Raw genomic sequence first — 144,179 nt, 5'->3', positions numbered from 1 at the left:
CCAATAACTCGCCTGTCCTGTCAGCAAAATAGGATGTCAGGGTGCAACCATAATGTTATTCATCAGCATTTAAGACCCACAATTCAAGTATGTAAATTGAAACGGATCAAATAATTATTGTTTTTCTAAGGATACTGGGAGTTTGTCTAGCTGTGCCCGTGCTGCATGGTGGGCCACGTGACAGTTTAAAGTAGGGGTTCCCAAACTTTTTTTGGCCCACGACCCCATTTTGATATCTGAAAATTCTCGTGACCCCAACTATGTAATTATCATGTAATTAACAGCAAGCATTTACGTTTTTATTTTAGGCTTATGACATTCAGTTGAAAAAACACTAAAGGTAGGCTATTTCTGATTGACTTCTCAACTACAATCACATACTTTTCATGTGGGGCTATGACAGTCAATTGCAAATTAGTCTGACCATGTATCTTAACTCACCACCACTAGTGAGATGGGTGTGCTCGATGCACGTCGCATCTGAGTTTATCAAAGTCAGGGGGCGTGATCAACAGTGCGCACTTTTTCCATTTCGGTCCATTAGACTCAGTTCACTGAAATTCGCAAATGACATGCAATAGAAACCTCTGATTATACAATGTTAATGGTTTATACACATTGTCCATGACCTTTGACCAAATCTTCATGACTATTATTATAGCCTACATGAAAACGTAAGCATTATTGACACTGAAACGCTGCTGTGTCTGATCCCATGTAGACCTACCTACCACCTCCTGCCTGCCGTTGTGCGCTTGATCAAGGCACTTAGCCTTGATCAAGCTTTATCTTGGCCAGGACGCAGTTTTATCTTGGCCAGGACGCAGTTACAAATGAGAACTTGTTCTCAACTAGCTTACCTGGTTAAATAAAGGTGAATATATATATATATATATATATATATGTATAACTGCACTGTTAGTCACAGGTTGTCAACATGTGGTCAACCCTCCATCTGGAGATTTCCTGGGTGTGCAGGTTTTTTTCAACATTACAACCAAATACTTTTGTCTTTATAAAATGATTCCCTCATTCAGATAATCAAGGATCAAATGGACAAGGTAGGCTACTTCAAAGCAAGGTATCTAACTTGACATATTTATATATACGGCTCAAATATTGTTTCGGGGGAGATCTATGCACAGCAAGTTATTTGTCAATTAGGCTATTATAATATTTTTTTACGTTGTCGCAATTACATGGATACTGTTTAATAGACGGGAATCCCAGTTTTCCAACGTTGCCGATTTATTTAGGCTCTACAGTACCGGTGGAAAGGCAACGACGAAATGAATACTTAGTTAGCAATAGTTAACTAGCGATATAACTACAACAAGTTATGTTTTGAATTGATGATCTGTCATTGTATACCTGCAGCTGAAATGTCGCGCTCTCTCTCTCCTGAGGCCAAGGCCCACTCGTACAGGCACACACGCAGCAACACAGACATGCACTGAAGAGTAATTCCGATAATAGCTGATATGTCGTTTTTCAATTGATTGATCATATTTATAAGTGTGATTTCATTCATTACATTAACAACAATTATGAAACTAATCAGGAAATGAATGCCACTCTACATTGCTATTCAATGAATATCCCTTCTTCATTCCGCTTGATCGGACATGTTTGCCTAGGTGTGTGAATCTGGGCCAGCGATATAAAGGGAAAGGGGATACCTAGTCAATTGTACAATTGAATGCATTCAACTGAAATGTGTCTTCTGCATTTAACCCAACCCCTCTGAATCAGAGAGGTGCGGAGGGCTGCCTTCAAATCGACATCCACGTCTTCGGCGCCCGGGGAACAGTGCATTGCTCAGGGGCAGAACGAAAGATGTTTACCTTGTCAGCTCGGGGATTCGATCCAGCAAATTTTCGGTCAACGGCGCAACGCTCCTACCCGGCAGGGTACCTGTTGCCTTAGGCTACCTTGTTTTGATATAGAAGTTGGTACGCAATTCCCCCAAAATTATACTGAACAAAAATATAAATGCAACAATTTCAAAGATGTTACTGAGTTACAGTTCATATAAGTAAATCAGTCAATTTAAATAAATAAATTAGACAAAACTGCACATTTGAAAGAAGCCTTTTATTGTCCCCAGCACAAGGTGCACCTATGTAATGAGCATGCCGTTAAATTAGCTTCTTGATATGCCACACCTGTCATGTGGATGGATTATCTTGGCAAAGGAGAAATGCTCACTAACAGTGATGGATACAAATGTGTGCACAAAATTTGAGATAAATCATATTTTTTTGTGTATGGAAAAATTCAGTGATTTTTTAAATTTCAGCTCATGAAACATGGGACCAACACATTACATCTTGCTTTTATATTATTGTTTAATAAAGAAGTGCCGGTAAGGCGTTCAGTCAGAGTTTACTCTTAATAGCTAGCAATAGCACAAGTTCTTCGTTTAACAGTGTTATCTGACAAAGGTATTGATGTGAGTTTATGTGCCTCCGCCGCTATTACTTTCACCATATAAATTGCAGCCGGTAATATCAAAGTCTCTGCAGTAGTGTATGGTTTCGTAGCATAGCGGACATAGCCATTCCCCGTGGGAATGATTCAAGTTCAAAGGCCAAGTGTTTCCATGAGCTACAGGTGTGGTTGAATTTTATCTTTTAGATTTGAATAATATGCATTTTTAAGGTTAACCACATTACAATGAATTTGAGATACAATTTTTTTATTTTTATATACAGTAACAGTCAAAGGTTTGGACACCTACTCATTCCAGGGTTTTTCTTTATTTTTAACTATTTTCTACATTGTAGAATAATAGTGAAGACATCAACACTATTAAATAAAACATGGAATCATGTAGTAACCAAAAAAAGTGTTAAACAAATCAAATATATTTTAGATTTCAAATTCTTCAAAGTAGGCACCCTTTGCCTTGATGACAACTTTGCACACTCTTCTCTCAATCAGCTTCTTGGAATGCATTTCAATTAACAGGTGTGCCTTGTTAGATGTTAATTTGTGGAATTTCTTTCCTTCTGATTGTGTTTGAGCCAATCACTTCTCTTGTGACAAGATAGGGTTGGTATACAGCTCTATTTGGTAAAAGACCAAATCCATATTATGGCAAGAACAGCTCAAATAAACAAAGAGAAAACGACAGTCCATAATTTCTTTAAGACATGAAGGTCAGTCAAATGTTAAGTTTCTTCAAGTGCATTTGCAAAAACCATCAAGAGCTTTGATGAAACTGTCTCTCATGAGGAGCACCACAGGAAAGGAAGACCCAGAGTTACCTTTGCTGCAGAGGATAAATTAGAGTTAACAGCCTCAGAAATCGGCAATTAACTGCACATCAGATTGCACCCCGAATATTATTTATTTATTTATTTATTTAACTAGGCAAGTCAGTTAAGAACAAATTCTTATTTACAATGACTGCCTACCAAGGCCAAACCCTGACGACGCTGGGTCAATTGTGGAAAGCCCTATGGGACTCGCAATCACAGCCAGATGTGATGCAGCCTGGATTCAAACCAGGGACTGCAGTGATGTCTCATGTACTGAGATGTAGTGCCTTAGACCGCTGTGCCACTGGCAGCGTTCACCGAGTTCAAGTAACAGACACATCTCAACATTAAATGTTCAGAGACTGTGTGAATCAAGCCTTCATGCTCAAATTGTTGCAAAGAAACCATTACTAAAGGTCAGTAATAATAAGAAGTGACTTGATTGGACCAAGAAACATTAGCAATGGACATTAGACTGGTGCAAACCTGTCCTTTGGTCTGATGAGTCCAAATTTGCGATTTTTGGTTCCAACCTCCGTGTCTTTGTGAGACGCAGAGTAGGTGAACAGAGGATCTCTGCATGTGTGGTTCCCACTGTGAAGAATGGCGAAGAAGGTAGGATGGTGTGGAGGTGCTTTGCTGGTGACACTGTCAGTGATTTAATTAGAATTCAAGGCACATTTAACCGGCATGGCTACCACAGCATTCTGCAGTGATACGCCATCCCATCTGGTTTACGTTTAGTGGGACTATCATTTATTTTTCAACAGGACAATGACCCTACACACCTCCAGGCTGTCTAAGGGCTATTTGACCAATAAGGAGAGTGATCGAGTGCTGCATCAGATGACCTGGTATCCATAATCACCTGACCTCAACCCAATTGAGGTGGTTTGGAATGACAGTGACCGCAGAGTGAAGGGAAAGCAGCCAACAAGTGCTCAGCAACTCCTTCAAGACTGTTGGAAAATTATTCCAGGTGACTACCTCATGAAAGCAGGTTGAAAGAATGCCAAGAGTGTGCAAAGCTGTCATCAATGCAAAGGGTGGCGACTTTTGACAATTTAATGTAAAAAATATATTTTCATTTGTTTAATGCTTTTTTGGTTACTACATGATTCCATATGTGTTCTTTCCTAGTTTTGTTGTCTTCGCTATTATTATACAATGTAGAAAATAGTAAAAAATAAATTAAAACCCTTGAGTGAGTAGGTGTGTCCAAACTTCGACTGCTACTGTATGTACATTCGGAAAGTATTCAGACCCCTTCCCTTTTCCATATTTTGTTACGTTACAGCCTTATTCTAAAATTTATGAAACATTTTTTCCTCATCAATCTATACACAATACCCCATCATGTCAAAGTAAACCAGGGTTTTAGAAAAAAAACATGTTTTTAATCTGACCTTTTACTCACTACTTACAGCCTCGAGTCTTCTTGGGAAGGACCCTACAAGCTTGACACACCTGTATTTGGGGAGTTTCTCCCATTCTTCTCTGCAGATCTTCTCAAGCTCTGTCAGGTTGGATGGGGAGCATTGCTGCACAGCTATTTTCAGGTCTCTCCAGAGATGTTGGATCGGGTTCAAGTCCAGGCTCTGGCTGGGCCACTCAAGGACATTCAGACTTGTTCCGAAGCCACTCCTGCTTTGTTTTGGCTGTGTGCTTAGGGTCGTTGTCCTGTTGGAAGGTGAACCTTCACTCCCAGTCTGAGGCCCTGAGCGCTCTGGAGTAGGATTTCATCAAGGATCTCTGTACTTTTCTCCGTTCATCTTTCCCTCGATCCTGACTAGTCTCCCAGTCCCTGCCGCTGAAAAACATCCCCACAGCATGACGCTGCCACCACCACGCTTCATCGTAGGGATGCTGCCAGGTTTCCTCCAGACGTGAAGCTTATCATTCAGGCCAAAGAGTGCAATATTGGTTTCATCAGACCAGAGAATATTGTTTCTCATGGTCTCAGACTTTAGGTGCCTTTTGGCAATCTCCAAGTGGGCTGTCATGTGCCTTTTACGAAGGAGTGGCTTTCGTCTGGCCATTCTGCCATAAATGCCTGATTGGTGGAGTGCTGCAGAGATGGTTGTCCTTCTGGAAGGTTCTCTCATCTCCACAGAGGAACTCTGGAGCTCTGTCAGAGTGACCATTGGGTTCTTGGTCACCTCCCTGACCAAGGCCCTTGTCCCCAGATTGCGCAGTTTGGTTGGGTGGCCAGCTCTAGGAGAGTCTTGGTGGTTCCAAACTTCTTCCATTTAAGAATGATGGAGGCCACTGTGTTCTTGGGGATCTTCAATGTTTCTGAAGTGTTTTGGTACCCTTCCCCAGATCTGTGCCTTGACACAATCCTGTCTCGGAGCTCTACTGACAATTCCTTCAACCTCATGGCTTGGTTTTTGCTCTGACATGCACTGTCAACTGTGGGACCTTATATAGACAGGAGTGTGCCTTTCCAAATCATGTACAATCAATTGAATTTACCACAGGTGGACTCGAATCAAGTTGTAGAAACATCTCAATGATGGTCAATGGAAACAGGATGCACCTGAGCTCAACTTCGAGTTTCATAGCAAAGGGTCTGAATACTTAATAAATTTGCCCCAAAATTTAAAAACATGTTTTCGAATTGTTATTATATGGTATTGATGAGAACAATAACACATTTAATGCATTTTAGGATAAGGCTGTAACATAACAAAATGTGGAAAAAAGTCAAGGGGTCTGAAAACTATCCGAAAGCGTTGTATATATATTTTTCGGGCGTTGCCAAATGGGGTTGCCACCCCTAGTTTGGTAACCTCTAGTTTATTGCCATCACACAATGAATCAAAATATAGTATGTCCATTAGATTATATACCGCAGACCTGTACAATGTTCTCAACATGAGTACAATGTATTCTCCACTTCTGCACTTAAACTACTCATTGAGATTAGTTTTTTTTAAATTGCATACAATGTTGCACAGTATTTAGCCCCTCTTATTCCATCCTAATTGGTGTCCATTTTGATATCCTCCATTTGTAAAGGGAGGACAAGCCTGGACTTCCCGGATTACGACTCCCTGGTGCTCTGCAGAGACATGAATGGCCATAAATGGGATATAATGACAGGGAAAGGCCATCACAACCCTCTGTGGCTCTTAAGGAAGAGATCCATATGCATTCGATCAGACTTGTCTGGCTGGTCTTTTGACAAAGCGATCATGATATTCATCGTCCTTTAAGAGCAGAGACAATAGAAATCTCAGAAGGGCACGCCGTTATAAACAAAAAACATTTCAACCCCTAATAAAATAACATTTAAATAGTAAATTATCTGGAATTGTAAAGATTATATGTTTCACCATGTAATATCCAGAAAGCCTATGTGGGATTTCTAAGACAAAGTCAAGGGCATATGTATTACAATGAAAAACACATGTATACACACAAAACAATTATAATAATAAACTTTCATAATAATCCATAGATCCATGGTTTAAGCAGGATTTAGTAAAGACAACCAATTCTGATTAAGGTTATGTGTGACCTCTTCAGGATAACCTCTTGAATGTTTTGTTTACTCCTCTCACTCAGAAATAAGCCAGGAACTGTCACACCTGAAGTAAGGACAATGACACAAGGTCAAGGACATATTTGTTATGTGTAAACACCACTCAGAAATGTCTATTTGTACAACTTGCGCTTGTTTTGACATACTGCAAAGCCGCCTTCAAGTCAAATTCAAGACTAAACGGCTTTGCAATCTCACTGGATCAGATTAGAAGCCCGGTGGGTTCAGATTCGTCCTCCACCCAACCGCTGCAACACTCTCAAGTCATTTCTCCTGAATAATTGCCTCGTGTTTTCAATGGAAACTTCCCAGTTAGCATTACTAGCTACAGACCATCACATAATGATGCGCAGATACAAAGACCTAAGGTAGTTTAGCCTTCTTGCTCCTCTTGCTTTCAACAGCAACATTATCCCCCCTCTACTACATACAATCAAACTCATTTCCATAAAAGTGTCTTCACCTTTCACTGTTCGTTGATGGTCTGTTTGTAAAATATAATTCTCTCAATGTTTTCAAACCTTGTGCGGGTGAAGTGCCATACGGGATCCTGTGATCAGTGCATCCCTGTAACCTATTCCATCTGCCTCTGAGGCAGCGAAGGCACTCTCAACATCTCTCCGTAGTTCATCCCCTATTGGAAGAGTCTGTTGTACTAATTTGGGTAAACGCTCATCAAAACTGTGGCATTGGGATTTGAAATTATTTATTTAAACACACACACACACACACACACACACACACACACACACACACACACACACACACACACACACACACACACACACACACACACACACACACACACACACACACACACACACACACACACACACACACACACACACAGCAAAAAAGCAGTGAAGCAGGCACTCAAGTTACTATGAGATTTCACTATTTGTTTTTGATTGTCAAATGTCTTCACACCTGTATTTTGGCAATGGGTTGGTTACTGATCAGTTATGTAGTGGTAAAACAAATAATGGGTAAACTCTGATCGCCGGTCACTGTGAAAAAAGTAACCCTACCTATACTTTAAATGCATTTTTCTGCAAAAGGTGAGTAAACAACATTGACGTGCTTTTAACCTCCACCACACCACTGCTACTGATATACAGAACCCCTCTAGACCTAGCTTACTTGTCACTGAAGATCTTGACTCTAGGTCAAAAGGGTCAAGTTTGGCATTTGGCAGTGGTACTAATGTAGAAGTTTCAGTCTAGTCCTATTTCTTGTGACCCTCTCAAACTACATTCCAGTAGGAAGCAGGAGACAGTACACTGCCTTTACATTTTCCCTAAATAGTAAGACAGAAAGTACACTTAAGATCAAGTGGAGTACTATTATCTACAATCACCATCAAATCACCATAATTCAGTTTTCTGGGACATCTGCAACCCATGACAATCAAAGGATGAATATGCCTAAATAAATGAAGGGAAAAGCAATAGGGTAAAACAGCCTTTTCCCCTGCCTCCTAATCAGTGATAATACATGTGATCATCAGAGCTAATGGAAGTCTTTCTACTTAGGGAATAGCAAACAGCCCTGGCCAACGTAACAGACTGCAGAACAGAGGTGAACACAAGTCAGAGAACATATTGACTGAGCACATGCAAACACACTTGCACACACACGCACAAGCTCACGCACAAGCGCACACACACACCACTGTACCGTAACATTATGCCGTTTCACAGAAACAAACTGTAAACACACACATACACAAATAAACAGTACTGCCCACATATGCACACACACACAAACACAGCTGTGCCTTCACCCTTGCGAAAAAAATTCACAGCACAGGATGAACAAATAACAACATATAAATACTTGCAGGCACATCATAGCACAGATGTGGTTATAGGCCTAATGAGGGAATATTTATAATTATGGGTATAAAATGTGAATTGCATTGGAACACAGGGATCACTGTAGTCATAAAGGAGAGAAGAGAAGAAGCACATGATCTACCTGCCATCTTAGGTGTGCAACCTCCATTAGGGTGCTGAGCTGATGTCCAGTAACACTGGCTTGTGGAGCCATGATTAGACTCCCGATACTGTTACTGTCATTTATTAGATGCATTCACTCAGCCTGGCACAGTCCATTCACAGACGGGCAGATGGGTTAGCATGGCGTGCTGCTAGTGGCCTGCCACCACCAACGGCTGAATAATCAAATCACAAAAGCTAAAACAAAAGGCCCTTTAACCCCCTGCCTCTATAGCTGAGCTGTCTAATGAGCGTCATTTGTGTACATCCCTTTCAAGTGGTCTTGGAGGAATTAAAATACCTATTCTGATAGATGTACTCATACGATAAGCAGGGGTACAAAAAACACAGTCTCTGACTCTTCATCATACAGAAATGCTACCAATTGAACTAAATTCTGGCAATATTAGTTTTCTGTAAAACAAACTGTTCATGTCCGACACTACCTGAAATAAACATCAAAAGCTGGCATTTAAATCCTAGACTGTTAATGAAGCTTCGTATTCACTCTAGTTTCATATACAGTACCAGTCAAAAGTTTGAGACACACGTATTCATTACAGTTTTTTTTTTTTGCTTTGCTGGGGACACTGTCTGTGATTTATTTAGAATTCAAGGCACACTAAACCAGCATGGCTACCACAGCATTCTGCAGTGATACGCTATCCCATCTGGTTTGCACTTAGTGGGACTATCATTTGATTTTCAAAAGGACAATGACCCAACACATATGTGGGAAATCCTTCAAGATTGTTGGAAGGGCATTCCAGGTAAAGCTGGTTGAGAGAAGGCCAAGAGAGTGCAAAGCTTTCATCAAGGCAAAGGGTGGCTACTTTGAAGAATCTAAAATGTAAAATCTATTTTGATTTGTTTAACACTTTCTTGGTTACTACATGATTCCTTGTGTTATTTCATAATTTTGATGTCTTCACTATTACTCTACAATGTAGAAAATAGTAAAAATAAAGAAAAACTCTTGAATGAGTAGGTGTGTCCAAACTTTTGACTGGTACTGTACATTATCAAATAAGTCTCCATAAGCACTTGTCTTTGGCTTTCGTTTAGAGCTACAATACAGTGTGTGCAGGCTTTTCTTCAGTCCAGCACTGGCACCCATCTGGCAGTATAACAGGCCTTTATATTATACAGCAATAAACAATAGATTACATGTGCTGTGTAGAGGAATGTAGTACGTCTCATGTTATGTAGGATCCCGAATGTCTCGATTATATTTTGTCAGACTTGGCAGAACACACACACACACACACACACACACACACACACACACACACACACACACACACACACACACACACACACACACACACACACACACACACACACACACACACACACACACACACACACACACACACACACACACACACACACACACACACACACACACACACACACACAAAGACTTACATCCTGCTGACAAATGAGAATTGCAGGATTTGTACTGCCCTGTTGACATTGACATCATGAAACAAACAAAAGCAGCTTATATATTACATCAATTTAGCACATTTATTTCACAATTCTAATCATATATTTAGATGATAACAGAATCTGGTGAAAGCAGAAAATCTTTGGAATGAAAACAGACAGTTTCATTATCCCATGTTACTGTAACAATACAATGAATTGGGCATAAGCAGAGAGTAAACATACTGTAAGCAGACATAAACAGAGTGTACAGGATATTCGGAATGCATGTTTTCCTTTCAACAAACACATACAATGTAATCCTCCAGATAAGATGGTCACGACAACAATAGAAGAACAGTGATGAATGTGGTCAAATATTGTGAAAAGACAAAGAGTGTTCTTCAGGTGTGTTCAGGTATCCAAATGTACCCTCTAGAGTATCTACAGCTCCGTCACTACTATCCCCTATCCCCTTTTCCTAACCTCGGTACTGTACGATTGTTGAAGTTTGCCCAGTCATTCCACAGTATAAAGGGAGTATTGCACCAACTGTGGAGGAAAAGGCACTGCAATCCCAACTAATTCAGCAGCAGCCTCCATTTACACGGAGTATTCAAAACATTAAGAACACTTGCTCTTTCCATGACAGACGGACCAGGTGAATCCAGGTGAAAGCTATGATCGCTTATTGATGTCACTTGTTAAATCCGCTTCAATCAGTATAGATGAAGGGGATGAGACAGGTTAAAGAAGGATTTTTAAGCCTTGAGACAATTGAGACATAGATATGTGTGCCATTCAGAGGGTGAATGAGCAAGACAAAATATTTAAGTGCCTTTTAACTGGGTATGGTAATTAGGTGCCAGGCACACCTGTTTGTGTCAAAAACAGCAATACTGCTAGGTTTTTCAAGAATGGTTCACCACAAAAAGGACATCCAGCCAACTTGACACAATTGTGGGAAGTATTGGAGTCAACATGGGCCAGCATCCATGTGGAATGCTTTCGACACCTTGTAGAGTCCATGCCCTGACAATTGAGGCTGCTCTGAGGGAAAAAGTTTTGTTTCCTAATGTTTTGTACACTCAGTGTATGTAGCCTAGTATATCAAAATATTTGTTTTATGAACAGAAACAAATACACACACTTTTATAGCTACATGGAAAAGTAAAGTCTACACCATAACAGCATCCCATATCCCATCCAGTAGTCAGATATTGTTATTGAATATAACAAGACGAAGGGCCACATCTAAACAAAGATGAAACATTTCAATTCTAACCACAGTAAAGTGTTTTTCTGTGAAGACCATCAACCCAAATAGCCTAATTCATTATTTTCAAATGATTGAAATAGGCAGGATAGTGTAATTTGTTCTGGGTGCAATTATGCTTCAAGAATTTATATTTATGTGGATAAAAGATAAATAATAAAGATAAATAAATAGTCTAAACATATGTAAATTCATTTCAAATGTGCAATGTGCAGGGAGTGTTTGATATTCATAGCATTTGATACAAGTGCAGTGAAATGATCGATGTCCGCATTTCCCGTTCATGAGCATCAACGTGGGGTGACATGGCCTACAGTTTTCATGTTTCTGAGAGGTGAATTATACAGTTGTTCTTCATTTCAAAGCAATATGCTACAATTTATTTAATACCTATACCTATACCATTTTTATTTTATTTTAAATGTAACCTTTATTTAACTAGACAAGTCAGAACAAATTGACAATGACGGCGTACTCCGGCCAAATCCGGACGATGCTGGACCAATTGTGCGCCTCCCTATGGGACTTCCAATACCTCCTGGAATCTAACCAGGGACTGTAGTGACACCTCAGTGCCTTAGAATACTGCACCACTCAGGAGCTGAATTTCCCTATTCATTTGTAACTTTCAAATATGGAATTCACAAAGCTATAAATGGTGTTTTGTTAGTAAACATGTTTATAAAATGGTCATAGCCCAATTACACCAGTGGAGGGTCCTCATAGGAGGATGGGAAGGACCATCCTCCTCAGTGAATTTCATAAAAATAGAGAAACATTAAAGATAGAACTCTACTAAATGTATTCACGTCACCAAATCATTGATTAAAATACATGGTTTTGCAATGAAAGTCTACAGTATCCTCAACAGCACTCTGTAGGGTAGCATCATGGTGTAGCCGGAGGACAGCTAGTTTCTGTCCTCCTCTGTGTACAATGACTTCAATACAAAACCTAGGAGGCTCCTGGTGCTCACCACCTTCCATAGACTTACACAGTAATCATGACAACTTCCGGAGGACATCCTCCAACCTATCAGAGCTCCTGAAGCATGAAGTGACATGTTGTCCACCCAAACAAAGTATTAGAGAAAATCTATTACAGAAAGCATAAGCTACTGCTAGCTAGCAGTGCAGTGCATACAATGTGGTGAGTAGTTGACTCAGAGAGAGAAAAATTACGGAGAAGCAAGGGAGATGGAGAGAGATATTTTGTTGTATTTTCTTCACTTACTTAGTGAATGCAGCTAGCTAGTTTAGCCTACTCAAACACCCGGGTCAAACAGAGGGGTGCTATGTTAGCTAGCTGGTCATGGCTATCCAACACTGGAACTCTTCCAAGTCAAGGTAAGCTTTTGGTTTTATTAACTTATTGCCACTGGGGTGTAACTGCTAAACTGCTTGCTGCTAACTGTACGCTGTAGCAAGTTTACCAACGCGTTAGTTCTAGTAGCTATGTTGACTATGACGTTAATATGGTGACAATGATGAAGGCTGTGTGTAGCGTTTTTTTCACCTGGTCACAGAAAGCTGATCTGTTGCGTACTGAAGTCCACAAGCAAAGGGAAAAGGTGAAAGCGCATAGATGTGAGAAGGAATACAACGATCAAAGGGATCATGCTGTTTGTATGTGGCTGCTATGAAAGTGAACTTTGTTTGCATGTTTTTTAAATGTATTTTATTTGTACCTTTATTTAACCAGGCAAGTCAGTTAAGAACAAATTCTTATTTTCAATGACGGCCTAGGAACAGTGGGTTAACTGCTTGTTCAGGGGCAGAATGACAGATTTGTACCTTGTCAGCTCGGTGGTTTGAACTTGCAACCTTCTGGTAACTAGTCCAACGCTCTAACCACTAGGCTACCCTGCCGCCCCTGTAATCAGGGGTGCATTCATTCCACCGATTCTGTTGAAAAACATTTCTTAAATGGAAACAAACAGAACAAAACGGGGATAAACATACCTGAATTTGTCCAATAGATACTTGCTTGCAACTGTTTAACTAATGATATAACCATAGATCAGCCAGATGCAGGCAAGAGTGTGCAAGGCGGTATTGAATGTGTCAATGTCTGTCACCTTGATTACTCCAATTTCTCTCGATCTGTTGTAAACTTTCATTCATAGGCTAGGTTGTAGCAACCTCATGATGGGTATAGAGACAATTTGAGTATCATGTAGTAGCCTAAACCTATCAATGTTACATTGAGCTGGGTGAATGGAATATGACTGACAGTTACCCAATATGCTGTAATAGAAATAAGGCCATCCTCATTAAAATAATTAGCGTCCTCCCTCATATTAAACAGCACCAACAGACACTGAATTCCACTTAAAATACATGCCACATTTATTCAAATTGACCAAATAAATGAAGCTGTCACAATATGTCTACATATTGTGGGTGTAACTTCCTGTTAGGAAGGTGTTCCTAATATTTTGTATACTCCGTGTATGAATCATATCTAGCACTTTACAGTAGGTGGTGGGAGTCAGCTCATCCATGAATGATAGCATCCTCAGAGAGCTGACCTATTGATTACTCATGAGGTTTGGTTTTTGTTATTCTATCGGAGAGGGTTACCGGACCACTGCAGGCAACATACAGTGCATTTGGAAAATATTCTGACCCCTTGACTTTTTCCACATTTTGTTACGTAACAGCCTTATTCTAAAATTGATTAAAAATGTTTTTTTCCTAATCCATCTACACACAATACCCCATAATGACAAAGCAAAACCAGGATTGTAGAAAATGTTGCTAATTTAATAAAAATAATAACTGAAATATCACATTTACATAACTATTCAGACCCTTTACTCAGTACTTTGTTGAAGAACCTTTGGCAGCGATTGCAGCCTTGAGTCTTCTTGGGTATGACCCTACAAGCTTGGCACATCTGTATTTGGGGAGTTTCTCCTACTCTTCTTAGCAGATCCTCTCAAGCTCTGTCAGGTTAATGGGGATTGTTGCTACACAGCTATTTTCAGGTCTCTTCAGAGATGTTTGGCAGCGATTACAGCCTCGAGTCTCCTTGGGTATGACGCTACAGGCTTGGCACACCTTTATTTTTGGGAGTTTCTCCCATTCTTCTTTGCAAATCCTCTCAAGTTCTGTCAGTTTGGACGGGGAGCGTTGCTACACAGCTTTTTTCCGGTCTCTTCAGAGATGTTCGATCGGCTTCAAGTCCAGGCTCTGGCTGGGCCACTTAAGGACATTCAGAGACTTGTTCCGAAGCCATTCATGCATTGTTCTGAAGCCATTCATGTGTGTTCAGGGTCGGTGTCCTGTTGAAAGGTGAACCTTTGCCCCAGTCTGAGGTCATGCGTGCTCTGGAGCAGGTTTTCATCAAGGATCTCTCTGTACTTTGCTTCGTTCATCTTTCCCTTGATCCTGACTAGTCTCCCAGTCCCTGCCACTGAAAAGTATCCCCACAGCAGGATACTACCACCACCATGCTTCACCGTAGGGATGGTGCCAGTTTTCCTCCAGACATGATGCTTGGCCTTCAGGCCAAGATCTGAGAGTCTTTAGGTGCCTTTTGGCAAACTCCAAGTGGGCTATCATGTTCCTTTTACTGAGGAGTGGCTTCCGTCTGGCAACTCTACCATAAAGGCCTGATTGGTGGAGTGCTGCAGACATGTTTGTCCTTCTGGAAGGTTCTCCCATCTCCACAGAAGAACTCTGGAGCTTTGTAAGAGTGACCATCAGGTTCTTGGTCACCTCCCTGACCAAGGCCATTCTCCACAGATTGCTCAGTTTGGCAGCCAGCTCTAGGAAGAGTTTTGGTGATTCCATACTTCTTCTGTTTAAGAATGATGGATATCAGGCTAGCATAGCGAGCTAGCTACTACTAGGTATTCCTGCTTCCCCATGGTGGAGTTTCTTGGGTATCAAATCAAATCAAGTAAATCAAATTAGATCAAATTAGCTTGGTTATTCTAAACAGACCGTGCTGCGTTCAAAGGCTAGCTAGCCTAGCTTAGACTAAAGACCCTCTTGGTTAGCATGCGTAACTTCTGGTGAATTAAGCTTTCTAGCGTTCTCCCTGAGCTATGGCAACCCCATTCCTATGTTCAATTTCTGGAGTTGGAGACAGTAGAGAGAGTGGGACTTAAGTGCTCCTCTGGTCTTCACCGAGCCCAGGAACGGGCAGCGCGGGGCCAAACAGGTGTTGTACTTCAATTCCCTCCTTCAAGGAACAGTAGTTATAGCCATAACATTACGTTCCCTTTCAGTTAGTCAACTTCGGTATAACATACTATGGGGAAAATATAATCACGCCCCCACCTGACCCCAACGGCTACTAAATTAAAACAGCCTATGGCAGACCACCCAGACCTGACTACGACAGATGCAGCAGTCTGGGTACTGAGCACATGGCGCACTGTCTAGTGAATTTCCCCTGTCCTAGCCGTAAAAACCCTGTGGGCTACACTTGGAGGAGTGACATCCAAGTGATAAAACCTCACAAAATGTGTCATGAGGCCCAACTTGCAGCAGCACAAATATCTCCTATAGTTCAACAACGTCCAGATGAACCACAGACTGTGTGTGCGATAATAGCATGGTTGTGTCCAACCCTGCTTGTTCCCTCGACTCTGCTCCCAATCACCAATTGCCAACAGGGCCCATAACATGTATCACTCCCACCATGGGGAGAATGCGGCAGGGTAGCCTAGTGGTTAGAGCGTTGGACTAGTAACCGGAAGGTTGCAAGTTCAAACCCCCGAGCTGACAAGGTACAAAATCTGTCGTTCTGCCCCTGAACAGGCAGTTAACCCACTGTTCCTAGGCCGTCATTGAAAATAAGAATTTGTTCTTAATTGACTTGCCTAGTAAAATAAAGGTAAAAAAACACCCCTTGAACCATGTGAACACCATGAAACGTGGGGTAAAAGAGGGGCATTAAACATGGACAGTTGTAACTGGCGCCCGAGGAGATGGCTGCCGTTTATGGGCACCTAACCAATTGTGCTATTGTGTGTGTTTTTTGGCATTATTTGTAACTTATATCTCTTATGACCGAAAACAGCTTCTGGATATCAGGACAGCGATTACTCACCTCGCACTGGATGAAGATTTTTTCTTTAATGAGTCGGACGAGAAGGATTTACTTCAGACACCGGACAAGGCCCAAATCCCATCATTCGCATGAAGAAGAGACAGAGATATTGGGGACGTCCTTGTAAGGATCCTACGGCGAGTGGGTAATCCGCCTCAACTATCAGTCATATTAGCCAACGTGCAATCATTGGATAATAAACTGGATGAGCTCCGATAAAGACTATCCTACCAACGAGACTTTAAAACTGTAATATCTTAATTTGTCACGAGCCGTGGCTGAACGACAACATGGATAACATACAGCTGGCTGGGTTTTCTCTGCAAGATAAAACAACTGCCTCAAGGGGTGACAGTCTGTGTCTATTTGTAAATAACAGCTGGTGCACAAAATCTAATATTAAGGAAGTCTCAAGGTTTTGCTCGCCTGAGGTAGAGTATCTCATGATAAGCTGTAGACCACAGTATTTACCAAGGGTTTTCATCTATATTTTTCATAAGCTGTCTATTTACCACCACAAACCGATGCTGGCACTAAGACCGCACTCAACAAGCTGTATAATACCATAAGCAAACAAGAAAATGCTCACACAGGAGGCGGTGCTCCAAGTGGCCCGGGGACTTTAATGCAGGGAAACTTAAATCTGTTTTACCTCATTTCTACCAACATGTTACATGTGCAACCAGAGGAAAAAATCTTGACACCACCTTTACTCCATACACAGAGACACGTACAGTACAAAGCTCTGCCTCGCCCTCCATTTGGCAAATCAGTGACCCTACGTACATATCCCAACCAGAAGCCATGGATTACAACATTCACACTGAGCTAAAGGGTAAAGCTGCTGCTTTCAAGGAGCGGGACTCTAACCTGGATGCTTATAAGAAATCCCGCTATGCCCTCCGACGAACCATCGAACAGGCAAAGCGTCAATCCAAACACACCTAGACATTCGTGAACAGGGCATGACAGTTTGTCTCTGTGAATGGTTTGTCCTCTGACAAATCAACTGTAAATTTCGGTGTTCCTCAAGGTTCCGTTTTAGGACCACTATTGTTTTCACTACATATTTTACCTCTTGGGGATGTTATTCGAAAACATAATGTAAACTTTCACTGCTATGCGGATGACACACAGCTGTACATTTCAATGAAACATGGTGAAGCCCCAAAATTGCCCTCGCTAGAAGCATGTGTTTCAGACATAAGGAAGTGGATGGCTGCAAACTTTCTACTATTAAACTCGGACAAAACAGAGATGCTTGTTCTAGGTCCCAAGAAACAAAGAGATCTTCTGTTGAATCTGACAATTAATCTTAATGGTTGTACAGTCGTCTCAAATAAAACTGTGAAGGACCTCGGCGTTACTCTGGACCCTGATCTCTCTTTTGAAGAACATATCAAGACCATTTCAAGGACAGCTTTTTTCCATCTACGTAACATTGCAAAAATCAGAAACTTTCTGTCCAAAAATGATGCAGAAAAATTAATCCATGCTTTTGTCACTTCTAGGTTAGACTACTGCAATGCTCTATTTTCCGGCTACCCGGATAAAGCACTAAATAAACTTCAGTTAGTGCTAAATACGGCTGCTAGAATCCTGACTAGAACCAAAAAATTTGATCATATTACTCCAGTGCTAGCCTCTCTACACTGGCTTCCTGTCAAAGCAAGGGCTGATTTCAAGGTTTTACTGCTAACCTACAAAGCATTACATGGGCTTGCTCCTACCTATCTCTCTGATTTGGTCCTGCCGTACATACCTACACGTACGCTACGGTCACAAGACGCAGGCCTCCTAATTGTCCCTAGAATTTCTAAGCAAACAGCTGGAGGCAGGGCTTTCTCCTATAGAGCTCCATTTATTATGGAACGGTCTGCCTACCCATGTCAGAGACGCAAACTCGGTCTCAACCTTTAAGTCTTTACTGAAGACTCATCTCTTCAGTGGGTCATATGATTGAGTGTAGTCTGGCCCAGGAGTGGGAAGGTGAACGGAAAGGCTCTGGAGCAACGAACCGCCCTTGCTGTCTCTGCCTGGCCGGTTCCCCTCTTTCCACTGGGATTCTCTGCCTCTAACCCTATTACAGGGGCTGAGTCACTGGCTTGCTGGGGCTCTCTCATGCCGTCCCTGGAGGGGGTGCGTCACCTGAGTGGGTTGATTCACTGTTGTGGTCATCCTGTCTGGGTTGGCCCCCCCCCCCTTGGGTTGTGCCGTGGCGGAGATCTTTGTGGGCTATACTCAGCCTTGTCTCAGGATGGTAAGTTGGTGGTTGAAGATATCCCTCTAGTGGTGTGGGGGCTGTGCTTTGGCAAAGTGGGTGGGGTTATATCCTTCCTGTTTGGCCCTGTCCGGGGGTGTCCTCGGATGGGGCCACAGTGTCTCCTGACCCCTCCTGTCTCAGCCTCCAGTATTTATGCTGCAGTAGTTTATGTGTCGGGGGGCTGGGGTCAGTTTGTTATATCTGGAGTACTTCTCCTGTCCTATTCGGTGTCCTGTGTGAATCTAAGTGTGTGTTCTCTAATTCTCTCCTTCTCTCTTTCTTTCTCTCTCTCGGAGGACCTGAGCCCTAGGACCATGCCCCAGGACTACCTGACATGATGACTCCTTGCTGTCCCCAGTCCACCTGGCCATGCTGCTGTTCCAGTTTCAACTGACCTGAGCCCTAGGACCATGCCCCAGGACTACCTGACATGATGACTCCTTGCTGTCCCCAGTCCACCTGGCCATGCTGCTGCTCCAGTTTCAACTTCCACCTGACTGTGCTGCTGCTCCAGTTTCAACTGTTCTGCCTGTGATTATTATTATTTGGCCATGCTGGTCATTTATGAACATTTGAACATCTTGGCCATGTTCTGTTATAATCTCCACCCGGCACAGCCAGAAGAGGACTGGCCACCCCACATAGCCTGGTTCCTCTCTAGGTTTCTTCCTAGGTTTTGGCCTTTCTAGGGAGTTTTTCCTAGCCACCGTGCTTCTACACCTGCATTGCTTGCTGTTTGGGGTTTTAGGCTGGGTTTCTGTACAGCACTTTGAGATATCAGCTGATGTACGAAGGGCTATATAAATACATTTGATTTGATTTGATTTGATGACAACATCTATTCCCCCTCAGAAGATTGGAAAGATTTGGTATGGGTCCCCAGATACTCAAAAAGTTCTACAGCTGCACCATCGAGAGCATCCTGACTGGTTGCATCACCACCTGGCATGGCAACTGCTCGCCCTCCGACTGCAAGGCACTACACAGGGTAGTGCGTATGGCCCAGTACATCACTGGGGTCAAGCTTCCTGCCATCCAGGATCTCTATACCAGACGATGTCAAAGGAAGGCACTAAACATTGCCAAAGACTCCAGCCACCCTAGTCATAGACTGTTGTCTCTGCTACCGACACGGCAAGAGTTAGCAGTCTAGGTGCAAAAGGCTTCTTAACAGCTTCTACCCCAAGCCATAAGACTCCTGAACAGCTAATCAAATGGCTACCCAGACTATTTGAACTTACCCTGCCCCCAACCCCCATTTTTACGCTGCTGCAACTCTGTTTATTATCTATGCCTAGTCACTTTACCTCTACCTACATGTACATATTACCTCAATTACCTCGACCAACCTGTGCCCCTGCACATCGACTCTGTACCGATACCCCCTGTATACATAGCCTCGCTACTGTTATTTTATTGTTGTCCTTTAATTCATGTTATTTTTCTAGTTAATTATTATTTTTTGTAACTTTTTTTTACTTCAGTTTATTTGAGTAAATACTTTCTTAACATTATTTATCTTAAAACTGCATTTTTTGATAAGGGCTTGTAAGTAAGCATTTCACTGTTGTATGGGACTAATACAATTAAATTTTAAAACAGGTTCTGCTTCCTTGAGACTGTATAGCCTGCATGAAGCCCTTACCTCTTATGGGCACAAAGGGCTCTGGCAATGGCTGATGCAGTACCCCGTTTGAAGTAACTGAAAGTGTCTTCACAGCAATGTTTTTGTGGCACAACTGTTCGGGAGCTACTTCCTCATTGGAGGAGCACGCAAGCCCCTCTCTCTTTCTACTCCATCCAACAATGAAAATAGGAATGGTGTGAATTAGTGTGAATCATTCCTATTCACACAAGGTTAAGAGCGGAATAATTGAAGAGTAGAACACTTATCACCTGTGGAAGGCAGGGCTTCCAGCGAGGCGTGGATTCGGTTGGCCTAGTCAGGCGTGATTGTTGATCCTTCAACCAAAGTCGCGAGAGTGCGACTCCCCCCCATAGTATGTTGTACTGAAGTTGACTGACTGAAAGGGAACAGCATATTTTTCTCTCTGACTCATGGCAAAAAGTATAGAATTGCAGGGAATGTACTTTAAAACTGGAAAATGTTCTCTTAGCCCCATGACTAAGTGTGGTAGTCCGGTCCTGATTAATATACAAAATCTTTATCAGAAAAAGTCAGACCTTGAAACTCATTTACACTCAACATAGTCCTCAAAACTGGGGCCCCACAAGGGTGACTGCGTGGCCATGCATGCCTCCAACTCAATCATCGAGTTTAAGGACGACACAACAGGAATGGGCTTGATTACCAACAATGACGAGACTCATTCGGAGTGTAGTGTCAGGAAAACAACCTCTCATTCAACATCAGAAAAACAAAGGAGATGATCATGGACTTCAGGAAACAGCAGAGGGAGCACCCCCCTATCCACATCGATGGGACAGCAGTGGAGAAGGTGGAAAGTTTTAAGTTCCTCAGCGTACACATCACAGACAAATTGAAATGGTCCACCCACACAGACAGTGTAGTGAAGAAGGTGCAACAGCACCTCTTCTACCTCAGGAGGCTGAATAAATGTGGCTTGTCACCTAAAACCCTCACAAACCTTTACAGATGCACAATTGAAAGCATCCTGTCGGGCTGTATCACCGCCTAGTACGGCAACTGCACCACTCACAACTGCAAGGCTCTCCAGAGGGCGGTGCGGTCTGCACAACGCATCACCGGGGGCAAACTACCTGCCCTCCAGGACACCTACAGCACACAATGTCACAGGCAGGCCAAAAAGATAATCAAGGACAACAACCACTTGAGCCACTGCCTGTTCACCTCGCTACCATCCAGAAGGCGAGGTCAGTACAAAGCTGGGACCGAGAGACTGAAAAACAGCTTCTATCTCAAGGCCATCAGACTCTTAAACAGCCATCATTAACATAGAGAGGCTGCTGCCAACATACAGACTTGAAATCCTTGGCACTAATAAATGGATCACTATTCACGTTAAAAATCCCACTTTAATAACGTTTACATATCTTGCATTATTCATCTCATATGTACACTACCGTTCAAAGGTTTGGGGCCACTTAGAAATGTCCTTGTTTTTGAAAGAAAATCTATTTTTTTGTCCATTAAAATAACATCAAATTGATCAGAAATGGCAGATTTTTTATGGAACCCGCAAAACACCAGTCTCAACGTCAACAGTGAAGAGGCGACTCCAGGATGCTGGCCTTCTAGGCAGAGTTGCAAAGAAAAAGCCATATCTCAGACTGGCCAATAAAAATAAAAGATTGATGGCCTCCCGGGTGGCGCAGTGGTTAAGGGTGCTGTACTGCAGTGCCAGCTGTGCCAGCAGAGACTCTGGGTTTGCGCCCAGGCTCTGTCGTGACCGGGAGGTCCGTGGTGCGACGCACAATTGGCCTAGCATCGTCCGGGTTAGGGAGGGTTTGGCCAGTGGGGATATCCTTGTCTCATCGCACACCAGCAACTCCTGTGGCGGGCTGGGCGCAGTGCATGCAAGGTTGCCAGGTGCACAGTGTTTCCTCCGGCACATTGGGGTACAATTTAAAACAAACACAAAAAAGAGAGAAAATATTAAGATGGGCAAAAGAACACAGACACTGGACAGAGGAACTTTACCAACAAGGCCAGCATCCTGGAGTCACCTCTTCACTTGACTTTGAGACTGGTGTTTTGCGGGAACTATTCAATGAAGCTGCCAGTTGAGGACTTTTTAGGCATCTGTTTCTCAAGCTAGACACTCTAATGTACTTGTCCTCTTGCATAATTGTGCACCGGGGCCTCCAGTTTGCGCTGTTCTGTGAAGGGAGTAGTATACATTGTACGAGATCTTCAGTTTCTTGGCGATTTTGAGCCTGTAATCGAACCCACAAATGCTGATGCTCCAGATATTCAACTAGTCTAAAGAATATCAGTTTTATTGCTTCTTTAATCAGCACGACAGTTTCCAGCTGTGCTAACATAATTGTGAAAGTGTTTTCTAATGATCAATTAGCCTGTTAAAATGATAAACTTGGATTAGCTAACACAATGTGCCATTGGAACACAGGAGTGATGGTTGCTGATAATGGGCCTCGGTATGCCTAGGTAGATATTCCATAAAACATCTGTAGTGTCCAGCTACAGTGTTTATTTACAACATTAACAAGGTCTATAACTGTATTTCTGGTCAATTTGATGTTATTTTAATAGACAACATTTCTTTGCTTTTCTTGGAAAATCAAGGACATTTCTAAGTGATGCCAAACTTGTGAACGGTAGGGTATATATTGTATTTTATACCATGCATTGTATCTTGCCTATGCCGCTCGGTTACCGCTCATCCATATATTTATATGTAAACAGTTGAAGTCAGAAGTTTCCATACACTTAGGTTGGAGTCATTAAAACTAGTTTTTCAACCACTTTCAACCACGTACATTCCTTGTTAACAAACTATAGTTTTGGCAAGTCGTTTAGGACATCCACTTTGTGCATGACACAAGTAATTTTTCCAACAATTGTTTACAGGTTATTTCACTTAGAATTCACTGTATCACAATTCCAGTGGGTCAGAAGTTTATATACACTAAGCTGCCTGTGCCTTTAAACAGCTTGGACAATTCCAGAAAGTAATGTCATGGCTTTAGAAGCTTCTGATAGGCTAATTGACATCATTTGAGTCAATTGGAGGTGTATCTGTGGATGTATTTCAAGGCCTACCTTCAAACTCAGTGCCTCTTTGCTTGAAATCATGGTCAAATCAAAAGAAATCAGCCAAGATATCAGAAAACAAATTGTAGACCTCCACAGGTCTGGTTCATCCTTGTTCATCTGTACAAACAATAGTACGCAAATATAAACACCATAGGACCACGCCGCCGTCATACTGCTCACAAAGGAGACGCATTCTTTCTCCTAGAGATTAACGTACTTTGGTGCGAAAAGTGCAAATCAATCCCACAACAACAGCAAAGGACCTTGTGAAGATGCTGGAGGAAACAAGTACAAAAGTATTTATATCCACAGTAAAACGAGTCCTATATCAACATAACCTGAAAGGCCGCTCAGCAAGGAAGAAAAGCCACTGCTCCAAAACCGCCATAAAAAAGACAGACTACTGTTCGCAACTGCACATGGGGACAAAGACCGTACTTTTAAGAGAAATGTCCTCTGGCCTGACAAAACAATAATAGAACTGTTTGGCAATAATGACCATTGTTATGTTTGGAGGACAAAGGGGGAGTCTTGCAAGCCGAAGAACGCCATCCCAACTGTCAAGCACGAGGGTGGCAGCATCATGTTGTGGGGGTGCTTTGCTGCAGGAGGGAATGGTGCACTTCACAAAATAGATGGCACCATCAGGGAGGACAATTATGTGGATATATTGAAGCAACATCTCAAGACATCAGTTAGGAAGTTAAATCTTGGTCACAAATGGGTCTTCCAAATGGACAATGACCTCAAGCATACTTCCAAAGTTGTGGCAAAATGGCTTAAGGACAACAAAGGTATTGGAGTGGCCATCACAAAGCCCTGACCTCAATCATATAGAAATTTTGTGGGCAGAACTGAAAAAGCGTGTGCGAGCAAGGAGGCCTACAAACCTGACTCAGTTTCACCCAACTTATTGTGGGAAGCTTGTGTAAGGCTACCCAAAACATTTGACCTAAGTTAAACAATTTAAAGTCAATGCTAGCAAATACTAATTGAGTGTATGTAAACTTCTGACCCACTGGGAATGTGATGAAAGAAAAAGAAGCTGAAATAAATAATTCCGTCTGCTATTATTCTGACATTTCACATTCTTAAAATAAAGTGGGGATCCTAACTGACCTAAAACAGGGATATTTTACGAGGAATATATGTCAGTAATTGTGAAAAACTGAGTTTAAATGTATTTGGCTAAGGTGTATGTAAACTTCTGACTTCAACTGTATATTCTTATTTCATCCCTTTACTTAGATTTGTGTGTATTAGGTAGTTGTTGTGGAATTTTTAGATTATTTGTTAGATATTACTGCACTGTCGGATTTCACTACACTTGCAATAACATCTGCTAACCATGTGTATGTGACAAATCAAATTTGATTTGAACAGTGTCATGGCTGTCAATGTACTGGGCCAATAGGTCTTCTACTCGTGCTCTTTATTGACCCCACACCACTACACCCTGCTCAGGTATGTTTTGTCACGGCTCCTCCTCTGCAGTGCAGGCGCGGTTCCTCCTGCAGGCAGAGGAGGGTCGTTAGTGATTGGAGTCACCTGGACTCTAAGTATTTAAACTGTGTCACTAATCACTTCTCTCTCTCTCTCTCTCTCTGCTCCTCCAGGTATGAAGCTGTTTTGTTTGTTCTTTTGTAGTTTTGCATAGTTTTCACTCAGTCATTCAAACACAGATTCACACATCCATGCACTTTACATACACCTTACATTATGATACTTCCACACCTTATTAATTTTTCTTAGTTTAAAGTTAGTTTGTTCACAATAAAGAACACGTTTTAATTGGCCTATACCTGTTGTTCGCGTCCCCTCATTTTTGCCACAGGCTATGAGCCGGCCTGTGACAGTTTCAAAACATTTTATTTCGGAAATGTATTCTATCAGTGTCGTGTCTTTGGCTATGCCGGATTAAGTGATATGACATGCTATTCTATAAAATAATTTCTCCGTAATTAATATTACCTGATTGAGCTAATCATGTAAATGTAATTAACTAGAGAGTCGGCGCACCACTAAATAATATTTATAGAGCTGTTATCTTCCGAATAAACTCTTAAAGACCTAGTAATATTTTACATCAATAGCAGTCAATATTAATAGTCACCTTTTGTAAAGTTGTAAATTCTTCACGAACCCTGGCTAACAAGTTGAATCAGTAATACAAAATTGGGTTTCATTGTTTATTTACTAAATACCTAACTAATCACACAGACTTACATATACACAGAATTAATCATACCTTGATTACAAATTACGTCATAAAGGAAAACGTCCCTAGCAGGCAGAACAGATATGACAGCTGGTTACACAAAAGGAAAGGGCTGGGTTTAAGTGAAAGAGCGGGAAGACTGAGGACCAAAGGAAGAAGCTGTGCTATCGTAAATACAGTATTTTATGCATTCTAAATTACCGCCCATTTGGAAAAGGAAAATGCAATAAATATTTACTATGAGCTGCGCTTCGGTAGGTTGGTGGTAGATGGAAGGCCGTGTTGCCAAACCGAGTCCTTTGAAGAATGTCTCTGGTGGTCATTTGGATACGTTGTAGTAACGTTGTTGTGTGATAGACAGGATACTCTGTCGGTTCCTTCCTAACCCTCGTTTGCAGCTGCTGTTGCTAACTCAACGGCTAGGAGGTATCACTTCTGTAGTGAATAAGAGTTCAAAGTTCATACCATTCGCAACCAAAGCTCACACTGATGTTGGCTTCGTTGTGTAGTTATTATCTGAACCATTCTGACATCGGACCGTCGTCCTCACATCCTCGGAACAGGAGGTTATATTGTCGTTAGGCTTTATATTAGGAAGGGAGAGGAAGGCGTGTTTGAAAAGTTTTATAGCCCATGTCCCTTCACAGGGGCGGGCCACTGATTGAGCAGAGCCCTAACCTTATAAAACCCCAATTCTCACAAATTAGAAGCTAAAATCACATTTCATCCCATCAAAAATAATTTCATATTCAAACATTTAAATTGAACAACAATTCCATGTGAATCCGATAACTCCGATGTGTAGACTTTCCACTGTAGAGTTTATGTCATCTTATCATTGATGAGAATGTCTCAGATGACAACCAAACTGACATCATATTCATTAAGTACCACCGCATATGTTCAATTGGTCCGATTACCCGAATATAGTTAATTTCCCCCCACCTTCTGATGTTCCCAGAATCTCTATGTTAACCAAGGGTTTTGCAAATGTAACATCAGTAGGGTAGAGAGAGGAAAAAGGGGGGAAGAGGTATTTGACTGTCATAAACCTCCCCCAAGCCACCGTCATGACAATTGTCATCTCAGCCTGAGTTTGGATGCATGTTTCTGTCTACTTGTGTCAGTTCTACTAATTATTTAGCAAATAGCTACAGTACTGAGAGGCTTTGGAGGTAAAGTGGAGATTGCCAAATGCTCAGTTGAAAGGACACCCCACACCGTCACAAGTTTAGGCACCATGCTTAGGTCAATCCCTAAACTGCATCGTACTCATTACCATCCATAAACAGCACTTATACAACAGTAGAGTATTGGACTACACTCCAAACCAGGCACTAATGTGCTTTCTGAAAGCACAGCAAACGTCATCAACAGAATACTTACATTTACATGGGAATCATTTTAAGTACTACATTGCATTTGAACAGATTATCCTCTCTGACATGACCAATTTACAGCTCACACTACAGATGTGTTGCAAACAGAAAGGAGAGATTAATAATTATTTGTACAATGTATAAATACATGGCTGCAAGAAAGTACATGGTCAAATCTGCATTTTTTCCCCCACTGTACATTAACTTGATCATGTCCATACCAAGCATTTAAACCGGTGAGTGATATTAGCCAACATCTGAAGTGAAACAAGAGGAACCAAACTATGGGAAAGTATGTGAACTGTACTCACAGGGTTCAGGCTCCTCTCACTAAAGCCTGTGTCGTCATGATACTGCCTCAGCATAGCCATGAGGCCTTCGATTTCACATGTCAGCCAATCCAATATCATGTCACATAGTTCCTTCTCTTTTGGTAAGAGCACCTCTCATCCCAGAAACTCATAGGCACAAAAGTGGTGAGAGCTGAGCTGATGGGTTATCTACGGTCTTGTGGTGGGTTAGGGGAAAGAGGCACAGCCAAACACTACCAGGCAGTCAGTCAGACAGGGTTGACTTGGGTCCTGTAGCGTCCCATTGTGCGACCTGGTGGCTCCACTCTGACACAGAGCATAAGGCTCACCTGCCCAGTCAACCAGACAGAGAGGAGAGGCACTGGAGTTCTGAATGAGAGGACACAACCTCACATCCCCTCGTTTCATAATTCAAGATAGATTCCCTCGAGGTAAGTATGTCAAGTTTTGGAATGAGCCCTACCGTAATGACTTAAGATGAAATGGTTTGAATCTAAAGAATATAATATTTTACAGAACTTATTTCTATTAAATCATATATTTTAAAAGCATCAAAATGTGAGCCATACTGCAATTCATAACTAAGCACAATGAAGAGTCTGTCAAAACACAATGTACAGTGCATTCGGAAAGTATTCAGACCTCTTGACTTTCTACATTTTGTTACGTTAGAGCCTTATTCTAAAATGGATTAAATACATTTATTTTCCTCATCAATCTACACATCATACCCCATAATGACAAAGCAAAAACAGGTATTTAGACATTTTTGCAAATTTATTATGAATAAAAAACAAACACCTTCTTTACATGCAGTTGGAGTCAGAAGTTTACATACACTTAGGTTGGAGTCCTTAAAACTCGTTTTTCAAACACTCCACAAATGTCTTGTTTAAACAAACTATAGGTTTGGCAAGTCGGTTAGGACATCTATTTTGTGCATGACACAAGTCATTTTTAAAACAATTGTTTACAGATTATTTCACTTATAATTCACTGTTTCCCAGTGGGTCAGAAGCTTATATACACTAAGTTGACTGAGATGAATGTACTTTGTTGCGAAAAGTGCAAATCAATCCCAAAAACAACAGAAGATGCTGGAGGAAACAGATACAAAGTATCTATATCCACAGTAAAACGAGTCCTATATCGACTAACCTGAAAGGTCGCTCAGCAAGGAAGAAGCCACTGCTCAAAAACCACCATAAAAAAGCCAGACCACGGTTCGCAACTGCACATGGGGACAAAGATTGTACTTTTTGGAGAAATGTCCTCTGGTCTGATGAAACAACAACTGTTAGGCCATAATGACCATCATTATGTTTGGAGGAAAAAGGGGGAGGCTTGCTTGCCGAAGAACAACTTCCCAACCGTGAAGCACGGGGTGGCAGCATCATGTTGTGGGGGTGCTTTGCTGCAGGAGGGTCTGGTGCACTTTATAAAATAGATGGCATCATCAGGTTGGAAAATTATGTGGATATATTGAAGCAACATCTCAAGACATCAGTTAAAGCTTGATTGCAAATGGGTCTTCCAAATGGATAATGACCCCAAGCATACTTCCAAAGTTGTGACAAAATGGCTTAAGGACAACAAAGTCAAGGTAGTGGAGTGGCCATCACAAAGCCCTGACCTCAAGCCTATAGAAAATTGTGGGCAGAACTGAAAAAGCGTGTGCGAGCAAGGAGGCCTACAAACCTGACCCAGTTACACCAACTCTGTCAGGAGGAATTGGCCAAAATGCACCCAACTTATTGTGGGAAGCTTGTGGAAGGCTACCCTAAACCTTTGACCCAAGTAAAACAATTAAGGCAATGCTACCAAATACTAATTGAGTGTATGTAAACTTCTGACCCACTGGGAAATATGAAAATAAATCTGAAATAAATCACTCTACTATTATTCTGACATTTCACATTCTTAAAAAGTGGTGATCCTAACTGACCTAAGACATTGAACTTTTACTTGGATTAAATGTCAGGAATTATATATTTGGCTAAGATGTATGTAGACTTCTGACTTTTACTGTAAGTATTCAGATCCTTTGCTATAAGACTCGAAGTTGAGCTCAGGTGCATCCTGTTTCCATTGATCATCCTTGAGATGTTTCTACAACTTGATGTGTGTCCATGTGTGGTACATTTAATTGATTGCACATGATTTTGGAAAGGCAGACACCTGTCTATATAAGGTCCCACAGTTGACAGTGAATGTCAGAGCAAAAACCAAGCCACGGGTTGAAGGAATTGTCTGTAGAGCTACGGTACAGGATTGTGTTAAGGCACAGATCTGGGGAAGTGTACCAAAAAATGTCTGCAGCATTGAAGGTGCCCAAGAACACAGTGGCCTCCATCATTCTTAGTTGGAAGAAGTTAGGAACCACCAAGACTAGAGCTGGCCGCCTGACCAAACTGACCAATCGGGGGAGAAGGGCCTTGGTCAGGGAGATGACCAAGAACCTGGTGGTCACTCTGACAGAGATCCATGGTTCCTCTGTGGAGATGGGAGAACCTTCCAGAAGGACAACCATCTCTGCAGAACTACACCAATCAGGCCTTTATGGTAGTGGCCAGACAGCCACTCCTCAGTAAAAGGCACATGACAGCCCTCTTGGAGTTTGCCAAAAGGCACCTAAAGTACTCTCAGACCATGAGAAACAAGACTCTCTGGTCTGAGGAAACCGAAATTGAACTCTTTGGCCTGAATGCCAAGTGTCACATCTGGAGGTAACCTGGCACCATCCCTACGGTGAAGCATGGGGGTGTCAGCATCATGCTGTGGGGATGTTTTTCAGCAGCACCTTCTAACAGGACAACAAACGCACACAAACGCACACAGTCAGGACAATGCTGGAGTAGCTCCGGGACAAGTCTCTGAATGATCTTGAGTGGCCCAGCCAGAGCCCGGACTTGAACCCGATTGAACATCTCTGGAGAGACCTGAAAATAGCTTTAGTGGCAGCGATTCTCCCCATCCAACCTGACAGAACTTGAGAGGATCTGCAGAGAAGAATGGGAGAAACTCCCCAAATACACGTGATCCAAGTTTGCAGTGTCATACCCGAAGAAGACTCAACGTTGTAATCGCTGCCAAAGGTGCTTCAACAAAGTACTGAGTAAAGGGTCTGAATACTTATGTAAATGTGATTTCTGTTTATTTATATAGATTTGCAAAATTGTCTAAAAATCAGTTTTTGCTTTTTCATTATGGGGTATTGTGTGTAGATTGATGAGGGAAAAAAACAATTTAACACCTTTTAGAATAAGGCTATAATGTAAAAATAATATGGAAAAAGTCAAGGGGTCTGAGTACTTTCCGAATGAATGTATTCTTAATGGTAAAACCACTCTGCATTTGACCTTTACAGTAGCACGTCAAGTCCTGTCTGGATCAAACTCTTGATAAAAAATGTTTATGTATATATATATATATATATATATATATGTATATTAGGAGAACAGAGTTCATAAATCCTTATGTTTTTTTATTTTATTTTTATGACAGGATAGGAGTAGAAGAAAAGAGACAGAGTTGAAGTGCGTAGGGCTCATGCAGGGAAGTATATGGCTCCGGTCTATCCAGAGGTGAGTTTTACCCACTGAACCAGACTCTGATCCACAAACTCTTGATTCTAACCAGATCTGAAGCGAAAAGACAACCTAATTAGGAGAGAGGAATTTTTTCATATTTTAATTTGAATCCAATTTAGCATTAGGACCGTGCAGACATATCTCAACCATCACAGATGCACTGATCTTAAATGTCTGTACACAGTGTACACTTATATTTATAGCCTCCAAGTAGGTTAATCCTTGTTATGTAACATTTACAACTTGGAGGGAAGACATTTAAATGGTACTCTCCCTTACACCAGGCTGCCTTCCCCCTCAGAGTATGTTGTCATATCAACCTACATCAATATTTTCACATTCTATACTGGTCTGGTACCCTAGGGGTAACCAAGCCAGCTCCAGGCAGTAGGCTACCTTGAAATACAACCAGAAATGGCAAGTTTATATATGCGACTTTAGTTGTATATCAAGAAACAAAAATTGTTACAGTGTGACAATCTATCTTCGTGAATATTTCGGTAATGACTTAAAGGCTGCAGATATAACGCTTTACTGCTAATAGAATGTATAAAGGAAGAGGTTAAAAGATAAACATTTTTGTCAAGAGCTAGTAAGTCACCGACTGACATCATCCTCCATGCAAAAGTTCTGCCATATCAGCACAATCTTATACATGTAGTCATTAGCCCATATCATGTGTTATAAACCAACGCGATTCCATATCCATGAGCCAACATCATGTTACACAAAACGCTCAGTCAAATCTTCACATCTGCCAGCACTATCCACACAAACAAACACACGGCTAGGTGTTACTACCTTGCATGATGTAACCAGGGACTATAGATAAATAAGCTTGCACTAAATCTTAAGCTTGCACTGAATGTTGTGCAATGCATCAAAGGCATGCATTAATATTGAAAATTGCATGCAGTCTTTGCTAATAATGCAAAACCAAGCGTGCATGAATGATCAAATTCCACGTATCACGGAAATCCATTCAGCATTCTTGATTGTTCGTTAAGTGCACTGTGGGGGGCTGTATGGGAGACACTAAAGGGATGTACATGTGTACAGTGAGGACAGTCGCAAGGGAGAGAGGGGTCCCTACATGAGTAGGTTTATGGAGCTGAGGCCTCTGCATTCCTGACATGCATGGTTCTGCTTCAGTGAGCTGGTGACCCTGATCTGAGCGCACCCAGGAGGTCATTAGTGGCAGCGAGTAACAGACACACTGTCTCTGCACCAGTAGGGGTGGGCAGTTTGCATTGTGTGGAAGGCAGGCGTGGAGAACACACTGAGAAGCGGGCTTGGCTGGGGGCTTTTAGTGCCCTGTGTCTGTTCAGGTTGAGAGGAGGAACCCCTAACAGAGCTGGGAGTCTTTAGGCTCCACCAGCAGCCATCATGGAAACACTCCCCTCCTGTCACATTCCTGGACAGGCATAGCATACGGGCTGAACTGGGTTTGCGGCACACTGCTTTAGTGGCAATCCAGAACAGGGTAGTGTCAAAAGGGGTCTTTTCACTGGCTCTCATCCATTGGTAATTTTTTTTTATCCTAAACTATGGGGATAAGGATTCTGTTTCCTGTGGATCAGGTTTGGTGTAGGAAATGTCCCGGAACGTTTTCCAACCACCCTCCTGTTCCGTGCTCTAATGCTCACAGGCACCAAAGACAATAAACCGTCTTAAAGAGAAACATGTAGACTAGAGTGGGCACAGCCAATGGGTGCAGGTGCAGTCAAAACACCTGGGCAGTGACGGCAGGTACGAAATTCTGATCTCATCTGCCATTAGTCAAATCCCACAGTTAAAATGAACTAGCAGTCTGCCTGTAGAGGATTAATTTTTCTTGAATGAGAACTGTGAAGCAGGAGAGTGGTGCTGGGTCATCATTTGACCCTGGACCGACTCTCTAACACTATTTGTTTCCATTTTTTATTAACCCATCTATCCTCTTCATTTTTCTGCTACATATACATACATTTTACATATACATTTAGCATACATAGCACTTTCATATAAAGCAATCACATAACAATAATACATTACCAAACATAAACTCTTTAATCAGCCACTCTCAGCCCATCCCACCTATCACCATAGACCAGCCTGGTTTGGTTTCTATGTGCCATATATTTTTCAATTGTTCTGTGATGTTTTACATACATTTTAAACCTTTCTAATCATATAGTATCCACAGATTGTGAGCTAAAGATAAAAACCTTTCCTACGAGTATTATTATATTATTTATTGATGGAGTATGGCTTTCCAAATTGCCCAACACTGCTAACCAGAAACAATCCACATAGGGGCAATAACAGAATAAATGATCTAGTGATTCTGTTTCTTCGCAGCAAAATCTACAGAGCTGAGATTGTTTTATGCCCCATATATATATATAGCATTCTGTTGGTGGCAAGAATTTTGTATAATAATTTCAATTTACAAACTCAAAGTGTTGAATCAAGTGTTGTTTTTTTGTGCCAGTTCATAAACCATGTGCCTTGGAATCAATACATAGAAATTCTCTTCCACACTGTATTTAGACGTCAGACATTCACTGACAAATTGTATTCAGGTTTGGAACCAAACACTGAGATCTCTATTGAGTCACAAGTGGAAAAGTCATTTGCGTAACACTTCCGACAAAACAGACAGATGTTGTCTAATGAAGGGAATGTATAGCTTAGGAAAAAATAAATAAATTGTGGGATAATTGTAAGTTCCCAGTTTGTGGAATGCGCTATTCTATCTTTATCACAGATGCATTAGATGGAGATGCAGTCGGGCAACAAGACATGATCTACAGTTATTCAAGAGTGAACTTGAGTAAAAAGGTCAAGTGTGTCCAACACAGTGGTGGCATTGTCCACTTCTCTTATGTACTGGCAGGCAATCAGATTATGATATCAAGTGGTCTATTCCAATCCACATTGAGAGTAAAGCAATACAGTTAGTGGTTGGGAGTCACATGATAACAACCGTTGCTTGGTTGCTTGGATGAAAGTGCATAAAATAATGAGTAATAGAGAAAGCAAGGGGAATTCAGACAAGACATTTTCTGTAGAAAAGCTTTTTTCTTCACCATTTCCATGGGCATTGGGGTGAAAGGTGATAACATTTGTTGGCATCACAATTACTCCCTCCCTGGGAATGGTTCACAGTGTACTGTGTAGCTTTTTCCCCCTTCATCCAATGTGACAGCTAAGCTTTCATAGCATATCTGAGGCGTGGGTTGTTCGCTCAGGGCTAGCACCAGTTTTCACACCAGCTGTGGCCCTTTTAACACCCCACCAAGAGCTTCTTTCACCACTTGTTAGTCCACCTCTAGGTAGTGTAGACATTTTGGGAAGCACAGCTCTATTCAAACAATAACACCTGGCTTTAAAAATGGATTTGGATGACATTCTGTCAAAGCAAGTTGAGGAGACTAAACTGCTGGATTTAACCCTAGATAGCAAGCTGTCATGGTCAAAACATATTGACTCAAAGATTGCTAAAATGGGAAGACATCGGTCCATGATAAGGTGTTTCTCTGCTTTCTTGACATCTCAGTCGACCAGACAGGTCCTTCAGGCCCTAGTTTTGTCGCAACTGGACTACTGCCCAGTTGTGTAGTCACCATAAAGAGGGACATATGGAAATTGCAGTTGATCCAGAACAGAGCAGCACATGTTGCACTTACACTGAACAAAAATATAAATGTAACATGCAACAATTGCAAAGATTTTACAGTTCATATAAGGAAATCAGTCAATTTAAGTCAATTAGGCCCTTATCTATGGATTTCACATGACATTGAATACAGATATGCATCTATTGGTCACAGATACTGTGGTGTATTGAGAAATGTATTATGTGTTAATGAGTTTAGATGTAAAATGGTTGCAAATAGCCAATGGGATTTGTATGCAGGGATTGAGTTATTTGAATTAACAAATGACAATGAGTTTGCGTTATTGCATTGGAGTGATTGGATTATGAGATGCAAGGGCGGTAAAAGTTCAATGATGTATTGGAGAGTTGGGCTGAAGACACTGTAGAGAGTATTCGACTATAATGTGTTAAGGAGAACATTAAATAAATCTGTTCCGTCTGTTATAAGTACGCTTCGGAGTCTTCAGTAAAAGAAACCCAGCATCTTAGGATGCAACAACTGGCGACGAGGATAACGGGAATTCTGAGGCAAAATCCTCAGACTACTGATGACCAACTGAGTGAACGAGCTAGAAAGTTAGCTAGAACAGCTGGGAAGAAACGGTGCATGGGCTAATGAAGGTTATGGCACTTTTCAGTCGTGAGACCGGTTTGTGTTTCCAGGAGGCTAACGAGAACATCAGCACATATGAGGAGCGATTTTTGCAGTTTTTGGAGGCCAACGAGAGATAGCTGACGACCACAGAAGAGCGGTGTTTCTATCAGTCGTGGGTTCAAAGACGTTAACGCTGCTGAAAGATTTGGTAGCGCTGAAGAAGCTGCGAGAGGCTAGCTTCCAGGAGCTCATTTCAGCTCTGAGAGACTTTTGTGCGCCAAACAGAACGTGTTGAGCGAGAGGTATGCTTTTCGGAATAGGAAACAGTTGGCGGGAGAGACTGAGTATATAGCATCGCTGTAGGGACTGGCGGCTACATGTGAGTTTGGGGCTGCACTAGAGGAGCAGCTGAGGGACCAGCTAATTTATGGAGTTGCCAGTAAGGAGCTGCGTGGCAAGATGTTAAGCGCAGGCAGTCAGTTAGAATTTAACATGGGCAAAAGTATTGGGCATTGTCAACAACTTCGAATGCACAGCCCAAAGTATGCAGAAATTCCAGCAGACCGATCAGTTGATCACAAAACGGGAGGTGCATCGACCAGGATCTGACAGGGAGAGACAGTGGATGTCAAACCAGAGGGGTGAGAGGACATACACAGCAGACCTGCCGTTACAAGGAGTTCCAATGCAGAGCGTGCCAGAAGACCGGACATCTTGAAAGGGTTTGGAGAGAGTATCTGCGGGGGGCAGCACGTTTTCTAAGCAACACTCTCAAACAGCGCACTCTAATCCAGTGAAGGGGACAGGCTACTGGACAAATCAAATCAAATTTATTTATATAGCCCTTCGTACATCAGCTGATATCTCAAAGTGCTGTACAGAAACCCAGCCTAAAACCCCAAACAGCAAGCAATGCAGGTGTAGAACAACAGATCAAGTTGAGGAGGCCGAACTTCTATTGCCTGTGTAACAGTATAACTTTAGACCGTCCCCTCGCCCATACCGCGAACCAGGGACCCTCTGCACACATCAACAACAGTCACCCACGAAGCATTGTTACCGATCGCTCCACACTTGCAGAGCAAGGGGAACAACTACTTCAAGGTCTCAGAGCAAGTGAAGTCACCGATTGAATCGCTATTTAGCGCGCACCACCGCTAACTAAGCTAGCCGTTTCACATCCGTTACACCTGCAGGATCCAGCACAGTCAGAAATCACCAGTCAGAAAAGGACTTGGGACTTTTTACTGTGTGTAGTGATCATGACTATGAGTATCTGAAACCTTACATGGTGAGATGTAACGGGAAAAATCTGAGGTAGATACTGGGGCTGCCATGTCTATTATCTCAGAAAAGCTGTACAACAGCAGCTTTAAGAAGCATACAATGCAACCATGTTATGTTATTTTGAGAACTTACTCAGCTCAGCCAATTCAGTTATTGGGACAGCTGGAGGTTAAAGTGAAATGTGGTGCTCAGGTGTTACCACTACCTCTATTAGTGTCAAACGGGAAGGGTCCTACGCTAATGGGGAGGAACTGGATTCAGCACCTCAAATTAGATTGGTTAAGAGTGAACAATGTGTCAGACCCAGTTGCAGCAGCTGTGTGATAAATATGCAGAGGGGTTTAGTGGTGAACTGGGTGTGGTAAAGGGAGTTAAAGCCAAAACTCAGTGTCAGAGAATGCTGTTCCAAAGTTTTGTAAGGCTAGACCTGTGCCTTATACACTCAGAGAGGCAGTAGACAAACAGATTACAGAGCTAGAAAAACAAGGAATGATCACAACCATAGAATACAGTGAATGGACAGCACCTATAGTTTGTGTTCCAAAGACAAACGGGGGCGTCAGAATATGTCATGATTACAAGGTGACTGTAAATGCATGGGTGGATGTGGACCAGTACTCCTTACCAAAGACGCAGGACTTGTTTGATCTAGCCGGGGGTAAACAGTTCAAAGTTAGATAAGGCCTACCAGCAAGTGGAGGTAGATCAAGAGTCAAAGCATTTCCTGACTAGAAACACGTTGAAGGGTTTTTACCAGATGAATAGACTGCCTTATGGAGTATCAAGCGCTCCAGCTATATTCCAATATATTATGGACCAATGTATTACAGGATTTACCTGGGGTTGTGTGCTTTCTAGATGGCATTCGTATCACAGGGAAATCGGCGGAGGACCCCTTACAGAATGTAGAAGCAGTGTTGAAGAGCTGCAAGAGCTTTGGTTAAGAGTAAACAGGGACAAGTGTGCGTTTTTTCAGTCTAGTGTCACTTAGGTCACAGGATAGACGAACAGGTGCTACATCCAGTGCAGGACAAGACTGAAGCCATAGCAAAGGCTTCAGTGCCAACAAACGTGACAGAGCTCAGAGCATATCTGGCTTTACTTACCTACTATGGCAAGTTCATGAAGAATCTCTCTACTCCCAACAAACCTACGACAGAGCTCTTACAGAAAGATAGAGGGGGGGGAGCAATCCAAACTATCGAGTGTCATTTTTAGATGTACTTCCCATTTTAGCTAAGGACATAGCCAGGGAAACTACCAAGGACAAGGGTTTGGCAAAAGTGAAGCACTTCACACTTACAGGGTGGCCTAACCATGTTACTGATCCTGAACTAAAGCCTTATTGGGGGAGAAGGGATGAGCTTACTGTAGAAAGTGATTGTGTGTTATGGGGTATGAGAGCGGTGGTGCCGGCTACTCTACAGAGGGATCTACTGAAGGAGCTACATGAAAACCCCTGGGGAATGGCAAAAATGAAAGCTCTTGCAAGGAGACACTTCTAGTGGCCCAGGTTAGACTCAGACATAGAAGACATGGTAAGAAGATGCCAGGTGTGTCAGTCTAATAGACATATGCCAAACCTTGCACCAGTGCATCCTTGGAAATGGCCTGAGGCCCTGGCAGTGCATCCATATAGACTTTGCTCAAATGGGAAAGCACCTGTTCTTAGTAGTTACGGATGCATACTCGCGCTGGCCTGAAGTAAAGTGTGCTAGTAATACTTCAGCTACACGGTAGAGACACTCCGGGGAATGTTCTCAGTCTATGGGTTAGTTGAGGGGTGTGTTTCAGACAATGGGCCATAGCTTGTGTCAAAAGAGATGGAGACATTCTTCCAGTTGAGTCGGCTCCGTATCATGCAGCTTCAAATGGCGCAGCAGAGCAACTTGTACAGAATCTGAAACAGGCTCTAGAGAAGGACAAGTCATCAGGACGGTCTGTACAGCATAGTGTGGACAACTTACTATTTGCCTACAGGAATATGCCACATGCCACAACTGGAAAAACTCCAGCAGAGTTGTTCCTAAAACGACAGGTTAGAACAAGGTTATCACTGAATAAACCCAGCTTTTCAGCTGACATGCAGTCTAACAGGCTGACTACACCTCTCGCATCACGTGCACGAGCGTTGCAAAATACATTTAGAAATCTATATTAAATTATTGCACCCACACTGCTCGCGCACGCCAACGAGCGCCTGCATTGTCAAGGGCTAAAATATAAGTCAGTTCTATTTCTGACGCAGATCGTGCTACAAGTCCTGCCTCTCCCATCTCCTCATTGGTTTATAGAAGCAGCTACCCACGTGCCATCTCCTCATTGGTTATACTCACGTGGGTGACTGAAAGACGAATGAGGTCAGTGGCAGTAATGCACCTAATTTATGAAAGTTGAAAATCCCAATATAAAGTCAAGAGAAGAAAAAGCCCAGAAGGAGGAGAGATGACCTGAAATGATTCGGTTGACCGTTTGGGGTGACGATTGTCGGAGTAGAGGACTTTGTGCATTTCAGGTACAATAACAACTCAATGTTTATATCCCAGGACAAATTAGCTAGCAACAGCAAGCTAGCTAAATAGGACAAATTAGCTAGCAAGTGCAAGCTAGCTAGCTACGTTGCCGTAAATGTTTAATGCTTTTCGACCTGTCCCCAACCTGCGTGTCGTGATCGCGTTTGGTGTGGGGGGACAAAATAAAGTTATGTGCAGCGTACGTGTGCAGCCGGTTTGGGTTCCGTGTAAGATACAGGACAATGGGGTGTGCAAGCTTCTTCGTTTGTTTCAGTAGGAGCAAACAGTGTTGTCCGAGATTACCGGGGAGGAGAGAGAGAGAAATGGGTACCCAGAGTTGTGAAAAGGGTACTTGGTCCTGTAACCTACTTAGTGCAGACTGAGGGAAAATTGTGTAAGAAGCATGTGGATCAAATGATGATGCAACACAATGAAAGAGAAGACCTGAATGTGTCAGAGTGGAACATATCTGATTGGGACTTGGGAACTACGACCGTGACAGGCACGCATACAGAGACACAGATTGTGCCAGGCCCTGAGCCTGAGGGCCCAGAGCATCATGCGAGGCCAGAGACACAGATTGTGCCAGTCCCTGAGCCTGAGGGCCCAGAGCATCATGAGAGGCCAAAAAATGGTCAGAAGGCCTCTGGACCGATTGGATCTGTAAACAGGTTGTATATAAGTTGATAAGTGGAAAGACTGTTTTGGAAAACCCATGATATTCATCAAGGATGTTTTCAGAGGAAGTGAGAATATCTGGGGTGTGGTGTATTGAGAAATGTATTATGTGTTAATGAGTTTAGAAGTAAAATGGTTGCAAATAGCCAATGGGCTTTGTATGTAGGGGTTGAGTTATTTGAATTAACAAATGATAATGGGGTTTTCGTTCTTGCATTGAAGTGATTGGATTACGAGATGCAAGGGCAGTAAAAGTTCTGGAGAGTATTGGAGAGTTGGGCTGAAGACACTGTAGAGAGTACTGTAGACGACTGTAATGTGTGAAGGAGAACATTAAATAAATCTGTTCCGTTTGTTATAAGTACGCTTTGGAGTCTTCAGTAAAAGAACCCAGCATCTTAGGATGCAACATATACCTTTAAAAACAAGTATGGGCATAGATCAGAAAACCAGTCAGTATCTGGTGTGACCACCATTTGCCTCATGCAGCACGACTCATCTCCTTCACATAGAGTTTATCAGCCTGTTGATTGGCCTGTGGAATGTTGTCCCACTCCTCGTCAATGTCTGTGGGAAGTTGCTGGATATTGGCGGGAACTGGAACATGCTGTTGTACACGTCGATCCAGAACATCCCACACATGCTCAGTGGGTGACATGTCTGGAGAGTATGAAGGTCATGGAAGAACTATGATTTTCAGCTTCCAGGAATTGTGTACAGATCCTTGCGACATGGGGCCATGCATTATCATGTTGAAACATGAGGTGATGGCGGCAAATGAATGGTACGACAATGTGCCTCAGGATCTCGTCACGGTATCTCTGTGCATTCAAATTGCCATTGATAAAATGGAATTGTGTTCGTTGTCCGTAGCTTATGCCTGCCCATACCATAACCCCACCATGGGGCACTTTGCTCACAACGTTGACATCAGCAAACCACTCAACCCACCATGTGCCATGGAATCAATACATCCAAAATCTCTTCAACACTGTATTTAGATGTCAGACATTCGCTGACTAATTGTATTCGGATTTGGAACCATTCAAGCAGCTGGCACACAGTTCAGACACGACACAAGACATGCAATCAGAGGTCTCTTCACAGTCCCCAGGTCCAGAACAGAGGCTGGGAAACACACAGTATTAAAGAGCCATGACTACTTGGAACTCTCTGCTACCCTAGGTAACTCAAACTAGCAATAAAAACAGATACAAAACATTGATAAAAGAACACCTTACGGCACAACGAGTACTGCGAAGAGACAGCCATTTTTATCTATCTTGTATTGTAATGATGTATTTATTGTATTATGTAGGTGGGTGGCCTTGCACGAATCCTTGGCTTGTGCGAACCGGAATGGCTCATAGGTCAGGAGCCATCTCCTCTTTCGTGAGGCAGCAGAAGATTATATAGTATTATGTATTTTTGTTTTGTTTCCTGTTTGGACCCCAGGAAAGGCAGTGGCTAATTGGGTATCCCAATAAATACTTCTACTAAACAGAAATGGCACAGAACAGAATAAATCATCTATATAGTCATTCAGTCGATCTGTGCCACTTGAGAGCTGCAGTGGCCTAAACAATTAATACTTGACAAAGGGCAAATTGCACTGATGTGTGAAGTAGATCATGACCATTCAGAAATATATAATGAATATGGACACGCACACATCCTCAGACAATATACCAAAGACCCATTACCAGAATCGAACTCCAATTAAAAAGCACTCTTATGAAAATAATTGCAACTGGAGGCATTATGTGTGAGAAATTGATCTGATACCAAGATACAATTTTAATGCGATTTCATAAAGACTGGAATAAAAACAAAACATATGAGACCTATGAAATATTCACTCTATAATTTTGAGTTGTATCCAGTGTACACTGGATAGGTGCAGTGAAATGTGTTGTTTTACAGGGTCAGCCATGGTAGTATGGCACCACTGTAGCAAATTAGAGTTAAGTGCCTTGCTCAAGGGCATATCGACAGATTTTTCACCTTGTTGGCTCGGGTATTCAAATCAGCAACCTTTACTGGCCCAATGCTCTAACCACTAGGCAATCTGCCACCTCAAGCAACTAGAGTCAGGCATTTAGAGCAAAATAAATGTAGCCTTAGGTGTTGCTGCTTTGAGGATGCTCTGTATATGGTCTGTATTCTGGCCTGACAGAATAATCACTTTACAACTGTGCAAATGATCCATTGGAAAACAGCCTAGTCAGTTGCTTTCCAAGCAGCACTGAGGATATAACTTCCAGTACTGTTTAGCTACTGAAGTCATCCAATAAGGAGATTTTAGGATAAAACTACAGTCTGAGTAAGTGGTTCTAAGTGGTCTAAGGCTGTGTTTACACAGGCAGCCCAGCTGTAATATTGTTTTCTACTAATCAGTCTTTTGACCAATCACACCAGATCATTTCACATCAGATCTTTTTCAGTGCTATTGGTAAATTAAAAAAATTATATCAGAATTTGCGTGCCTTTGTAAACTAAGGGGTTTCCTAAAGAACATTGGCCATCACTCTACTGGAATGTTATCTAGAGCAATTTTCTACAAATCTGATCATTGGAACCCCCAGGGCATTCAGGCTTTATTTTTCCAGCCCAACTAATCAAGGGCAGGCTGATTCGTTGAAGCAGGTGTGTTCATAGTACAACCTCTACAAGGCACCCCCCCCCCCCCCCTTAGCCTTGTAAATTTGCCCATTTGTAAGTTAAGATTTGTCTATATTCTTTTCTCAAAAGTCACTAGAAATAAGCATTTAAAAACAGTTTTTAAACATGTCAGAGGCCTTCCAACGCCCCCTGTCTAAGCCTACTAACACACCTGATTCAACTAATCAGGTGTGTTAATATATACTGGAATGAAACACAAAATTCAAGCAGTCTGAATACTTTCTGAAGACACAGTATTTTATATATATATATATATATATATATACACAGTTAAAGTTGGAAGTTTACTTACACATTAGCCAAATACATTTAAAAACTCAGTTTTTCACAATTCCTGACATTGAATCCTAGTAAAAACACCCTGTTTTAGGTAATTTAGGATCACCACTTTATTTTAAGAATGTGAAATGTCAGAACAATAGTAGAGAGAATTATTTATTTCAGCTTTCATTGCTTTCATCACATTCCCAGTGGGCCAGAAGTTTACATACACTCAATTAGTATTTGGTAGCATTTCCTTTAAATTGTTTAACGTGGGTCAAACTTTTTGGGTAGCCTTCCACAAGCTTCCCACAATAAGTTGGGTGCATTTTGGCCCATTCCTCCTGACAGAGCTGGAGTAACTGAGTCAGGTTTGTAGGCCTCCTTGCTCGCACATACTTTTCCAGTTCGGCCCACAAATGTTCTATAGGATTGAGGTCAGGGCTTTGTGATGGCCACTCCAATACCTTGACTTTGTTGTCCTTAAGCCATTTTGCCACGACTTTGGAAGTATGCTTGGGGTCATTGTCCATATGGAAGACCCATTTGTGACAAAGCTTTAACTTCCTGACTGAGGTTTTGAGATGTTGCTTCAATATATCCACATAATTTTCCTCCCTCATGATGCCATCTATTTTGTGAAGTGCACCAGTCCCTCCTGCAGCAAAGCACCCCCACAACATGATGCTGCCACCTCTGTGCTTCATGGTTGAGATGGTGTTCTTCGGCTAGCAAGCCTCCCCCTTTTTCCTCCAAACATAAGGATGGTCATTATGGCCAAACAGTTCTATTTTTGTTTCATCAGACCAGAGGACATTTCTCCAAAAAGTACAATCTTTGTCCCCATGTGCAGTTGCAAACCGTAGTCTGGCTTTTTTATGCCTTTTTGGAGCAGTGGCTTTTCTTCCTTGCTGAGCGGCAATTCAGGTTTTGTCGATATAGGACTCGATTTACTGTGGATATAGATGCTTTTGTACCTGTTTCCTCCAGCATCTTCACAAGGTCCTTTGCTGTTGCTCTGGGATTGATTTGCACTTTTCGCACGAAAGTACGTTCATCGCTAGGAGGCAGAACGCGTCTCCTTCCTGAGCGGTATGACGGCTGCGTGGTCCCATGGTGTTTATACTTGCATACTATTGTTTGTACAGATGAACGTGGTACCTTCAGGTGTTTGGAAATTGCTCCCAAGGATGAATCAAACTTGTTGAGGTCTTGGCAGATTTTTTTTGATTTTCCCATGATGTCAAGCAAAGAGGCACTGAGTTTGAAGGTAGGCCTTGAAATACATCCACAGGTACACCTCCAAATGACTCACATGATGTCAATTAGCCTATCAGAAACTTCTAAAGCCATGTCATAATTTTCTGGAATTTTCAAGCTGTTTAAAAGGCAGTCAACTTATTGTATGTAAACTTCTGACCCACTGAAATTGTGATACAGTGCGTTATAAGTGAAATAATCTGTCTATAAAGAATTGTTGGAAAAATTACTTGCGCCATGCACAAAGTAGATCTCCTTACCGACTTGCCAAAACTATAGTTTGTTAACAAGATATTTGTGGAGTGGTTGAAAAACGTGTTTTAATGACTCCAATGTAAGTGTATGTATAATTACGACTTCAACTGTACATACACAACCGGTCATTCCAGGGTCTTTATTTTTTTAAACAATTTTCTACATTATAGAATAATAGTGAAGACATCAAAACTATGAAATAACACAAATGGAATCATTTAGTAACCAAGAAAGTGTTAAACAAAATATATTTTATATGAGATTCTTCAAAGTAGCCACCCTTTGCCTTGATGACAGCTTTGCACACTCTTGGCATTCTCTCAACCAGCTTCATGGAGGTAGTCACCTGGAATGCATTTCAATTAAAAGAAGGTATGCCTTGTAAAAAGTTAATTTGTGGAATTTCTTTCCTTCTGAATCAGTTGTGTTGTGACAAGGTAGGGTTGGTAAACAGAAGATAGTCCTACTTGGTAAAAGACCAAGTCCATATTATGGTAAGAACAGCTCAAATAAGCAAAGAGAAATGACAGTCATCATTACTTTTAGACGTGAAGGTCAGTCAATCTGGAAAATGTCAAGAACTTTTAAAGTTTCTTCAAGTGCAGTCGCAAAAACCACCAAGCGCTATGAAACCGCTAAAGGAAAGGAAGACCCAGAGTTACTTCTAATGAACGTATCCTCTTCAGCAGTGTTACCAGCCTCAGAAATTGCAGCCCAAAAAAAGCTTCACAGAGTTCAAGTAACAGGCATCTCAACCTCAACTGTTCAGAGGACACTGCGTGAATCAGGCCTCCATGGTCGAATTGCTGCAAAGAAACCACTACTAAAGGACAGCAATAAGAAGAGACTTGATTGGGCCAAGAAACACGAGCAATGGACATTAGACTGGTGGAAATCTGTCCTTTGGTCTGATGAGTCCACATTTGAGATTTTTGGTTCTAACCGTTGTGTCTTTGTGAGACGCAGAGTAGGTGACGGCTGATCTCTGCATGTGTGGTTCCCACCGTGAAGCATGGAAGAGGTGGTGAGATGGTGTGGGGGTGCTTTGCTGGTGACACTGTCACGTGATTGATTTAGAATTCAAGGCACACTTAACCAGCATGGCTACCATAGCATTCTGCAGCAATACGCCATCCCATATGGTTTATCATTTGATAATGACCCAACACACCTCCAGGCTGTGTAAGGGCTATTTGACCAAGAAAGTGAGTGATGGAGTTCTGCATCAGATGATCTGGCCTCCACAATCACTTGACCTCAACCCAATTGAGATGGTTTGGGATGAGTTGTACCACAGAGTGAAGGAAAAGCAGCCAACAAGGGCTCAGCATATGTGGGAACTCCTTCAAGGTGAAGCTGGTTGAAAGAATGCCAAGAGTGTGCAAAGCTGTCATCGGGGCAAAGGGTGGCTACTTTGAAGAATCTAAGCTCTATTTTTATTTGTTTAACACTTTTTTGGTAACTACATGGTTCAATATGTGTTATTTCATAGTTTTGATGTCGTCACTATTATTCTACAATGTAGAAAATATAAAAAATAAAGAAAAACCCTGTGTCCTAACGTTTGACTGGTACTGTATGTATGTATGTATTTATTTTTTGTTGTTGTTGTTGTAGTAGTATTTTACCCTCTTTCTCCCCAATTTTGATATTGCCTCATTGCTGCAACTCCCCAAAGTGTTCAGGAGGCAAAGGTCGAGTCAAAGCCCCATCCTTTGAAACATGACCTGCCAAACCGAGCTTCTTAACACCCGCCTGCTTAACCCGGAAGTCAGCCACACCAATGTGTCGGAGGAAACACCGTTCATCTGACAGAGGTCAGCCTGCAGACGCCCGGTCTGCCACAAGGAGTCGCTAGAGCGCGATAAGCCAAGTAAAGCCCCACCCCAGCCTAACCCTCCCCTAATCCGGACAACACTGGACCAATTGTGATACAGCACGAGATCGAACCTGGGTCTGTAGTGACGCTCTAGCACTGGGAGGCATGAATTACTATCAACATGAATTAAAAAGAGAAATACAAATCAGATTTTTAAATTAAACACTCATCTCACACTTACATTTTCTTTATGGTCCTCTTCACTATTCAACATTCACTCTCAACAACACTCACAGGTAGCCCAGGGTGTCTTTTTTTAGTCAACGTCTTAAAGCTTCGGTCAGGATATTATGTTGGAACATTTACGTAGGCCTACCTAATTTCTTATACCCGAGTCTTTCAATACACATTGACCTATAAAGTTAGTGACAAATAATAGGGCAAGTATAGTACATTTGCATTTAATTTATTGCAGACTATACTGAAACGGAAAATTACAGTTTTTGTTTTCCATTAAAAGGTGAAAATACATACAGACTGCTCCTTCACAATGAGGTTGGCATTAAGAAACATTAGTGTAACAAAGTGATGCCTTTAATGCAGCAGTTATGGGGCAAAACATAAGAGTCTAATTACCCCATTATGTATTGACCCTGCATTAGGTCACCGTTTTCTACCTACAAATATTACTCCAGGTAGGAACGGCTGAGCTGACCATCTTGTGATGACCATTTACCAAGGGAATAATAGTTAATGTAATCAAACATTCAAGTCCTATGAGCACGAAAGTCAATGAATGGTTTAAAGCACACAAAAGCCATAGAGCTCTTCCACGATTCCCAATCAGAAGAAAAATGTTAACTGGCATATCATATACAGAACACATGCCTACAGTTAATTTCAAACTCATTTGCTTTTTGAAGAATAGTACAAAAAAAATATAGAAAATCCACCAAAGGTCAGAATGTATGTCCTGGTCCCATCAAAATAAATACCATAATATATTCTCTCTGAATATCCCACTTCTATACCTTTTGTTCTAAACATCAGGGTCTGTACTGGCTGTACTGTGATGGGAGAGGGTTGATTCCAAATCGCTGTGGCGCTGCGCCTAAGGCAGTTCTGAAACCTTGTTGTGATGAAGGCATCCCTACACCCATTCCCAGGTTCATACCCATCCCCAGCTCACTCCCCGGCCGGGCTAGGTTTTGGTTGAGCATGTTGGTGTAGGGGGAGGCTCCGTAGTTGAGGCCCATGCTGTAGGGCCTCTGGTGCTGGGTGCTGGGAAGCACCATGGGCTGGACATGCCTCCCTGGGGTGTTGAAGGAGAACTCTGGCGGTGGGCTGCTGAGTTTGGATGGGGTGGAGGTGAGCCGGTCCATGTCCTCAGAGGATTTGGGGGGAGGGGGGACAAAGCTAGACAGGCCCCCGTGGTCAGAGGGGCTGAGTGTGCCGGCTGGGAGCACTCCGGCCATGAGGGAAGGCCGGATCCAGTCATCCTTGAAAATCTGAACCGTCAGCGTGGACACGAGGGGGAAGAGGCGGTTGGTCACATGGGCCAGCACCATCTGCTCGTTGGCATCCCGGCGTATTCGAACATGGACAGAGCCAGCCTGCACACAAAGCCGGTGGAGGAGACAAGGAGTTAAAGAGTCAGTCTGCGTGTTTACTCCACATTCTTTCTCTCCCTCTAGCTCTACTAGGGCATACAATCTGGAGAGAACAGTGTGGCAACAACCCAGAACTGTGTGACAACAACTGAGCACAGCAGCAACACCACTGTATAAGCTTAGTCTACACAGGAATTTACGAGTGCAGCCAAGAAGCTGGTCTATTTATCGATATGACAGCAGTGATGCTGTAATTGCGTAATGTTACCATTACATTATACTGCTATTATGCAGAGTGCAAATAAGTGTTATTTCATTGAATGAGATTTAACGTAGAAGAAGACCAGACAGAATCTGTATTTAAGTCATTCTACATGAAGCAACATTGTTAGAGCCACAGTCTGAATAATTCACATCTCAGGCGTTTCAATGAAACCCGAATGACTCCATTTCTGTCTTTATGCCATATTCCCTGTATTGGAGTACGAAGTGACTACTGTCATCTTTTTGTGTGACTACTCTGTCTTCACAATGGGAATCAAAGAACATGGCCTTGCTTCTCCTAGAGGCAGAGCAAACAGAGCGTGACGCATTACGCCAGGAGTCTGCTGGGTATAATGAGGAGACAGCAAGATACAGAACGATGATGACGTACCAGAGAGCCAAAGCCCACCGTCCAGAAGTGTTCGTTACGGACCTCCAGGACCCCATCCAGAGTGGAGACCTGATGGAAGACAAGTACAGTTTTACACACATACGTACATACAGTCTAGAGGTCTGCTCTTGCCCGCTCCCGCTGGCTTTCTGTCTGACTCCCACCCGCTCCCGCAATAACTGGTCCCGAACCCAACCGCAGTCCAGCAATGTTATTTTAGGCGTATGTGACGCAGCCTCCAATTGTGCAAGTTCTCCCACTTAAAAAGATGAGGCCTGTAATTTTCATCATAGGTACACTTCAACTCTGACAGACAATATGAGAAAAAAAATCCTGAAAATCACATTGTAGGATTTTTAATGAATTTATTTGCAAATTATGGTGGAAAATAAGTATTTGGTCAATAACAAAAGTTTCTCAATACTTTGTTATATACCCTTTGTTGGCAATGACAGAGGTCAAACGTTCTCTGTAAGTCTTCACAAGGTTTTCACACACTGTTGCTGGTATTTTGGCCCATTCTTCCATGCAGATCTCCTCTAGAGCAGTGATGTTTTGGGGCTGTTGCTGGGCAACACGGACTTTCAACTCCCTCCAAAGATTTTCTATGGGGTTGAGATCTGGAGACTTAAGGTCCTGGAGTGGCCTAGCCATGCTTCTTACGAAGCCACTCCTTCGTTGCCCGGGTGGTGTGTTTGGGATCATTGTCATGCTGAAAGACCCAGCCATGTTTCATCTTCAATGCCCTTGCTGATGGAAGGAGGTTTTCACTCAAAATCTCACGATACATGGCCCCATTCATTCTTTCCTTTACACGGATCAGTCGTCCTGGTCCCTTTGCAGAAAAACAGCCCCAAAGCATGATGTTTCCACCCCCATACTTCACAGTAGGTATGGTGTTCTTTGGATGCAACTCAGCATTCTTTGTCCTCCAAACACGACGAGTTGAGTTTTTACCAAAAAGTTATATTTTGGTTTCATCTGACAATCTGACATTCTCCCAATCTTCTTCTGGATCATCCAAATACTCTCTAGCAAACTTCAGACGGGCCTGGACATGTACTGGCTTAAGCAGGGGGACACGTCTGGTACTGCAGGATTTTAGTCCCTGGCGGCGTAGTGTTACTGATGGTAGGCTTTGTTACTTTGGTCCCAGCTCTCTGCAGGTCATTCACTAGGTCCCCCCATGTGGTTCTGGGATTTTTGCTCACCGTTCTTGTGATCATTTTGACCCCACGGGGTCAGATCTTACGTGGAGCCCCAGATCGAGGGAGATTATCAGTGGTCTTGTATGTCTTCCATTTCCTAATAATTGCTCCCACAGTTGATTTCTTCAAACCAAGCTGCTTACCTATTGCAGATTCAGTCTTCCCAGCCTGGTGCAGGTCTACAATTTTGTTTCTGGTGTCCTTTGACAGCTCTTTGGTCTTGGCCATAGTGGAGTTTGGAGCGTGACTGTTTGAGGTTGTTGACAGGTGTCTTTTATACTGATAACAAGTTCAAACAGGTGCCATTAATACAGGTAACGAGTGGAGGACAGAGGAGCCTCTCAAAGAAGAAGTTACAGGTCTGTGAGAGCCAGAAATCTTGCTTGTTTGTAGGTGACCAAATACTTATTTTCCACCATAATTTGCAAATAAATTCATTAAAAATCCTACAATGTGATTTTCTGGATTTTTTTCCCTCATTTTGTCTGTCATAGTTGAAGTGTACCTTTGATGAAAAATACAGGCCTCTCATATTTTTTAAGTGGGAGAACTTGCACAATTGGTGGCTGACTAAATACTTTTTTGCCAACAAAGCAGAAAGACGTTTGTTTCCAAATAACCTGCGGGATTTGACCGCATCATGAAAAATGCAGACCACGCCACAATCGCTGTAGGTGTCTAACAGAGTCTCTGCCATGAGGGGAGAGACTGACCGTGTGACCAGTCCCAGTCAACGCCCATGGTCTGAAAAAACAATAACTGGCTCTAGTTATAATATTGCTAGAGTGGCACAATAGGATCCCAAGGGGCACAATATATTTTAAAACATGTTCGGGAATCATTGCAAGTTGTTGCACACTGTGAAATACACTTCAATAATATATACATATAAAGCACAGAAACAAAAATTGGCTTCAATACACATGGTACACGCAACACATTTCAACTGCCTTATTTAGCGAGTGCAACGTGCTTGAAAAATAGGAAAGAGGTCAAAAGAGGACAACCCTCAGCAAACGCATCACTGATTGCCATTAGGAGCAAAGATGAGAGGTTCCCATTCGCTTCCAGCACTTTGCCCTCCACAACCATGGCACCAAACAACTCCAGAGTTGTTGGACCCTCAAAATCATTATTTAAATGTTTTCTGTGAATGGTTTGATCACTGTGTAAATATCCCGTATTATGTCAATAATTTACATGTATTCCACTTCATATGCCTCGTTATTAACATTGTATTTCATGTCTATCTTTAGCTCCATTTGGACATTACATTACACTTTGTTGTGCCGATGACGTGGATGTCAATTAAGACATCCCCCCGCACCTCTCTGATTCAGAGCGGTTGGGTTAAAAGCGGAAGACACCTTTCAGTTGAATGCATTCAGTTGTACAACTGACTAGGTATCCCCTTTCCCTTTATTGTTAGGATTATCTCCTCTCCACAATTCACTAGGGTGCTTTTGTCTAGATGGAGTACAACTATGACCGGAAGTCACTTTTTGTAGCAGGTTAGGAGAGCATTTTAGCTAACCCCTTTCCTAATTCACCTAACTTTCTACGTTAATTCTTCAGACCCGTTGTCTAAGTATTACTAACCAGCCACAAAAAAGTAACTTCCGTAGCTGTATACCACCTAGTTAAAACCGTCCTTAATTGACCTCCCATCCTATTTCAATAGTTAAACAAAAACATCACCCCCACTTGAGTGCTCTTACCTCTCTGAGCAGTTTGTCAAGCTGACCGATGACATGGGAGGGAGTGGTCTAAAGAGGACAGAACAGAACACAGCCAGGTGTGAGTCACCAGTGTCTCTGTTCAAAACACAGTGCTCCAGAAAATCCACAGAAAAACTTTTTTAGTATTTTTTTATTATTTCTTTAGTTCACTGTTGATGCAGTCCCAAAATGTCTCCTGCATCATCATGATGATGTGGCCTTTGCTTCTTAAAAGTCCAATATCTTGAAAGCTTGACTGCTGCTACATGCTAACCACTAGGCTAATGTATTAATGTATTTATTTAACTAGGCAAGTCAGTTGAGAACAAATTCTTATGTACAATGACGGCCTACCGGGGAACAGCCTTGTTCAGGGGCAGAACAACAGATTTTTACCTTGTCAGCTCTGGGATTCAATCCAGCAACCTTTCGGTAACTGGCCCAATGCTCTAACCACTAGGCTACCTGCCGCCCCAACAGTGCTTCTTCCTTTAAATGTTTTGAGCTTATGCCACGACCGTTTGTGGTAGATGGTGGTAAATTGTGTCATTCTGGCAACAATGGCTGACACTTAAATGACGTGCTGCAACTTTTATAGGAAGAACCACTGTAAGCCAAACATAATCCGGAGAGAACATAACTCAGTCATTCCAAGAGTTTACAGTGTTGAGTTACAGTAAAGTTGTGCGATCCACATCACATCCTACAGAGAATCAATGATCCAGTTCAATTTAGACTGTGGACATGTTTGAATAGCCTACCTGAAGGAGCACCTTCCCGCTGTACACACTCATAGGATACATGGTGCCAAAGATCATGAGGCCGATGGCCACCGCCGAAACTGTGTCCACAGCATTGTAATTACTAGAGAGAGAGAGAATCATCAGGTACTTCATAATAGATACTATTAGTACGTTATAAAGTTATGAGCATATAGCTGTCAGGATAGAGCTGGGAGACATGGACAAAAATCCATATCACGATAAACTGACTGAATTATCATAACGATACATTTATAACATTCATGTACACCATAACGGTATTCACAATCATCCATATAACATCATCCATATAACAATCACCAACTCAGTCTTGTGGTTAGTGTCCACCTTGAGATTGGAAGGCTGTGAGTTCGATCCCCGGCCAAGTCATACTGTATAAGACTGTAAAAATGGCACCTTATTTCATTTCAAAGTTCACATTTCTCTAGTATAGGCAACGTATCATTATGAGCGATATCAGCAAATGCCCACGATAAGTGGGCGGTGTCGATAATTTTCGGTTTATCGTCCCATCTCTATGTCAAGAGTTATCATGGAGGTTGATAAGTAACAAGAGGGATGTCAAACACACATCAGGTCGATAATGAGGGCTTTGTGGGAACACAATTCAGAGTACATATTATTCCTCAACAACATTGATTTATAACTTCCCCGAATCCACAAACTAATTCCATTACACCATGTCGGAGGGGAGGACTTACTTGATCTCAATGAGCATGTAGGTGATGCAGAGTGAGAGAGCGCCGGCCACGTTGATTAAGACAAAGGGATTCATACGAGGCAGAAGGACACTGCTGAGACCAGGGATAATCCCACACAGGCTGAAAACATACAAACGCAAAAATAAAATTACTATACTGAGCCATTCAACCCTGCGGTGATGCTCCAAACGTGTCTAAACTTGTTAGAGTTACTGTGACAACACACATTACCAAAGTGACAACACACATTACCAAAGGGCAACCAAAGAAATCACACAAACAATCCAAGACAGGGACTCACAGAAAGCACCTGTAATATACACATCTTCTTAAAAGTTAAAATATGAATAATGCTGAGACTAAGTGATTGTAATAACAATCTACTAGACACAAATATAAATGCAAAACATTTCAATGATTTTACTGAGTTACAGTTCATATAAGGAAATCAGTCAATTGAAACAAATTCATTAGGCCGTAATCTATGGATTTCACATGACTGGGCAGGGGTACAGCCATGGGTAGGCCTAGGAGGGCATAGCCCCCTTGGGGAGCCCACCCACTGGGTATCCAGGCACAGCCAATGAGAATGAGTTTTTCCCCACAAAAGGCTTTATTACAGCCAGTTTCATCAGATGTTCAGGTGGCTGGTGTGCTCACTGTGCTGCCAGACTCCAGAGGTGCAGTCAAATTTAAATATGCTCAAATCATTGGTCACATACACATGGTTAGCAGATGTTATTGCGAGTGTAGCGAAATGCTTGTACTAAAACATTGTTTAACATTACGATGCCGTCACCATCGACGATGGCTGTCAAACATTGTTGATACTCCGAGTATCATATTCATGTCATATGAAAGAATTCCCCTCGACCACGACCACACATTTTGGAAAACAAACGTTCTTCATCGACTTTTGGTTATAAGGAAATAACAAAACATGCTGAAAAGCTGCTGTGTTCAATGTGTGTTCAGAAAGTATTCACATCTCTTGACTTTTTCCACATTTTGTTATGTTACAAAGTGGGATTAAAATGAATGCCATTTTTCATCAACAATCTACACAAAATACTATATTGTAAAAGTGGAAGATTTTTTTTTTTTACTGATGTTAGAATTGATGAAATATGAAACACTAATACACAATATACATACACAAAAGTATGTGGACACACCGTCAAATAGGTGGATTTGGTTATTTCAACCAAACCCGTTTCTGACAGGTGTATAAAATCGTGCACATCGCCATGCAATCTCCATAGACAAACATTGATAGTAGAATGGCCTTACTGAAGAGCTCAGTGACTTTCAACGTGGTACCGTCATAGGATGCCAACTTCACAACAAGTCAGTTCGGCAAATTTCTGCCCTGCAAGAGCTACCCCAGTCAACTGTAAGTGCTGTTATTGTGAATTGGAAACAGCTAGGAGCAACAATGGATCAGCTGCGAAGTGGTAGGCCACACAAGCTCACAGAACGGGACTGCCGAGCGCATAAAAAACGTCTGTCCTCGGTTGCAACACTCACTACCAAGTTCCAAACTACCTCTGGAAGCAACATTGGCAAAATAACTGTTCATCGGGAGCTTCATGAAATAGGTTTCCATGGCCGAGCAGCCACACACAAGTCTAAGATCACCATGCACAATGCCAAGAGTCGGCTGGAGAGGTGTAAAGCTCGCCGCCATTGGACTCTGGAGCAGTGGAAACGAGTTCTCTGGAGTGATGAATCACGCTTCACCATCTGGCAATCCAATGAACAAATCTGGGTTAGCAGATGCCAGGAGAACGCTACCTGCCCCAATGCATAGTGCCAACTGTAAAGTTTGGTGGACAAGGAATAATGGTCTAGGGCTGTTTTTCATGGTTCGGGCTAGGCCCCTTGACTGGCCTGCACAGAGCCCTGACCTGAACCCCATCGAACACCTTTGGGATGAATTGAAACGCAGACTGCGAGCCAGGCCTAATCGCCCAACATCAGTGTCCGACCTCACTAATGCTTGTGGCTGAATGGAAGCAAGTCCCCAATGTTCCAACATCTAGTGGAAAGCCTTCCCTGAAGAGTTGAGGCTGTTATAGCAGCAAAGGGGGACCAACTCCATATTAATGCCCATGATTTTGGAATGAGATGTTCGTTGAGCAGGTGTCCACATACTTTGACCATGTAGTGTATATTCTTGGGCACCAACACTTCAATGTATTATTTTACAGAAAGATGGATGTATGCATTCATACCGTGTTCTCTCTACGTGGTGTGTTTTTAGATCAGTTTATATTTTTGGGATGTGCTTCGTCCTGTTCATAAATGACCAATGTCTGATCTAATTCAAATGGCTAGCCGTTCATTATGCCGTTGTGATACAATTCATGTACAATTAAGCATTCATGTGTGTCGCTTTTCAGCATGTGACTAAAATAAATACATTGCTCTCATTTCACAAAAAGAAAAAACGAGATCCCTATAGTGAGTGGAACCCCCTCAGGATCTTAGTTGTGTGGTGATGAGGCAGTGTGCATGCTTTACAGATCAGTTATTTGTGTTTAATCAGAGATGTTAATGCAGTGCATTAGGAGGTGTAACCCATCAGAGTAAACGTGATGATATGATATGAAGGGATGTGCTGTCAACACTGGGGATCGCAGTGTCTGAGACCACACATCATACTCATCAGCATCAGTAGGGGGAGTAGAGGGCAATGAGTTCACTCACATTTAGCCAGTGTGAAATCATGACATTTAGCCCTGTTTTTTTATCTGCAGTGATGTATTCAGATCTTGGCATAATATTATTTGAAATAGGTCATGATTAGATAAATACTGAGAAGATGAATTCTATAGTGTTTTTAAACTGCGTCCAATGTCAACCTCTTATTAAACATGCATGGATACTAGTCCACTGATGTCCAACAAGGACACAATAAAAAAAGAGGCATTATCTTTAAAAAAGAAAAGAAAACCCATTAACCTAAAGAAGCTCGACCTCCGGTCACTTAATTTGAAGCCAACATTGGGGCGGGGGGGTGGGGGGGGAAACAGGATTTACAATCCCAATAATCTCCTAAATCTCCCCGCTGCATTGATATAATTTGAGTAATAGGGACAGGGTCGTGTGATTCCACGACCGTCTGTCTGCACAGTCTGTGCGTCCGGCGCTGCCTAGAGAGAGAGAGAGAGAGAGAGAGAGAGAGCGAGAGAGAACACTGTATGGATAGAGGGAGCTTTGTTCCAGAGTGACAGTTTGCATAATCCCACCCACTGGAGACAGAAATTGTGGGATTACGGTGAGACATACAAACACTTGATATGATGTCGGTCGGCTATAAATACAGGCTAAACGCTGTTGCCCAAATAATAGTACACAGTGGACTAGCTCCGAGGGTTATATAATGTCTACCCACCAAACATCAGGGAGGGTGGTGAGGCCCAGAGACACGGATGACACGATTAAAGCAGATAATGAAACAACGAGTCAAAGTAGTCCGGGACATCCTGTCCACTGTGCCTTCTATTCAGAACAATCAGAACTTTACTCTGTCATACAGCGCCTTCAGAAAGTATCCATACCCCTTGACTTTTCCCACATTTTGTTGTGTAACACAGCCTGAATTTAAAAGTAATTAAATTCAGATTTTGTGTCACTGGCATACACAACGTACCCCATAATGTCAAAGTGGAATTATGTTTTTATACATAATAGTATCAATACGTAATCAACTCCTTTGTTATGTCAAGCCTAAATAAGTTCAGGAGTAAAAATGTGCTTTAAATCACATAAGTTTCATGGACTGTGTGCAATAAGTGTTTAACAGGATTTTTTAATGACTAGTTCATCTCTGTTCAATTATCTTTAAGGTCCCTCAGTCAAGGAGTGAACTTCAAAAACGGATTCAAGAACAAAGACATTTTCCAATGCCTCGCAAAGAAGGGTTCCTATTGGTAGATGGGTAAAAATAAAAAAGCAGACATTGAATATCCCTTTGAGAATGGTGACGGTAATTACACTTTGGATGGTGTACAGTGCATTCGGAAAGTATTCAGACCCCTTGACTTTTCCACATTTTGTTACATTAAAGCCTTATTCTAAAACGGATTAAATAGTCCCCCCCCTCTCATTAATCTACACACAATACCCCATAATGACAAAGCAAAAACATGTTTTTAGAAATGTTTGCAAATTTATAAAACAAAAAAACAAAAACAGAAATAGTTTATTTACATAAGTATTCAGACCCTTTGCTATGAGACTCAAAATTGAGCTCAGGTGCATCCTGTTTCCAGTGATCATCCTTGAGATGTTTCTACAACTTGATTGGATTCTACCTGTGGTAAATTGAATTGATTGGACATGATTTGGAAAAGCACACACCTGTCCATATAAGGTCTCACAGTTGACAGTGCATGTCAAAGAAAAAAAAAAACAAGCCATGAGGTGAAATAATTGTCCGTAGAGCTCAGAGACAGGATTTTGTCAAGGCAAAGATCTGGGGAAAGGTACCAAAACAATTCAGAACCCTTTATCATTCTTAAATGGAAGACGTTTGGGACAACCAAGCCTCTCCCTAGATCTGGCCGCCCGGCTAAACTGAGCAATCGGGGGAGAAGGGCCTTGGTCAGGGAGATGACCAAGAACCCAATGGTCACTCTGACAGAGCTCCAGAGTTCCTCTGTGGAGATGTGAGAACCTTCCAGAAGGACAACCATCTCTGCAGCACTCCACCAATCAGGGCTTTATAGTACAGTGGCCAGACAAAAAACACTCCTCAGTAAAAGTCACATGACAGCCCTCTTGGAGTTTGCCAAAAGGCACCTAAAGGACTCAGACCATGAGAAATAAGATTATCTGGTCTGATGAAACCACGATTAAACTCTTTGGTCTGAACGCCAAGCGTCACGTCTGGAAGACACCTGGCACCATACCTACGGTGAAGCATGGTGGAGGGAGCATCATGGTGTGGGCATGTTTTTCAGTGGCAGGGACTGGGGGACTAGTCGGGATTGAGGGAAAGATGAACGGAGCAAAGTACAGAGATCCTTGATGAAAACCTGCTCCAGAGCACTCAGGACCTTAGACTGGGGCGAAGGTTCACCTTCCAACAGAATAACAACCCTAAGCACACAGACAAGACAACATAGGAGTGGCTTCGGGACAAGTCTCGGAATGTCCTTAGGTGGCTTGACCAGAGCCTTGACTTGAACCTGATCGAACATCTCTGGAGAGACCTGAAAATAACTTTTCAGCGACACTCCCGATCCAACCTGACAGAGCTTGAGAGGTTCTGCAGAGAAGAATGGGAGAAACTCCTCAAATCCTTCTTAACTCAGTTGTTGGAGAGGAAGGAAAACCACTCAGAGATTTCACCATGAAGCCAATGGTGACTTTAAAACAGTTACATAGTTCAATGGCTGTGATAGGAGAAAACTGAGGATGGATCAACAACATTGTAGTTACTCCATAATTCTAACCTAAATGACAGTGTGCAAAGAAAGAAGCCTGTACAGAATAAAAATATTCAATGCATCCTGTTTGCAATAGTACACTAAAGTAAAACTGCAAAACATTTGGCAAATAAATTAACTTTCATGTCCTGAATACAAAGTGTTATGTTCAGGGAAAATCTAACAACATATCACTTGGTACCACTCTTCATATTTTAAAGCTTGGTGGTGGCTGCATCATGTTTTGGGTATACTTGTCATCTGCAAGAACTAGGGATTTTTTGGGGGGATAAAAAGAAACGGAATAGAGCTATAAGCACAGGCAAAATCCTAGAGGAAAACCTGGTTCCATCTGCTTTCCAACAGACAGTGGGATACAAATTCACCTTTCAGCAGGACAATAACCTAAAACACAAGGCCAAATATACACTGGAGTTTCTTTCCAAGACGACATTGAACGTTCATAAGTGGCCTAATTACAGTTTTGACTTCAAATTGGTATGAAAATCTATGGCAAGACCTGAAAATGGCTGTCTAGATGCTAACAACAACCACCTTGACAGAGCCTTAAGAATTTGAAAAAGAATGTGCAAATAATGTACAATACAGGTGTGCAAAGCTCTTACAGACTTACCCAGAAAGACTCACAGCTGTAATGGCTGCCAAAGGTGATTCTAACATGTATTGATTCAGGGGTGTGGATAGTTATGTAAATTATATATTTCTGTAATTTAATTTAATACATTTGTTAAAATGTATATTAGGTGCTTTTGCCCTAGGTAACCTGGAGAGTGGGTGGGATTGTACGTGCCTTTTACTATTCCGGATGGAATGCAACAGAAAGCCACTTCAATAATATTTGGGGTTTTAGAATAGATGAGAATCAATCTTATTTAGGTCTAGTTTTGTTTCATAGAGTGCTACTGGTATATTATTTCAGATCAGGGTGTTATAGCTATGAGGGAACGCCTGCATAATGGAAAGCAAAATATAGCTGGACCTGCAATGAGTTAGAGGCTTGTTTAACATGACCCTCAGCAGCTCATTCACATAACCCATTAGGAGGTAAGGGAGGGTTCTTTTTCAATGAGTCCTCCAACTCCAAACATGACTCAGCCTTTTGTCATATTCCACTTCCTGAGTGGCATAATCCAGACCGGGGCACCAGCAGAGAAAGTAGAGGTGCAAAGTGATCTCAACACTCTGGACTGAAACAAAACCCACCAACATCCATTATTCAGACAAAACAAGTGAGGCGATTCATCATTCTGGAAGCTACTATATGAGGGAAGAGGGGTGGAGTTTCACTGTCAAGCCTCTCCCCAGCCCTGCACAGGGTCTCCAGGGGTGAGGGCCAGGAAGTGGCTGACCTGAGAGTATCCATCAGGTTTTAACCCCAGGGCAAGGGCACACAGCACTATACGGAGGAGGTGAAAGGGAAGATAAGAGTTTCACATCTGACCTCTACAGGCAGGTTTCGCCAGAGGGGGTCATTGTCATCCATTGGAAATGACATGAGACCGGCCCTTGCTGTCCAGATACCTTACAATAATTCCAAGAAGCTCAATCGATTAAGCCAACATGTTTCCCTGAAAAAGCCACTCCTTAACATCTTGCTGAAAAAATATACTACTACACCCCATGTCATATTTGACATACATTTTGAAATGTTTTAGTCATTTAGCAGATGCTTATCCAGAGCGACTTACAGAGTACATTCATCTAAGTGGGATGGACACCCACATATCACATTCATAGTAAGCACATTTTTCCTCAATAAAGTAGCTATCAGCAAAGTCAGCGCTAGTAAAGGGGGGGGGGGGAGACAAGTGCGAGTGTTAGTTCATGAAAGGGGGTGCAAGACGGATGCTGTGGGATAATTTTTTTTAACTATTTGAAGAAGTAGGGTTTCAGATGTTTTCAGAAGATGGGCAGGAACCCTGCTCTCCTGGCTTCAGGGGGAAGCTGGTCCCACCATTGGGATGCCAGGACAGAGAAGAGCATGGACTGGGCTGTGGGTCTGGCCTCTCGTAGGGTTGGGAGAGCCAAGAGACCAAAGGTGGCGGAATTGAGTGCTTGGGTTGGGTTTGAGTATTGCCTGAAGGTAGGAAGCGGTAGTCCCTCTTACTGTTCCGTAGGAAGGTTGTAGTGGATGCGAGCTTGTAGTGGATGCGAGCTTCGACTGGAAGGCAGTGGAGTGTGTGGAGAAGTGGGTGACATGAGAGAGCTTAAACATCAGGCGGGCTGCAGCGTTCTGGATAAGTTGCAGGGGTTTGGTGGCACAAGCGGAGAGCCCAGCCAACAGCGAGATGCAGTAGTCCAGACAGGAGATAACAAGTGCCTGGATTCGGACCTGCACCGCTTACTGTGTGAGGTAGGATCGTAATCTACGGATGTTGTTGAGCATGAACCTGCAGGAGTGAGTCACTGCTTTGATGTTTGCAGAGAACAACAGTGTTGTCCAAGGTTCTTTGTACTATGGGAGGGAGACACCGTGGAGTTGTCAACCGTGATGGAGAGGTCATGAAGCGGGCAGGCATTCTACGGAAGTACAGCTCCGTGTTGTTGTGCTCGAGGTGGTGGGCCGACATCCAAGCGGAGATATATGGCAGGCACGCAGAGATGCGTGTCGCCACCTGGGTGTCAGAACGGGGAAGAAGAAAAGTAGTTGAGTGTCATCCAAATAGCAATGATAGCAGAGACCATGCGAGGATGACAGAGCCGAGTGACTTGGTGTATAGAGAGGGCCTAGAACTGAGCCTTGGGGGACACCAGTAGTGAGAGCACATGGTGCAGACACAGATCGTTTCCACATCACCTGGTAGGAATGGCCTGCCAGGTACGATGCAATTCAAGAGTGTGCAGAGCCTGAGACGCCCAGCCCTGAGAGAGTGAAGAGGAGGATCTGACGGTTTACAGTGTCGAAGGCAGAGGATAGATATAGGAGGATGAGAACAGAGGAGAGAGAGTCAGCTTTGGCAGTGCGGAGAGCCTCCGTAACACAGAGAAGAGCAGTCTCGGTTGAGGGACACGTCTTGAAGCCTGACTGGTTAGGGTCAAGAAGATCATTCTGAGAAAGATAGCAAGAGAGCTGGTCAGAGACAGTACGCTCAAGTGTTTTGGAAAGAAAATAAAGGTCTGTAGTTTTTGACGTCAGGAGTCAAGTGTTTGTTTAGGAGGGGATCGAGTCGGGCCATTTTGTAGTCAGGGGATGCAGCCAGTGGTCAGGGATGAGTTGAGGGAAGTGGGAAGGTCTCCAGAGATAGTATGGAGAAGGGAGGAGGGGATAGGGTTGAGCGGACAGGTTGTCGGGTGACCGGACCTCACTAGTCGCAGGACTTCATCTGGAGAAAAAGGGGAGAAAAGGGTCAAGGCGTAGGGTAGTTATGTGTGTCTATTTACCCTTTAGCCTCAGTTTGATTGGGACAGACTGCTAATCACATTACACACATACACTGTGGGGCATACATTTCCTGAGGGATGCTTGGGAGGGAAACTGTCCACTTCTGGACTACAGGGGGAAAACAAGGAGGATCAATACAGCAGGATGACTCATTGAAAGAGGATCTTACCTTCGACTCAGGTCTGCGACATGCTCCTGGAGCCAACTGGTGCTGGCAGCTGTTGGGAGGATGGTGGGGAGGGGGAGAGAGAGTGAGGGATGGAGGAAAAAAAGAGAGAGAAGACAGAAGACAGGGGTCAGAATTACACACATCAACACAGTGAGAGAGCATCACTCGAGCGGCCCTTATCTGCAGTCTGTTCCCATATATCTTCCTCCACAGTGGCCATTGTTGTGGCAGTAACAGGAGCCCGAGTGCCATTTGATCAGCAAGCAGAGTGTGTCCTCAGCTGTCCACCCCACAGGATGGGTTACAATCACAGACGACTGACCAGGGGAGGGCACATATATGATTTTAGAGTATCCCACTACCATCTGTGACGTTTAAACACAAATGGCTACAGAGCAAACCTCTCAGCCCATATTGGGTAATTTACTGTGGTTTAGGCAGATAAGTGAGAGAGGCATTGGGAGAGACTACAAAAAAGCCTTCCAAATCCAATTTTCACTCCCCCACATAAGCCTGACCACACCAGGAGTTTTGGGGTGTTTGTGTATGCGTGTTTGCTCTCCTTGAACATGTCTCTCCCTGACTCTGAGATGACAGGACACAGAACATCCAAATTTGGAAAGCAAAGCTAAATGTTTGGTCCAGATTCTGTACGACAATATTCTCTGAAAGAGACTCTGGTGTGGCAAAGGGGACAGGACAGTCTTATGCTCTAATTAATTTGTACTGATAAATCATGTACATACGCAAAAACACAAAATGTTAATACATTGACAGTTGCAAATGTGCATTCCAAAGCTATTGCTTTTTTCCCTCCTCTCTGCTGATGAGTATTTTTCTCCGCTCATACAGGAGTAATAAAAGGCCTCGTACACCAAGTCATTTTTTTAAATAATATTTTTTTCCAACTGCAGCATCCTCAGCACCCTTAGTTCCCGTGGCTATGATATTCGGTAGGCCTAAGACATGGTAAAAAAAAACTTTGAAATATAGCCTATTATATTCAAATCCAGATGCATCTTATTCGAAAGACATAGCCTATGTGATAGGCAAAAATGTTCCGTCAAACCTTGAAAATACTTTAAAAAAAACTAATTTAGGTCGTTTCGTATTTTGTTACACAACTTAACTAATGTATTTTATAACTCAGGCTCATATATAACGCAGGTTCATATTTAGGATTTCTACAGTACGATAGGAAAAAGGCATATCCAAATAGGCCTGTTTTAAGCGAATGTTCATTTGTTTTCATGTGTTAGGCTATAAAGAATGTTATAAATAATAATTTGCTTTATCGGTTTATAAGAGCGGCAGGGTAGCCTAGTGGTTAGAGCGTTGGACTAGTAACCGGAAGGTTACGAGTTCAAACCCCCGAGCTGACAAGGTACAAATCTGTCGTTCTGCCCCTGAACAGGCAGTTAACCCACTGTTCCTAGGCCGTCATTGAAAATAAGAATTTGTTCTTAACTGACTTGCCTGGTTAAATAAAGGTAAAATAAAAATAAAAAAATAAAAAATTTAGGATTTTTACAGTTCGATAGGCAAAAGGCCTTAAGGATAATGGGCCTATTAGGTTTTTTGCCAAAGCCAATGTTCATTCAAGTGTTATAAAGGATATTATAGGATAAATAATACTTTATCTGATTGTTGTTGACACCTTGACTTTTTCCACATTTTGTTACGTTACAGCCTTATTCTATTATTCTTATTCCCCCCCCCCCCATTAACCTACACACATTACCCCATTTTACTGAAATATCACATTTACATAAGTATTCAGACCCTTACTCAGTACTTTGTTGAAGCACCTTTGGCAGCGATTACAGCCTAGAGTCTTCTTGGGTATGACACTATCGTACAAGCTTGGCACACCTGTATTTGGGGAGTTTCCCCCAATCTTCGCTGCAGATCCTCTCAAGCGCTGTCAGGATGGATGGGGTCGCTGCACAGCTATTTTCAGGTCTCTCCAGAGATGTTAGATCGGGTTCAAGTCCGTGCTCTGGCTGGGTCACTCAAGGACATTCAGAGACGTGTCCCGAAGCCACTCCTGCGGTGTCTTGGCTGTGTGCTTAGGGTCATTGTCCTGTTGGAAGATGAACCTTTGCCCCAGTCTGAGGTCCTGAGCACCCTGAAGTAGGTTTTTATCAAGGATCTTTCTGTACTTTGCTCCGTTCCGCTTTCCCTTGATCCAGACAAGTCTCCAAGTCCCTGCTGCTGAAAAGCATCCCCACAGCATGATGCTTCCACCACCATGCTTCACCGTAGGGATGGTGGCAGGTTTCCTCCAGACGTGACGCTTGGCATTCAGGCCAAAGCGTTCAATCTTGGTTACATCAGACCAGAGAATCTTGTTTCTCATGGTCTGAGAGTCACCTCCCTGGCCAAGGCCCTTCTTGCCCATTGCTCAGTTTAGCCGGGCAGCCAGCTCTAGAAAAGGTCTTGACAGTTCAAAACTAAAAATGATGGAGGTCACTGTGTTCACTGACTACATCTCAGCGTTCAACACCATAGTGCCCACAAAGCTCATCACTAAGCCAATGACCCTGGGAGTAAACACTTCCCTCTGCAACTGGATCCTGGACTTCCTGACGGGCCACCCCAGGTGGTAAGGGTAGACAACAACACATCTGCCAAGCTGATCCTCAACACTTGGGTCCATCCTGTACTCCCTGTTCACCCACGATTGCGTGGCCAAACACGACTCCAACACCATCATTAAGTTTGCTGACGACAACAATGGTAGGCCTTATCACCGACAACGACGAGACAGCTTATAGGGAGGAGGTCAGAGACCTGGCAGTGTGGAACCAGGACAACAATCTCTCCCTCAATGTGAGCAAGACAAAGGAGCTGATCGTGGACTACAGGAAAAGGAGGGCCGAACACGCCCCCATTAACATCGAAGTGGAGCGGGTCAAAAGTTTCAAGTTCCTTGGTGTCCACATCACCAACAAACTATCATGGTCCAAACACACCAAGACAGTTGTGAAGAGGGCACGACAACACCTTTTCTCCATCAGGAGACTGAAAAGATTTGTCATAGGTCCCCAGATACTCAAAAAGTTCAACAGCTGCACCATTGAGAGCATCCTGACCCGTTGCATCACCGCCTGGTATGGAAACTGCTCTGCATCTGACTGTAAGGCGCTACAGAGGGTAGTACGTACGGCCCAGTACATCACTGGGACCAAGCTAGGCAGTGTCAGAGGAAGGCCCCCCAAAAATGGTCAGAGACTCCAGTCACCCAAGTCATAGACTGTTCTCTCTGCTACTGCACGGCAAGCGGTACCGGAGCGCCAAGTCTAGGAACAAAAGGCTCCTTAACAACTTCTATTCCCAAGCCATAAGACTACTGAACAATTAATCAAATGGCCACCCGCACTATTTACATGGACTCCCCCCATCCTGTTTTCACACTGATAGTCATATTACACAGTCACTTTACAAATTACCTTGACTAAACTGTACATTGAGTTGGTACCGGTACCCCATGTATATAGCCTTATCATTGTTATGGAATTTTCTTGTGTTACTTTTTGATTTGATTCCCAATTTTTTAAATATTTTTTTTACATTTGTTTATTTAGTAAATATTTTCTTAACTCTTTCTTGAATTGCATTGTTGGTTAAGGGCTTGTAAGTAAGCATTTCACAGTAAGGTCTACACCTTTGGCGCATGTGACAAATAACATTTGATTTGTTTCTTGGTGACCTTCAATGCTGCAGGCAATCCCCCAGATCTGTGCCTCGATACAACACTGTCTCGGATCTCTACTGACAATTCATTTGACCTCAAGGCTTGGTTTTTGCTCTGAAATTCACTGTCAACTGTGGGACCTTATATAGACAGGTGTGTGCACCTTTCCAAATAATGTCCAATCAATTGAATTTACCACAGGTGGACTTGCACCAAGTTATAGAAACGTCTCAATGATGATCAATGTAAACAGGATGCACCTGAGCTCAATTTCGAGTCTCATAGCAAAGGGTCTGAATGCTGAAAACTGTTTTCGCTTTGTCATTATAGAGTATTATAGAGTACTGTGTGTAGATTGAGGAACATCTTTTTAAAATCCATTTTAGAATAAGGCTGTGACGTAACAAATGTAGATTAAGTCAAGGGGCCTGAATACTTTCCGAATGCACTGTAAATGCAACATTTGTAAGCTATTGAAAATTATATTAAAAAGCGTTGTTGCGGGAGCTTATGCCGATTGCCCACTGAGCAATTCAAGGACATTAATAAACACTGACAATATTCAAAAAATGAGTTTATATTGTTTAATTTGTGAAATAAACATTTACTGCAACTTTTATTGACAGTAGCCTATGTGAAGGCCTATATTATTGGCTGTTTGGTTTGCAAGGAAGGATTTTCCAAGGGCACAATTTATTTGCCTACACTTCAACTAAAGCAGAAACGTACCAGGTTTCTTCCTATTTGATAAGTCTATCTTGCAATTGTTTATCTCTCATTATCACTAAACAACTTTCTGAGATGGTTGATCATGAAAGAGTAGGTAGGCTATGCCTTGGCCAACAAGTCACATTAAAATCGATTGGAGATTGGGGAGATCAAGGGAAATTAAGATTTTAAACAATAAACCAGAGTGTCTGCTGAAAAAGGCCCATGATAATTCGACATTGGAGAGGATGGAATAAAACATGTTAGGCCCTATCTGACGTTTTGCTCTGCTTTGGTGCTCTCTGCTCTTTCTACACTCTACTGAACAAAATTAGAAATGCAACAATTTCAACAGTTTTACTGAGTTACACTTCACATAAGGAAATCAGTCAACTGAAATAAATGAATTTGGCCCTAATCCATGGATTTCACATGAGTGGGCAGGTGCACAGCCATGGGTGGGCCTAGGAGGGCATAGGCCAATCAGAATGAGTTTTTCCTCACAATAGGGCTTTATTACAGACAAAAATAATCATCAGGAGTTGCAGTCAAATTCAAATATGCTATTGTTTGTGACATCACAATGTCGTCACCATCAGTGATGGCTGTCAAACATTGTTCGTACTCCGAGTTGCTTTTAATGTCATAAGGACTTTCCCTCAACCACGGCCATAAATGGGGGGGGGGGAACATTTTCAAATGACCCCCAAAAGTATGTGGACACCACTTGAAATTAGTGTATTCAGATTTTTTCCGCGTAGCGTAACAATCATCTGTCCTTGGTTGCAACACTCACTACCGAGTTCCAAACTGCCTCTTGAAGCAACGTCAGCACAAGAACTGTTCGTCAGGAGCTTCATGAAATGGTTTCTATGGCCGAACAGATGCATACAAGCCTATCCCCATGCGCCAAGCGTCTGGAGTGAAGAATCACGCTTCACCAGCAACAGTTTGGGGAAGGACCTTTGCTGTTTCAGCATGACCATGCGAGGTCCACCCAGAAATGGTTTGTCAAAATCAGTGTGGAAGAACTTGACTGGCCTGCAAAGAGCCCTAACCTCAACCCCATCGAACACCTTTGGGATGAATTGGAACATTAATCGCCCAACATCAGTGCCTGACCTCACTAATGTGCTTGTGGCTGATTGGAAGCAAGCCCCCGCAACAATGTTCCAACATCTAGTGGAAAGACTTCCCAGAAGAGTGAAGGATATTATAGAAGAAAAAGGAGGACCAACACAATATTAATGCTCATGATTTTGGAATGAGATGTTTGATGAGCAGGTGTCCATATACTTTGGTTATGTAGAGTAGAAATGTGTTATTGATTTGACAGTTGAAAAGTTCTATAGATGATGCAATCGTAAAATACCCCAACCCTAGTATCATGTACCGCTTCTTGAGGATATGAGAATGAGGTGCTTGTGATGGAGACAGGAATAGTCCTAGAAAGTCTGCTTGCTAACCAACAGATAAGCAATCCTCTGTCAAGTTTACTGTCCATAGCCCCATTTCCGTTACAGCATTATAAAGGTGTTTAAGTCTATACATGTTCATTTGAATAATGACTAATCATTATGGATAAAAACAATGATTTATAATCATAATGCAAACCATCTTAGTGTACAAAAACAGAGTAACACATGAAACCCACCCCCCATTCTGGGGACTTGTGTTGAGTAAAGCCACAGGAAGGGCAATTTCGCTGGGCCTACTCCATGAATGAACCATTTTAGCAGAGTGACTTATTTATGATATGGCAGCCTGTCTGGCTGCCTCAGGGCTCTGCCGTCTGGAACATGCTTATATAATACCATTTTGAACTCACTGTGTGTGCGCGCGCGGTGTGCCTTTAGCCTGACTAATGCACTCCTGGCAATGAGATGTTAAATGAAGTTAGCCTGTTCATTTAGCCTTGTTAATTTGAGTGTGGGGTAAAGTGAATGACCCAGACAAAATGTATCCAATGTACAGCTTCACCACAACTCATCAATCAAACAGCACAATCTAAATGTGCATACTAACATGAAAACCTTCAGTCATTGTACACTACATCACTGTTACTCAATACAACCTGCTAAGGGCCAAAACACAGGAAGAAGTCCTTCCAAACCAAGGAGAGGATTGGTGGGGAGAGGTACAACCAGAGCCATTCAGAGCTCTTCTCTGTGGCACGTGACTGGGTGACAGACAGGCTGACAGAGAAGACAAGCCGTCCATGATATAAGTCTTGTCTCGAGTCCTAATAATGTTCCTCGAGCAGATTAAGTCATTCCAATGAAAGGCAAAGGAGGAAGGCAAGACAGTCGTAGTGTTCCTAATCGAGCATACTGCTCAATTAAAGCCCTTAATTACATAAGAGCAAAGCTATATAGTCTCTAAGAGGCCATGGATCAAATGGACCACATCTGGACCAATCAAAAACATTGGGCAAATCGGAGCTGACACTAATACAGCACAAACCATAGGCGAAGGGGACAAAGACAACGTTTTGCTTGTGTCGTAAACATTGGGCTCAAAACAAGCAAACAAAGACAGGAAGGTCAGATTTCTGTGCTGACTGAGTGATCTCCAGGTATTGTGTTTTCCTCCCGTCTCCCTCCATTCATTAGTTCTGGCTCTCTTCTATGGCCATTCTCATCTCTTTCTCTCGCCTTACTGCATCCCTCCCATTTCTCCTAGCAAACGTTTTCTCTGACTACTTGGTTCAATCTTGGGCTAGAGTAGAGACAGTGCAAATGACGTGCCCAGGGCTGTGTGTACACCGTGTATAAAATTAAAAGTCTCATTGGATTTCAGGCAGACAGATTTAGAGGGTCAACTAGTCTGGGGTCTGGATTGTCCAAGAGTCCATAACTGTGTCAATGAGGATTTACAAACAAACAGTGAGCCATGACAGCTTGGGCCCTGCTTAGTGGAGTACTGCAGCCACAGGCATCATGCAGCGCCAGGCCCTCTGCTGGCAGCTCAGGGAATAACAGCCAAACTGCAGCAGGCAGAGCCACATACAGCAGAACAAGGGAAAGTGAGGAGGCACCATGGTACTAGGACTGGCATGTACTACAGCTATAATTGATTATCAATGACCATGTGGAATCCATTACTAACAAAAACAGCCAAAAAGCTGATAGTATCCCAGAATGAACCACAATAATGATGCATTATAATTGGCATAAATTATTATTGACACTTATTATACCTCAGACATACTAGGCAGTGAGAGGTGAGGAGAGTCAGAGTTGACCTACCTTCTGAGACATAGACAAAGGGCTTGTTCTTCACAGAGAGCAGAGTTAACAGGTTGAAGAACAGAGCTACAAAGGTCCCCACCAACAGACGACCCCTACACACACAGAAGACCATTATCAGTACAACATAAGATGCATACTTGTAACACATATCAAACACAGCACATACTCTCCATGGCTTGTACAGTAGTCTCCGTTGACTTCAATAGTATTGCTAAAATTACATTTGGAATACATGACACTTTCACAATAAAGTGAAATAAGTGAATCATAATGGAAAACAAACACATGTAAACGTTTCCAAAACACAACCATCCACATAAACATCAAAATAGAGGCAGATTTTAATGAGGAATTCAGTTGGTGCTGCAGTGTAAATGGATGTTCTCCACTAGATTAAGTGTTCTGTTACCTAGAACATGTGGCGTCTTGCCTGGCTGGCACCTGCTGCCCAGCAGTGATGATAATCTGTTGTTTTAGTGATATTGCCCTGCATTACACCCAACATCACATCTCCAATGTTCCACTGCTTTGAAAAGGTAATCTCGTCAACGAAGACGGGTTTAAATCGAGCGTGTTTTCATCAAACTACTAATCTTTGTTTCATAATGGCAATCCAGGATGATGCAGCTGCAGCGAGGGACAGCAACCTGATTAGCTGAAAATCCCACTGCGTTCAGTTTAGAGGGATGAGAGGAATGGTAAGCTAATTCTATCTGGACCCAGACCCAGCTGTGATGTTTGTTTGGGCTGATGTTCTCCCTGGAGTGTGTGTGTGGAACAGGGGTGCGTGGGCGTGCGTGTTTGGACCGGGGCCTACTTACGTGTGCACCTCCGGCTGCTCCACGAATCTCTCCAGACTGGCAAAATAACAGAAGGGAAGAAAAACTGTCACACAGAAACATGGGGCAATATGGGACAAGTAAATAAACAAACAATTTTTTTATATATATATAAAATTTAAAAAAGTAAGTACCACGTGACCTGACTGGGAAAAACTGTTGCCTGTGCTGAGATGTTAAAGCAGAGTGATATAATAGATGGCCAGGACACGCTGGGAGCTAAATGGCTGATTAAGTCTGATAGTGACACGAGTACCACTCACCGTGACAACAGCCATCAGAAACACCCCTCAAGGCTATACAGAAGTGTTCTTGCATATTTCAACAGGATAAATTCCGACATGTAAACATGACAACATCAACCTGACCCTTTTAAGGTGGACGATCAAAACCTGTGTCCAGTATTCATGGAGGCATGGAGGGAAGAAGGCATGCAGCCAGTCTATATTTACCATACATTTACCACAAATACACAGTATGTATTCTCTCATATTGCCCTCCCCTCCCCCTCCGTTTCTCTCTGAATAGCGGGAGCCTTGTTACACACATGCTTGTGCGACGGTGTAACATCATCATCTCTCCCCTCCCCTTCCAGAAATGTGACCTTTAGATAAACCATGTCTTCTATAATGTGTGCTTCAGGCTAAGGTGTGGACATATGCAGGAGCAAACATGACCACAGCTCTGAAATATGTCCTACACTCATCAACACAAACATCCATCTTCTCCTCATATAACCCCACTCAGTCTTTCTCTCTCTCTCTCGCTCGCTCTTACTCTCTATGCTATTGGAATTAAGGGCCACACAAACACACACACACTGCACACACATGGTTGATGTACTAGTTGGCAGCACTCACTCCCCTCCTCACCCCTTCCCTGCCTGAGCTGTGACCGCTGGATAAACCCTGGCTCTGGGCGCTTGGGCCTAGGTGTGGGCACAGGCAGGAGGAGACATTCCCACAGCTGAAATATTCAGAAGCCCCAGTCCCCCACCCCACTCCATCCCCTGTCACAAACAGGGGTAAACCCTGGTTCCACCCACCTCTCCTTCAGGATGAACAGAGCTCCCAGCTGCACCAGCACCGTGGAGGAAAACACAGCTAGGACCTCCAGCCGCTCAAACCTGGAGGAACACACAGTAACACTTTATTTGGATTGTCCATCTGTATACGGTCTAAACACTATCAGTAACATTTCAATTAACTATCTACCAACCGTAGCCTTAACCCTTATCCTACCCCTAAACTTAACTTTTACCCTTATTCTAAACCTAACCTAACCCAAGCCATAACCATAACAAGCAATTGCTTATCAACAGATAGTTTGTTAATCGTATGACCATTGGGCCCCGCTCCACGAGGGGGCTAAAGGTGGCACAGCCCCCTCAGTTTAGTTTTATGTCCCTTTATAAAAATAGCAAAAACGTTCAAATGAGTGACAGGTAGGCACAAAAAAAATCTGCATCTCCTCTGCGCTGTGTCAGCACAATGGACAGGACGTGCCGTGGTGTGTGTAGGGGGGCTACGGAAAGCCACTGGGCGGTTAGGTAGGACTCCATGAAAAAACGCTTCTTATCTCTCATCTCGGTGGCAGGCTAAGTGAATAACGTGAAAGGTTAACTATTGAAGCTGCTTCACGCTTAGCTAGCTGTAAAAAGTGTTAGTGTTATTAGCCTTAGCATATTTAGCTAGCTCGAACCAGCTAATCTGGCAAGACGAATATCAGAAATTTGCTTTGCCAAAGTACCCAAACAAAGGAGAAGGAGTGATGAGCAGCAGCATCAAACCACCAAGGCCGCTGACGAGCTCCAGTTAACTCCTTGTTGAGAGCCTACCCACCCGTCCACAAGCGCAGCCAGGATAATGGCTCCAAAGCCGCCTCCACCTCCAACTGTCCCTGATTATCTTGGAACAGAGGAGCTAGCCCAGGTTAGCTTAGAATCCTACCCCAGCCGCAGGTTCTATCCAAAAATGTTACTTTATAGCAACTGGTTCATAGGAAGACTGTGGCTGGAACACTTGGTTACTGCAGATGCTATTATGGTTTTCTTGATAGCCTATTGGTTTCCGTTTCTGTAAAATTAATTGTATATAATGGAAGCGTTTCTATGGTAGGGTGGCATTGCTTAATTGATTATGTTGGTCAAATTTGATTCACAGAATTGTATTGTGCCATTTCACAACGTGTTGCTGAACTCATGAGCAAGTGGCATGATTTTCCATGCTTGAAGCGGGCCTGTATAGGCCTATTTATTTGGCAAGACAGCTGTACATGGCTGCTAGGGCTGGGCGATATGGCCAAAATATCATATCACAATATTTTTCACATTATTGACAGTATGATGGTTTTGAATGTTTTTGAATAATACACGTTTTAAATATGCTTTGGTATTTATTAGGATCCACATTGCAAAAGCATCAGCTACTCTTTATGGGGTCCACATGAAACATAGTACCGGACATTATTAGTTAAGGAATGAAATACATACATTTAAAACTTCACACAGCCTACATATCAATAGATACAGTCGTGGCCAAAAGTTTTGAGAATGACACAAATATACATTTTCACAAAGTCTGCTGTATGACGGCAATTTGCATATACTCCAGAATGTTATGAAGAGTGATCAGAGGAATTGCAAAGTCCCTCTTTGCCATGCAAATTAACTGAATCCCCCAAAAACATTTCCATTGCATTTCAGCCCTGCCACAAAAGGACCAGCTGACATCATGTCAGTGATTCTCTCGTTAACACAGGTGTGAGTGTTGACAAGGACAAGGCTGGAGATCACTCTGTCATGCTGATTGAGTTCAAACAACAGCCTGGAAGCTTCAAAAGGAGGGTGGTGCTTGGAATTATTGTTCTTCCTCTGTCAACCACGGTTATCTGCAAGGAATCACGTGCCGTCATCATTGCTTTGCACAAAAAGGGCTTCACAGGCAAGGATATTGCTGCCAGTAAGATTGCACCTAAATCAACCATTTATCGAATCATCAAGAACTTTAAGGAGAGCGGTTCAATTGTTGTGAAGAAGGCTTCAGGGCGAGCAAAAAAGTCCAGCAAGCGCAAGGACCTTCTACTAAAGTTGATTCAGCTGCGGGATCGCGGCACCACCAGTACAGAGCTTGCTCAGGAATGGCAGCAGGCAGGTGTGAGTGCATCTGCACACACAGTGAGGCGAAGACATTTGGAGGATGGCCTGGTGTCAAGAAGGGCAGCAAAGAAGCCACTTCTCTCCAGGAAAAACATCAGGGACAGACTGATATTCTGTAAAAGGTACAGGGATTGGACTGCTGAGCACTGGGGTAAAGTCATTTTCTCTGATGAATCCCCTTTACGATTGTTTGGGGCATCCGGAAAAAAGCTTGTCCGGAGAAGACAAGATGAGCACTGACTTCAGTCCTGTGTCATGCCAACAGTAAAGCATCCTGAGACCATTCATGTGTGGGGTTGCTTCTCAGCCAAGGGAGTGGGCTCACTCACAATTTTGCCTAAGAACACAGCCTTGAATAAAGAATGGTACCAACACATCCTCCGAGAGCAACTTCTCCAACCATCCAGGAACAGTTTGGTGACGAACAATCATTTTCCAGCATGATGGAGCGCATTGCCTTAAGGCAAACGTGATAACTAAGTGGCTCGGGGAACAAAACATTGATATTTTGGGTCCATGGCCAGGAAACTCCCCAGACCTTAATCCCATTGAGAACTTGTGGTCAATCCTCAAGAGACGGGTGAACAAACAAAAACCCACAGATTCTGACAAACTCCAAGCATTGATTATGCAAGAATGGGCTGCTATCAGTCAGGATGTGGCCCAGAAGTTAATTGACAGCATGCCAGGGAGGATTGCAGAGGTCTTGAAAAAGAAGGGTCAACACTGCAAATATTGACTCTTTGCATCAACTTTGACACTTATGAAATGCTTGCAATTATACTTCAGTATTCCATAGTAACATCTGACAAAAATATCCAAAGACACTGAAGCAGCAAACTTTGTGAAAATTTATATTTGTGTCATTCTCAAAACCTTTGGCCACGAATGTACATACAATATCTAGGTCTAATACATAGTATAGTGCAAATTACAATATGTCACACTTCCAGATTGTATCCGTGCTGCTGTGCTATTTGTTGCTACTTGGTTACCTGCCAAATGTTTTATTTTTTACTTTTAATAACAGTTTAATCAGAACTCTGCATTTAACACATTAACCAACGTCTTAGTTTTTGCTTGCTGAACTTTTTCACCCCGGACGCTTTATCTGGACATGGTTCTATAGAACCTCCACGTGCCAAAAAAGCAAAGTAATAACATTAACGCCATCTAATTGCAGACACTGTACTCATAATATGCAGGAGAACTACTGCCTTAAGGTGAGGATAGCCAATTTGCAAGCCCAGCTTCAGATGCAATCGTTAGGCAAAGGAAATTTAAGAGTAGGAAAGGAAGAAACAACGTCTGTGCCACCAGTAAGTACAGATAGTAGTATACACCCCCCCCGCACAATCCACGCAGTCTGAGAATTTTCTCAAGGCTTCTGGAAAGAAATGCTGTCGGCATGCTCAACTGGAGTCGCTCATTTAGGCGATAGAAACTTTAAACCGGTTCTCCCCATTAAGCAACGAGTTAGTCAGAGGCCAAGCCTTCTCAGGTCTCTCCTCCACCGGTTACGGGGTCGGAGTCGCCAAAGCCTCCCACCATTGGCCGTGGCAAATTAAAAACCCTAGGTCATTGGCGACTCCAATACCCATAATATTAGACAAAAAAACAAACATTCAGCGATCATGGAGGCAGGGCTACCAACGCAAAGGCTAATCTGAAGAGATTGCTGGCTGAGTCCAAAACTGGCGAGTGTAGATTGTATAGGGATTGTTGGTGCCGACGTGGATAACTATGTTAGGATGAAACCGTCAGAGATCACCAAGCGCAACATAGCTTCCGCTTGTAAATTAGCTAGAAAGATGTGCCGGCATTGAGTAATTGTTTCTGCCCTACAGAGTCTCACAACTGAATCGCTGGTTGAAAACTGTTTTCTGCCCCTCTCAAAAGATTGAATTTGTAGATAATTGGCGCTCTTTCAGGACCAAGCATGACATGCTGAGGAGTGACAGACTCCATCCTAGCTGGAGGGGTGCTTTCATCTTAACTATCAACATAGACAGGGCTCTAAATCCTCTAGCTCCACAATGAGATAGGGTGCAGGCCAGGCTGCAGGTTGTTAGATAGCCTGCCAGTTTAGTGGAGTTTGCCACTAGCATAGTCAGTGTAGTCAACTCAGTTATCCCCATTAAAACAGCGTCTGTGTGACTTGATCTAGGTTGGGCAAAAGTAAACATGGCGGTGTTTGCCTTAGCAATCGCACTGGAATACAGACCTCCTCCATTCCTGTCATTATTGAAAGAAATTCTCATATCGCATCTCAAAATAGGGCTACTTAAATGTTAGATCCTTCACTTCCAAGGCAGTCATAGTCAATCAACTAATCACTGATCATAACCTTGATGTGATTGGCCTGAAACATGGCTCAAGCATGCTGAGGCCTCTCCTCCTGGTTACACTAGTGACCATATTCCCCATGCATCCTGCAATGGCGGAGGTGTTGCTAACATTTCCAACAACAAAATTTACCAACCCAAAAAATAACTTATTTTGAGCTTCTAGTCATGAAATCTATGCAGCCTTCTCAATCACGTTTTATAGTCACCGTTTACAGGCCTTCTGGGCCATATACAGCGTTCCTCACTGAGTTCCCGAATACTCCTATTGGTCCTTGTAGTCAAGGCTGATATTTTTTGGTGACTTCAATATCCACATGGAAAAGTCCACAGACCCACGCCAAAAGGCTTTCGCAGCCATCAGACTCAGTGGATTTTGTCTAACATGTCTCCGGACCTACGCATTGTGACAGACATACTCTGGAACTAGTTTTGTCCAGAGGAATACATATTTTGAATACATTTTTTTATCCTCATAATCCTGGACTATCGGACCACCATCCTATTACGTTTGCAATCGCAAAAAATTATCTGCTCAGACCCCAACCAAAGATTATCAACAGCCATGCTATACATTTTCAGAGAACCCAAAGACTCCTAATGCCCTTCCAGACTCCCTCCACCTACCCAAGGACATCGGAGCAATCTGTTAACCAACTAACTGAGCATCTAAATTTAACCTTGCGTAATACTGAAGATGCAGTCACACCTTTAAAAACAAAAAACATTTGTCTTAAGAAATGAGCTCCATGGTATATGGAAAATACCAAAGTCCTGTAGCAATCTTCCAGAACATTTTTACGGAAATGGCACTGTCTAGGGAAAGATAGTACTGTGCAATATCGAAGCGCCCTCACTGCTGTTCAACCAGTCTATTTTTCCAACATAATTAAGGAGAATAAGAACAACCCAACATTTACTTTTGAGACTGTCGCAAAGCTAACTAAAAAGCAGCATTCCCCAAGAGAAGATGGCTTTCACTTCAGCAGTGATGAATTCATGAACTTTTTCAATTAAAAGATCATGATAGTTAGAAAGCAAATTACAAACTCCTCTTTGAATCTGCATATATATGCAAAGCTCAGTTATCCTGAGTCTGCACAGAACTGCCAGGACCTAGGATTAATGGAGACACTCAAGTTTTTTAAATCATGCATCTCGACACATTCACGAAAATAGTCGTGGCCTCTAAACCTTCCAGATGCTTACTAAACACTATTCCAACTAAACTACTGAAAGAGCTCCTTCCTGTGCTTGGTGCTCCTATGTTGAACATAATAAAGGTCTCCATAACCTCTGGAAACCAAACTCACTAAAAGTGTCAGTAATAAAGGCTCTCTTGAAAAAGCCAAACCTTGACCCGGATAATGTAAAAAACTATTGGCCTATATTAGAGGTCGACCGAATATAATTATTCAACGCCAATTCCGATTATTGAAGGACCAAAAAAAGTCGATACCGATTAAAATCGGCCAATTTTTTAATATGTATTTGTAATAATGACAATTACAACAATACTGAATGAACACTTTTATTTTAACTTCATATAATACATCAATCAAATGTATTAAATATTAAATATTCCTGTTACACTGTTACATTGCACAACCTTCAATGTTATGTCATATTTATGTAAAATTCTGGCAAATTAGGCGGGCCAAACTGTTGCATATACACTGAATCTGCGTGCAATGAACGCAAGAGAAGTGACACAATTTCACCTGATTAATATTGCCTGCTAACCTGGATTTCTTTTAGCTAAATATGCAGGTTTAAAAATATATAGTTGTGTATTGATTTTAAGAACGGCATTGATGTTTATGGTTAGGTACACATTGGAGCAACGACAGTCCTTTTTCACGAATACGCACCGCATCGATTATATGCAACGCAGAACACGCTAGATAAACTAGTAATATCATCAACCATGTGTAGTTAACTAGTGATTATGATTGATTGATTGTTTTTTTATAAGATAAGTTTAATGCTAGCTAGCAACTTACCTTGGCTTACTGCATTTGCATAACAGGCAGGCTCCTTGTGGAGTGCAATGTAATCAGGTGGTTAGAGAGTTGGACTAGTTAACTGTAAGGTTGCAAGATTGAATCCCCGAGCTGACAAGGTAAAAATCTGTCGTTCTGCCCCTGAACAAGGCAGTTAACCCACCATTCCTAAGCCGTCATTGAAAATACGAATGTGTTCTTAACCGACTTGCCTAGTTAAATAAAGATTAAATAAAAAATAAAATAATAATTCGGCGTCCAAAAATACAGATTTTCAATTGTTATGTAAACTTGAAATCGACCCTAATTAATCGGCCATTCCGATTAATTGGTCGACCTCTAGCCCATATAGAATTCAATTTCAATTATGTATCAACTCACTGCCTTCCAAAAGACAAATAATGTATACGAAATGCTTCAGTCTGGTCTCGTGAAGGTGGTAAATTACCTTTTTAATGGCGTCAGACCAAGACTCTGCATCTGTCCTTATGCTCCTAGTCCTTAGTGCAGCGTTTTACACCATCAATCCCCACATTCTTTTGGAGAGATTGGAAACCCTATTTGGTCTACACGGACAAGTTCTTGCCTGGTTTAGTTATCTGTTGGAGAGATATCAGTCAATGTCCATGGATGGTTTGTCCTCTGACAAATGAATTGTACGTTTCAGTGTTCCTCAAGGTTCTGTTTTAGGACCACAATTGTTTTCACTAAATATTCTACCTCATAGTGATGTCATTCGGAAATTTTCTGAAAATCAACTTTCACTGCTATGCGGACGACACAGAGCTGAACATTTCAATAAAACATGGTGAAGCCCCAAAATGGCCTACACTGGAAGCCTGTATTTTAGTTCTCTTCCATGCCGTCCCTACGAGGGGTGCGTCACTTGAGTGGGTTGAGTCACTGTCGTGATCTTCCTTTCCGGTTTTGCGTCCCCTCTGGCTTTTCGGGTGGAGGAGATCTTTGTGGGCTATACTCAGCATTGTCTCAGGGTAGTAAGTTGGTGGTCTGTTGATGGCGCACCTCTGTCTCCGCCTCCAGTATCTATTCTCCTATAGTCTATGTACCGGGGGGCTAGGGTCAATCTGTTATATCTGGTGTAATTCTCCTGTCTTATCTAGTGTCCTGTGTGAAGTATGCTCCCTCTAATTCTCTCGCCCCATCTTCCTCCCCTAATGGAGGACCTGAGCCCTAGGACCATGCCATAGGACTACCTGGCCTGATGACTCCTGGCTGTCCCCAGTCCACCTGTTTGTGCTACTGCTCCAGTTTCTGTTCTGCCTTCGGCTATGGAACCCTGACCTGTTCACCGGACATGCTACCTTGTCCCAGACCTGTTGTTTGACTCTCCCTCTCTCTACCACACCTACTGTCTTGACCTCTGAATGATCGGCTACGAAAAGCCAGCTGACATTTACTCCTGAGGTGCTGACCTGTTGCACCCTCTACAACCACTGTGATTATTATTTGACCCTGCTGGGCATCTATGAACATCTTGAAGAACAATCTGGCCTTAATGGCCATGTACTCTTAAAATCTCCACCCGGCACAGCCAAAAGAGGACTGGCCACCCCTCAGAGCATGGTTCCTCTCTACATTTCTTCCTAGGTTCCTGCCTTTCTAGGGATTTTTTCCTAGCCACTGTGCTTCAACGCTGCCTGCTGTTTGGGGTTTTAGGCTGGATTTCTGTATAAACACTTTGTGACATCTGCTGATGTAAAAATAACTTTATAAATTAATTTGATTGATTGAATATGATTGATATAAAATGGCTGTGTCCCTTCACCCTCCACTTGTGCAGTAAGTTGTTATTTTATCTCTTTAAAAAAAATGTTTTTTATTGCTAGCTTAAGTTACCTGGGGTGGCAGAGAGTTACATGTAGTCATGGCTCTATTTAATACTGCGCGTTTCACAACCTGTGGGAGGCCCCGGTGGAGGGAGGGAGGGAGGTAGGTAGGTACACACACATGTTCTGAAAGGTCCCAGAGTCTGCAACACCACTAAGCAAGGGGCAACAACAAGCAAGTGGCACTACGAAGACCAAGGAGCTCTCCAAACAGGTCAGGGACAAAGTTGTGGAGAAGTAAAGATCAGGGTTAGGTTATAAAAATATATCTGAAACTTTGAACATCCCATGGAGCACCATTAAATCCATTATTATAAAATGGAGAGAATATGGCACCACAACAAACCTGACAAGAGAGGGCAGTTCACCAAAACTCACAGACCAGGCAAGGAACGCATAATCAGAGAGGCAACAAAGAGACCAAAGATAACCCTGAAGTAGCTGCAAAGCTCCACAGCGGAGATTGGAGTATCTGTCCATAGGACCACTTTAAGCCGCACACTCCACAGAACTGGGCTTTACTATTATTGACATATTAGAAAACTCTAAAGTTTCCAAAACTGTAAAGATATTGTCTGTGAGTATAACAGAACTGATATTGCAGGCAAAAGAATGAGAAAAATCCAATCAGGAACGCAGCGGTTTCTAAATAAGAGTCCCTTCCTATGCTTCCCTATTGAGCAGTGAATGGGATATCAACGAGATTCCTTTTCCTATGGCTTCCTTAATGTGTCTAGCATCACAAGACATAGTTTCAGGCTTTTATTTAGAAAAATGAGCCTGAGCAACAACATTGCGTCAGTGTCTACCTGATGGCTCTGTGTATTTCTCGCGCAAAAGACAAGAGGTAGCCATTTTTCCACCCGGTCTTACTGAAAAAAGCTCTGTCCCGGTTGATATATTAGGGAATAGATATTTGAAAAACACATTGAGGACTGATTATAAACAACGTTAGCCATGTTTCTGTCGATATTATGGAGCTAATTTGGAATATTTTTCGGCGTTGTCGTGACTGTAATTTCCAGTCTTTTTCTCAGCCAAACGGGAAGAACTAACGGAACTAACTTTTTTCTGGAAAAAAGGAACATTTGCTATCTAACTGGGAGTCTCGTGAGTGAAAACATCCGAAGCTCATCAAAGGTAAACGATTTAATTTGATTGCTTTTCTGAGTTTCTTGACCAGATTGCTTGCTGCTAGCTAGGCATAATGCTATGCTAGGCTATCGATAAACACAAATGCTTGTCTTGCTTTGGCTGTAAAGCATATTTTCAAAATCTGAGATGACAGGGTGATTAACAAAAGGCTAAGCTGTGTTTGAATATATTTCACTTGTGATTTCATGAATATGAATATTTTCTAGTAAGATTTTTTTGTCCGTTGCTACTTAGTGTCAGTTGATGACAATTCTCCCGGATCCGGGATGGGTAGTTACAAAAAATAAAAATAAACAAACATGTTAGGTGTTCGCCAAAAAGGCATGTGGGTGACTCCCCAAACATATGGAAGAAAGTACTCTGGTCAGATGAGAGGAAAATGCAATGTCTGGCGCAAACCTAACCCCTCTTTTCACCCAGAAAACACCATCCCCACAGTGAAGCATGGTGGTGGCAGCATCATCCTGTGGGGATGTTTTTCATTGGCAGCGACTGGGAAACTGGTCAGAATTGAAGGAATGATGGATGGAGGTAAATACAGGGAAATTCTTGAGGGAAACCTGTTTCAGCCTTCCAGAGATTTGAGACTGGGACGGAGGTTCACCTTCCAGCAGGACAATGACCCTAAGCATACTGCTAAAGCAACACTTGTGTGGTTTAAGGGGAAACATTTAAATGTCTTGGAATGGCCTTGTAAAATCCCAGACCTAAGTCCAATTGAGAATTTGTGGTATGACTTAAAGATTGCTGTACACCAGCGGAACCCATCCAGCTTGAAGGAGCTGGAGCAGTTTTGCCTTGAAGAATTAGCAAATATCCCAGTGGCTAGATGTGCCAAGCTTATAGAGACATACCAAGAGACTTGCAGCTGTAATTGCTGCAAAAGGTGGCTCTACAAAGTATTGACTTAGGGGGGGTGAATAGTTACGCACGATCAAGTTCTGTTTTTTTGTCTCATTTCTTGTTTATTTCACAAAAATATTTTGCAACTTCAAAGTGGTAGGCATGTTGTGTAAATCAAATGATACAGACCCAGCCAAAATCCATTTGAATTCCAGGTTGTAAGGCAACAAAATAGGAAAAATGCCAAGGGGGTGAATACTTTTGCATGCCACTGTATATAGTAAAATACAGTATACCACCCAGCCCTACTGGCTGCATCTCACTGTAGTAGACTGTAGACTATGTTTTGGTTATTTGGATCTCCATTCACCTTTTGTTTACTGTGTTTGTTTACTGTTAATGTAACTAGCCTAAATATAGATTGTCATGCCTTTTTGATCTGATATTTCGGCACCGCTACTACTTGGCACCGCTGTTTTATTTGGTTTGCATTCACAGTTGTCGGTATTCTAAGGCAAACTGCTATTCAGTATTTTTGTTTTTATGCATAAATGACTAGGCCAGTACTTTCAGCATTTAGTTTGCATTATTTTGGTAAGACAGCTGTGTGTACAGCTGCATTCAAATATACTGCTTGTAATTTGTGAATTGCCCTATCTATCTTGTAGCCTATATTCATTACCCAAACTACCTAGCTGGAGGGCGCTGTCCATTGTGCTGATACAGAGCAGCAGAGATAAGCTACAACTTTCAAAAGCACTTAATGATCTCGGAGTCTTAGCATTTGAATGTTACGTTTATTGTGGTGTAGCATGATAATATAAGCAGAATTCAATATTCCAATGCAAGAAGCATCTACAGATGGACTATCCAAATAAAGACCGAACACACACCCACACTGAATACACACAATACATGAGCAATCAAGCAAACTGACATAACTGAAAATACACATGACTGACATCAGAGAAGGTGCTTTGACTCATGCATTTTCATTTAAACTACTGAAAGACTACTAAAATCCTTGAAAATAGATTTAACAAAACATTTGTCACTGATCTCATTGTGTCTTATGAAAACCTCAACAGAGAGGTAAATATAAACATTCTGTGAAACAATAATAGATGTCCATAAATAAAACAACATACAATGTATGAGTTTTGAGACTGGGTGACATGATGCACAGGACAATTCCCTGTAAGCCTTAATGAAAGTGCTAATGTATCATTTTAATCCCAGATAACACAAATGACCATTCATCTTCAAAAACTGTTCCCCTGACCGGGATACAAACCAGTACGCCATCTTCAGCCTCAGTGGTCTGCCCAAAACCCAAAGACAAACCACAATACAATACTACATCAGTTGGGTTGATGTCTACTGGCAACTAGAATATCAAAATAAAACTCATGTGTAAAATGTTGCATACCCAACTTCTGTTTTGCTAACACACCATAGCACTGGCCACAAAAAGCAGAACACAAAAAGAGGGCGAGGCATCGCATATCCCCAAAATGAAGCCTAATGGGTTGTTTGGGCAACAGAGTGCCATGTCCCATTCTGTGGGGCCGTCAAGCCAACATCCAAATGTCACTGGGTCACTCTGGTGTTTGCCAGAACTGCAAACAGACCCTTTAGTTGAACCCAAACACACCCCTGTAAAACAAAGGCTCGATATTGACCCCACCCCCAGCTCCGCCTGCTCAGCCTAGCCAAGTTCACAGAGAGTGTAGACTATTGTTTTGTTGCAATATATTGTTTTGTTCCTGTTTGGATGCCAGGAAAAGTATTGGCTGCCTTGGCAGCAGCTAATGGGGATCCAAATAAAATGCAAAATACTGCATTAGGGGCTGAGCAGAGAGTAACAGAGAAGTGGAGCGTGGCTCCCAGTACTGTACTACCGTGAGCCATTTGGGGGGCCCTAAGCACGATTTGGTCCCCCCCCCCCACCCTAAAATTGTTCAAGTTAATTTCCTGCAATTCTACACATCTTGCCATAGGCCGGAGAGAATTTAGTAATTGTATTAATCATTTCATGCAATTCTACTCATTTTGCCATGGGCCGGAGAGAAACATTTGCTGTTTTAAAGCGAATTTCATGAAATTCTACACATTCTGCCATGATTTATGCCATGTTAAAATTATAACTAACAAAATCAAATGGGGGTCCCCTTGATGTCAGGGAAAAAATACATCTCAAATTCCATATCTCAGTATGTGATCATATACTCTTGTACATTTATACCAATGTTGAAGCCTTTCCAGCTGTAAAGGGGCAATCAGCAGTTGCTACATAATTTTGGGGGGGACTTATGATATGTACCCACTGATTACTGAAGAAAATAACTTAGAGATGCCGCATGAGCTTAGTTCAACTGTCGTACCCCATCAAGGCAACAGTAAACATGTTGTCCCTCGCCCCCAATTCGTAACAATTATTAAAATGTATGTTGCATGGATTAATGAGAGAGAGAGACAACAAAAAAACGAAGTATTTTTTTCCCCTCACTTGAAATCAAAACTTGATAGCTCAAAATGGACGGGATGTCAGAGAACGGACTCCACTGCTTGATAGGAAGAAGCATTGATATAAACAGGATTTATTTTTATGGGCAGACGAGAGACAGTTATACTGATAGTAGTCTCGCTAGACCAAACTGAAAGTAACAGAATGGTCCCATGTCAATGAATTGACTGAAATATTCACATCGATCCACTGTTGTAGATCGTTTACACTTATGCAAACGGTCTCTATACAGTAGGCATGTAAGACACTCCTAGGGCATTTAAAATTATTTCACTGTGAGTACTCGCTTAAATTATTATCAGGTACTCGCAAAAAAACAAAGTTGAGAATATCTAATGCATGCACATTTATGTAAAAAAAAAAAAATTGTGACAAGTTTTGTGACAATATACCAGGCAGTTATGTAGTGTCATCGAATCATATAGGAAGGAAGAGTAGCAGCATTATATATATTTTTTAATCTAATCCCCACCACAATTGTGGGGGACAAAAAGTATAATTTGCCAGAAAATCTAATTGCCGGAGCTTATAGGTCCTAACAGGAAACTTGCTGTTCATGACTGTAGCTCAAATGGGACAGGAGATATGTTTGTTCAAAGTTTGGAATTTCAGTCAATTACTATAGCATCCCTTGGGCCAATCAGAGTTATTTTGTAAACTAACGTGCGAACAGACGGAGACAGATCCATAGTCGTTGTCGTACCCCCAGGGGCTTAAACAACCTAAGCTGTGTTGGTATGTAAGTGTTGTATCACATACATTAATGCATACACACCACAAATGAACACCACACATATTATTAATAATCAATACAGGCCAATGGAAACACGATCATCTAATGACTACATTTTTAAAATCAAGATTAACAGTGGGGGCTACTGTAGAATCAGTGTGCTAGTGGACTTACCCAAAAGAGAAGAGCTGACTAGGCTTCTTCATTGCCACCCAAGAGCTCAGCAAACAGGTGATCAGACTGTGGGCCAACAGGTACACACACATAAGTCATCATGACTAACAACAACAGCTCAACACAAGCAGTTGCACAGCAGTAAAAAGAGCTCAACACAAAATGTTAGGTACACAACTTAGCTTAGTGTAAAACTTCTTCAGACAGCGATGACAAAACATAATGAGACCCAGGATTCCCACTTACTCACCTGAAGAGATCGAAGATGGTGAGGTACGTGAATGCAGTTAAGGCTGAAATGAAAGAAATAGATGATCAGTGAGTGCTATATTTTACTTGAAATTATTATAATAGAAATCAATGAAATATTTTTTTTTGCTCTGTAAAAGCTATCGCAACACGTTTAAAACCTCTTGGTGTTAGGGGGCAGTATTTTCATTTTTGGATTAAAAAAACGTTCCCGTTTTAAACGGGATATTTTGTCAGGAAAAGATGCTAGAATATGCATATAATTGAATAGAAAACACTCTAACGTTTAGAAATAGAATAGAAAACACTCTTTGGATAGAAAACACTCTAACGTTTCCAAAACTGTAAAGATATTGTCTGTGAGCATAACAGAACAGATGTTGCAGGCGAAAGCCTGAGAAAAATCCAATCCGGAAGTGCCCCAGGTTTTGAAAGCGCTACGTTCCAATGACTCCCTATTCAGCTGTGAATGTACCATCAACGAGCTTACGCTTTCTACGTATTCCCCAAGGTGTCTACAGCATTGTCAAGTAGTTTTACGCATTTCTGTTGAAGAATAGCCGTAGGCAGCCACATTGCGGCTCCGAGAGAGATTCTCGCGTAAAATACAGAGGTAGCCATTATTCCAATCGGTCCTACTGAAAAACTAATTGTCCCGACGGATATATTATCGAATAGATATTAGAAAAACACCTTGAGGATGGATTCTAAACAACGTTTGCCATGTTTCGGTTGATATTATGGAGCTAATTTTGAATATTTTTCGGCGTTGTGGTGACCGCAATTTCCGGGCGATTTCTCAGCCTAACGTGAAGAACAAACGGAGCTATTTCGCCTACAAAAATAATATTTTTGGGGAAAAAAGAACTTTGGCTGTCTACCTGGGAGTCTCGTGAGTGAAAACATCTGAAGTTCATCAAAGGTAAATTATTTAATTTGATTGCTTTTCTGATTTCCGTGACAAGGTTGCCTGCTGCTAGCAAGGCATAATGCTACGCTAGGCTATGATAAACTTACACAAATGCTTGTCTTGCGTTGGCTGTAAAGCATATTTTGAAAATCTGAGATGACAGGGTGATTAACAAAAGGCTAAGCTGTGTTCCAATATATTTCACTTGTGATTTTCATGAATAGGAATATTTTCTAGGAAGATTTATGTCCGTTGCGTTATGCTAATTAGTGTCAGATGATGACAACGGTCCCGTTCACAGGATGGGGTGTCACTACAGGTTAAGTGTGAAGCTGGTAGCTGCAATACACCAGTTGAAAGAATATAGCCTATTTTGGTGAGATAAACCACAATTGAATATACTGTCAATCAACATGACAAATGTTCTATAATGATACGTCGGTCGTAACACCTTTAGTGTACCAGCCATTTCACGGACACACAAACATTAATATCCTATGGTTGACAAAAACTGTGTTATTCCTATCCAGTAGAGATGACAGTGTAGCTGTGGTGTCTAAGTTAAAATGCCAACTCCCACGCATGCACATAAACAAAGTCAGTAATTGTGAATACTCAGTGAACAGGCCTTAACCAGTCTCCAGCCATCTACTGCTCCCCAATGTATCTATACTTTAAAAAACACATGGAGTAAACTCCCTGGTCCTAGGGGGCGCTGTAGAGAAGCAGTAGGCTGGATGGCGAGGAGGAGACAGAGGTGGAGGCAGAGTGATATCTGCCGGCCTCCAAACCCGGCTTTATGTAAGCCGAATATGATGGAGAGATTAGCAAAGCTTTGCATGGAGAGGAACATTTTGTTTTCACACTGCTCTACCATGTTGACTAAATTGAGTTGACGTAATCCATTATCCGTTCACCCAGTGGATCTATCGGACTGACTGAGCTCTGCTTGTTCTGTCCAGGCCACGCTGCCACAGTGACTGTGTCACTGCCAGAGCAAACAGGTACATGAGATCACCTCAAATAGGGTATCATCCCATATGGCTTTTCAACTGTGGTCCAATCCTATAAAATCCACTGTGGTACAGGCATTAACATTAGGTTTTAATCATGTGAATGTACTAGAACATCAGGGAGGACATAGGCTAGACTTGCCTATTGGTAAATAAATTATCCAATTGGATGAGCCCTGGTGCTAGGCATGGTCTATTCACTCAATGATTAGAAGACGGACCGGACCATGTTTAATAAAACAATAGAGGGTGAGATTTTCTTCCGGCCATATCAGCTCAGCACCTTTACATTATACTTTACATCCATCACACAGTGTTCAATTCACGACACATTGCATCCGTTAGGACACATATGCTACCCAATTGTCTGAATGAGTTTAACGCTAAGCAGTTTATACACTTACCCACATGACTGTCTCTGCTCTCTTTTGTTTTTAAATAGACTTCCCTCCAAATATCATGGACACAAACACTGGCACTCAAAACACTTGTCTGGTATCATGCAGCACAAGTACATTAGTCATAACTTTGGCTCCCTCCGGAGCTGAACCCAATATGTGAAGCATAACGTGTCCAGATTAAAGGTCATTTGTGTATGTTTGTAGACCTGATCAATGGGAGATAAAAAGGAGCAGAGTGGAGGAATATGACCCGGGAGCTGCATATTTAATGATGTCTGCAGAGCCGAAGTTCAAACAAGTCTGATCACCCCCTAGCCCCAGCCCCATCCTCACCCCCTTTCCCCAGCCCCATCCTCACCCCCTAGCCCCAGCCCCATCCTCACCCCCTAGCCCCAGCCCCATCCTCACCTTCCAGCCCCATCCTCACCCCCTTGCCCCAGCCCCATCCTCACCCCCTAGCCCCATCCTCACCCCCTATCCCCAGCCCCATCCTCACCCCCCAGCCCCATCCTCACCCCCTAGCCCCAGCCCCATCCTCACCCCCTAGCCCCAGCCCCATCCTCACCCCCTATCCCCAGCCCCATCCTCACCCCCTATCCCCAGCCCCATCCTCACCCCCTTTCCCCAGCCCCATCCTCACCCCCTATCCCCAGCCCCATCCTCACCCCCTAGCCCCATCCTCACCCCCTATCCCCAGCCCCATCCTCACCCCCTATCCACAGCCCCATCCTCACCCCCTAGCCGCAGGCCCATCCTCACCCCCTAGCCGCAGGCCCATCCTCACCCCCTAGCCCCAGCCCATCAGTCACACCCACCCCAGGGAACAAAATCCATTAACGGCATTAAGTGCTGCCTGGTTATCGGAGGATAAGCAAACGTTAAAAGGGGCCTTTGGACCATTGTTGTGTATCACCTTTCCCTGGGCCAGGCCAAGTTGGGTCCTATCTGCCTTGGCGCATAGACAATTTCACACAGGTATACACTAGGGTTGAATGGCGGGAACACAGTTTCTGAGATCAACCGCCCAAAACTAGTCCCTTTTCCCGGGATAAATAACTCAGAGAAACCGGTCAATTATAATACATTTTTTATATCAACAGCATGACGTGAAATGGAACTGTTAAATGATATACAATGACTAAATCTGTCTTCTCTATGGCCTTCTCTCTGCATGATCAAATCATCAATGCTCATGGTGGGGACAGAGAGCCCATCTCAGTTTGGAGTGCAGTTTACAATGGATGTAAACCTATCATCTCATCATGGTAACTTTTTTTCTTGTGACAGGTAGGCCTACATTTTAAAACAGCCTATCACTCAAATATCATTGCTTTAAATCAGAGCATGAGTGAGCAGTTTCTCTCTCTCTCTCCGCATCAATTCCATCCAAAAAATATAGATATCTATAGGATATCTACAGGATTAATCTAGATGTCCCATATACATCTTTCAGGTAATAAATTCAATGGCCTCTCTTCCTAAAACAAAAAAACACTCCTTAGCTCTTGGAGTCCCATGCAGGAAAAGCTATACTAGAATAGCTTGCTGAGCATTGTTTTTGTAGCGTTTCTTTTACCAATAGACTATTGGAAGAGGGACGCTAGCTCTTGTTTGCTGAATGTTAAATACAGCAGCCAATAGAACTCACAGGTAGATTGAAAGAAGAGTGAACGCACGATGGCGGTAGACTATAGCAGTTATTTATCCAGACCAATAACCATTCAATCTTAAATTTGATTTAACTAGGCAAGTCAGTATTAGTAGGCAAGTCAAATTCTTATTTACAATGACGCACCCCCCCCCCCCCCCCCAACCCGGACGACGCTGGGCCAATTGTGCGCCGCCCTATGGGACTCCCGATCACGGCCGGTTGCGACACAGCCTGCAAATGAACCATGGTCTGTAGTGATGCCTCTAGCACTGCAATGTGCCTTAGACCCGATGCGCCACTCGGAAGGCCATGAAGAGAAGTGAAAGCCGTCTGCATCTAATTCTAGTCCTATATTATTCAAGCATGTCATTAGAATGATGAAAATAAAGACAATGAAACATATTTCACTTAACTGTTGAAAGCGAGAAAGCAATGAAGCAACAATAGAGAGAGAAAGAGGAGGTAGGCTAATAACATTAGGGGAAATATTATGAAAAGGCATATCTGTATCAGCCTACTAATTATAACAATAGGCCAAATTATATTTCCAAATTAAAATAAAATTTGCTAGCCTACACTTGTGACTAGAGGTCGACCGATTACTCAGAATGGCCGATTAATTAGGGCCGATTTCAAGTTCATATAACAAATCGGTAAATCTGCATTTTTGGACACCGATTGCGGCCGATTACATTGCACTCCATGAGGAGACTGTGGCTGATTACCTGTTACGTGAGTGCAGAAAGAAGCCACGGTAAGTTGCTAGCTAGCATTAAACTTATCTTCACATAATCACTAGTTAACTACACAATGTTGATGATATTACTAGTTTATCTAGCTTGTCCTGCGTTGCATATAATCGATGCTGTGCCTGTTAATTTCTCATCAAATCACAGCCTACTTCGCCAAATGGGTGATGATTTAACAAGCGCATTCGCGTAAAAAGCACTGTCGTTGCACCAATGTGTACCTAACCATAAACATCAATGCCTTTATTTAAATTCAATACACAAGTATATATTTTTACACCTGCATATTTAGTTAATATTGCCTGCTAACATTAATTACTATTAACTATAGAAATTGTGTCACTTCTTTCGCTCTGTGCAAGTAGAGTCAGGGTATATGCAGCAGTTTGGGCCGTCTGGCTCGTTGCGAACTGTGTGAAGACCATTTCTTTCCAACAGAGACCGTAATTAATTTGCCAGAATTGTACATAATTATAACATAACATTGAAGGTTGTACAATGTAACAGCAATATTTAGACTTATGGATGCCACCCGTTAGATAAAATATGGAACGATTCCGTATTTCACTGAAAGAATAAACTTTTTTTTTCTCGAAATGATAGTTTCCGGATTTGACCATATTAATGACCTAAGGCTCGTATTTCTGTGTGTTCTTATATTATAATTAAGTCTATGATTTGATATTTGATAGAGCAGTCGGACTGAGCGGTGGTAGGCAGCAGCAGGCTCAGAAGCATTCATTCAAACAGCACTTTCCTGCATTTGCTGGCAGCTCTTCGCTGTGCTTCAAGCATTGAACTGTTTATGACTTCAAGCCTATCAACTCCCGAAATTAGGCTGGTGTAACCGATGTGAAATGGCTAGCTAGTTAGCGGGGTGCACGCTAATAGTGTTTCAATCGGCGACTTCACTCCCTCTGAGACCTTGAAGTAGTTGTTCCCCTTGCTCAGCAAGGGCCACGGCTTTTGTGGAGCGATGGGTAACGATGCTTCGAGGGTGGCTGTTGTCGATGTGTCCCTGGTTTGAGCCCAGGTAAGGACGAGGAGAGGGACGTAAGCTATACTGTTACACTGGCAATACTAAAGTGCCTATAAGAACATCCAATAGTCAAAGGTTAATGAAATACAAATGGTATAGAGAAATAGTCCTATAATTCCTATAATAAACTACAACCTAAAACTTCTTACCTGGGAATATTGAAGACTCATGTTAAAAGGAACCACCAGCTTTCATATGTTCTCATGTTCTGAGCAAGGAACTTAAACGTTAGCTTTCTTACATGGCACATATTGCACTTTTACTTTCTTCTCCAACACTTTGTTTTTGCATTATTTAAACCAAATTGAACATGTTTCATTATTTATTTGAGGCTAAATAGATTTTATTGATGTATTATATTAAGTTAAAATAAGTGTTCATTCAGTATTGTTGTAATTGCCATTAATTGTCACAAATAAATTAAATATATATATTTTTAAAATAATGTTTATTTAAAAAAAACAATTATATTTTTTATATAATTATTTAAAAATCCGCCGATAAATCGGTATCGGCGTTGAAAAATCATAATCGGTCGACCTCTACTTGTAACTTTGTAGGCCACATGTGCTGCACCAGAATCGCATGTTCTCTCAGCTTTATCATGGTTTGAAAGAGGTGCGTAAATCCAGTCCAGATAATACAATTCACACTCAAAAAGATTAGCCTACTGGAGCTTTACCCAAGAGAGCATATAGCTAGCTACATTTCAGATATGCTCTCTTGGGTAAAGCTCCAGTAGGCTAATCTTTTTGAGTGTGAATTGTATTATCTGGACTGGATTTACGCACCTCTTTCAAACCATGAAAAAGCTGAGAGAACATATAGCCCTAGCTATATGCTCTCTTGGATAACGGCACAATCATTTGGGCTTTTCGAGCTTGGGCTCATAAAATATCTTTAATGTAGGGCTCATAAAATGTATTTAATGTATGGCTCATCAGCCCTGTATTTTCAATCAAAGCCTATTTATATGCTTTAAACTGAAACTTATGGTTTGGTCGGGAAGTACCAGGTTAACCCGGAGAAAAGTGATTTTTCTTGGGATGGAACATTTGTAAAATACCTGGAAAATATTCAACCCTAGTATACACACACAGTATCTCAGATAGGAGAGATTTGCTAACTGCAGCTGTGTGGACTGTCATTGCGCAGAGAAACACGCATCGACCGGGGCATCTCGGGTGTCTGTCGACGTGGCACATTAAAACAACAATAAATCGCTCCATATGTAAACTAAAAGCTTTATTGACTTACTACATAGAAACACCTGGCAGGGGAAATGGGAGCCGTGCAAAGGAAGCTGCTGCTGGTCTGGGCCTGTGCTGACAGCCACGGGGGGGGGGACCAGGGAAACACACTCAGGGCTGCATGCTACATAGCGTTGAGAGCTGAGAGCACACACACTCACACTACAGATGTGACAAAAGTGATTTTTATTAAATGTTTAAACCACCCTTTTTTATAATTTAAGTGATAAAAAAAAAAAATCATGACATGACGTGAATTCCAGGGCCCCCACCATCCAATCTGGAGCATGAAGTCACAAGCCCTGGTCTACCCTAGAAAGCCTATATTACAATGGGGCTAAAAAAAGTATTTAGTATTTAGTCAGCCACCAATTGTGCAATTGTAATTTTCATCATAGGTACACTTCAACTATGACAGACAAAATTTGAAAAGAAATCCAGAAAAATCACATTGTAGGATTTTTAATGAATTTATTTGCAAATTATAGTGGAAAATAAGTATTTGGTCACCTACAAACAAGCAAGATTTCTGGCTCTCACAGACATATAACTTCTTTAAGAGGCTCCTCTGTCCTCCACTCGTTACCTGTATTAATGGCACCTGTTGGAACTTGTTATCAGTATAAAAGACACCTGTCCACAACCTCAAACAGTCACACTCCAAACTCCACTATGGCCAAGACCAAAGAGCTGTCAAAGGACACCAGAAACAAAATTGTAGACCTGCACCAGGCTGGGAAGACTGGATCTGCAATAGGTAAGCAGCCTGGTTTGAAGAAATCAACTGTGGGAGCAATTATTAGGAAGTGGAAGACATACAAGACCACTGATAATCTCCCTCGATCTGGGGCTCCACGCAAGATCTCACCCCGTGGGGTCAAAATGATCACAAGAATGGTGAGCAAAAAATCCCAGAACCACATGGGGGGACCTGCAGAGAGCTGGGACCAAAGTAACAAAGCCTACCATCAGTAACACACTACGCCGCCAGGGACTCAAATCCTGCAGTGCCAGACGTGTCCCCCTACTTAAGCCAGTACATGTCCAGGCCCATCTGAAGTTTGCCAGAAAGCATTTGGATGATCCAGAATAAGATTGGGAGAATGTCGTATGGTCAGATGAAACCAAAATATAACTTTTTGGTAAAAACTCGTTGGGTTTGGAGGACAAAGAATGCGGAGTTGCATCTAAAGAACACCATACCTACTGTGAAGCATGGGGGTGGAAACATCATGCTTTGGGGCTGTTTTTCTGCAAAGGGACCAGGACGACTGATCCGTGTAAAGGAAAGAATGAATGGGGCCATGTATCGTGAGATTTTGAGTGAAAACCTCCTTCCATCAGCAAGGGCATTGAAGATTAAACGTGGCTGGGTCTTTCAGCATGACAATGATCCCAAACACACTGCCCGGGCAACGAAGGAGTGGCTTTGTAAGAAGCATTTCAAGGTCCTGGAGTGGTCTAGCCAGTCTCCAGATCTCAACCCCATAGAAAATCTTTGGAGGGAGTTGAAAGTCCGTGTTGCCCAGCAACAGCCCCAAAACATCACTGCTCTAGAGGAGATCTGCATGGAGGAATGGGTCAAAATACCAGCAACAGTGTGTGAAGACCCCTTGTGAAGACTTATAGAAAATGTTTGACCTCTGTCATTGCCAATAAAGGGTATATGACAAAGTATTGAGATAAACTTTTGTTATTGACCAAATACTTATTTTCCACCATAATTTTCAAATATATTCATTAAAAATGTGATTTTCTGGATTTTTTTTCTCATTTTGTCTGTCATAGTTGAAGTGTACAAACCTATGATGAAAATTACAGGCCTCATCTTTTTAAGTGGGAGAACTTGCACAATTGGTGGCTGACTAAATACTTTTTTGCCCCACCGTATATACACTGCCCAAAAAATAAAGGGAACACAAAAATAACACATCTTAGATCTGAATGAATGAAATATTCTTATGAAATACTTTTTTCTTTACATAGTTGAATGTGCTGACAACAAAATCACACAAAAATTATCAATGGAAATCAAATTTATCAACCCATGGAGGTCTGGATTTGGAGTCACACTCAAAATTAAAGTGGAAAACCACACTACAGGCTGATCCAACTTTGCTGTAATGTCCTTAAAACAAGTCAAAATGAGGCCCATTAAATGTTTGTGGCCTCCACGTGCCTGTATGACCTCCCTACAACGCATGGGCATGCTCCTGATGAGGTGGCGGATGGTCTCCTGAGGGATCTCCTCCCAGACCTGGTCTAAAGCATCGGCCAACTCCTGGACAGTCTGTGGTGCAACGTGGCGTTGGTGGATGGAGCGAGACATGATGTCCCAGATGTGCTCAATTGGATTCAGGTCTGGGGAACATGCGGGCCAGTCCATAGCATCAATGCCTTCCTCTTGCAGGAACTGCTGACACACTCCAGCCACATGAGGTCTAGCATTGTCTTTCATTAGTAGGAACCCAGGGCCAACCGCACCAGCATATGGTCTCACAAGGGGTCTGACGATCTCATCTCGGTACCTAGTGGCAGTCAGGCTACTTCTGGCGAGCACATGGAGGGCTGTGCAGCCCCCCAAAGAAGTGCCACCCCACACCATGACTGACCCACCGCCAAACCGGTCATGCTGGAGGATGTTGCAGGCAGCAGAACGTTTTTCACGGCGTCTGCAGACTCTGTCACGTCTGTCACATGTGCTCAGTGTAAACCTGCTTTCATCTGTGAAGAGCAAAAGGGCGCCAGTGGCGAATTTGCCAATCTTGGTGTTCTCTGGCAAATGCCAAACGTCCTGCACGGTGTTGGGCTGTAAGGACAACCCCCACCTGTGGACGTCGGGCCATCATACCACCCTCTGTTTCTGACCGTTTGAGCAGACACATGCACATTTGTGGCCTGCTGGAGGTCATTTTGCAGGGCTCTGGCAGTGCTCCTACTTGCACAAAGGCGGAGGTAGCGGTCCTGCTGCTGGGTTATTGCCCTCCTACGGCCTCCTCCACGTCTCCTGATGTACTGGCCTGTCTCCTGGTAGCGCCTCCATGCTCTGGACACTATGCTGACAGACACAGCAAACCTTCTTGCCACAGCTCGCATTGATGTGCCATCCTGGATGAGCTGCACTACCTGAGCCACTTGTGTGGGTTGTAGACTCCGTCTCATGCTACCACTAGAGTGAAAGCACCGCCAGCATTCAAAAGTGACCAAAACATCAGCCAGGAAGCATAGGAACTGAGAAGTGGTCTGTGGTCACCACCTGCAGAACCACTCCTTTATTGGGGCTGTCTTGCTAATTGCCTATAATTTCCACCTGTTGTCTATTCCATTTGCACAACAGCATGTGAAATGTATTGTCAATCAGTGTTGCTTCCTAAGTGGACAGTTTGATTTCACAGAAGTGTGATTGACTTGGAGTTACATTGTTGTTTAAGTGTTCCCTTTATTTTTTTGAGCAGTGTATATATACATATTTTTTTACACACACACACACACACACACACACACACACACACACACACACACACACACACACACACACACACACACACACACACACACACATATATATATATAAAAACACACATATATATATATATATATATATATATATATATATATAAAAACACAACTGTTGATGAGATAGAGTTGACCCATCAAACTTGACCCATCAGTAACCAAAACCTGAAGCTAGCGGTGACTACCAGCTCTCACTAAGAAACTTTCACCAGACCACTAAATAAATGGAGTAACTGCTTGAAAGAAAACCTGACCTCTGAGATCAACATTTTTATTAATTGAGCACCCCATCCAACCCCCCCTTATACAAGGTGGCCCTACTGTTGTCAGAGTGACAAGCTACACTGAATCCTGATGGATGAGGCTAGTAGGATGTAGCCCTCTGTGAATAGGAAGACATGGGTGAGCAGCACATAGTTTTTCCCAAGAAGGAATAGGCTTGTGTAACGTGAGGCTACAGATGGAGACTGGAACTCTACACTTTAAGTAGGCTGTCAGAAATGAATAGGGGTACAAGGACAGGCCCCTGAGGAGCTTCATACCAGCTTGTAGTGATATCGTCCCCTGCCCTGGAGACAGGAGAGCGAGCTCCCTGCTCCAACCCTGAGCTGAATACACTGTCTCTGGCTAGACTTGGCTTGGATAGGATTCTGTTGTGAGGGTGGATCTCAGTCTGTGCCTGTGGAATGTCTTAGGTGTCTTACTACAGTCTCCTCTTTATTTAACAGCAACAAAACCGGACGCCGCTATTAGATTAGCTCATTTGGACAGATGGTAGCTCTAAAGAGATTACATAAGACGAGGCAGATGAGGACATACATTAGCTTTACTGAACATATAGTCGTGGCCAAAAGATTTGAGAATGACTAAATATTCATTTTCAGTCTGCTGCCTCAGTTTGTATGATGGAAATTTGCATATACTCCAGAATGTTATGAATAGTGATCAGATGAATTGCAATTAATTGCAAATTCCCTCTTTGCCATGCAAATGACCTGAATCCCCCAAAAACATTTCCACTGCATTTCAGCCCTGCCACAAAAGGACCAGCTGACATCATGTCAGTGATTCTCTTGTTAACACAGATGTGAGTGTTGACGAGGACAAGGCTGGAGATCACTCTGTCATGCTGTTTGAGTTCGAATAACAGACTGGAAGCTTCAAAAGGAGGGTGGTCCTTGGAATTATTGTTCTTCCTCTGTCAACCACAGTTACCTGCAAGGAAAAACGTGCCGTCATCATTGCTTTGCACAAAAAGGGCTTCACAGGCAAGGATATTGCTGCCAGTAAGATTGCACCTAAATCAACCATTTATCGAATCATCAAGAACTTTAAGGAGAGCGGTTCAATTGTTGTGAAGAAGGCTTCAGGGCACCCAGAAAAGTCCAGCAAGGCGCCAGGACCTTCTACTAAAGTTGATTCAGCTGCGGGACCGCGGCACCACCAGTACAGAGCTTGCTCAGGAATGGCAGCAGGCAGGTGTGAGTGCATCTGCACACACAGTGAGGCGAAGACATTTGGAGGATGGCCTGGTGTCAAGAAGGGCAGCAAAGAAGCCACTTCTCTCCAGGAAAAACATCAGGGACAGACTGATATTCTGTAAAAGGTACAGGGATTGGACTGCTGAGGACTGGGGTAAAGTCATTTTCTCTGATGAATCCCCTTTACGATTGTTTGGGGCATCCGGAAAAAAGCTTGTCCGGAGAAGACAAGGTGAGCACTGACATCAGTCCTGTGTCATGCCAACAGTAAAGCATCCTGAGACCATTCATGTGTGGGGTTGCTTCTCAGCCAAGGGAGTGGGCTCACTCACAATTTTGCCTAAGAACACAGCCTTGAATAAAGAATGGTACCAAGACATCCTCCGAGAGCAACTTCTCCCAACCATCCAGGAACAGTTTGGTGACGAACAATCCTTTTCCAGCATGATGGAGCGCATTGCCTTAAGGCAAACGTGATAACTAAGTGGCTCGGGGAACAAAACATTGATATTTTGGGTCCATGGCCAGGAAACTCCCCAGACCTTAATCCCATTGAGAACTTGTGGTCAATCCTCAAGAGGCGGGTGGAAAAACAAAAACCCACAGATTCTGACAAACTCCAAGCATTGATTATGCAAGAATGGGCTGCTATCAGTCAGGATGTGGCCCAGAAGTTAATTGACAGCATACCAGGGAGGATAGCAGAGGTCTTGAAAAAGAAGGGTCAACACTGCAAATATTGACTCTTTGCATCAACTTCATATAATTGTCACTTATGAAATGCTTGTAATTATACTTCAGTATTCCATAGTAACATCTGACAAAAATATCTAAAGACAATGAAGCAGCAAACTTTGTGGAAATTAATATTTGTGTCATTCTCAAAACTTTTGGCCACGACTGTAGTGTCGACATCACCTAGTTCTAGCCTATTAGCTACATGTCTATGAAAAAAGCTAACCCCATGGACCGATTACCTTTAAATCACGGCGTGCTTTACTTAGACATATTCTAAGTAAAGCAGATGTGATCTTCCTGATGTGGTCGTTTGGGGAATAAAGTAAGTGAGTTCATTATAGGCAAAGCTGAGAATCATTTGGAACAGACAGTGAATCTGAATGTAGGACTGTTCCCTTTACTCATAGCCCTGTGGGACTCAATGGCTTCACCAGCTGTGCTCTAACGTGGAAGAACAGGAGGGGCCTGGGGACTAACCAACTCTCCCTTCACCGAAAACACACACACACACTTATACACAGCCGCAAACGTACACAAACAAACACACACTGTCAAACAAACACACACTGACAAACAAACAAACAAACAAACAAACTCATGGACAGTTGTACACACACATGCTGCAAGAGCCTAACGAGGACAAGCTCAGTCTCAAGTCCCACACACACATTCTCTTTTTCCATCACTGTCAGTCATACTCTCTTACCCACATACTTTTTTGGGGGGCATCTGCATAGAGTTTGCCACCATGCCAGTCTCCCGAGAGCCACACTGGGCCAGCAGCTCAGACTAGGGGGGTTGTCCGACAGGGTAAACCCTTTCATTCAGCTCTCTCGCTCCCTGAGCAGGAGGAAGGATAGAGATGGGGAGGATAAGGGAGGAGGAGGGGTGTTTATAAGCCTGCAGAACAGGCACTTGACCTCCTTTCGCTTGGCTTCCTCCAGCTGTAGAAATACGGTGTACGGCGGGAACACACAGTCCCAGAGACTAGTGCTTCTGACAGGATGCTGTCTGATATAAAGGAGCAGAAAGACATCAGATGCACCAAGTAACACAAAAACAAACATAACCTATAACAAGAAAACACACTCACACTGATCAACTAACCTCTCTGTGTGTGTGTGTGTGTGTGTGTGTGTGTGTGTGTGTCTGTCCATGATCCATAACACCATCAACGCAGAAAAGTCCTGAATTTCCAGAAATCACAAAGGAGCATTAAAAATGCTTCAAAGTAACCCTCTATAATCATCTAGTATAATCCCCTGTATCAATTTAGCATAATAATTGGCATAGTAAACAAACACATAAGAAGGAAATAAACCTAGAGGATCATTGGCCTTGAAAACAACAACTTTGTGCAGTCAGTTTGTGTTTGTCTGTAATGACCTACACAACCCACTTTCCCCAGCGAGTATTGATCCAGCTAAAAGAAGTGTTGACAAAAGAGGAATGTGCATATCAAATTAAAGCATTTTTCAACAGCTTGAAACTTCATCTAGTCTACCGGTGCAAAATATGATCTGGACCAGCTGACAACACCAAACAGCATCCTGTAGACTCATATGTTTTCTTCTGAAAGGCTACGGAACAGCTCACCACTTTAGGATAAGTCACACACACACACACACACACACACACACACAAACACACACACACACACACACACACAAAATGCGTTTTGAGGAAGAGGTGAGCAGAGGACGCAAAGAATCAAGGAAATACAATTTAGATTCCCCTCTGGAAACGTCCCAACACCACCTTTTAAGGTACCATTATCGGATACTTGCCGTGCGCTGCTTGGCGACATCCAAAAATCACACAAATGCCTACTTTGTAGTCCTACAGACTGTCCCTACCTCTGACACAGTGGAAATCATAATTACCACAGAGCAGGTGACAAAGGTTTTTAAACAGCTGAACCCAAGGAAGGCCTCAGGGCCAGATAATGTGAGCCCATTCCTCCTCAAGACTGCTGAGGAGCTTGGCCCAGTCTGGCAATCCATCTTCCAGTTATCCCTCGACTCACACACACACACACAGACCTGGAAAACATTTCACATCATCCCCATCCCAAAAAAGCCATGCCCCATGGAGCATAATGACTACTGACCAGTGGCCCTGACCTCAGTGCTCATCAAATCTCCAGAGAGAATAGTGGTTCGGTACCTAAAACTCTCTGTGGATAGGAATGTGGACACCTACCAGTTTGCCTATAGAAACGGGTGCAGTACAGAGGAGGCAGTGACCACCCTCACACCTGATCCAGAAACACCATGACCAACCAAAAACCTACACCAGAGCACTCTTTATAGATTCATCTGCCTTTAACACCATACAACCACGCCTTCTCCTAACCAAAATGAAAGACCTGGATATTAACCCACACCTCATTCACTTCTATCACTAATTTCTCAGTGACGGAACTCAGTTGGTCAAGGTAAACAACACTCTCTCCCCCTCCTGTGGTCACCAGCTGCGGGGGCCCGCAAGGTTGTGTGAGCTCACCCGTCCTCTTCATTCTGAACACCAACGATTGCACAAGTCAAAATACCAAGCATCACATAACTAAGTTCTCAGATGACACCGTCCTGCTGGCCTTAATGGGTGGCAACAGCAACCTCCCTCTGTACCTAGCCAGTGTAAACAGCCTGGTGTGACACAAATTCTCTGGTCCTGAATTTAAAAAAAGAAAAACAGGTCGTCATCTTTGACCCCACATCAGTGGCTGACCAGAACCATGTCATAATTCACAGTGAACAGATCCAGCAGGTCGACTCATATAAATATCTGGGAGAGTCCATGTGGACTGTGTGCTAAGGTGCAACAACGCAAGTACTTTATTTGTAGGCTGGGGTCTTTCGGGATAGGCTCAGAACTTCTAAACTTGTCCGTGTATTGTATCCGATACACGGACATGTTCTGGCCTGGTTTAGATCTTATCTGTCGGAAAGATATCAGTTTGTCTCTGTGAATGGTTTGTCCTCTGACAAATCAACTGTAAATTTCGGTGTTCCTCAAGGTTCCGTTTTAGGACCACTATTGTTTTCACTATATATTTTACCTCTTGGGGATGTCATTCAAAAACATAATGTTAACTTTCACTGCTATGCGGATGACACACAGCTGTACATTTCAATGAAACATGGTGAAGCCCCAAAATTGCCCTCGCTAGAAGCATGTGTTTCAGACATAAGGAAGTGGATGGCTGCATACTTTCTACTTTTAAACTCGGACAAAACAGAGATGCTTGTTCTAGGTCCCAAGAAACAAAGAGATCTTCTGTTGAATCTGACAATTAATCTTAATCGTTGTACAGTCGTCTCAAATAAAACTGTGAAGGACCTCGGCGTTACTCTGGACCCTGATCTCTCTTTTGAAGAACATATCAAGACCATTTCAAGGACAGCTTTTTTCCATCTACGTAACATTGCAAAAATCAGAAACGTTCTGTCCAAAAATGATGCAGAAAAATGTATCCATGCTTTTGTCACTTCTAGGTTAGACTACTGCAACGCTCTACTTTCCGGCTACCCGGATAAAGCACTAAATAAACTTCAGTTAGTGCTAAATACAGCTGCTAGAATCCTGACTAGACCAAAAAATGTGATCATATTACTCCAGTGCTAGCCTCCCTACACTGGCTTCCTGTCAAGGCAAGGGCTGATTTCAAGGTTTTACTGCTAACCTACAAAGCATTACATGGGCATGCTCCTACCCATCTCTCTGATTTGGTCCTGACGCAGGCCTCCTAATTGTCCCTAGAATTTCTAAGCAAACAGCTGGAGGCAGTGCTTTCTCCTATAGAGCAGAAAAGAGGGATGCAGTTTAATGCATGATTAATATAATTCACCAATATATTTCTTGATAGCAATATTTTTGGGACTATCAGATTGTAAATCACAGTTGGCCTGGTACATGTTTGTTGCCTCCATTCGGGATGTACGGTTTCACTTTCAATGACTTGGAATGTCAATACAATCAAACTACCAAGGGCAATGATCACCAGTCAGTCATAACGTGGCTAGCGTATCTATTTATGTAGCAAGCTAAAAACACGGAGCCTAACGTTAGCTAGATAGCAAGCTGCTAGGAGAACGTCATGTCATGGAAGGAGTAATTAAGTGACTTTTTCCCCCTCATATTGTTTCTTATCGGTGGCTATTCAAAGCTACAAAGGCAGGGGTAATTTGGGTATCTAGCAAGAAGTTGAACAACTGTTATCCAGTTAGCATCTCTTTCGTTTGCAAATTCACTCTGGCTATCTACCCCAATTTCAGAGCACAGAATAACTAATGAATTGACGTAAGCGCAAAACCAAACCAGAAACCGTGGATTGATGGCAGCATTCGCGTGAAACTGAAAGCGCGAACCACTGCTTTTAAATCAGGGCAAGGTGACCGGAAACATGACCGAATACAAACAGTGTAGCTATTCCCTCCGCAAGGCAATCAAACAAGCTAAGCGTCAGTATAGAGACAAAGTAGAATCTCAATTCAACGGCTCAGACACAAGAGGTATGTGGCAGGGTCTACAGTCAATCACGGATTACAAAAAGAAAACCAGCCCCGTCGCGGACCAGGATGTCTTGCTCCCAGGCAGACTAAATAACTTTTTTGCCCGCTTTGAGGACAATACAGTGCCACTGACACGGCCCGCAACCAAAAAATGCGGACTCTCCTTCACTGCAGCCGTCGCGAGGAAAACATTTAAACATGTTAACCCTCACAAGGCTGCAGGCCCAGACGGCATCCCCAGCCGCGCCCTCAGAGCATGCGCAGACCAGCTGGCTGGTGTGCTTACGGACATATTCAATCAATCCCTATCCCAGTCTGCTGTTCCCTCATGCTTCAAGAGGGCCACCATTGTTCCTGTTCCCAAGAAAGCTAAGGAAACGGAGCTAAACGACTACCGCCCCGTAGCACTCACTTCCGTCATCATGAAGTGCTTTGAGAGACTAGTCAAGGACCATATCACCTCCACCCTACCTGACACCCTAGACCCACTCCAATTTGCTTACCGCCCAAATAGGTCCACAGACGATGCAATCTCAACCACACTGCCCTAACCCATCTGGACAAGAGGAATACCTATGTGAGAATGCTGTTCATCGACTACAGCTCGGCATTTAACACCATAGTACCCTCCAAGTTCGTCATCAAGTTCGAGACCCTGGGTCTCGACCCCGCCCTGTGCAACTGGGTACTGAACTTCCTGACGGGCCGCCCCCAGGTGGTGAGGGTAGGCAACAACATCTCCACCCCGCTGATCCTCAACACTGGGGCCCCACAAGGGTGCGTTCTGAGACCTCTCCTGTACTCCCTGTTCACCCACGACTGCGTAGCCACGCACGCCTCCAACTCAATCATCAAGTTTGCGGATGACACAACAGTGGTAGGCTTGATTACCAACAATGACGAGACGGCCTACAGGGAGGAGGTGAGGGCCCTCGGAGTGTGATGTCAGAAAAATAACCTCACACTCAACGTCAACAAAACTAAGGAGATGATTGTGGACTTCAGGAAACAGCAGAGGGAACACCCCCCCTATCCACATCGATGGAACAGTAGTGGAGAGGGTAGTAAGTTTTAAGTTCCTCGGCGTACACATCACAGACAAACTGAATTGGTCCACCCACACAGACAGCATCGTGAAGAAGGCGCAGCAGCGCCTCTTCAACCTCAGGAGGCTGAAGAAATTCGGCTTGTCACCAAAAGCACTCACAAACTTCTACAGATGCACAATCGAGAGCATCCTGGCGGGCTGTATCACCGCCTGGTACGGCATCTGCTCCGCCCACAACCGTAAGAATCTCCAGAGGGTAGTGAGGTCTGCACAACGCATCACCGGGGACAAACTACCTGCCCTCCAGGACACCTACACCACCCGATGTCACAGGAAGGCCATAAAGATCATCAAGGACAACAACCACCCGAGCCACTGCCTGTTCACCCCGCTATCATCCAGAAGGCGAGGTCTGTACAGGTGCATCAAAGCTGGGACCGAGAGACTGGAAAAACAGCTTCTATCTCAAGGCCATCAGACTGTTAAACAGCCACCACTAACATTGAGTGGCTGCTGCCAACACACGGACTCAACTCCAGCCACTTTAATAATGGGAATTGATGGGAAATGTAAATATATCACTAGCCACTTTAAACAATGCTACCTAATATAATGTTTACATACCCTACATTATTCATCTCATATGTATACGTATATACTGTACTCTATATCATCTACTGCATCCTTATGTAATACATGTATCACTAGCCACTTTAACTATGCCACTTTGTTTACATACTCATCTCATATGTATATACTGCACTCGATACCATCTACTGTATCTTGCCTATGCCGCTCTGTACCATCACTCATTCATATATCTTTATGTACATATTCTTTATCCCCTTACACTTGTGTCTATAAGGTAGTAGTTTTGGAATTGTTAGCTAGATTACTTGTTGGTTATTACTGCAGTCGGAACTAGAAGCACAAGCATTTCGCTACACTCGCATCTGCTAACCATGTGTATGTGACAAATAAATTTGATTTGATTTGAAACCAGCTCAATCTGACCGTTGTCAGTAAACGTAGGCAGAAAAAGAAAGTTAGTCATGAACACTCTAGATAACATGTAAACAGCCTCACCAGATCTGTCAGGGTGAGTAAAATGGTCAGTGAGGTATTCTCTCATTTGTTTCTGGAAGTAGCTAGCTAGGCAAAATTAGCCAGATAGCTTGCGTGCTTGGTTGGGACAAGCATGCATTGGCAGGCAAGCTGCAGAAGGACAAATAAGCTACAATTCCCCATCGTTTATCAGTTCAATTTTGACATTCAACAAACTCAAAAAGTTTGAGGGGTTATCTAAATGTTCCTTTGTTAGATTTTTGCTCATCTTGCTGTGGCAAGCATTAGTTGTTGATATTGTTGATGCATAACTGAGGGAGAGATAGCCTACCTTTTCATGGTTGTTTGATCAACAGGAACGTAATGTTCCCAAATGTAAGAGGACTACTGTGGTACTTACATACAGTTGAAGTCGGAAGTTTACATACACCTTCTACAAATACATTTACGCTCAGTTTTTTTACAATTCCTGACATTTAATCCAAGTAAAAATTCCCTTTCTTATGTCAGTTAGGATCACCACTTTATTTGAAGAGAATAACAGCAGAGATAATTATTTATTTCAGCTTTTATTTCTTTCATCACATTCCCAGTGGGTCAGAAGTTTACATACACTCAATTAGTATTTGGTAGAATTGCCTTTAAATTGGGTCAAACGTTTCAGGGTGCCTTCCACAAGCTTCCCACAATAAGTTGGGTGAATTTTGGCCCATTCCTTCTGACAGAGCTGTTTTTTTTGCACTTTTCGCACCAACGTACGTTCATCTCTAGGAGACAGAACGCGTCTCCTTCCTGAGCGGTATGACGGCTGATATCTTTTGATTTTCCCATGATGTCAAGCAAAGAGGCACTGAGTTTGAAGGTAGGCCTTGAAATACATCCACAGGTACACCCCCAATTGACTCAAATGATGTCAATTAGCCTATCAAAAGCCATGACATAATTCTCTGGAATTTTCCAAGCTGTTTAAAGGCACAGTCAACTTCTGACCAACTGGAATTGTGCTACAATAAATGGTGAATTTATTAAATGGTGAACTATAGATTTATAACAAGAAATTGGTGGTGGTTGAAAAACGAGTTTTAATGACTCCAACATAAGTGTATGTAAACTTACGACAAACTGTATTTTCAGAAATCCATTCAGGTTTTTTTTGTTGGCTGTTTGCAAATGCGTTCTTATGATTTAAAGTCACACTGTTGCAACTGCCTGTAAACACACAGTCCAGTTCAAAGTGAATGATGGTAGGCCCGTGTGGCAAAAGGCATATTTGCATAAAGGCCTACTGTAGCTCTGATTGACTATAGCGCACTGGTCTGCGTAGACTCCGGTCCTGGACAAGACAGATGTTTTTATTAGGTTTTATTTCCTGCAGTGTCTATTATTTGTGCAAATGCACGGCCCCTTTACCACTCTATATTGTCATAGAATTGAAACAAAATGCCTTAGTATACGTAATTCACAAACATTCTAAGAATGTATGAAAAGGTGAAAATGACTATATCTAAGTGCTCACTTGAGTTGTTGTTGAGTTTATTTTTATTTTTACAGGGACAGTGCACATTAATCAACATTTCAGTAAAAGTGCCAGTTTTAGCCAACCGGCTAATTTTCAACCGCAGTCCCTGGGCAGGTTATTAAAAACAATTACAATATAGACAATAGCAACATAGAACAAGCAAGACATAGCAACATATGACAAGCAAGACATAGCATACAGACAGAGCAACATAGGACAAGCAAGACGTAGCATACAGACAGAGCAGCATAAAACAAAAAGCAGCAAGACAAAATTCATAAAAGCAACAAAGTGTTTCCACACCTCACAAGCTACAGACAACAGACAACATGGAGAGTGGCAACACACAGCTAGGGACCATGTTCACAAATCTGATTGACCTTTAGCCATGTCTTCAAGCATTTTGTGAAAGTGTGATATGTGGTGCAGTTGTGTGTGTCTGATGGCAGTGTATTCCAGACATGGGAAGCTCTCACAGAGAATGCAGATTTACTAAAGGTGCTTTTCCTTAGGGGAACTATACAGTCACCTCTCATGGCAGACCTTGTGGATCTGCTGCCATCTGTCTGGGTTTTCTGTTTAACAAAAATATTGAGTGGAGGGGGAGCCAGGCCATTGAGGATCTTGAATACAAGACATGCGTCGGTGTATTGCACAAGATTTTCCCAACTCAAGAGCTCATGCTTTCTAAGGATGTGACAATGATGATGGCTATTGGGCTTCCTATCAAGCACTTTGAGAGCCTGTTTGTAGACAGACTGAATAGGTTTTAATGTTGTACAGCAAGCTTGGGCCCAACTAGTCAAGCAGTATGTTAAGTGGGGGAGTATCATAGATTTGAAGTACAGTTTTGCTACCTCTGTAGTCAAACAATTTCGTATAAATCGGAAATTAGCTAGGTTGAATTTGGTTATTTGAATTACCTTTTTCACATGCTTTTTAAAAGAGAGGTACTGACTGCCATATTCTTCCTGGGGGTGTATATGAACACATTCAAATAAGATTTCATGTTGCTAAAATGCTGTCAGTTCCACTTTAAGCGGTCATTATTGTTGTGTATGTTTGATGCTATGTCGGGTCTTTCATCTATCACAGTGGATTTCCTTGTATGTTAAGCAGATTTCTGTGAAAATCAGACAAAGAAAAATCTAATCTAATACTTTGCTATCGAATGGGAACATTTTCAGCTGAAGAAATGGTTGTGGTAATATGCACATCCATCAAGAAACTTAGGTGCTGGGCTAATGGTACATACATGAAAAGAACAAAGGCCTACACACTGTTTGATGGCAAATATTTTCCCCATTTAATCTCGTTTTATTCCAGAAGATCTTTGGTCGGGTCAAAACATGTACAAATATTTCTGGTAGCTACCTTACAAAAGTCAAAAAAAAAAGCATATATCATTCTTCCAGAATTGGTAACAATTCAGTAAATTACAAGCTAATATCTTCCCACAATTTTTCATAGCTTTTAGGCTAGCTGCTGAGGATAATGTACATATATCAGCAAAAGTAGCCTCCTAAGAGATCAAGCGCTCTTTTTTTCAGATGAGAAACAAACTGAATTGGTTGCAGTGCAATGTCTTCCTTTCGAATTTTCAAGACTTCTTGGTAATGTCATATGCCACCTTTTCAATTTATGGTGTTCTCGATTCATCCAGACACTCGATATACAAAAAAGTGACCTAAATAAGTAAGTAGCCTCACCCGAGCCAGAACAGCACATAGGCTCCTGCCCATCTCCTGTTTCTGTAATGTGAGGCAGCTGGAGAGGGCACTAGTTTATTGCAGGACCTAGATGTATTCTATTCACCATACATGGTAAGCCAAGCAATAGCCTGCAATGTCACTGTTAATTATGTGTTCTCTTCCAAGTAACGTTGTGAACAACCGCTTTATGAAATGTACTTTAAGTATACCTAAAAGTCAGAGAGGGTGTCACTGAATTGGAAAAATGAGATAAAATGATCTTAGTTAATCATTATCTCACTTAACGACAAACCCTGAGCTTTAACTTTACAGATCAGTGAAGGCCTCGTCACCCTCGGGTTTGCATCAAACTCTGTGGAGTGAACATTGATTCTAGCCAATCTACAAGGAATTTGTAATGGAAGCACAGATCCTGCTCAAGTTTACAACAGGAGATCTCTTCAGTAAGCCGCTGTCTCACAACCAAGCAGCTACATTCACAGCTAAGACCAGTCACAGTGATGAAGCTCAGTGCTGCTGATGGGGACTTCAGGCTTGTTCTCAGACCAGGCTAACAGCCCTTCCTCGCTCTTCCTCTCCCTGTGACTATATGGCCGCTGATAGGATAAATTATGGCCCGATTATGCAAACACCGCATTCTGTGGTTCCCTGCTGCATGGCCTTGGTGCATTATCGTATAAAACGCAATTAGAGATTCTCGTAATCACACCATCCCTCAGGTCATGATTATTACACTCTCCTGGAATAATTAAAGTCCACCCAAGGCACCAGAGGCAGTACAGCACAAGTATGACAATCGTACATCTCCTTTGTAGCAGCAGCTGAGGTAGTGTAGCTTTGCTGTAATGGTGGCATTGTTTACTATGAAGTGGGAGGGATGGAAAGAGAGGACAGGAGGGGAAGGGAATCTAATGAACCAGAAACCAAACGCGCAGAGCGCCACATCAGGGTCTTTATGCAATGACTGGAAAACATCTTGAGATGTGGAAGAAAGCTACACTGAACAAAAATAAAAATGCAACAATTTTAAAGATTTTACTGAGTTACAGGTCATAAAAGGAAAATCTGTCAATTGAAATAAATGAATTAGGCCCTAATCTATGGATTTCACATGACTGGGCTTACAAATATGCATATGTTGGTCACAGATTTTTTTTTAAAGGTAGGGGTGGGGATAGGGCTGTGGCGGTCACAAAATGTTGTCGGTCGGTGATTGTCAAGCATATAACTGTCAGTCTCACGGTAATTGACCGTCAATAAACAAACACATTTAGCATCTCCTGGCTTCCACATATACTGTAACCTAAAGGCCATTTTAAAAAGTCTAATAAATCCATGTAATACAGCCTACACCTTCACAATAAATCCATAATTTATTTTAGACAGGTCTAAAGAAACATGATATGAAGAAAATGAATGGCATACTCTGAGTTGTCCTTATGTTAGGTCCTGATGTGGCTATGCCAAATAGCTGTGGGCTACACTAGTTCATTTAGCAGACAAGATTTGCTTAGAATTCCATTGCATTATTTTATAGTATGAAGAATACAATTGAACAAAGCTGAATAAAAAATATAAAAAATTCTCAAAACAATTTGAGGGAGTCCACACATGCAGCTATTCTTTGTTGAGCGGTTTACAAAGAAATAGGTACTCCTACATGCTTAATTTAGAGTTATTAATGTGACTTTAGTTGTTCTACAAACGTCGGGCTATATGTTTAGATTTTTAATACATTGTAAGGCTACATGGTGAGACTAATGATGATTTGAAAAAAGTTGCTTGAAAAGGCATGATTTCTGCTTAGTTTTTTTGCGCAGGCCGTACACACTCCAATAGTCTGTCATTCACAATTTGACCAGCACTTGATAATTACTTGAACGTCACAGCCGCATCCCCTTTGTGGCAATAATGCACCCTAAAAAAAATCCATGCCTTTTGAGGCCCGGAGTGCCCTTCTCCCTGAGTGTGCTGCACAATCCGAAGCTTCTCCCACTCAACCTATTCTATTCTGTGTGAGAAATAAATATTCCAAACAGTCTGGGAAAGTTGTGGGATGCGATAGATCCCAAATTACTACAACCATCAGCATAAAAAAAAAAAATGTTATGCAATGTGGCTGACGCAACAGAACATGTAGCTTAAAATGTTGATTAACTATGAGGTTATTTCTTCACATAAGCACAGAAATGAGCACATGGTAGTAGGTTATAAGCAAGAATGTTCCATTAGCAGAAAACACCATTATCAAAAGTGACCACAAATGCAATTATGCATGTGATGCTTTTATTATAAAGGTACATTTTTAATAGTGAAAATGATCTTCCCCAAACTTCAAACTCACGTGCTGCTTATACATGCCAGTTAGACACTACACCCCTTGTAAAGCAGATGAATGTGCTTTAATTTAAGAAGTTACACAAACCTTATTAAAACATATAGGCCTAAGCTTCATGAGGTGTGCAACTATGAGTTGAACAAGTTGCCAAAAGAAAGGCAGTGTTTCTTATGCTGGGCATCATTCACAAGTGATAGAGTAAAATTGGCACCCATCAGACTATTCTTAATTTAATATTGTCTTTACATATACTAAATAATATGTGTGACATTTGTTTAGAATGAACCATTATCATGCACCTGAAAAAAATACATGTCATCTATGCACTTAAATAGCGAATTGAGGACGATTTTCCCGGGGATTTGTTTTCATGCCAGCAAGGTAGGCTATACTCCTGTTGTAAATATAATCAATGTGCTTAATATGGTAGGCCTAGCCTATAGAAACCCAATGGAATCCTCTTTCTATTAGCGGCAATTGGATAGCCTATAGAAATTTTGCGCAACATGAGCTCTCATGAAGTGTTTGTTTGATTAGATTTTCTATTACATTTGCATTGATGTCAGAGTGATTAGAGGGACAATAAACTGCTGAGTACCAGGCAGTTAGCAAGTTTGGTAGACTACTAATGACCATCAGCAGCATCAGAGATTGGAGACGCCTAATTACCGTGACTAAATGGTCATGTGGAATTTGACTGCCTCCATGACTTGTGATGGTAGGTGTGGCGGTAATATGGTCACCGCAACAATCCTAGGTGTGGATCAGAAAAACAGTGAGTATCTGGTGTGACCACCATTTGCCTCATGCAGTGCGACATCTCATTCGCATAGAGTTGATCAGGCTGTTGATTGTGGCCTGTGGAATGTTGTCCCACTCCTCTTCAATGGTTGTGCGAAGTTGCTGGATATTGGCGGGAACTGGAACACGCTGTGATACACGTCGATCCAGAGCATCGCTAACATGCTCATCGGGTAACATGTCTGGTAAGTATGCAGGGCATGGAAGAGCTAGAAAATGTTGTGTACAGATCCTTGCGACATGGGGTCGTGCATGAGCATGCTGAAACATGAGGTGATGGCGGCGGATGAATGGCACGACAATGGGCCTCAGGATCTTGTCATGGTATCTCTGTGCATTCAAATTGCCAAAGAAAAAAGCAATTGTGTTCTTTGTCCGTAGCTTATGCCTGCCAATTCCATATCCCCATCTCCACCATGGAGCACTCTGATCACAACGCTGACATCAGCAAACCGCTAGCCCACACATCTGCCCGGTACAGTTGAAAATGCGATTCATCTGTGAAGAGCACACTTCTAAAGCGTGCCAGTAGCCATCGAAGGTGAGCATTTGCCCACTGAAGTCGGTTGCGATGTTGCACAGCAGTCAGGTCAAGACCCTGGTGAGGACGACGAGCACACTGATGAGCTTCTCTGAGAAGTGGCCTTTTGTCCCCAGCACAAGGTGCACCTGTGTAATGATCATGCTGTTTAATCAGCTTCTTGATATGCCACACTTGTCATATGGATGGTTTATCTTGGCAAAAGATAAAAGCTCACCAACAGGGACGTAAACACATTTGTGCTTAACATTTAGAGAAATAATATTTTTGTGCTGGAATCTTTAATTCAGCTCATGAAACCAACACATGAAAAATGATGTAACCTCAGATCCTCAAAAGGTTATATAGCTGCACTATCGAGAAGATCCTGACTGGTTGCATCACAGCCTGGTATGGCAACAGCCTCCGACCGCAAGGCACTACAGAAGGTAGTGCGTACAGCCCAGTACATCACTGGGGCCAAGCTTCCTGCCATCCAGGACCTCTATACCAGGCTAACAATTGTCAAATACTCCAGCCACCCTAGACTTGGAGCGCCAAGTCTAGGTCCAAAAGGCTTCTTAACAGCTTCTACCCCCTAGCCATAAGATTCCTGAACAGCTAATCCTGAACAGCTAATCAAATGGCTACCCAGACTATGCCCCCTTTACGCTGCTGCTACTCTATGGTTATCATCTATGCATAGTCACTTTAACTCTACCTAAGGGGGCCATATTACCTCATTTACCACGACTAGCCTGTGCCCCAGCACATTGTACCGGTACCCCCTGTATATAGCCTCGCTACTCTTACTTCATTGCTGCTCTTAAACTATCTTGAATTTAAAAAATTTTACTTAACTTGAATGAGGGATCCTGTTTTCTGCATCATTACATCTGGATGATTTTCTTTTTAGGCACACTGGTCCTCCCAAATTAATAGCCGCAGAGCAAAATATTTAGGAGCATATGCGGCCAAAATGGTCGCACTTTAGAGCCCTGAACACACCATCACAATAACACTGCGACACCAGCAGAGATCTAATCTGCGTGGAGGTGGGAGGTCAGAACATAGTAGATTAATTACTATTCCTATGGGTCAGCAGGACTCTATAATATGGGATCTCTCCCCCTCTGGATACGTGACATCATGAGTGGATCTAGGAAGCTGGAGAATAATCACTATAATGGTGGGAACTGCAAGTGCCCTTGGTGAAGAACTTAAGGGAGAACAGAATTATGTCTGAGCACAGTATCAGAACAATGTCAGTACATAGTGTTCTCACTGATGTACTCGACTACGTAGTATCCAAAGCTGTAGTCCATAGATGTCCTTGTTTACTCATTGGGCCCTCTAACCTCTAGGCTAACTCTGCCTGGCTGGCTGTGTGGAACACTGTGTCATGTAGATGAGTACTCACCCATACTGTTGGTGGAGCTGCACCACATCAGCAGGCAGCCAGTACAAAGAACATTCAGCATCCCGAACACCAGGATTCTCCATGACTAAAACACAAACAGAACATTAACCAGAGCTTTCTAAACCAATGAATTCATTTAGATCTATAGGATTGCTTGGAGTGGTGTATTAATAGCTAATGCAGGTGGATGATTTGTTATGGCATTGCCTAACATATCTGTCAGTTAGGCTAATCTAATAATATTGTATTGTTAATTTGCCAATTCAGGGAATGCTTTGTTGCAGACAAACCACGTACAAAATGGAAAGCAAAAATGTGAGGACGGTACAAACTCAAGGCTATCCACCACGTCTTTGACTGTCACTTTGTGTCAGTGGCTGTCCTTGGAGTGCTGTGAAATCTACAATTACTGCAGTGCACCGTGTTATGACAGGACTAGGGCGTCTTGTGACAGCTGTGGCCAGGGATAGAGATGGGAGCTGAAGTGTGTGTGTGTGTGGGCCTGTTGCAGCTTCAGGGCCCTGTAGATCGCTTTGCCTGTGTCAGTGTGCAAACAGAGCAACGAAATGCTGCCCAACACATACAATCCCCCCCCCCAAACACACACACACACACTTTCTGGGAAAGCAGGAAACAACGAGATGTCACTGCCACCCTCTGGGTGAAGGAGATATTGCAAGTAAACATGTCGGCACATCTTTTTCCTGAGGGTTGTTCTTTAGACATCACATATCTAGGTTAGATCTTACATTGGAGTGACACTCGCAAACACCTTCAGGAACATCAGCCTCCCTGAGTAACAGAATACTGTCGCTGATATATCATCTGTAGATAATATGCCTACGTCATGTACTTCATCATCAGCTTTAATCCAGACAAATATAGGGCTACTCAGCAGCACAGAAGGAGAGAAGAGTTTTACTGCCAGGTCAACAGCAGCATCCGTCTGGAAGACTCCCACTACCTAGTGCATGGATGGAGCAGACACCCAGTGTCAAGCCACAGTAAGCCTAACCTAAATAATCACACATCATCACACCCTTATGAAGAAAGACACCACTCTCCACTTTCTCCGCCAAAGGAACATTCTTTTTGGGAAACTTAGTCTCCTCTCCATGCATGTGAAGTGAACTCCGTTGACTCTACCCCGATCAGTCTCTCTGGTTCTATAGAATCTAACCCAGTCTCTTCCATACGGCTTCTAGGGAGAGCAGTCTCCACAAATCAAATCAAGTTTTATTTGTCACCAACGCCGAACAGGTGTAGGTAAACCTTAGTGAAATGCTTACTTACAAGCCCTTAACCAACAATGCAGTTAAGAAAAAAAATAGGTGTTATGAAAGTATTAACTAAATAAACTGAAGTAAACAAGTGAATAAATCAAAATAAAACAATTTAAGAAAATAGAAAAATAACAAATAATTAAAGAGCAATAATAAAATAACAGTAGCAAAGCTATATACGGGGGGGGTACCGGTACAGAGTCAATGTGCAGGGACAGGTTAGTTGAGGTAATATGTATATGTAGGTAGAGGTAAAGTGACTATGCATAGATAATAAACAGAGAGTAGCAGCAGCGTAAAAACGCAAATAGTCCGGGTAGCCATTTGGTTAGAAGTTCAGGAGTCTTATGGCTTGGGGGTAGAAGCTGTTAAGAAGCCTTTTGGACCTAGACTTGGCACTCTGGTACCGCTTTCCGTGCGGTAGCAGAGAGAACAGTCTATGACTAGGGTGGCTGGAGTCTTTGACAATTTTTAGGGCCTTCCTCTGACACGGCCTGGTATAGAGCTCCTGGATGGCAGGAAGCTTGGTGTACTGGACCGTACGCACTACCCTCTGTAGTGCCTTGCAGTCGGAGGCCGAGCAGTTGCCATACAAGGCGGTGCTGCAACCAGTCAGGATTAGAGGTCGACCAATTATGATTTTTCAACACCAATACAGATACCGATTATTGGAGGTCCAAAGAAGCCGATGCCGATTAATCGGCAGATTTTTATTAATTTATTTGTAATAATGACAATTACAACAATACTGAATGAACACTTATTTTAACTTAATATAATACATCAATAAAATCAATTTAGACTCAAATAAATAATGAAACATGTTCAATTTGGTTTAAATAATGCAAAAACAAAGTGTTGGAGAAGAAAGTTAAAGTGCAATATGTGCCATGTAAGAAAGCTTGCTCAGAACATGAGAACATATGAAAGCTGGTGGTTCCTTTTAACATGAGTCTTCAATATTCCCAGGTAAGAAGTATTAGCTTGTTGTTATTATAGGAATTATAGGACTATTTCTCTCTATACCATTTGTATTTCTTTAACCTTTGACTATTGGATGTTCTTATAGGCACTTTAGTATTGCCAGTGTAACAGTATAGCTTCCGTCCCTCTCCTCGACCCTACCTGGGCTCGAACCAGGAAAACATCGACAACAGCCACCCTCGAAGCAGCGTTACCCATGCAGAGCAAGGGGAACAACTACTCCAAGTCTCAGAGCGAGTGATGTTTGAAACGCTATTAGCGCGCACCCCATTAACTAGCTAGCCATTTCACTTCGGTTACACCAGCCTAATCTCGGGAGTTGATAGGCTTGAAGTCATAAACAGCGCAATGCTTGACGCACAATGACGAGCTGCTGGCAAAACACACAAAAGTACTGTTTGAATGAATGCTTACGAGCCTGCTGCTGCCTACCACCGCTCAGTCAGATATTTGTATGCTTGTATGCTCAGTCAGATTATATGCAACGCAGGACATGCTAGATAAACTAGTAATATCATCAACCATGTGTAGTTAACTAGTGATTATCATTGATTGATTGTTTTTTATAAGATATGTTTAATGCTAGCTAGCAATTTACCTTGGCTTACTGCATTCGCGTAACAGGCAGTCTCCTCGTGGAGTGCAACGAGAGGCAGGTGGTTAGAGCGTTGGACTAGTTAACTAAGTTTGCAAGATTGGATCCCCCGAGCTGACAAGGTACAAATCTGTCGTTCTGCCCCTGAACGAGGCAGTTAACCCACCGTTCCTAGGCCGCAATTGAAAATAAGAATGTGTTCTTAACTGACTTGCCTAGTTAAATAAAGATTAAATAAAAAGGTGTAAAAAATAATTAACTATAAAGGTATTAAATAATAATAGGCAAAATCGGTGTCCAAAAACACAGATTTCCGGTTGTTATGAAAACTTGAAATCGGCCCTAATTAATTGGCCATTCCGATTAAATCGGTCAACCTCTAGTCAGGATGCTCTCAATGGTGCAGCTATAGAACTTCTTGAGGATCTGAGGACACATGCCAAATCTTTTCAGTCTCCTGAGAGAGAATAGGCATTGTCGTAACCTCTTCGCAAAAGTCTTGGTGTGTTTGGACCATGACAGTTCGTTGGGGATGTGGACACCAAGGAACTTGAGGCTCTCAACCTGCTCCACTACAGCCCCACCGATGAGAATGGGGGCGTGCTCGGCCCTCCTTTTCCTGTAGTCCACAATCATCTACTTTGTCTTGACCACACTGCCAGGTCACTGACCTCCTCCCTGTAGGCTGTCGCGTCGTTGTCGGTGATCACTATTGTGTTGTTGGCAGACTTAGTGATAGTGTTGGAGTCGGGCTTGCCAGGCAGTCATGGGTAAACAGGGAGTACAGGAGGGGACTGAGTACGCAGAGGGCCACCCGCGTTGATGATCAGCATGGTAGATGTGTTGTTCCCTACCCTTACCACTTGGGGCGACCCGTCAGGAAGTCCATGATCCAGTTGCAGAGTGAGGTGTTTAGTCCCAGGGTCCTTAGCTAAGTGATGAGCTTTGTGGGCACTACGGTGTTGAACGCTGAGCTGTAGTCAACGAATAGCATTCTCACGTAGGTGTTCCTTTTGTCCAGGTGGGAAAGGGCAGTGTGGAGTGCAATAGAGATTGCTTCATCTGTGGATCTGTTGGGGCGCTATACAAATTGGAGTGGGTCTAGGGTTTCTGGGATAATGGTGTTGATGTGAGCCATGACCAGCCTTTCAAAGCACTTCATGACTCCAGACGTGAGTGATACGGGTCGGTAGTCATTAAGGCAGGTTACCTTAGTGTTCTTGGGCACAGGGACTGTGCTGATCTGCTTGAAACATGTTGGTATTACAGACTCGGTCAGGGACAGGTTGAAAATCTCAGTGAAACCATGCCTGCCCAGGACCTCCACATATGGCTTCTTTACCTGTGGGATCATCGGAGACCAGCCACCCGTACAGCTGATGAAACTGAGGAGCATTTCTATATGTAATAATGTATGCCCTTTTGTTGGAAAAAACTCATTCTGATTGGCTGGCCCTGGTTCCCCATCGGGTGGATCTATGCCCTCCCAGGCCCACCCATGTAACTCAGTAAAATCGTTGAGATTGTTGCATTTTGGGTTTATATTTTTGTTCAGTATAGCATTTTTTTTTTTTATCATGATCAGGAAGAAAATGGTGCATGTTGATAACCAGGTAACGTTAGCTAGCTAGCTAACACCACAGATGAAAGGTTTAGTTAGTTATCAACTTTGCTAACATTTCACATAGCTATCTACTTAGCTAGCTAGCTTGCCCAGACATGCATGCAATAAGCAAGTCGACACAAGCCTTATTATTAGTGAATAAACTAAACTAATATTTGCAACATGTTCGATTTTGGTCAATGTGTCAATTCATCAGTTTCTAAATACTGAGCTAGCCTGCTTTTGATTTTCCCAGCTAGACATTCCTCGGCACTACTACCGATGCAAAGTTTTTTTTAGGACATTACATTTACTGTTAGATTCATACATTGCTACAAGCAGTAGGTGTTATTTTTAGAGTTAGCGATCTAGCTATCTAGAGTTGGCCATCTATTTTGAGTTTCCACTTCCTCAGGTGGTTAATTGAATTAGGCCTATATGTAATATTAGTGCACATAAAGATTAAGGCAAATTCATCTCTATTCTGCAGCATAATTTTTACAGTAAATTATAGCAAGAATAGTCTAACTGTCAACCTAAAATTCATGACAATCACTGGATTAGGATGAATATTAAAATATGTTGAATCATGCATTCCTGCCTGGACCTGTTAGAGGTAACAACGAATTTAATGAATACCATCTCAGTAGTCTATTATCACACTTCTTAATAAAGCATTGTGAATGACTTTATGATTGATTACAAATTTTTCTATTGTGTGACGCTGCAAAATATTTTTTTGTAGTGCAACCAAATAATGGGCTGCTGCCACCAACTAAAAACGTTTGAACGATTATCATGGTGTTAGGGTGCTTGCCTATGAAATGAGATGTCTAAACAGCTTACCAGAATAATGCAATAATAAAGTAAGGGTCATTATACAGGGATGGGGAATTCCAAAACAAAGAGCACTGTGAGACAGTTGTCTCTGTGGCATGTTAATGTACACGCATGCACACACCCCTTACTAATTCCTTACCCGTCTGTCTGAAGTCACCAAGCGGAATTCTTGAGAGAGTTTCCCAAAGAAGGATCTGTGCGTCTTCCGGAATGGGTGTATAGTGCCCTGTGGGTACCACACAAACACAGTCACATGGAAGGATGTGAGATTAAGGACTCAGAGAGAAGCACCACCATCTAGTGTTTATCCTTCGTATTTAGCTACAGTAGGCTGCCTGTAAAACAAAATTCTGCTTTAGACCAGGGGTGTCAAACATATGGCATTTGGGTGGAGGGGGGGGTGGGGGCATACTCAATATACTTTTATGACTGAAACCAAATAAAAAATAAAATGTGTGGAAATGTTCTTGACAGAGTCCAGCTCACTAATAAATCACCTAAATGAATACTATAAAGTCAGGGAGCATCGGAAATGGCAAAAACAATGGGATGGAGGAATTTTCTCTCTCACATTTTTTTCAGTAAGGCCCTCCGGACCTCGTTAAAGAACAAATGTGGCAAAATGAGTTCGACATCCCTGCTTTAGACCCTACCAACTGGTGTTTTGAATAAGGAAAACTTACCAGCAAATACGTGTCAGTTTCTTGCTTTTTTCTGTGGATTGGGATATCTGCAAAGAAAGTACTTGGTTGTGAAAAATGAAAAACAACAGATGACTGATGTGGACTGTACACAAAGTGAAGTTTAATGTCTGACTATGCATGTTTTTCAAAATGTCACCAACAATCTGGTTGGTCTGGTTTAAACTGGCCATACATTAGACAATTTTTAACTGCGATTTTGCCACGATTTGTATTTATTTTTTTCACCATTATTTAACCAGGTAGGCAAGTTGAGAACAAGTACTCATTTACAACTGCGACCTGGCCAAGATAAAGCAAAGCAGTGCAACAAACACAGAGTTACACATGGAATAAACAAACATACAAACATACAGTCAATAATACAATAGAAAAATTCTCTATACAGTGTGTGCAAATGAGGTAGGATAATGGAGGTAAGGCAATAAATAGGCCATAGTGGTGAAATAATTACAATATAGCAATTAAACACTGGAGTGATAGATGTGCAGAAGATGAGTGTACAAGTAGAGATCATGGAGTGCAAAGGAGCAAAATAAATAAAATAGATAACAGTATGGGGATGAGGTAGTTGGATAGGCTAATTACAGATGGGCTATGTACAGGTGCAGTGACCTTTCAGCTGTTCTGACAGCTGGTGCTTAAAGTTAGTAAGGGAGATATGAGTCTCCAGCTTCAGTGATTTTTGCAGTTCGTTCGGGTCATTGGCTGCAGAGAACTGGAAAGAAAGGCGGCCAAAGGAGGAATTGGCTTTGGAGGTGACCAGTGAAATATACCTGTGGAGCGTGTGCTACGAGCGGGTGTTGCTATGGTGACCAGTGAGCTGAGATAAGGCGGGGCTTTACCTAGCAAAGACTTATAGATGACCTCGAGCCACTGGGTTTGGCGACGAATATGAAGCGAGGACCAGCCAACGAGAGCATACAGGTCACAATGGTGGGTAGTATATGGGGAATTGGTGACAAAATGGATGGCACTGTGATAGACTGCATCCAATTTACTGAGTAGAGTATTGGAGGCTATTTTTTATTTTTAACTCTGTTTATTAAGTTTTACACACACACACACACACACACACACACACACACACACACACACACACACACACAGACACACACACACAGACAAGACAATATAAATAATATACTCAACTAGAAAAAAAATACAAATAAAAAAATAGCTTTAAAGATACCAGACTTTAGACAAGTTAAACATACCAGGCAGAAGGCTACAGAGGTTAAAGGTCAATCTATAGTACAGGGACAGAGCAAACACCTCACCATTGTTCCTGTAAACAGTCAAGGGATAAGGGTGGAGAAATGCAACCACTCACAGAGAGTCATGGCCACAGACCGACCATCCACTGGACAGGTTTTACAATGCTTTAAAATAAAAAATAAAAAATGATTATTCATGTAGGCGTGAACAAAATGTAAAAATAACTGGGAAAAACAAGCTCACACTTCAGTCTCTGCCCGAGCAAGATGAACAAGGCATCTGCGGATCACAATGAATAAGCACATGGACCCTAATGCCCCCCCCCCCCAGCAAAAACACAGAGAGAGGCTCCTCCAACCCTTAAGTCACAGACTTATTTTAGTATTAATTGGAATGCCATCAGAGGATGGACTGTTTAAAGTAAGACCGGAATGGAGCCCAAGCCTCAAACAGTTTGGGGTTCCCACGTGAATTGAATTTGATTTTTTCTAGTTTCAGAGAGCACAACACATCCCTCACCCAATATTTATAAGATGGGGGAGCTGCCATTCTTGATAGGGGGGTACCCATGGGCAGTACTCCAAACAGGGCTGTAAGGGGAGACGGATCTATAACAGTGTCATATATATATATCAGAGAAACATTTCAATATTAATTCCCAGAAACCTGACAGTTTATGACAGCCCCAAAACATATGCAACAGTGTGGCTGGTTCCACTTTACATCTGACACAGGTAGGATCAAAATCAGAGAATATTCTTCCAAGTTTGGATACGGATAAGTGGATACGGTGAACCACCTTGAATTGAATGAGGCTGTGTCTAGTGCTAAAAGAGGACGAGTGCACCCTGTGCAGCACAGATTCCCAGGCGTCTTCCCCAAGTTCCTCCCCCAAATCCTTTTCCCATCGAGTCTTTAAAGGCACCAAAGAAGGGTTCTGTAAGTCATGAATGATTGCATATACATCTGAAATTGCGCCCCTAGGAAGCTTGTTCAGCTCCAAGATGCTCTCTATAGCTGTATTCGCAGGCCTATTGGGAAATCCAGGTGTGTTAGCCCTGACAAAGTTTCTAGTCTGGAGATAGCGGAAAAAGTGGGATTGGGGGAGATTGAACTTTTCCTGCAGCTGAGAAAAAGAGGCAAATGTATCATCAAAGAATAATTGGGCTAGCGAGGAGAGGCCTAGTGAGTGCCAAATGCCAAAAGCCCCATCATTCAAAGATGGAGGAAATAAAATGTTCTGATTGATTGGGCCTGATAGAGAAAAGCCTCGGAGGCTAAAGGCTAAACGGAACTGATTCCAAATTTTAAGAGACTGCTTTACAATTGGTTTGGCACAACTTTTGCCTAGGGACACTGGGAGAGACGAGCACAGCACAGAGGAAAGTGCTGCAGGTTTACATGATTCAGACTCCATCTGGACCCAGAGTGGTCTAGGGGCCAGTAGGATCAGTCTGCAGCCAGTACAGAACGGCTCTGAAATTTGCAGCCCAGTAGTATGTCTGAAAATCTGGTAGAGCTAAACCCCCCAAAGACATAGGCTTCTGTAAATGTTTTCTACCAATCCGTGGTACCTTGCCATACCAAATAAAATGCATGAATGTTTGATCCAGTGAAATAAAAAAAGATTTTGGAATAAAAATGGGTAAACATTGAAATAAATATACAAATTTGGGCAACACATTCATTTTAATGACATTAATCCTTCCGATAAGAGAAAGGGGTAGCGAATTCCAAAAAGTAAAAGATTGTTTCAATCTGTCTGCTAGAGCAACAAAGTTTTCCTGAAACAAATTTGAATATTTCCTTGTCACTTTTACTCCCAAGTAAGTGAATTGATCCCGGACAATCCTAAACTGAGAACTTGTAAAAGAGCACTTTAAAGCAGCCTTGTTTACCGGAAAAAGCTCACTCTTGCCTAGATTCAGCTTGTACCCTGAGATTGATCCAAACTTTTTAAGAACAGATAGGGCACGTGGCAATGAGGTATCGGGGTTGGAGATAAACAAAAGGAGGTCGTCAGCATATAGCAAGACTTTCTGCTCCCAGCCCGCCCTGATTATGCCTTGAATGGCATCATTAGAGCGTAGTGCAATGGCGAGAGGCTCGATTGCCAAAGCAAACAACAAGGGGGAGAGTGGGCAACCCTGTCTGGATCCGCGGTGCAAGGGAAAATAGTCAGAGGACAAGTTATTAGTCCGTACCGAAGCCATGGGGGAAAAATAAAGAATCTTTATCCACGCAATGAATTTGGGGCCAAAGCCAAATCTATAAAGGGCAGCTGTTAGGTAATCCCATTCAACGCAGTCAAACGCTTTTTCGGCATCAAGTGAGACCACCACCTCCGGGTCCTCCGACGCTGGGGAGTACAGTATATTCATAAGGCACCTAATATTGAAAAATAAATGCCTATTTCTCACAAAGCCAGTCTGGTCAGAGTGTATCACTTGGTGCAGCAAGCCTTCCATACGGATGGCTAAAAGCTTAGCTAGGATTTTGTAATCACAGTTTAAAAGCGAGATTGGGCGATAGGATCCACATTCCAGGGGGTCTTTGTTTTTCTTTAGTAGTAATGAAATTGAAGCCTGATAAAGACTAGGCGGTAGCTTTGAAGTATTGAGGCACTCTGCAAATAGTCGAGACAAGAATGGGCAAAGCAGACCAGAAAACGTCCTGTAAAATTCGGTTGGAAAACCGTCCGGACCCGGTGATTTACCACTTTTCATTGCGGACACTGCTGTTGCAATCTCCTCAAGCGTAAATTCTTCTTCTAGACAGTCATGGGAGTCTGTATCAATTGTAGGCATATTCAAGCCATTAAAGAAGGAGTCAATCAGCAAGGGGTCTTGAGGGGATTCAGAGGTGTATAGCGCAGAGTAGAATTGTTTAAATTGATCATTGATTTCTTTATGTATAACTGTGGTCGCACCAGACGGGGTCCTTATTTGTGGGATTAAACGTGAGGCCTCAGATTTACGGATCTGATGCGAAAGGAGTTTACTGGCCTTGTCGCCTTGTTCATAGACTTTGTATCGAGCTCGCAAGAGTAACGGTTCAGCTTGCCTGGTAGAAAGCTCATCAAATTCAGATTGGAGTAGTTGGCGCTCTTTATGCAGATCAGAGGAAGGATCCGTAGCATACGTCTCATCCAGTGTGGCTATGGACTCGCTCAGGTCCCGAAGTCGCTGGGAGCGAACTCTGTTTTGGTTGGCTGTATAAGAAATAATTTGGCCACGTAGGTATGCTTTGAGAGACTCCCATATGGTAGAGCAGGACATACCTGGTGTTGAATTAGTTTCTAGGAATAAGGTGATTTCAGAAGAGATGAAATTGACAAACTCCTTATCAGAGAGTAAAATGGGGTTGAGACGCCATTGATAATACAAAGGAGGTCGCTGGGGAAACTCTAGTTCAAGCACTAATGGTGAAGGGTCAGAGATAACAATACTCTCGTAAGTACACTGCCAAAGGTTAGGCAGAAGTTCTTTGTCCAAAAATAAGTAATCAATCCGGGAGTATGTTTGAGGAACATGAGAATAAAAGGAATATTGTCTATCTGTAGGATGTAGGAAACGCCAGGCCTCAAACATAGCATATTTCTGAAGAAAGGATTGAATAAGTAGGGCACATTTAGATGGGCCTGTGTTTGTTTGTGAGGACTTGTCAAGAACTGGGGACATTTTACAGTTGAAATCCCCCCCTAAAATCAACAAATGAGAATCTAAATTGGGAATAGTAGACAGAAAGGAAGAAATGAAACTTGTGTCATCCCAATTGGGAGCATAAACACTAGCCAAAACAAGAGGGGTAGAAAACAGTTCACCGGTTACTATGACGTATCGTCCCTTAGGATCAGCAATAACCTCAGAAGCTACAAAGGGAGTAGCTTTATCAACCAGAATAGCAGCACCTCTTGATTTACTATGAAAGTTCAAGTGGAACACTTGACCAACCCAGTCCTTACGCATCCTAAAATGCTCACCAGTCCTCAAGTGAGTCTCTTGTAGAAATGCAATATTTGCATTCAAACCCTTTAAGTGTGTCAACAACCTCTTACGCTTCACCGGGTTGTTAACCCCTTTGGTATTCCAAGAAATGTACTTGATCGTATTATTTCGGCCCCTCTGGGCATTCCCGTTATTCAACCCTGTCATTAGAGCATAGAATGGAAAAGCAATGAGCGCCCAAAACCCCCAGAATAACTAGTCTCAGAGTAATAATGTACAGTGGTAAATGTTTGGAAAAAGTACAGGGAAAAAAAAAACTGATAAAAAAAACTAAAAAGACAGAATGACAACATTAGAACTGAACAATTCAACCTGCCCCCCCCCACCCCGTTGAATGTGAGCCATAGCCTCATCCGGAGATTCAAATGTGTCGCAATCCATACTTCACACTTGGATGGTCCCGAAGTACTCGTTTGGCCTGTCCGAAAGCTGCGCGCTGCCTGGAAACAGTGGGGGAGTAGTCCTGGTAGATGGAAAAGCTGTCCTTGAAAGCTCAGAGTGGTATTGCGGGCTCGTCGGAGGACCTCCATCTTCTCATGAAAAAAGTGCACTCGAAGAATTATGTCACTGGGCCTCTCCCCATCCCGGGGCTTTGGGCGCAGTGACCGGTGGGCTCGATCAAGCAGAGGCTTTTCATCTAAGGCAAGAACATCCTTCAGCAGCCCTGAAACGAAATACGTGGCGCGATGCATTTCGGCGGACTCTGGGACCGATACAAGTCTCAGATTATTGCGGCGAGAGAATCCCTCTAGACTCACGCAGCTCTCCTTCACCTTTTTCAAATCCGCAGCTAGGCGTTTAACTTCAGCCTCCAGGGATGTAGTTAAATCAGAGACATTAGTAGCGGAGGCCTCCAGTGCCGCAATCGTTGTAGTGTGTGACGCAGTTGTTGTTTTGAGTATTGTGATTGCTGGCACAGTCTCGTTCCGCAGGATGGTTAAATCTGCTTTTAAGGTATCAGAAACCTCCTGTATTCTGGCCTCAATCGTAGCAACCACCTGTGTTTTCATTTCAACTATCTCAGAGCGTAGTAGTTTGATGGCCTCGAGAATGTTCATTTCAGTGCCGCCAGGCCAAGCCGCGCCCCAGGTTAAAGTGTGCGTTCAGTGAAATATGGAACCGTTCCGTATTTTCTCTATCGGGTGGCATCCATAAGTCTAAATATTCCTGTTACATTGCACAACCTTCAATGTTATGTCATAATTATGTAAAATTCTGGCAAATTAGGCCGGCCCAAACTGTTGCAAACACACAGACTCTGCGTGCAATGAACGCAAGAGAAGTGACACAATTTCACCTGGTTAATATTGCCTGCTAACCTGTATTTCTTTTTGCTAAATATGCAGGTTTAAAAATATTTACTTCTGTGTATTGATTTTAAGAAAGGCATTGATGTTTATGGTTAGGTACACATTGGAGCAACAATACGCACCGCATCGATTATATGCAACGCAGGACACGCTAGATAAACTAGTAATACCATCAACCATGTGGAGTTAACTAGTGATTATGATTGATTCATTGTTTTTTATAAGATACATTTAATGCAAGCTAAGCAACTTACCTTGGCTTACTACATTCGTGTAACAGGTAGTGTCCTCGTGGAGTGCAATGTAATCAGGTGGTTAGAGAGTTGAACTAGTGAACTGTAAGATTGCACAATTTAATCCCGAGCTGACAAAGTAAAAATCTGTCGTTCTGCCCCTGAAATACAGATTTCCGATTGTATGAAAACTTGAAAATCGGCCATTCCGATCAATCGGTCAACCTCTAGTCTAGATTGTCTCCCCCTTTGAAGAGGGGGGGATCTCAGACGATACGAAAGAAAGGTTGAACCGGCTAGTAATAGGGGTTGCAACAATTTCGGCTGATCATTTAAAAAGGTTTGTGTCCAGATTATCTAGCCCGGCTGATTTGTAGGGGTCCAGATTTTGCAGCTCTTTCAGAACATGAGGGTGGTATGGTCAAGTTGCTGTGGGGGGGGGTGCAGGGCTGTTGACCAGGATAGGGGTAGCCAGGTAGAAAGCATGGCCAGCTGTAGAAAAATGCTTATTGAAATGATCAATTATCGGGGATTTATCGGTGGTGTTTCCTAGCCTCAGTGCAGTGGGCAGCTGGGAGGAGGTGCTCTTATTCTCCATGGACTTTAGTGTCCCAGAACTTTTTGGAGTTTGTGCTACAGGATGCACATTTCTGTTTGAAAAAGCTAGCCATTGCTTTCCTAACTGACTGTATAGAGTGAGGCTAAAAAGTATTTAGTCAGCCACCAATTGTGCAAGTTCTCCCACTTAAAAAGATGAGAGGCCTGTAATTTTCATCATAGGTACACTTCAACTATAACAGACAAAATGAGAAAAAGAAATCCAGAAAAATCACATTGTAGTATTTTTTATGATTTTATTTGCAAATTATGGTGGAAAATAAGTATTTGGTCACCTACAAACAAGCAAGATTTCTGGCTCTCACAGACCTGTAACTTCTTCTTTAAGAGGCTCCTCTGTCCTCCACTAGTTTCCTGTATTAATGGCACCTGTTTGAACTTATCAGTATAAAAGACACCTGTCCACAACCTCAAACAGTCACACTCCAAACTCCACTATGGCCAAGACCAAAGAGCTGTCAAAGGACACCAGAAACAAAATTGTAGACCTGCACCAGGCTGGGAAGACAGAATCTGCAATAGGTAAGCAGCTTGGTTTGAAGAAATCAACTGTGGGAGCAATTATTAGGAAATGGAAGACATACAAGACCACTGATAATCTCCCTCGATCTGGGGCTCCACGCAAGATCTCACCCCGTGGGGTCAAAATGATCACAAGAACGGTGAGCAAAAATCCCAGAACCACACGGGGGGACCTAATGAATGACCTGCAGAGAGCTGGGACCAAAGTAACAAACACACTACGCCGCCAGGGACTCAAATCCTGCAGTGCCAGACGTGTCCCCCTGCTTAAGCCAGTACATGTCCAGGCCCGTCTGAAGTTTGCTAGACAGTATTTGGATGATCCAGAAGAAGATTGGGAGAATGTTATATGGTCAGATGAAACCAAAATATAACTTTTTGGTAAAAACTCAACTCGTCGTGTTTGGAGGACAAAGAATGCTGAGTTGCAGCCAAAGAACACCATCATGCTTTAGGGTTGTTTTTCTGCAAAGGGACCAGGACGACTGATCCGTGTAAAGGAAAGAATTAATGGGGCCATGTATCGTGAGATTTTGAGTGAAAACCTCCTTCCATCAGCAAGGGCATTGAAGATGAAACGTGGCTGGGTCTTTCAGCATGACAATGATCCCAAACACACCACCCGGGCAACGAAGGAGTGGCTTCGTAAGAAGCATTTCAAGGTCCTGGAGTGGCCTAGCCAGTCTCCATATCTCAACCCCATAGAAAATCTTTGGAGGGAGTTGAAAGTCCATGTTGCCCAGCAACAGCCCCAAAACATCACTGCTCTAGAGGAGATCTGCATGGAGGAATGGGCCAAAAATACCAGCAAAAACTTTTTGCAACTTTTGTTATTGACCAAAAACATATTTTCCACCATAATTTGCAAATAAATTCATTAAAAATCCTACAATGTGATTTTCTGGATTTTTTTTCTCATTTTGTCGGTCATAGATGAAGTGTACCATGATGAAAATCACAGGCCTCTTTCATCTTTTTAAGTGGGAGAACTTGCACAATTGGTGGCTGACTAAATACTTTTTTCCCCCACTGTATTGGTTCCTAACTTCCCTGAAAAGTTGCAAATCGTGAGGGCTAATCGATACTAATGCAGTACGCCACAGGATGTTTTGTGCTGGTCAAAGGCAGTCAGGTCTGGAGTGAACCAGGGGCTATATCTGTTCCTGGCTCTAAATTTTTTGAATGGGGCATGCTTATTTAAGGTGAGTGAGGAAAGCACTTTTAAAGAATAACCAGGCATCCTCTACTGATGGAATGAGGTCAAAGTCCTTCCAGGATACCTGGGCCAGGTCGATTTGAAAGGCCTGCTCGCTGAAGTGTTTTAGGAGTGTTTGACAGTGATGAGGGGTGGTCGTTTGACTGCAGACCCTTTACGGACGCAGGCAATTAGATCCTGGTTGAAGACAGCAGAGGTGTATTTGGAGGGCAGGTTGGTTAGGATGATATCTATGAGGGTGCCTGTGTTTATGGATTTGGGGTTGTACCTGGTAGGTTCATTGATAATTTGTCTGAGATTGAGGGCATCAAGCTTAGATTGTAGGATGGCCGGGGTGTTAAGCATGTCCCAGTTTAGGTCACCTAACAGTACAAGCTCTGAAGATCGATGGGGGGCAATCAATTCACATATGGTATCGAGGGCACAGCTGGGGGCAGAAGGTTGTCTATAGCAAGCGGCAACGGTGAGAGACTTGTTTCTGGAAAGGTGGATTTTTAAAAGTAGGCGCTCAAATTGTTTGGGCACAGACCTGGATAGTAAGACAGAACTCTGCAGGCTAACTCCGCCCCCTTTGGCAGTTCTATCTTGTCGGAAAATGTTATAGTTATGGATGGAAATTTCAGGGTTTGTGGTGGTCTTCCTAAGCCAGGATTCAGACACAGCTAGGACATCTGGGTTGGCAGAGTGTGCTTAGGCAGTGAGTAAAACAAACTTAGGGAGGAGGCTTCTAATGTTAACATGCATGAAACCAAGGCTTTTACAGTTAAAGAAGTCAATAAATGAGAGCGCCTGGGGAATGGGAGTGAAACTAGACACTACAGAGCCTGGATTAACCTCTACATCACCAGAGAAACAGAGGAAGAGTAGGATAAGGGTATGGCTAAAGGCTATAAGAACTGGTCGTCTAGTACGTTCAGAACAGAGAGTAAAAGGAGCAGGTTTCTGGGCGCGATATAATAGATTCAAGGCATAATGTACAGACAAAGGTATGGTAGGATGTGAATACAGTGGAGGTAAACATATGCACTGATTGACGATGAGAGAGATATTGTCTCTCGAAATAATTTAAACCAGGTGAGGTCACTGCATGTGTGGAAGTTGGAATTAAAGGGTTAACTAAGGTGTATTGAGCAAGGCTAGAGGCTCTACAGTGAAATAAGGCAATAATCACTAACCAAAACAGCAATGGACAAGGCATATTGACATTAGGGAGAGGCATGCGTAGCCGAGTAATCATAGGGGTCCAGTGAGTGGCTCGGGCCAGAGACACGGTGATTCAGGCAGCTAGCGTGCCGTGGATAGCAAGCTAGCAGAAGGGCCTTAGAGGAACGTTGCGATGGAAGAAAGTCTGTTGTAGCCCCCTCGTGCTGTTATGTCTGCAGACCAGTTGTCGTGGATCAGCAGGGCTTCGTGTGGTAAAAGGGATCCAGGTCAATTGGCAGAATAGGTATTGTGGCCAAAGAATTTGTCTGATGGGCCTCTTAAGCGAACAGTCCAATATGCTCTAGACAGCTAGCGGGGCGCAGCTAGCAAGCTAGCAGATGGGCATTCAGGGGACGTCGCAACGGAGGAGCCAGTTTGGGATCCACAACAAATTCCGGGGACTGCAGGTACATCCTAACGTCATAGGCTACAACCAAGACGTCGTAGGTCGCATAATGTGAGCGAGTGAAAGACGTGCAATTATGGGACTTGCGCTCTGCTGATCAGAATCTTAGGTCCCGATTACTTCTGTGGCATACCAGACATTTCCGGTCGTATCTTGTGCAGCGAGGGGGTGCTACGATGCAACAATGGAAGATGAAGCTGCAGTATTACGGGCTCCTGACCAATTCTTCTATTTTGTATGTTTTTTTAAAAAGTCAATTGTCATTTTTACATCATATTTCCGCCATAATTTCATATGACCAGCTTCTGGACATCACAACAGCGATCACTAACTTCAATTTGGTTGAAGATTTCTACTTCAATGAGACGGCATCTCTGGAAGTGCTCCTTCTGGACCAGGGCCTAATCCCCGGTACTTGAAAGAGGAAGACATAGCACAAGAGAGGCAAACGAGCGGGCTGCCTGACGAGACTACATCAGCAACTAAATAAACCGCTTCTACCTTCCTTTCTATTGGCGAACATACAACCACTAGAGAACTGGACGAGTTCCATTCAACGGGACCTGAAGACTTGTAATATCCTATGTTTCTCGGAGTCATGGTTGAACAAGAACATGGATAACACACATCTAGATGTTTTTTCTATACTTTGTCTCGACCGAACAGCAGCTTCGGTTAAGGGGGAGGTGTGTGTCTGCTGGGGCGTGATCTCTAAATTTAAGGAAGTCTTGGGGTTTTGCTCATCTGAGATAGAATCCCTCATGATAAGCTGCAGACAATACTATTTACCAAGCGAGTTTATCTATATTTTTTACTGTCTATTTACCACCACAAACCTGGCCAATAACCTCTCCCTCAACATCAGCCAAACAAAGGAACTGATGATTGTGGACTACAGGAAACGATGGGCCGAGCGAGCACACCCTCAACCACGGGGCAGTAGTGGAGCGGGTCGAGAGCTTCAAGTTCCTCTGTGTTCACATCACTAAGGAATTATAAATGGTCCACACACACCAACACAGTCGTGAAGAAGGCACAAAAACACCTTTGCCCACTCAAGATGCTGAAAAAAATGTGGCATGGGCCCTTAGATCCTCAAAAGGATTTATACAGCTGCACCATTGAGAGCATCTTGACTGGCTGCATCACCGCTGAGTATATGGCAACTGCTTGGCATCCGACCACAAGGTGCTACAGAGGGTAGTGCATATGGCCCAGTACGTCACTGGGGCCAAGCTAACTGCCATCAATGAACTATACCAGGCAGTGTCAGAGGAAGGCCCAAAAAATTGTCAAAGACTCTAACCACCCAAGTCATAGACTGTTCTCTATGCTATCGCATGGAAAAATGGTACAGATGCACCAAGTCTGGAACCAACAGGATCATGAACAGCTTCAACCCCCGATCCATAAAACTGATAAATAGTTACTTAAATAGTTAACCAAATATAGCTACCAGTAATATTTGCATTGACCCTTTTTCACTACCACTTTTGTCTCATCACATATGCTGCAGCTACTGTTTTTTTTAAATCCATCCTGTTGCCAAGTCACTTTATCCCTACCTACAGTTACATATCTAATCTCAATTACCCCTTACACCGGGACACAGACTTGGTTACTAGTACCCAGTCTAGGCCTATATAGCCAAGTTATCGTTACTCATTGTGTATTTATTCCTTGTGTTATTATATAATTTTGATTGACAGGTCACAATGTGAGAACAGTGGTCACAGACTTCAGGGTGGAAAGATTATGCAGACAATTTGCATAAGTGCTCCCCTGATGTAAAGATCCGAGTGAGTAGTGCATGCCTAGCTTTAGCCATAACGTTACGACTGAAAGGGAATTCTCTCCTTCGTGTCGTAACTTTAACGTGCAAAATGGATGCAGATGGAAAAGGTTTAACAACTGTGCAGGCACCTAGCTAGCTACAGTTGAAGTCAGAAGTTTACATACACCTTGGCCAAATACATTTAATCTCCGTTTTTCACAATTCCTAGTAATCCTAGTAGAAATTTCCCTGTCTTAGGTCAGTTAGGATCACCACTTTATTTTAAGAATGTGAAATGTCAGAATAATAGTAGAGAATGATTTATTTCAGCTTTTATTTCTTTCATCACATTGCCAGTGGGTCAGAAGTTTACATACACTCAATTAGTATTCGGTAGCATTGCCTTTAAATTGTTTTACTTTGGTCAAACGTTTCAGGTAGCCTTCCACAAGCTTCCCACAATAAGTTGGGTGACAGAGCTGGTGTAACGGAGACAGTTTTGTAGGCCTCCTTGCTCACACATGCTTTTACAGTTCTGCCCACAAATGTTCTATGGGATTGAGGTCAGGGCTTTGTGATGGCCACTCCAATACGTTGACTTTGTTGTCCTTAAGCCATATTGCCACAACATTGGAAGTACGCTTGGGGCCATTATCCATTTGGAAGACCCATTTGCGACCACGCTTTAACTTCCTGACTGATGTCTTGAGATGTTGCTTCAATATATCCACATAATTTCCTGCCTGATGATGCCATCTATTTTGTGAAGTTCACCAGTCACTCCTGCAGCAAGCACCTCCACAACATGATTTCTGCCACCCCTGTGCTTCACGGTTGGGACAGTGTTCTTCTCTAGGAGACAGAACGCGTCTCCTTCCTGAGCGGTATGACGGCTGCATGGTCCCATGGCGTTTATACTTGCATACTATTGTTTGTACAGATGAACGTGGTATCTTCAGGCGCTTGGAAACTGCTCCCAAGAATGAACCAGACCTTGAGGTCTACAAGTTTTTTTCTGATGTCTTGGCTGATGTCTTTTGATTTTCCCATGATGTCAAGCAAAGAGGCACTAAGTTTGAAGGTAGGCCTTGAAATACATCCACAGGTACACCTCCAATTGACTCAAATGATGTCAATTAGCCTATCAGAAGCTTCTAAAGCCATGACATAATTTTCTGAAATTTTCCAAACTGTTTAAAGGCACAGTTAACTTAGTGTACATAAACGTCTGACCCACTGAAATTGTGATATAGGGAATTATAAGTGAAATAATCTGTCTACAAACAATTGTTGGAAAAATTACTTGTGCCATGCACAAAATAGATGTCCTAACCGACTTGCCAAAACTATAGTTTGTTAACAATAAATGTGTGGAGTGGTTGAAAATCTAGTTTTAATGACTCGTATGTAAGCGTATGTAACTTCCGACTTCAACTGTATATCTGCTTCGGTCAGAGGCGGAAAAGGAAGCGAGACATCGCACTCCCTCATTTTTTCTGGTTGAAATACAGTCTATGAACTAAGCAGACCAGAGATACTGTATATATTGACGAGATGGTCTTGTCTCCGCCCTAACAATGAGAGTTGTCCCAACGGTGGGAATAAGCAGAATCGCTGTATTCCTATGACAGGGGTGGACCCTCTCTGACAAGACGCAGATTCTAATGAAATTGTGCCTTTGTGAGAGCAAACCGGTTAAGCAGACCAGAATTTACCCTTTTTTCCTATGGTAAACGGCCTGAGTTGGACATCTTAATTTATCCACCATCTTTGCTTTGGTTTCCTGGCCTTGCTAAACTTTTTAACGTTGAGATATATATATATTTTTTTATTATTGTACTTTTTATTAGTAAGAACAAATCAATACAAAAAGTACATGGGGGAACACAAGTATATATAAAGAATATACAAAGGACAACGTTACATAGCGTTCATTAGATGATAGAGCATTGCTAACGTTAGTTAGCTTTGCCACGGAATTCAGGTAAACTCTAAAGCAAGTATTGTCTTGGCAATGAATAACAATACACTTGCTGAAGTGAAGATTTAGCTAGTTCGCTACTAGCGACACACACAGTTGTGGAAAGAGGCTTCACAGCTGTATATGGGGCTAGCTAAACGTGGCTAGACAGCTAGCTAGTTGCCCCAACTAAATTGCATTGCACTGGCTAGCTAGCATAACATAACTAGCTAGCTAGCTACCGGTAACGTTAGCAGCTACCTGAGTCGTTGATGTTGACAACGTCCACCGCCACCATGTCAGGTTTATCAAGGGGACCAACTTTCCTCTCGGTCACCCCGGACGGCACCACGTCCGGCTTGGAACCGAATTTTCTGGGGTAAAAGTCCCCAACATTGTGATACGATAGTCCTGATGGAGACGTGGACATGCCACCGTCCATCGCCATTTTTTTTTACTCTTCAGCCACAAAATGAATCGATTGAACTGTCGAAAGCCTGCGCAAAGGCACAGATCTGTAAATAATATAATCGTGATGTAACCTTAGCTCTTGGCTAAGCCAAAATAAGATTGTTTACAATGCTTAGAAGTCAGTGATTTCAGCGCATAATACAACGGAAGTCGAGAAAATACCGTTTTTGTCGCAATTTGTTTTGCTAATTTTGCTGTTTTAATTAAATCACAGATCTCTGAATGATAAATTGAAAGCCCACTTTCTGTTTGAAAGAAAATTGTAGTTATGTTGGTGGTTGATAAGAAAAATATACATACACATTTCCAACATAGTTGCGATCAATGTTGGAAATGTAGCTATTTTTTACTACTCTTGTCTTTTTTGTTGTTGAGAAAATCGTAATTAAAGTTGCCATTTGAAAATTGTTAGGCCTTTTTATGATCCATGAACTGTACACGACACAGACAATTACCTAGCTAAATGTAGTTGAAAAGACTGCTATGCCCGACGTCCAATCTACAGTCGGTTTTGGTTGAAAGATGAAAAGACAGAATCTTTCATGTCATTGAAAAGACAACTACAAAGATGTCCGTCTACATTCGGTTTTCGTTGAAAAGACGTTTCAGGTCATTTCAACGTACACATGTAAACAGAATTTTTTTAAATGGTCTTTGGCTGGTATATCAGACTGTATCCCACAGGTTATGACAAAACATTTATTTCCACTGCTCTAATTATGTTGGTAACCAGTTTATAATATCACCTCTGGGTGTTGCGTAGTGCCCAAGAACAGCCCTTAGCCGTGGTATATTGGCCATATGCCCAGTGGCGTTTTTAGTAGAGGTCTACCGATTATGATTTTTCAACGCCAATACCGATACCGATTGTTGGAGGACCAAAAAAAGCCGATACCGATTAATTGGCAATTTTTTACAAATGTATTTGTAATAATGACAATTACAACAATACTGAATGAACACTTATTTTAACTTAATATAATACACCAATAAAATCAATTTAGCCTCAAATAAATAATGAAACAAGTTCAATTTGGTTTAAATAATGCAAAAACAAAGTGTTGGAGAAGAAAGTAAAAGTGCAATATGTGCCATGTAAGAAAGCTAACGTTTAAGTTTCTTGCTCAGAACATGAGAACATATGAAAGCTGGTGGTTCCTTTTAACATGAGTCTTCAAAATTCCCAGGTAAGAAGTTTCAGGTTGTAGTTATTATAGGAATTATAGGACTGTTTCTTTCTATACCATTTGTATTTCATTAACCTTTGACTATTGGATGTTCTTATAGGCACTTTATTATTGCCAGTGTAACAGTATAGCTTCCGTCCCTCTCCTCGCTCCTACCTGGGCTCGAACCAGGAACACAACGAGAACAGCCACCCTCGAAGCAGCTTTACCCATGCAGAGCAAGGGAAACAACCACTCCAAGTCTCAGAGCGAGTGACGTTTGAAACGCTATTAGCGCGCACCCAGCTAACTAGCTGGACATTTCACATCGGTTACAGGAGCCTAATCTCGAGCCTAATCTCGGGAGTTGATAGGCTTGAAGTCATTAACAGCTGCTGGCAAACACACGAAAGTGCTGTTTGAATGAATGCTTACGAGCCTGCTGGTGCCTACCATCGCTCAGTCAGACTGCTCTATCAAATCATAGACTTAGTTATAGCATGATAACACACAGAAATACGAGCCTTAGGTCATCAATATGGTTGAATCCGGAAACTATAATCTCGAAAACAAGACATTTATTCTTTCAGTGAAATATGGAACCGTTCCGTATTTTCTCTATCGGGTGGCATCCATAAGTCTAAATATTCCTGTTACATTGCACAACCTTCAATGTTATGTCATAATTATGTAGAATTCTGGCAAATTAGGTGTCCCAAACTGTTGCATATACACTGACTCTGCGTGCAATGAACGCAAGATAAGTGACACAATTTCACCTGGTTAATGTTGCCTGCTAACCTGGATTTCTTTTAGCTAAATATGCAGGTTTAAAAATATGTACTTCTGTGTATTGATTTTAAGAAAGGCATTGATATTCATGGTTAGGTACACATTGGAGCAACAATACGCACCGCATCGATTATATGCAACGCAGGACACGCTAGATAAACTAGTAATATCATCAACCATGTGTAGTTAACTAGTGATTATGATTGATTGATTGTTTTTTATAAGATAAGTTTAATGCTAGCTAGCAACTTACCTTGGCTTACTGCATTCGCGTAACAGGCAGTCTCATCGTGGAGTGTAATGTAATCAGGTGGTTCGAGCGTTGGACTAGTTAACTGTAAGGTTGTAGGTTTGAATCCCCCGAGCTGACAATGTAAAAATCTGCCCCCGAACGAGACAGTTAACCCACCGTTCCTAGGCCGTCATTGAAAATATGAATGTGTTCTTAACTGATTTGCCTAGTTAAATAAAGATTAAATAAAGGTGTAAAAAATACCGATTTCCGATTGTTATGAAAACTTGAAATATGTCCTAATTACTCGGCCATTCCATTTAATCGTCGACCTCTAGTTTTTAGCATGTAAAATCTTGGTGGGGCAAACTCCCCAAATTTTTTTAGATGCATGCCAGCAAAGACACTAAACAACACTAAACAATATATTAATTGCACTATAACGGCGACAAGCAGTGCCCACAAACTGTTCTTGTTCTGAGAAATGATGGCTATTCCATGCGAGAAATTGCCAAGAAACTGAAGATCTCGTACAATGCTGTGTACTACTCCCTTCACAGAACAGCGCAAATGGGCTCTAACCAGAATAGAAGGAGGTGTGGAAGGCCCCGGTGCACAACTGAGCAAGAGGACATGTACATTAGAGTGTCTAGTTTGAGAAACAGACACCTCACAAGTCCTCAACTGGCAGCTTCATAAAATAGTACCCGCAGAACACCAGTCTCAATGTCAACAGTGAAGAGGCGACTCCGGGATGCTGGCCTTCTAGGCAGAGTTGCAAAAAAATCCATATCTCAGACTGGCCAATAAAAGATTAAGATGGGCAACAGAACAAAAAGAACACAGACACTCGACAGAGGAACTCTGCCTAGAAGGCCAGCATCCCGGACTCATCTCTTCACTGGCAATCCGCTTGCTCCTTCTGACAGCAAATGGCACGCTGGAGCCTCACATGAGCATTGTTCCACACCTCTTCTGCACGCCTGAACCACTCGTTCACCACAGGAGCTTTGGTCTGGCTCGGAGTTCATGAGGCCAGGACTGTCTGGTAACCCTGAACACACTGGAAGGGAGTCAGCCCGGTGGAGGAAGGGCGCAATGAATTCTGGGCATATTCCGTTCAAGGAAGGAATCGGGGCCACTAACCCTGCCGGTCCTGGCAGTGACTCCTCAGGAACATCCACAACTCCTGGTTCATCCTCTCCCTCTGCCCGTTAGACTGAGGCCAGTACCCGGAAGTGAGGCTGACCGTGACCCCCAGCTTCTCCATAAAGGCTTTCCATACCAGTCACGTGAATTGGGGCCCACGGTCGGAGACAATATCCTAGCTGGTAAATTCACTCTGGCTATCTACTCTGATTTCAGACCACGGGTAAGATTGTCTAGCTAGCTACATTTTCAGATATTACACATTTCTAATTTTGACATGAAGTATTTTCAAGCTAGCTAGCTAACATTAGCTGACTGGCTCGTTAGCTAACATTATGTGTATTATCTTATTTTTCTTATCTCATACCCATTTGCTTTGCTTGTTATAGACAAATGTTGGATCTGGATGGTTAGCTACCTGCAGAATCATGCAGGGTAGTCACGTCATGAGTTGTGATTATGGTCCATTGTTTAGATAGCTAGCTACGTGTCCTATCAAAAAACTCCCCAACAACTCTGGGAGGAATTGGAACGGCGACTGATGTTGGAACAATAGCAACAATAAAAGAAACAAGATATACACAAGGCAAACTTTTACTTCATATTTATCAGCTAGATATGTGACTCATAATAATCTAGCTAGCCAACTAGTTAAACAGACAATAATTACCTAAAACTAATTTTATACAAGGTCAATGTACATTTTTTTGTGGGTAGCTAGCTAACAATTATTTGTGGCTATTAATGAGATGTTAATAAGCAACATTTCATTCCGAAGTCTGAGTGCATTTTCTCTTGCTTCAGCTCAAATTTCTTTGCATACTTTCTGTTGAAGCTTGCATCGATGCATGCTTTAAAATATCTACAAACAGAGTACGCATTCGAGAACTGCCTTCCATACTCCGTTTTGCATACTTTTTGTTTGGACTCTTAGTCCGACCCTCCGTGCTCCAATTGGTGTGCTCGGAAAACGGTAGTATGAATTTTGAGAAACAACCTTAGTTTAAGTTTAGTAATCACTTTTCAACCGATCCAGTGCATTTTTGTTGAAAATGAAAAATTATTAAATCAACAATAAGTCAAAGAATTTAACTACTGAAAACTGAAACAAACAAAGACAAAACAGATCAATCCCACTTTTCAAAGAAAGCCAAGTTGTCCAGGTCCTAAGGCAGCAAAGTATCCCCAAACCATCACACTACCACCACAATGCTTGACCGTTGGTGTGAGGTTTTTACTGTGGAATGCAGTGTTTGGTTTTTGCCAGGCATAATGGGCACCATGTTGTCAAAAAAGTTGACTCAAGTTTGCCAAAAAGCAGCTGGAAGCACCTGGATGATCATCAAGACTCTTGGAAGAATGTTCTTTTTGACAGATGATTCAAAAGTATAACTTTTTGGGCAATATGGGTTTTCAGGCTATATACAGTGCCTTGCGAAAGTATTCGGCCCCCTTGAACTTTGCGACCTTTTGCCACATTTCAGGCTTCAAACATAAAGATATAAAACTCTATTTTTTGTGAAGAATCAACAACAAGTGGGACACAATCATTTATTGGATATTTTAAACTTTTTTAACAAATCAAAAACTTTAAAATTGGGCGTGCAAAATTATTCAGCCCCTTTACTTTCAGTGCAGCAAACTCTCTCCAGAAGTTCAGTGAGGATCTCTGAATGATCCAATGTTGACCTAAATGACTAATGATGATAAATACAATCCACCTGTGTGTAATCAAGTCTACGTATAAATGCACCTGCACTGTGATAGTCTCAGAGGTCCGTTAAAAGCGCAGAGAGCATCATGAAGAACAAGGAACACACCAGGCAGGTCCGAGATACTGTTGTGAAGAAGTTTAAAGCCGGATTTGGATACAAAAAGATTTCCCAAGCTTTAAACATCACAAGGAGCACTGTGCAAGTGATAATATTGAAATGGAAGGAGTATCAGACCACTGCAAATCTACCAAGACCTGGCCGTCCCTCTAAACTTTCAGCTCATACAAGGAGAAGACTGATCAGAGATGCAGCCAAGAGGCCCATGATCACTCTGGATGAACTACAGAGATCTACAGCTGAGGTGGGAGACTCTGTCCATAGGACAACAATCAGTCGTATATTGCACAAATCTGGCCTTTATGGAAGAGTGGCAAGAAGAAAGCCATTTCTTAAAGATATCCATAAAAAGTGTTGTTTAAAGTTTGCCACAAGCCACCTGGGAGACACACCAAACATGTGGAAGAAGGTGCTCTGGTCAGATGAAACCAAAATTGAACTTTTTAGCAACAATGCAAAACGTTATGTTTGGCGTAAAAGCAACACAGCGCATCACCCTGAACACACCATCCCCACTGTCAAACATGGTGGTGGCAGCATCATGGTTTGGGCCTGCTTTTCTTCAGCAGGGACAGGGAAGATGGTTAAAATTGATGGGAAGATGGATGGAGCCAAATACAGGACCATTCTGGAAGAAAACCTGATGGAGTCTGCAAAAGACCTGAGACTGGGACGGAGATTTGTCTTCCAACAAGACAATGATCCAAAACATAAAGCAAAATCTACAATGGAATGGTTCAAAAATAAACATATCCAGGTGTTAGAATGGCCAAGTCAAAGTCCAGACCTGAATCCAATCGAGAATCTGTGGAAAGAACTGAAAACTGCTGTTCACAAATGCTCTCCATCCAACCTCACTGAGCTCGAGCTGTTTTGCAAGGAGGAATGGTAAAAAATTTCAGTCTCTCGATGTGCAAAACTGATAGAGACATACCCCAAGCGACTTACAGCTGTAATCGCTGCAAAAGGTAGCGCTACAAAGTATTAACTTAAGGGGGCTGAATAATTTTGCACGCCCAATTTTTCAGTTTTTGATTTGTTAAAAAAGTTTGAAATATCCAATAAATGTAGTTCCACTTCATGATTGTGTCCCACTTGTTGTTGATTCTTCACAAAAAAATTGAGTTTTATGTCTTTATGTTTGAAGCCTGAAATGTGGCAAAAGGTCGCAAAGTTCAAGGGGGCCGAATACTTTCGCAAGGCACTGTAGTTGTCACGAGGTGGCCCTTTTGGGTGTATATCATGGCTCCTTCTTGCCAAAACTCCTAATCCCTAAAATTGGAGAATTAAACAATATTTCTATTTTTGAGAATGTGGGAGTGGTCCGTGGACACTTAATTAAGGGGAAGTCATATTGAGTGTGTTTCATTTGGTGATCTCATGAAGGACAAGAAACACACATTACTGTGTCTTTGGTTGTGTACACTTCTCAATTATGGGGTTTTCATCTGAATATGGTATAAAATATCTGATTAAACTATTTGTGAGAAGATGAAATGTGATGTTAGCCTTCTAAACGAGAGTATGGGTTTTCATATCGAGTTTTAACTAGTCAGTGACAACACCCCGTGAATACAGATATTTACATTGCCGTCATTGCCGCCCCCTTTTCTACTCTAGTATGAAAGCCACTTCCAACAAAATTGACATTAGTCAAAAACTCAGGGACGGGAGTTCCCACGTTGAAATGGCAAAGAAATCTACAAACTAAAGAACACGTATTCAAGCTGCAGCTGTTTAAGTACTTTAGTCTGGTAAACGCATCCGACATAAGAACAATTCAGAATGTTACTCTGAAGTATCTATTATAACAACCTACAACTCCGACAGACTTTGATCTCTGGTGGACAAACCAGAGGCTTTCTGTTTACTGACTATTCAGCAGACGGACCAGTGATCACAGAGCGGGACAACAAAGGCATGCACTCGTAAATATGTAAATTGTTATTTCTTTTTGAATGTTCATGCTGTTCATGTTAAAAGTACTAGCATTTCATGAGTGTAGTTATCAACTGTATTACAGTGAATTCTCTCTGAGTTTCCTGCTCTTGAGCTGTCCCCACCCCCTTTCCTTTGTCTACCAAGACGTCATATCGGCTTAGCCCACTAGGGACTTTTCTATCATGTCAGTAACCAATGTATGACCTATTATCATAGGTCACGGCCAAACAAGTTCGGAATGAACACCCACAAGCTTCGTTCAGCTTACTTTGTCCTACTCACTAAAACATGAATGGAAGAGCTGTTACCATTCAAACAAATGTTTCTGCCAAACGTGTATCCCACCTTCATGACCTACATGGGCCCTACAGCCCATGTTGGCTTGCCTATCTTACAACTCAGAGAGCTTGCAAGCACAGCTTTTGAGGCATCAAAAGCTTGCCATGCTAAGAGCCCTGACAACTCGGTTTTGAAGTTTGACCAGGAGCACTCACTCCAGTTAGAGGGTGCATTATCAGGTATTGGAGCATTGAGTGATGACGCACAACAATGGTTTCTACCACAAAACCGCAACTCCAATAACCACCATGGTCGAAATAACTGTAAAGTACGTTTCCATCGAAACGACTACCGCTACAATTGAACTGTTCGCTAAATTCCTGCACCCAACCCACACCAAGTGTCAGAGCGCAAGGTTAACAAAGGGTTAAAGGATGATCAAAAGGTAGACCAATGTTCTTTAAAAGTTCCACTACGTGAAGAACTAAAGCAAGAACATTTTGAGAAAAGGGTAAAAGATAAGTCATAAAGACCAGACAGGGAATTGCCAGACACCAGGTCCGCGGGAATTAACACCCTTAGCAAGGTAGTTAAAAATCAAATTTCTTCCGCTCTCACTCGAGACCCTATCCAGGGCCAGCTCGATCAAGGAAAAAGCCCACAAGCTTTGTCTATAGACTCAAATCAGTCTTGAATCTGAAATCCTGCTACTCGGTGCAGACTTGATGGATCGGTCCCACTGATGGTTTGGAAATCCAACCATGTATGTTCACAGGTCACAGTGCCTTCCTCACTGACCACACTGTCTTCCCCCAATGCTAAATGCAACGCAGTCATCCACAAGGGGGATCTGTCGAAAGCACCCCTTGGGAAAAAGACGTTTCAAAACGTCTTGGTGCAGAATCCGATCCAAGGAGATATTAAGATATCTTGACACATTCAATCAAATCAAATTGAAATCAAATGTATTTATATAGCCCTTCGTACATCAGCTGATATCTCAAAGTGCTGTACAGAAACCCAGCCTAAAACCCCAAACAGCAAGCAATGCAGGTGTAGAAGCACGGTGGCTAGGAAAAACTCCCTAGAAAGGCCAAAACCTAGGAAGAAACCTAGAGAGGAACCAGGCTATGTGGGGTGGCCAGTCCTCTTCTGGCTGTGCCGGGTGGAGATTATAACAGAACATGGCCAAGATGTTCAAATGTTCATAAATGACCAGCATGGCCAAATAATAATAATCACAGACAGAACAGTTGAAACTGGAGCAGCAGCACGGCCAGGTGGACTGGGGACAGTAAGGAGTCATCATGTCAGGTAGTCCTGAGGCATGGTCCTAGGGCTCAGGTCCTCTGAGAGAGAGAGAGAGAGAGAGAGAGAGAGAGAAAGAAAGAAAGAGAATTAGAGAGAGCGTACTTAAATTCACACAGGACACCGGATAGGACAGGAGATCACAGAGAGGGACAACAAAGGCATGCACTCGAAAATATGTAAATTGCCATTTCCTTTCGAATGAGAGGCTGTTCATGTTAAAAATATTAGCACTTCATGAGTGTACTTATGAACTGATTACAGTGAATACTCTCTGAGTTTCCCGCTCTTGAGCTGTCCCCACCCCCTTTCCTTTGTCTACCAAGCCGTCATATCAGCTTAGCCCACTAGGGACTTTTCTATCATGTCAGTAACCAATGTATGACCTATTGTCTGTGTGTTTATGCAATAACATGTAGCCTAAGCTATGATATTGGATAGCCTATTTGTATCAAGTATCTATTTTCATAGTGTGAATGATGGAAAGTAAACATTTTTATCAAATGATTAATAGTCATCAGGAAAGTGTGACGTGTTAAGGTTGGACCCTGGTGCAGAAAAGAGACCAGACGAGGAATCAGTGGTTATGGATAAACATAATACTTTACTAAGAAATGATAGCCGCAGGAACACAGTACACTTGGAAAAACAACAAACACTAAGTCTCGAAAACTCACTCAGGAAACACATGCACACGGTAAACAATACAAGCTCTGCAAAGGACAACAGAAAACACACCTCTTTTAACATGTAAATCATAATGAGTAAATTGGACACACCAGAGTGTTGTTAATATCTCTAGGACGGTCTCAGCCGGCCTCTGGGGACAGGTGGAACCATGACAGTACCCCCTCTTCTAGGCCGCGGAGCCAGGGCAACCACCACATAGTTGGTTGAAGTTCTGAACAAGTCCCAGATCCAGGATGTCCCGGTCAGGCATCAACACCCGCTCCTCGATGCCGTAGCCCTCCCAGTCCACCAGGTACTGCAGGGTGCCTCGGACTGAACAAGCGCCCAAAAGATGCTGGATAGTGTAGGCCGGGTGACCAGCAAAATGTCGAGGGCACAGGGGCAGGTGTAGGTGGTCCTTACCAGCTTGAGACGGGAGACATGGAAGGATGGACAGACCCTCAAAGACCTGGGAATCTGGAGACGTTAGGTGACCGGGTTGATGTGACTCAGGATCTTGAATGGCCCTATGCAGGTGGAGCGAGCTTCTCCAACTCTGTGTTGGCCCGCTCTGTTTGGGGGGTGGGTGGAATTCCGAGGAGAGACTCATTAACGCCCTCAACAGGGACCAGAACGCTTCCCAATACCGTACGATGAACTGGGGCCAACTATCCGAGACGATGTCCTGGGGAAGTCTGTATAGTCGAAAGACATGGGTAATCATGAGATCAGCAGTCTCCTTCGCTGAGGGCAACTTGGATAAGGCAATGAAATGGGCTGCCTTGGAGAACTGATCAATGGCCACCAGGATAGTAGTAAGCCCTTGGAATGGAAGTAACCCTGTGATAAAGTCTATGGACAGGTTGGACCAAGGCCGGCTGGGGATGGGCAGAGGTTGGAGCAACCCAGCCGATTGCTGTTGTG

At 42.6% G+C, this 144,179-nt stretch overlaps 1 protein-coding gene across 4 annotated transcripts; it reads right to left on the bottom strand.

The window, feature by feature from the left end:
* Window positions 1-46,499: 46,499 nt before the first annotated feature.
* LOC109899778 (zinc transporter 6) lies at window positions 46,500-133,992 on the bottom strand. 4 transcript variants are annotated; one of them, XM_031835599.1, is made up of 15 exons: window positions 133,678-133,992; window positions 118,932-118,978; window positions 118,388-118,474; window positions 112,944-113,028; window positions 85,260-85,302; window positions 85,010-85,075; window positions 71,271-71,351; window positions 70,208-70,243; window positions 69,384-69,478; window positions 61,731-61,779; window positions 52,724-52,843; window positions 52,002-52,104; window positions 51,241-51,288; window positions 48,315-48,383; window positions 46,500-47,662 (listed from the first exon to the last, which is right to left on the bottom strand). In XM_031835599.1, the coding sequence occupies exons 1-15, from the start codon at window positions 133,862-133,864 to the stop codon at window positions 47,096-47,098; spliced, it is 1,683 nt and encodes a 560-aa protein (XP_031691459.1). In that variant the 5' UTR covers window positions 133,865-133,992; the 3' UTR covers window positions 46,500-47,095. The 4 variants fall into 4 exon arrangements, with proteins under 4 accessions (XP_031691459.1, XP_020350891.1, XP_020350890.1 ...); XM_020495302.2 differs by lacking the exons at window positions 112,944-113,028; window positions 133,678-133,992 and having other exon boundaries at window positions 118,932-118,942; XM_020495301.2 differs by lacking the exons at window positions 118,388-118,474; window positions 118,932-118,978; window positions 133,678-133,992 and adding an exon at window positions 98,713-98,846 and having other exon boundaries at window positions 112,944-113,011.
* Between the last annotated feature and the right edge of the window lie 10,187 nt (window positions 133,993-144,179).

The sequence above is a fragment of the Oncorhynchus kisutch genome, linkage group LG11 (assembly GCF_002021735.2).
Source record: "Oncorhynchus kisutch isolate 150728-3 linkage group LG11, Okis_V2, whole genome shotgun sequence".
In the NCBI taxonomy this organism is placed as follows: domain Eukaryota; kingdom Metazoa; phylum Chordata; class Actinopteri; order Salmoniformes; family Salmonidae; genus Oncorhynchus; species Oncorhynchus kisutch.
The sequence above is the reverse complement of the archived record's forward strand: the minus strand, read 5'-3'. Positions and strand labels throughout refer to the sequence as shown.

Excerpts from the sequence above, each read along its gene's own strand:
- LOC109899778 (XM_031835599.1), bottom strand. The coding sequence starts at position 133,864 with ATGGCGATGGACGGTGGCATGTCCACGTCTCCATCAGGACTATCGTAT. Across the intron at positions 70,244-71,270 it reads CTGTTCATCCTGAAGGAGAG|TCTGGAGAGATTCGTGGAGC; the intron begins GTGGGTGGAACC and ends TTATTTTGCCAG. Across the intron at positions 47,663-48,314 it reads CGGTGGGCTTTGGCTCTCTG|GCTGGCTCTGTCCATGTTCG; the intron begins GTACGTCATCAT and ends CTTTGTGTGCAG.